Genomic DNA, 132544 nt, shown 5'->3' on the forward strand with positions numbered 1-132544 from the left:
CCAGATAAGACACCTTGGGAGCATTGCCTGATGAGGCAAGAATCTTCTACGTCTGCTGCCCTCACAATTGGAGATCTCATCCAGGATGAAGACGATCCTATTTGGAAGTTGTTCCTCTTATTGAAGGAAGTTTGTGAACCAGTGTGTGCCCCAAGCATCGCTCTAAAACAATTGCCATATCTGAAGTCAATTATTCAGACCTTCTCACTTATGGTGAAGAAACAGATGGGTTATGCCTTCTTGATCTCAAAAATGCATTGGATAAATCATTACTGTGATCTAGTGCTAATATTCGGATCATTGATTAGATTATTCACCCTTCGATTTGAGAGTAAGCATATGTTTTTTAAGGAGGTTGGGAAAGCTTGCAAGTCTAACAAGAACATTACAAAAGACTCTATAGAAGTCTCCGCTTGGTTTTAGCTTGGTAACCTTCCTCTTCAAAGCTTTACCTCGTAACTTATAATCCTTTGCCCCCTCGCACTGGGCTATCATGTCAAAGATATGCACAAGTTCACAAGAAAAAATGGGGCCGTCTCGAAAGCGAGCGGACGCCAACTCGGACGCAGCCAGCGAATGCCGCCGGTGAGCCGGCGGGCCTTCGACGTTGTCTGTCAGTCAGTCAGTCAGTCACCTGGGTCACCTCACCACAGCACCACCGCGATGAAGGAAGGAAAGAGAGCCAACGCGGCAGAGATAAACCAAGACCTCATCGTCCCGCTGGTTGTGTACGCAGTGAAGACTCTATTGCAGGACGACGGGAGCAGGACGTTCATCGATATCTTTAGCATTGAATTAGTTACCATTTTTAATGAGATAGGCCGGCTGGAGGGGTACCAAGAGCCCAGGAATAGAGGCAAGGCACTCAAGAGAAAAATCACCAAACTCGCGCCGAGTGGCCTTTTTTATCGCGCCTTACAGGTAAGCTTTTGGCCCGTCTGTTGAATTTGGTGTTGATCCGCGCTCTCTTCGTGGCCGTAGAAGACCGGTGGAGCGGCCAAAATTCTAGACGCGTTTCGAGCTCCAGAGTCGCTAAATGGGACTCGAACCGAACGTGTGACCCCACCGATGGATTGCTCGTTCGGACAGCAATCGTCTGGGCGGAGCGCGAGCGCAGCTCGGGAGCCGTGCCCGTGCCCGCCCTCGGCTTGCCACGGTGCTGCGCCGCGGTGCCGGCAGACCGAAGGGTCCACTGTTAAAAAATGGTTGTACAGAAACAATCAGATGAGTGAAAATTTAGTCGTTCCAAAACTTAGAATTTTATCATGAACCAAAGCGAAACAAATGTCGTTGACTCATGTCAGCGACAATTTGTCGTTGAAGAACAATATTCTTGTTATCACCCTTAATGATACAATTTGTGTGGAGACAACATCTTTTGCAATTATCTGCTCAATTAAAGCGAATTATGAAAATTCATCAATTTTGTTCGCCAATCTTTTTCGACTTACAATACTTGTTGATGACTTACAACATTTGTTGTTGGTCAACGACTTGTTTTCGAAAGTGGACTGTTGATGTGTTATTACAAGTTTGTCGTTGTAAAATTATCCTTTAGTTCCTGTACGACTATGGTTTAACAAGCTATTCGTTCCACAACAAATCTTGTCGTTAAAAAAATTAGCGACAAATGTGTCGCTAAGTTACTACAAAATTTTTATCAGTGCGTTTTCGTTTTCGCGTTTCCGTTTTCGATTTTCCGCCCCAATGAAAGAGGCAGAAAGATTTTTCCTCAACGTTCTCAAAAACACTTTAGTGGCATTTTCCTCAGAGACCGTTCAACATTTTGGATTGAATTTTGTTTTGGGAATTCACCAAAATAAATCTAATAAGTAAGCAAAGTTTCAAATTTCTGGGATTATTTTAAAGCCTACTTGAAAGTTTCACCAGGGTCCCTTCAATGTCTGTGTGTTCTTAGTGTTTTCGAGACGTTCATTGATATGCCCAGATATTCCCGGTATTCTGAATGTTCCTTGGGATTTCTAATATTCCTGGTGTTCAGAAGGGTTCCCATGTTCCCTTCATGTTCTCTTCATGTTACTTTGAAACATGTTCCTCGTACAAAAAAATTCAGAGTTGACCCCCCTCGGCTTTTTCCTTGTTTAAAAATTTGATTTCTCTACTGTTTCTTGTGTTTTTCTCCAGGCTAATGGGATCATTGACAACTGGCTGGAGATGGCGGTGGATAAGGGGGCCCAAGGGCGCGACGACGCCCCCGACGCGCGGGCCGATCCCTAAGCAGGGAGAGCAAATGAGTCGTTTTGCGCCCGCTCCCGTCCCTTCCCCGCACTGCCCCTCTCGGCCCGCTCGGCACGGCTTCGTCCAACATCTACATGACAGATAAAAGTCGAAACTTACCTAGCTGAAAGAACAATTCGTGCTGGTGTATGGGAGACACAGCGCCCAACATCCCAATTGGTCAAAGAGAAAACTGTTGCGGCATTTCATGAATTCAAGTGCGGCAAGATGGATCTAATCGACTACCTACATTATGTAGGCAATTTAAATCGTACTTTAAGGAAGAAAGATGTTAGAGAAGGCGAGGACGAGTGATGATTTTTGCTGAATGCGATATTTTATGACCAAACTGATATGTGATGTGATATTTTTGATTTTCCCCATTGATTCTTGAAATTGATTGATGAAATAAAATTGCCCATTTTGTTGATTTTGACTTCTATTTCGTGACTTCATACATCACACTCCCAGTCGGCAACCCCCTTGCCCCTGGCTGAAACTTGCCCTTTTGCGCCGGATCACATCGTTTCAAGACGGCCCCCCAAGCGGCACGGCGCAAACGGTCTGTTTCCGGATTAGGGGCAGGTAGACGCGGCGCAAAACGCATACGCCCACGCCTCTGCCGCCACCCCTGCCGCCGCCGTCGGCCGAAATGGTAAGTACAGCGCTGTTGTAGCGTCTCAGTGGCGAAGGGTCTCGAGGAAGGTGGTTGGAAGGATGGTTTATTGGGGTTAGAGGGGGCGAGTCGGGGGTCAAGGAAGGCAACTGGCAGTTGAAAGCGCTTTGTGGGGGGGGGGGGGCGACCTTTGCAGACCATGATGCTGCCCGTCGTCCTGGTGGCGTCCTGGCTGCCAGGGGGCAATCAGCGCCGACTGGGTTTCTATTACCCTTGGTACCCGCCACTGTCTGTCTGGCTGCCTGCCTGGCTGTCTGCCTGGGGCGAAGAATGCGGAAAACTTTGGGCCTTTAAAACTTGGCGCGGAGGGAGGGAAGGTCCCGCCCGAGGGGGAAATCACTCTCAAAAATTGTGACCCGACAACTCCCTATTACGTTCTATTACGCTTACGTGTTTCCGAGACGTTCATTGATATTCCCAAGGTATTCTGAATGTTCCTCGGAATTTCTAATGTTTCCTTCATGTACACTACAAGATCAAATGTGTGCTTAGTACACAGCTGTGGGAGCGTACTTGCAAGCACACATCTATAGGTGTATGCTTGGCAAGTACACATCTATAAGTGTATGCTTGGACAAGCACACATCTATAGATGTATGCTAGGACAAGCACCCAGCTGTAGGAGTATGCCCTTAAATGGGTGGGATTAAAGTGTGCTTGGCCAAGCATACACCTATAGATGTGTACTTGCCAAGCATACACCTGTAGCTGTGTACTTGTCCAAGCATACACATACAGATGTGTGCTTGTCCCAGCATACAGCTATAGATGTGTGCTTCCAAGTACGCTCCCATAGCTGTGTACTAAGCACACATTTGATCTTGTAGTGTAACTTTGAAACATGTTCCCCCTACAAAAAATTTCAGAGTTGACCACCCCTCGGCTTTTTCCTTGTTTACAAATTTGATTTCTCTACTGTTTCTTGTGTTTTTCTCTAGGCAAATGGCATTATTGACGACTGGCGGCGCGTCGCGACGGCGTGTCCGGGCCGATGGAGCCGCAGAGCGGTCTGACACGCCGCTGCCGGCCTACATATCCCCATTGATTCTCCCGGGAGGATGGTGTCAAACCGATCTCCTGAATCGCTCGGCAGGCCTGGAGGGAGACAGGTATCTTGCCTCCTTGTCATTTGTCCTAACTCTGTCCTATCGTATGTGTTTCAGGCCTTACATATCATATGTTTGCCCGGTTTGCTGGGATGGATTCACCTTTAGAGGAAATATTACAAAACACGTGAGGAAATTCCACCCTGGTGAGTAGAAAGACGTTGGCTCTACATTCCGACGAGACATGTTACTGCGTAAGTTTCGAACTCATTTCTTCTCAAGACAGTTCTCCGAACTCGTACAAGGCTTATGAGCATCAAACCAACGCTTCACTTCCTGTTCTAGAGATTTTTATTTTGCTTTAAACATTTTGCAGTTATTGCAACTTTTTTGGTACTTGTTATATTTTGCCCAGCCAAAATTATACTTCTTGTTTGATTTGAACAATCCTGGGCGTCATTCCAACACTAGGCCGTGTTTCTTACCACTGGTTATTTCAACTTTTAAACGGGGCATAAAAATTGCATGCTCCCGTAATGTTATCTCGTAAACCTATGAAGGGTTCGATTATTGTGATCAACTAGCTCAAGTAGATAGCTGGGATTGTCATCATTTCCCTCTGGATAGCATATGTTGAATTATGAATTCATGAATTCGAGCAGTGAAACTTTGAACTCATACCGACTCTTGTTTCAGAAGCAGTGATTCCCCCGCACACTAAACTTCTTGCGGATACATTCTATCTGTACTACGGACATTTTTGTGCAATTGCAATTACGGATAGATTTTGCTTGTAATACGAATGAAATCATCCGTATTACAAAGAGTTTTACGTCCGTAACATACAGACGAAAATATCCGTATGGTACGGACGTAAAACTCTTTGTAATACGGATGATTTCATCCGTATTACAAGCAAAATCTATCCGTAATTGCAATTGCACAAAAATGTCCGTAATACAGATAGGGTGTATCCGTAAGAAGTTTAGTGTGCGTATAACATCCAACGGCTACACACTAAACTTCTTACGGATACGTCCTATCTGTATTACGGACATTTTTGTGCAATTGCAATTACGGATAGATTTTGCTTGTAATACGGATGAAAACATCCGTATTGCAAAGAGTTTTACGTCCGTACCATACGGATATTTTCGTGTGTATGTTACGGACGTAAAACTCTTTGTAATATGGGTGATTTCATCCGTATTACAAGCAAAATCTATCCGTAATTGCAATTGCACAAAAATGTCCGTAATACAGATAGGATGTATCCGTAAGAAGTTTACTGTGTAGCATCAGAGGCAGAACAATTGAGGCGGAAAAGTAAGTGTAGCTTCTTTTTAACACAAAACCATACATTTGATGTCAATATTCTGTTGTAAGGTAGTACATCAGCTAGGGTTTGCCGCCAAATATGTTTGGAATTAAAATTTGTCGTGATATGCTCTGCGCTTCGCATCAAGTTAAAGATAAAGCTCCAAACTCTATTTTGAATGCAATTTTGATTTCAGCCTACCTGGTTTTGACCATTTCAACTATAAAAACGGTCAACTCGCGTTTTGACCCAAAAGAGGGCATTTTTTGGACATTGTTTGTTATATAGTTCTCACATATGGACAGAGGAACCCCCGTTTTGGTGGGAGGATTTTTGGCTGAGCGATAGCGAAGCCTGTTACTCCAGTGCGGTTGAAAAGTTTTGTATGTCTGTGTGTGTGTGTATTTACACTACTCCTCCTGAACGGCTCGGCCGATCTGGCTGAGATTTTGCAGGCTTATTAGGTATGTTCTTTGCTCGGCACACGCGAAACTTCACTATCCTAGCTCAACTGGTTCAGGTTTTGTAGCCGATCAACACTTAAAAAACGGCGAAAAATCGAGTTTTTTGCAGGCTGATCACTTCTCTCGTGAAGGTAGGGGGGTCTGGGGGGCGGAGCTCCCCAGCCTCGACGAGTTAATAAGTTACCAGGGTCAAGATCGTGTTATCTGTAGATAAAGCAACTCTATCTAGAATGAAGGGGGGTCTCGGGGCATGCAACAAGTAACCGCCGACGGACAAGCCAATGCCTGCCGAAGGCAGGCTAGCGCCGCACACACTAAACTTCTTACGGATACATCCTATCTGTATTACGGACATTTTTGTGCAATTGCAATTACGGATAGGTTTTGCTTGTAATACGGATGAAATCATCCGTATTACAAAGAGTTTTACGTCCGTACCATACGGATATTTTCGTCTGTATGTTACGGACGTAAAACTCTTTGTAATACGAATGATTTCATCCGTATTACAAGCAAAATCTATCCGTAATTGCAATTGCACAAAAATGTCCGTAATACAGATAGGATGTATCCGTAAGAAGTTTAGTGTGCAGGCCAAGGTAGGTTCGCCAGGCGCGAATTGGAGGAACAGGCAGCGAGACATCGCGAAGCCTGTTACGACAAGACGCGGTCCGGCGTAAACCTACCTTGTAATTCTGTGCATCACAGCTGTGCATTCATTGTGTTTTATCTAACTGAAGGTTTTCTTGCCTAATTACTCCTTATATGCTAAAAGTAAACATTGTTGGCTGAGCGATAGCGAAGCCTGTTACTCCAGTGGGGTTGAAAAACTTTTTCTGACTGTTTGTCCGTCTGTTTGTCTGTCTGTATGTGTACACTACTCCTCCTGAACGGCTCGGCCGATCCGGCTGAAATTTTGCAGGCGCATTAGGTATGTTCTTAGCTCGGTACACGCAAAATTTCACTTTCCCAGCTCAACTGGTTCAGTTTTTATAGCCGAAAAACACCTAAAAATGGCGAAAAATCGAGTTTTCTGCAGGCAGATCTCTCCTGTCTCGATGAAAGGGGGGTCTGGGGGGCGGAGCCCCCCAACCTGACAAGTTAAAAAGTTACAAGGGTCAAGGTCGTGTAATTTGTAGATGAAGCAACTCTATAATGAGTGAAGAGGGGGTCTGGTCGGCGGAGCCCCGCAGCATGCAACAAATCAGAAGTAACTGATGATGGGCAAGCATTGCCGCAGGCTAGCGCCGCAGGCCAAGGTAGGTACGCCAGGCGCGGATTGAAGGAACAGGCCGCGAGACATCGCGAAGCCTGTTACGACAAGACGCGGTCTGGCGTAAACCTACCTTGTATGTTTTTCGGACCCATTCCACAAAAGGCAAATGTTAAAAACTACCAACTTTGAGTGCATTTTTTCTCAGAAACGAGTTCAGGAAGGAGCAATTTTTGTTTGGTAACACTGACTTTAGCGCATGATTTTCCATCGATATGGATCAAAAGGGGAACTTTTTAATTCTTTTTTGTAACTGATGTACTACTTTAACATGGCCACTATATTTACTTTTGATGTATTTCTCAGAGATCGGAGAGGAGAATGTTATAGATGGGTGTCCTCTCATGCGTGAGAATGTGTTGAAGGTTTGGATGAGGAAAATTTCAAGGCAAGATTCAGAGTAAAAGTGACTGTTCTGTAATTGGCTGAGCGATAGCGAACACTGTGGCAAAAGGCTACGGAAAATTCTGGTAACAGCTTGTAGCTTGTGGTAATCCTCCGTAGCCCCCTTATCAATATTCTCTGTAGGGAGCCATTCCACCTGACCGCAGTGGTTGGCACTCCTGCAATCGATGAATCGATGCAGTGGTTGGCACCCCTGCAATCGAGGAATCGATGGAGTGGTTGTCAACGCATTTGTTTGATTGTTGAGTGACAGTGAACTATCAAACCAAAATGAGTCAAGAAGGTTTCAAAGAAAGTATGTTGGTGGTCGTAAATGCAGTGGAGCGGGATACCGGTATCCCGTTTGAGGATTTTGTGCGGCACGTCACCGTGTAAGGGAGCCCCTTAGCCTCGAGAAGTTAAAAAGGTACAAGGGTCAATATCGTGATATCTGTAGATGAAACAACTCTTTCTAGAATGAAGGGGCAGCATGCAACAAGTAAGAAGTAACCGACGATGGACAAGCCAATGCCTGCCGAAGGGAGGCTAGCGCCGTAGGCCAAGGTAGATACGCCAGGCGCGGATTGAGGGAACAGGCCGCGAGGCATGGCGAAGCCTATTACGACAAGACGTGGTCTGGCCTAAACCTACCTTGTACATATTTGAAGTCTGCCTGAAATTTGTGTATGGTGGTGATTTGTTACACATTCCAGGTCCTTAAATGGAATTGTACACATACGTAGTAAATGATTATTCAGCTGAAAGGACAAGATGAATTATGCCTGCTTTAGACAGGACATGAGATACATTCTACTTAAAACCTTCACCTCAAAATGCTTAACTTAGGGTCAGGGCGGGAAAGAACTGGACAGGGGAAGAACTAGACACCCCATATTTTACTTCAGATACCGTAGGCACAGGAATAACAACTATCAAAAGTTGTTCCGTGGCATCAGCGGTTCATTACACGACAGTTTGGCAAGCCGTTTTGAATGCCGAAATTTGGCAAGCTTTTGTCAGCAATTATCATGAGCTTGCCAAATTTCGGCAAGCTGGGGAGTATTTACGGGCCAAGCTTGACAAATTTTGGCAAGCTAGGGAGCATTTTCTAGCCAAGCTTACCAATTTTTGGCATTCAAAACGGCTTGCCAAATTTGTGGCAAGTAAACTTACCACCGGCCTTGCAGTGAGGCCAGTACATACGGCATTTGAAGTAAAATGTGGGGTGTCCAGTTCTTCCCCTGTCCAGTTTTTCCCCACCCTGACCCTATTGCATTGCATACTCATCTCAATTTCTGTGACAGCTTGCCAAAGGCAAGCAGAGAGCGCCGCAGGCCAAGGTAGGTGTAAACGCCAGGCGTGGATTGTCGTAACTGGCGCAGCATAGCGACTCCTATTACTAGGCACGGTCTGGCGTACATCTACCTTAATTATTCGTAAGTAAACTTCCTATGCCAACAGTAGTGCATTCGGGGAGATTTCTACCTTGTGTGGGCGCGAAGGTGAGTCCAAAGGTGAGATTCCTGAACAAACTTCTAGTTGCCAACTGCACACTGGGAAGGCTTTGGAATCAGGGCAGAGAAATTCAACAACATCGGCCGCTTTTACGAGATGGCCACATCAAGCTCTTGGAAAAAGCGGGTCGACCGACTAAAAAACAGTCATTGCGGCTTCGGATAAGTCTCATCAAGACTTGGGTGAAGACAAAATGGGTGAAAATGTTTTTTGTCATTTTCTCCCAAACTATTGGTCCGATTGCAAAAATATTTTACAGGGAGTCTCTCCTAGTGAGGGCCTCTTGATAAAAAAATTGGTAGGCCAAAACTCCACATTGACCCGGAAAGTTGATTTGGTTTGAGAAAGAATGCATCATCGGCGATGTTGCAATTTGGCGACGCAAGGCCGACTACCTGCTGCGCGCTGCGATACGCCGTAGCCCTGGACCCTCGCCTACAAGCGAGCGGACAGAAAAGTAATCTGCAATCACTTTGCCGTTGTTTCGAAAATAGTGTCAGCCGTATCGGCCCGAGTGCTAGGCAGCACGTGCCACTAGGCAGAGCAGGCAGCCCGTCCCTCCCGCTGCAGACGGTGGCGCAGCATAGCGGATTTTAGTTTCGTCCCCAGCGAAGGCCTTCGCTCTGAGCTACAATAGCCTCACTTACTATACTCCTCTCAGATTAACAGTCCAGGAACTAAAGCCCCAAACCCGTCTCGGGCGTAGTGGCAGAGGTGCGGTGCCACCCTGTACAGCCCGCGGAATAACTTTTGAATTGTGTTTTTAGCAGGCCCAGAACGAGCCGGTGCGGGACCCGGAGGAGGATGTCCCGGCACAGCCAGAGGTAGAGGTACTGGACTCACGTTTTGACCCTATGAGCTAACCCCTCGACTCAGACAGAAGCACTTAGCATGCTGTTGAATATGCTGTAGGCGTTAGCATCTCGCAGGCATCACTCTCATTACAGGAACGTGACATCACGTTGAAACGAATATGACAAAATGTCACGTTTCTTTGAACATTGTGTCACATTCTTTGCAATGTGAGTAAGCTAATTTATGGCTGATTTACATTCAAACAGATGTGACACAACGTTCAAAGGAACGTGACATTTTGTCACATTCGTTTCAACGTGATGTCACGTTCCTGGAATGAGAGTGATTTGTTCTAATATATTTTTTTTCTCCTTTCTACAGATCGCCTGGGTTAATAACCCCCTTTACGAAAACCCGCAGTTTTGACATTCCGTCCCTGTCTGTTTGTACCTCTTCTAAATAAAGTAGAATTATTGACGTGTCCATTTTCCAGTTAAAGCTTATGGTATATCTTGAGAGCAAGCCCATTTCCACACCGTTCCAAACCAAATACGATTCAATTTTAAAAAAACCTCCACAAGCTGAAAAAAAAAGTTCGCTGATTCATATTGAATTATTTGACCAAAATTAAGTCTACAGTATCGTTTTTAGAGTATACTCTGCAAACATAAGTGTGTACATAGTACACTCTTATTAGAACATGCTTCCAAGTACACACTTATTTACAGCATACTTGCTAGGCACACACTAAACTAGAGTGTACATTGCATGTACACGCTAAATAAGAGTGTTCCTGGCAAGTACACTTAAACTGGCCCATGCTTTTAGATAGGACTTATCGAGTGTATTTTAGCGTGTACATGGAAGGTACACACTTATTTCGCGTGTACTTGCCAGGCACACTCTTTTTTAGCGTGTGCCTAGCAAGTATGCTGTAAATAAGAGTGTACTTGGAAGTATGCTCTAATAAGAGTGTACTATGTACACACTTCAGTTTGCAGAGTACCTTAAGCGCAACTAGTCCGCAAGTGTTCAGGGGTTGGTGAATAAGTCATCGAGTGTTAAATGTTCAATGTCACCCCTGCCCTAAGCGCTTCCAGCGCCTTTACTCTCAATCGCAATGCTTATATATAATCTATAATCTTCTATAATATGAGGAAAACATCACAAGAGAACCGCAACCTTTAAAAGCAAGCCAAACAATTCAACCTCAGCAACAATGGAGGGGCAGTTTCAATGCGCGACTACTCGTTTTTTCAGCCTCGCGATTTTCGAAAGGGCGCAGACGCCGAGAAAATTGTTGCCAACCCCCGACAATTAATTTATTGCGTCTTTTTTGCTACGAACTTTTTACTGACAGACTTCAAAGATGTTCCAATGTCGGGACACCGTGCAATGCGTTAGCATTGGCATTTTCGAATTTCACAGCGTTTTGATTTCTTTTTATCGGCGACTTTAAATTTTGACAGTTGGTACGATGACATCGTGTCGTTGCCATGGTGACTTTTTTTTCATGTTTTAACTATTTTGTCAGAACAGACATGATTTTTTGTCACTTTGATGAGGCAGGATGCTTAGTTTTGGGGAGTAGCACATTTTGTCTTTGAAACGTTTCTGGAAAATGTGAAGGGATAAGGGTGCTTCATTGTTGCAAATTTATGTTTTTGTCGTTTACGTTAAATTCTTATGATAAATTTTCGAAATTTTCAGCAATTTTCATTTTTTTATGATAAGGAGTAATTTGGCGGGAACCATTTTTAGATTTGCGTCGGCGGAAGAAAGAATCTGAGCCGTCCCGGGCAATAGGGGTCCTCCTTCGTCGGAACCCCTAAAAAACGGCGAAAAATCGAGTTTTTTGCAGGCTGATCACTTCTCTCGTGAAGGTAGGGGGTCTGAGGGGCGGAGCTCCCCAGCCTCGACGAGTTAATAAGTTACCAGGGTCAAGATCGTGTTATCTGTAGATAAAGCAACTCTATCTAGAATGAAGGGGGGTCTCGGGCATGCAACAAGTAACCGCCGACGGACAACACTCCAAATCCAGTGGCAAGTTTCCTCGCCACTGGAGTGGCGTCTTTTCCAAAGCGCCACCATTTGGCGTTCCCATCCCTGGTTTCCGGATTCCATGCCAAATTTTGGCGTTCTACAGAGAGCACCAAAATTTGGCGTTCCATTCCCCAGAGCACCACAGACCAGAACGCCAAAAAATGGCGCTGCAAAAGAAATGCAATAATTTGGCTTGGAAAGCAATAACCGTTCACAGAAAAATAAATGTGCATACAATAGTTTTCAGTGCCTAGGATCCCCAGTTCAAATCACAGCAATCATACTATGAAAAGTAGAACTGGACCAGTAAAATACAAGACCTGCATCTGTATTTTCAGGTTACGTGTCAATGCCGCTGACCAACTATTGAATCACTTTGGTTTGGCCAGCGATTCCTGAGACAATTGGAAAATGGTACTCACATCAACACAAAAAGCTGGATATCACTGAGTCACTCTCTCTTGATAAGGGGTTGACACAGCAAGGGGTCTCAGTCCATTCTCAAATCAGGAAGACTTGAGCTAGCCTCAGAGCCCTAGCCTGGCCCTGCCGCATCAAGCCGCTCCCTCTTCAAAGTCATCCTCAGAACAACACTTAAATAGTTTTGAAATGGCCCGAGAGCATTTAGGCCTATCGAAAGTACTGCGACACGATAAAACGTGACAGACACACACTATCGTTGACCGTGGCGAGACGAAATGCACACAAAAGTAAGAATTTGAATGTTTCGTTTGTCTAAGAGGAGTAGCCATGTTTACTGTTTTTGTTGTTATGCTTTTGTTGATTGCTTATGCGCCGTAACCTGTTGAGTGCGAATAAAACGTGGAGGGCGAATAACATAGTGCGTGCGAATAACATGTTGATAGACTTATATGGGGAACTAGTGACAAGAGACTTAAAGAGTCCCTTCGATCCAAACCCACTCAAACTCTGCAAGAAGCGGTTAACATGTGCAAATCAGCAGAGGCACTTCGAAAGGAGGAGGCTGATGCCAATCCTGAAGTTGATGCGGTTAAAGTAGTAGCAGGTCGAAAGAGAAGCCATCAGCAAATGGAGGCACCAACTGGAGAGTCAGCCAGGGGTGCGGGTAGAGGCCACAGGGGTGCCCCTAGAGGCCACTGTAGGCCATACCAGAGAGGAGGCTTCGGCAGAGGTTTCTTCGGACACCGAGGTGACTTTCACCGAGGTGGTCCTCCCAGAGGCGGTCCTCAGAGAGGTGGATTTCCTTACCACAGAGGTGGCTATCATCCATTTGACTACAATAATTTCTATCCCAGAGGTGGCTATCACCAAGGGAACTTCAGGGGTGCCTATATGGGATATCCCCAAGGGCCCTTTAATTGTACAAAATGCCTAACCAGACATGGCCCTAGAAAGTGCCCTGCATATGGTAAAGAATGTCATAACTGTGGCAAACCAAATCATTATGAAAAAGCTTGTGAATTAGGTCAGGGAAGTGGTGCTAAAAAACCCAGAGTAGAGACTGTACACAAAGTGGTTGAAGTCATCAAAGTAGTGAAATCTCCTTATATTGTGGATAACTTTGACATCAGTCCTCAAGATGAGGCAAATCTTCTGAAGGAGACGAATCCATCAGTTGACATGGTCACCATGGTTGAAGACACCGACGTCAGAGGGCTCCGGGAGTACACGGAAACTCTGAAACTGCAAGGTAAACATTTTGTTAATTTCAAGCTTGATTGTGGTTCAGAAGCGAATGTTATACCCTTAGATGTTTACCGTCATCTCAATGCTCAGAATGAGTTCCCTCTCACTAGTAGTCCTTTAGAATTAGAAGCGTTTAATCAAACTACATCTACAGTTGAAGGTGTCTTTGTGGCCCTTACTGAGACGAAGCATGGTGCAGCCATGGAAGTAGAGTACACAGTGACTAAAATATGCAAAAGACCTATTCTAGGTATACAACCATGTTATGCCTTAAATTTGGTCAGACGTGTGTCACATTCTGTGGACGCAGCCCAGGTTGGTCTTGGGCCTGCCTCCAAGGAAGAATTTGTCAAAGCAAACAGTGATGTGTTTGAGGGGCTAGGGCAGTTCAAGCAGACCATACGTCTGGAAGTTGACAATAGTATTCCTGCAGGGATGTGCCCGCCCAGGAGATACAGTGTACCCATTGCTGATAGACTGAAGGTCAAATTGAATTCATTGGTAGAGCAAGGAGTAGTTGAAAAAGTCAAAGGCCCAATGCCCAGATTTATAAGTAATCTGGTATTTGGTAATCTGGTAGTTCTCTAATAGATGGGTATGTGATCTCCTCAAAACTAATAGGAGAGGCAAGAAAATCAAAGCTAGTGACATTGGCTTTGAAGGTGGTGACCAGCTGATATACATCAACCCCAGTCTCTCGAAGGCAAGGAGCTACCTGGCCATGAAAGCCCGCCTTGAATTTAAGAGAAAAGGGTGCTCTGTCCTTGTCGATGATGGGGGCAACATCTGGATCAGAAGATATTATGAAGACCAAGCCGAAGCACGCAGTCATAGGAACGACAAGTACAAGATCAATTCCGAGGAAGATTTCATACCTGTGCTGAGGAAACTCAAACTTCTTTAGACTCAGATGGAAGTAATGAACTATGAACCCAAGTCTCTGATGGGACTGGGTGTGCTTTCTACCTGTGATTTAAACCTTTTCTATCTTAATGTAAGGAGTATTAGGGCGGTGCATAAATTTGATAAAATTAAAGAATCTATTGATAGCCTAGTCAATGTACATATTATTTGCTTAGTGGAAACCTGGCTTCAGGATAATGACTCTAATTTTTTTGAGATCAATGGCTTTAAAGCTTTTCATAATATGAGGAAGAATGGCAGAGGAGGAGGCATCTCAATCTATCTAAGAGAGGATACGAGGCTGCTGAGCTGTGAGATGATGGGTGAGTCCATACAATTTAGTTTGATTAAGATCTGTGTTGCTATGAAATCTGTGAACCTACTGGTTGCTTATAATCCCTCCATATTATGTGCTCCTGAGTGTTTAGATATGCTAGACCCCATTCTGAATAAGATTGGCAATGAAACATGTCTTATGCTGGGCGACTTCAATATTGATGTCAGTAAAAATAGTGTCCAAAGTGATGCCTATTTAAATTTTCTTGCTGGCAAGAATTTCTCGGTCCTAAATAACCAGATAACACGACTAGTGAGTGGCACTGTCATAGACCATGTGATTTCTAACGCCCATAAAGGCTCCATGGCCATACATACTATCGAAAATGATCTCAGTGATCATAATGCCATTGTCGTGTCAGTAAGGTATGCGCCAGCAATAGATAAGGCTACCAATGAGCCTACCTTTTTTCAGAAAACTGATTACAATAAAGTTAGGCTGAAGCTTGAGCTTAGTCTACCAGACTACTTAAAATTCAATGATGCCGAGGAACTCTCTGAGCATCTGCATAAATCCATACAAAAGGCACTAAAGGAATCTAAGACAGAGTTCTGTGTAAATAATTCTTTTAAAAAGCTTAATCCATGGGCTACTAGAGAACTTGCAGATATATCCCTGACCAAGCAAACACTATTTAAGAAACTAAAAAAACATCCTGGTAATCAAATTTTCAGGCTGGAATATAAGAATATATGTACTAAAATGAATGAACTAAGGAAAAAATTGAAATCTGAATATGTTGGTGACAGGCTTAGTAACTGCATTAATAAAAAGAAGTCAATCTGGTCAGTGCTAAAAGAAGTTTCAGGGGCTGCTCAGAATAATAAGACCACTCAAATCTTCAAACTTGTCAAAGATGGGCAGGAGTATGTGAGCCAAACTGAAATTGCTCAAGCTCTTAACGAATTCTATATTTCAATTGGCCCAACACTGTCCGCTGTTCTGGACATGGAGACCAGCCTTATTACCCCTCAGATACATGACTCAAAATTTATGCTCTCAGAGGTCAATGAGGATGAAATAAGCTCAATCATAAGCAGCCTCAGTAACAAGTCTTCTAGCCCGAATGGGATAAGCAACAAGTGCATGAAAGAAATCTCTGCTGCTGTGACCCCGGCTCTGACAAGGCTTATCAATTTATCCTATGAACAAGGGGTATGCACCTCTCATCTCAAAGTAACAGAAGTCAAGCCAATCTATAAATCAGGAGACACGACTGATCCGGGTAACTATAGACCTATATCAATTCTATCAGGGATATCCCGAGTGGAAGAGAAAGCTACCAAAGTAAGACTTGAGCAGTATCTGAAGGACATTGATTTTTTCTACAAGTTCCAGTATGGTTTTAAAAATGACAAGGAAGCCCATGGTGCAGTCTTTGATCTTGTAACTAACATACAACTAGAGCTGGATAATGGTAATTATACATGTGCTGTTTTTGTTGACCTGAAGAAGGCCTTTGATACTGTTAACCACTGCATATTGATACAAAAGCTGCATGACATAGGTATCAAAGGCAAGGCACTGGAATGGTTCCAATCATACTTGACTAATAGGACCCAGTTTGTACGTCTTGGTGACGAGGTCAGCTCATGCAAATGCATATTGTGTGGGGTACCCCAGGGCTCCATTCTGGGACCCCTCTTGTTTATAATCTATATCAACGATATTGGACTTCTGAATCTGAGGGGTGAATTACAATTGTACGCTGATGATGCGGTACTATACCTGTCATCGAAGGAACTTAGCCTACTAGAATCCTATATCAATGAAGATCTTGCCCTTCTGAATAATTGGTTCCTTGCCAACAAACTATCTCTCAATCTGAAGAAAACTAATTATGTTTTATTTTCTAAACCTTCCATGCTGAATGCTACCTTAAATATCAAGATTGGCAATGTTCCTATTGATAAAGTAAATGAAGTCAAATATCTGGGAGTGCACCTGGACAGACTCCTAAACTTTGAAACCCATGTGAACAAGCTACTGCCGTCACTAAGGACTGCTAATAGATTGATATATAGACTTAGAGGAACCGTGCCTTATAACCAGTTGAAAATTCTATACTATGCCTACTTTCATTCTCATATGTCCTACATGTGCTCCATTTGGGGCCTGGCCAATCAACTGATCATTAACAAAGTAAGAGTACTCCAGAACAATGCCATGAGAAATCTCCTAAATTTTCCTTTTTCGGTTAAGCAGCTTTATTGCAGAACTGGTATCTTGCCTCTAAACACTTTGATTGACGTCCAACTGGTCACTATTGTGTACAAACATTTGCATAATGTCAAAAGTATCAATTCCAGTGTCATACCCAATTTTAACGTGCACAACCACATGACAAGGCACATTTCAAATCTCCAGCTCCCAAAGGTCAGATCGACATACTATGGGCTAAAAACTCCTTACTATAAAGCCATTAAGGTCTACAATAGCATTCCCGTACACCTAAAGGTAAATTATGGGACCTCCTTTAAAGATAAATTAAAAGCCTATCTTTTCAGCCGGTTTGCCAATTCTTAGTGCCATTCTTCCTCGGTATCAGCTGTGATCTAGTTGTCCTGTTCTAATCTGTATTTTAATTTGTTTATGCTTCAGTCTTTGTTAATTTCTTTAAATCTTTCTCTTTGTTATTAACTGTATATTTTTTGTAAATTTTTTGTTTTTCTGAGCACCTTGCCACCGTTACAAACGTGTAAAGTCCACAACAGGGTTCGCCCTAAGGACATGTACTTTACTCGAAATAAAATAAAAAAAAAAAAGAGAGAAGAAAAACGGAGACCTGAGGCTATGCCTGGATCCGCAAATGTTGAACAAAGCTCTGATTAAACAGAAATATCCCATCCCAACAATAGATGAGATCTCGTGTAAAGTCAGGGACAAGAGTGTCTTCACAGTGCTCGATCTTAAGGATGGATTTTGGCATGCCTCATTGGATGCTGAGTCCAGTCTTCTGTGTTCTTTTGCTACACCATTCGGTATCTATAAATTCAATAAATTACCTTTTGGAATCAGTAGTGCACCGGAGCTGTTCCAGTACTTAACGGATCAGGTTTTCGGGGAGACAGGGGGCATCGTGTACTTTGATGACATCCTCATTCCCGGAAAAGATCTAGTTGAACATGATCTGATTATGGGCAGGGTGCTGGAAAAGGCCCGGTCTGAAAATGTAAAGTTTAATCCAAATAAGATTCAGTATAGAAAATCAGAAGTCATGTTCTTGGGCCTATTATGGGCCAAGAACCAGATTAGAATAGATCCTGAACGGACGAGAGCAATCCAGGCGCTGAAGGCACCTAAAACTAGACATATGCTGCAGAAAGTGGTAGGCACATTCAACCATCTGAGGAAATTCATTCCTCAAATGGGCTCCATTTCTGCCCCATTATGTGAACTACTGTCATCTGCAGTGACCTTTCATTGGTTGCCTGTACATGAAGAAGCGTTCCAAAAGTTAAAAGACTGTGTGAGTAATGCTCCCGTGTTGGTGCCATTTGACCACACAAAGCCTCTCACAGTTCAAGCTGACGCCAGTCAAGACGGCCTGGGAGCAGTGTTGCTTCAGGATGGTAAATTAGTAGCTTGTGCATCTCGTAAGCTAACAGAGTATGAGTGCAATTATGCTCAAATTGAGAAGGAAATGGTGGGTCTATACTTTGGGGCTGACAGATTTAAACCTTTTATTTATGGTATGCCCAATGTCAAATTTCAAACAGACCACCAGCCTTTAGTTTCAATTTTCAAGAAACCCATCCATAAAATCACTAATAACAGGCTAAAGAAACTACGTCTGAAAATGATGATGTTCAACCCTGAGGTAGAGTACCTACCAGGAAAATACATGTTCCTTGCCGATCTGCTGTCTCGAAACTATATCCAGGATCCTGTTGAGGATGACCCGGAGATGGTGGAAGTAGTTCACGAAGTGACTGCCAATCTATCCATTGCTCCTGGGGTGATGGCTCAATTGAAAGTAGAGACGGAGAAGGATGTAGGGCTAAAATCAGTAAAGAACTACTATCAACGAGGGTGGCCCAAATCAAAGAATAGTTTAGTTCCTGAAGCGCTGCCATATTGGAGGCTTCAGAATGACATCTTTGTAGAAGACAGTCTGGTCATTTATGAGGACAAGGTGGTAGTGCCTCCGTCGCTCAGGATCAAAGTGCTAAATTCACTCCATGCTGCGCATCAAGGGGTTGAGAAAACTAAGGCTCGGGCTAGACAGGTTGTCTACTGGCCAGGCATATCAAATGACATTAAGACCTTGCTTGCAGAATGCAGAGTATGTGAGAGGTATAGTGCTGCTAATTTCAATGAACCATTGATTCCCCATAAGGTTCCAGAGTTGCGCTTTCAGAAAGTGAGTGCAGATATCCTTGAATTCCAGGGTCAACCTTTCCTTGTTGTGGTAGACAATTACTCAAAGTGGCTAGAGGTCAGGTTGCTGAGCAGTAAGTCTAGCAGCTCTGTGATTGCTGAGTTAAGAACCATTTTCTCAACACACGGAATACCTGAGGTCATCTTTGGGGACAACAATCCTATTAATTCTTATGAGTGTAGGTCGTATGCTGAGGGCATAGGCAGCTCTATCATAACTAGCTCACCGGAATACCCGCGCAGTAATGGCTTGGCGGAAAAAGGTGTGCACATAGCAAAACAGCTTTTGAAGAAATCTAGAGATAGTGGCACGCATTACCTGGATGCACTCAGAGAGTATAACAACACTCCGCTGACAGGGATGTCGTGGTCACCAGCTCAAATTCTGATGAGTCGCATGTGTCGCACAAGTGTGCCCACTAGACCACAGCAATTGGAGCCGAGAGTAGTGCAGCTCGGGGCAGTGCAGACTAACAGGCAGGCCAGAGTCAAAGAACAGCATGACAGGCGAGCCAGGAGAAAGCCTGTGGAATTCGCTGTCGGAGAAGCCATTGTGTTCTGGAGAAACAGAAAGTGGTACAAAGGGACTGTTGTGGAGAAGCTAAAGGCTCCAAGGTCTTATCTAATAAAGCAGTTGAGTGGGAGAGTATTGAGGCGTAATACCTGGCACTTGAGGAAATCTCGGACTAGGTCTGATAGGTTAGACGAACCTTCTGTTGTTGCATATGATTTTGAAACTCAAGACAGATCTCATGTGTTGCAGAGAGCTCAAACTCCGCCCAGGCAACAAGAACTGATGGAGAGGCAACATCAGCTGGATTGGAGTCCGCCCCATGGCAGGGAGCCTGAGCTGGATGTTAACCAAGGCCCTCATCATCAACCTCAACGGCGACGTCCGAGGGGTCCAAGACAGCGGCGAGGAGGTAGAGGACACCTTGCTGCCCCAGTTGCTCCAGTTGTTCACTGGACTAGGCGCGGTAGGCCTATTAGGCTGCCGGCTCGTTACCTTGAATAAGTCATGAGAAGTGACAAGTTATTTAGTGTGTTGTATCACTCAGTAAATGTTTTTGTTCGGTGCTCAGTGGGAATACTGTCACCTAGTGTGGTTCAATAAATGGTAAAGGTTGTTATCTACGTACATTGCACAGTTTGTTATTTTACATACCTCACACATCCTGTCAAAATATAACCTAACCAAACAATTGAAGGAGCTGAGGCTGAGGGGGGAGATGTTCTAGGTTGGCATTACTGCAACCTGCGAATAGGCTCGTTCCTCGCAGCTCACCCCCACCACCGTTACCCTACACTGTTATAAATATGAGTGCTCGCCAATAAACGTCCTCACTCTGTCACTGCTGTGTCCTACTCATTCACCCTGTCCACAACTACAACAACTTTGAAGAGGGAGCGGCTTGATGCGGCAGGGCCAGGCTAGGGCTCTGAGGCTAGCTCAAGTCTTCCTGATTTGAGAATGGACTGAGACCCCTTGCTGTAGACCAGCTCTTATTTTGCGAAAGTGAGAATTCCGCTGGGTTCCCCGACTCAAAATGACCGAAATGGTGAGAAAACTCTTAATTTGAAAGCCCAAGGTCGTCAGACTTACCAAAGCCGTGCCCCAAGACCCTATATAAAGGCAAAAAGCCAATTTTTTTTTTTTTTTGATTTTCACCAAACTAAGTTTGACTCTAAGGTAAACAGGCCATAATACGACCCTTTGGGCGAAAATTTCGTCCATTTTGCGATATCTCGACTCCTTCATGCCCAAACGGCCTCCCCAACCGCCCGCGCGGCGTCTTTTTTATGCTCGCGGTTTGGGAGGCCGTTTGGGCATGAAGGAGTCGAGATATCGCAAAACAGACGAAATTTTCGCCCGAAGGGCCGTATTATGGCCTGTTTACCTTAGAGTCAAACTTAGTTTGGTGAAAATCCGAAAAAAAAAATTGGCTTTTTGCCTTTATATAGGGTCTTGGGGCACGGCTTTGGTAAGTCTGACGACCTTGGGCTTTCAAATTAAGAGTTTTCTCACCATTTCGGTCATTTTGAGTCGGGGAGCCCAGCGGAATTCTCACTTTCGCAAAATGAGAGCTGGTCTACCCTTGCTGTGTCAACCCCTTATCAAGAGAGAGTGACTCAGTGATATCCAGCTTTTTGTGTTGATGTGAGTACCATTTTCCAATTGTCTCAGGAATCGCTGGCCAAACCAAAGTGATTCAATAGTTGGTCAGCGGCATTGACACGTAACCTGAAAATACAGATGCAGGTCTTGTATTTTACGGGCCCAGTTCTACTTTTCATAGTATAATTGCTGTGATTTGAACTGGGGATCCGAAGCACTGAAAACTATTGTATGCACATTTATTTTTCTGTGAACGGGTATTGCTTTCCAAGGCAAATTATTGCATTTCTTTTGCAGCGCCAGTTTTTGGCGTTCTGGTCTGTAATGCTCTGGAGAATGGAACGCCAAATTTTGGCGCTCTCTGTGGAACGCCAAAATTTGGCATGGAATCCGGAAACCAGGAATGAGAACGCCAAATTTTGGCGCTTTGAACGCCACTCCAGTGGCGAGGAAACTTGCCACTGGACGTGGAGTGCAACTATGCCGTTATCGAGTTATTACAGAGGAAGAGAGCACTGATAATGTGGTGCTCAACATGCAACAAGATAGCGAAAGAAGATTCTTGCGAGGAACACGACAACACTGATTTTCTAAGTGTAATAATGCACTTAATTAAAGAGCAATAACATTTTTATTGCACTAGTAGCGTCATGAAAGTTTAGTGCAATAATTAATGTATTGCATTAGCGAATTTATTGCTTTAGTAGCGTTGTTATCATTTTATCACACCAAAACTGTGATAATCTGGGCCCAGACCGGCCAAAACCTACGAGACTTATTGCATTTTTAATGTGATACACATTTTATTGCTGCCACAGATGCGATAATTTGAAGGAAGCACACTAGCCTTTTTATCGCAGCAAATTGTATGAAACTAATCACATTAGACATACCAGTGAATGCTATCAACTAATAGTTTCTTCACCCTGAATGGTTTCAGTCCAGTGAAGACAAAGTGGAGGAGGGGGAGATCAACAGCCCCGCTGCCCCCGCCGGCCGAGTGGCTACCCCCGCTGCCGCAGGGCACGCCCCCGGCACAGCCGCCTCTGCCTTCAGGGACACCGCCGCCCCAGCCCCCACTGCCCTTCAGGGCCGGCACGCCGAGGGAAGAGCCCGTGGTTTGGTATACTTTTCCGTCGCTGTCATTTCACGTTCCCTTAACTGCACTTCTGTTCATTAAAACTGCAAGTAACGGTTCGTGTGACGATAGGGTTGGACTTGTAACTAACCGTGTTGTTCCATGTGTTTCAGGATGAACCATAGAAGGAGAATACAGCCCCTGGGCTTCACACTCGCCTTCACGAACTTCGTCACCAGTTAAACCGCATTAATACCCTTTTCGAAATCTGGATAGATGTCCAAAGAAGATACGACTTCCTGAGAAGATTCTCTCCAAGTATACCTGATATCAAAACACTCCGAAACACTGCGGAACTCCCTCTTCGAACACCTTGTAATACAGAGACATCTCCATAGCAGCGACTGAAATAATATGCTTTTTCACTTTATTAAGGGGCTCATACATGTTAGAAGCACTTTGTAAATTTTGTTTAATGTAGACGCATCAAGATTTTACACTGGGTTAACACCCTTTCAGATAATTGAGTAACCTTCATTTTGGCTTGAAGTTAAGTGACTTCGGACGTTTTTTTGAAAATTAAGTCGAAACGTTTATAATTTTGGTTCTTGTAAGATTTTGTTCGCTTACTTGCTCAGATCTGTGGGGTGAAAATCAGGGAGACTCAACCCTAGCAGTGTCAAAGAAATGACTCGAATGGTCTTTTTTTGTCTGCGATTGTTTTTAAAAATAGAATAAGAACAATTTTTTGGACAATTTTTTAACAAATTTCCGAACAAAGTATTGTTTTTATTGGCTGAGCGATAGCGAAGCCCTTGCCGTGTTTGGGCGTGCTGAAAAGTGACTGGTCGTGCGTCTGTCTGTCTGTCTGTTTGTACTCACCAACGATTCTCAGCAACTACAGTGGCTATAGTTTCAAGATTTCGTATTTAACGTCGCCTTAGCACCCCCCAACACGAGTTTGTTTCAAATCGTTGTTTAGTATCGTTTAAAATATTCAAAACATATTTTTGAATCAGGTCATTAGCGTGGTTAGGTTGGCAGCGCCGCGCCGCTTACCAATTTCTCATACCTGCGGGTCCGCGGCTCTCAAATACGGGACATAAGCAAATAAGCAAATAAAACGAAATAAAGAGCAGAACGGTTTGGAAATGAGATCGGCCTTAATTTTTCAACATTCTAAAATGTTTAAAACCCTTTTGGAACACCAACACAGCGAAATATGGAGAATGGATTTGAGAATGATTTACGTGTTTCGTTCCCCTCTCCCCCCTCCACTGTCATAGGGGAATCATCTTCAGGTCAGTGCACTTTGACAAAGCATTGTAAAAGGAATGTTTTCATTTTGACCTTTTGTAATGTGTGCATCTTCTTATTTCATTTTCTCTAATGTCATCCTCTTTTTTAAATTTTCATAGTAAAGGAAATCAGGGAAATGCATAAATAACTTGTGTTGAAATTAGTGGGCATACTTATTTTAAACTCGAGAAATACATTCTATTGCAATGCTGCAAGCTGACAAGAATGCAAAAGTACTAACATGTGTTTATTAATAGAATCAATATATGGTTGTGTAAGTTTAATTCTAATAGAGTTTAAATTGATATTGGGTTCAAAGAGACGACTCACGTTTCACCAAAGTTAATATAACTGATACTTCTTAGTATTGGTTACATGAGTAAGATAAATTATGTCGGTTCATTAAGCCTTGGGTAGCCTTGGCATTGGTCTCTATGTGACGAAACACTGGATTTGACAATAATTGGTCCCCGCTAACTGGTTCAGATCAGCCTACCCTAAACTGACTCTCTCAATATTAACTGTGATAACATATTCCAATCAATATTGTTTTATTCACTGGTTCACAATGAAAGAATGACAAAATGTTTCATAAATATTACTTATAAAATTGTGAGTTCATAAGTTAAGAAAAAATAGTTATCGAATAGTGACCCAAGCATACGAGTAGCCAATAAAGCGATTGAATGCTGGCAATTGAATTTTACTCGACTGAGGGATTCGCTTTGGTGTGCCATCAGGGAATTGGTGACGACAGAGGGGGCTTCGTGAAGACAAATAGAAACAATATACAGAAATTGAGTCTAAAGTATTGTGTGTAGTTTTCAGTGTACCGGTCACAAAAACTACATTTATTTCAACGCCAATCCTACATTTTCATCTAGAGCTACGCAATTTGGGGCCAAACTTTCCAAGATGAGATTTATGTGTTTCCCTGTATTTTTCAGTGTGCTGACCTCAATATTGACCTCTAAATTGTCTCCTGACCCAAAATTTAACCAATTTTTGGTTAAATTTTTTAAAATTAATTGTACAGTGATTCTTGCAGTTTTTTGAGTGCTGATAACGAAAATCACTCCCATTTTAACACCAGACCTATATTTTCATCCCGTATTAGGTCATTTTGGACCAAAAATTTCAAGTCAAGTTTTATATTGTTTCCTGCAGTTTTTGGTGTGCTGAATTTAAAAAATGACTTCCAAAATTTTCCCAGACTAACATTGAACCGAATTTTGACCAATTTTGGACCAAAATTTTTAAATCGAGTTTGACATTGATCCCAGCAGTTTTTTGTGTGCTGATAACGAAAATCACTTTCATTTCGACTCCAGACTTATATTTTCATCCTAAATTAGGTCATTTTGGACCAAAATTTTCATGTCGAGTTTTATATTGTTTCCTGCAGTTTTTGGTGTGCTGAACTCAAAAATGACCTTCAAACTTTTCCCAGACTCACATTTAACCGAATTTTGACCAATTTTGGACCAAAATTTTTAAATGGAGTTTGACACTGATCCCAGCAGTTTTTGGTGTTCTGATATCGAAAATCACTTCCATTTGAACCCCTGGTCTAAAGTTAACTGAATATGAGCCCTTAAGATGGACATTTCGTCTACTCAAGTGCACATACTATGTCAATTTGCATCGCTCAGCCACACTACGCGCCCAGACTAAACGGCGCGTACCCCTAGTTTTATTTCTTGAAAACTCCAAGGTCGAACCGCGTTGCCGGCGCAGCGAAGAAGAGCTGGCTACTCGGTTCGACGGGAGGGCGGGCCAAGCTTGTCATTGATGACGAGTGTGAATTCTCGTTACAGAAATTCAACAAATCTCAACTGGCTGTGCGATCGCGAAGCCCGTCACTCGGGTGGGGTTAAAACCTTTTCCTGTCTGCGTGTATTTGTGCACTATTCCTCCTAAACGGCTTGCCTGATCTGTGGAAGATTTTGCATAGTCATTAAGTCTGTCCTTGGGACCACACACCAATGGAACGATGTCTTTCTAGTGGACGGAATATTTTGTAAATAATTGATGTACGTTATGTTTTTATCAACCCTATATCGTTACAACGCGGTGGACGGAATGGGTGGACGGAGTGTGACTAACGGACAAATGCTAACCTAAGCTGACTTAGCGTAACATGCGGACGGAAATGGAGGACGGAACGTGAATAACAAGGTGGACGGAATGGGTCGACGGAGCGTGACTAACGGACAAATTCATGATGTGCCACAACATGGTGGACGGAATGTAATATCTAGTAAAATCCTTAGAATGCAAAGGACGGAATGTGTGGACGGAGCGTGACTAACGGACAAATCCAAATTAACGAAACCTAAGATGGTGGACGGAAATGGTGGACGGAACGTAAGGCGCGACGGAATGGGTGGACGGAGCGTGACTAACGGACAAATCTAAAATAACGAAACCTAAGATGGTGGGCGGAAATGGTGGACGGAATGTTATATCTAGTGAAATCCTTAGAATGCAAAGGACGGAATGTGTGCACTCTTAAAACCTTACGAAGTATTTTGAGCATACATATAACAAACTAAAATACTTTGTTATACGAAGAAATAGTTCGTAAATTACGAAGTATTTTCTTTGTAAGCTTACGTATGCTCAAAATACTTTGTTATACAAACTACTTTTCTTTGTGAGGCCCAAAATAGTTTGTAAGGTTTTCTCAGTGTGGACGGAGCGTGACTAACGGACAAATCCAAACTAACGAAACTTAAGATGGTGGACGGAACGTAAGGCGCGACGGAATGGGTGGACAGAGCGTGACTAACGGACAAATCCAAAATAACGAAACCTAAGATGGTGGACGGAAATGGTGGACGGTACGTAAGGCGTGACTAACAGAGCGCTACGCTGAGTTCGCTCGCTGGCGCTCGCGAACTCGCTCCGCAAATCAACGACTCATTGATATCCAGCTTTTTGTGTTGATAAGAGTACCATTTTCCAAATGTCTCAAGAATCGCTGGCCAAACCAAAGTGATTCAATAGTTGGTCAGCACCATTGACATGTAACCTGAAAATACAGATGCAGGTCTTGTATTTTACTGGCCCAGTTCTACTTTTCATAGTATAATTGCTGTGATTTGAACTGGGGATCCTAAGCACTGAAAACTAATGTATGCACATTTATTTTCCTGTGAACAGGTATTGCTCCAAGCCAAAATATTGCATTTCTTTTGCAGCGCCAATTTTTGGCGTTCTGGTCTGTGGTGCTCTGGGGAATGGAACGCCAAATTTTGGCGCTCTCTGTAGAACGCCAAAATTTGGCATGGAATCCGGAAACCAGGGATGGGAACGCCAAATGTTGGCGCTTTGGAAAAGACGCCACTCCAGTGGCGAGGAAACTTGCCACTGGATTTGGAGTGAAGCCAATGCCTGCCGAAGGCAGGCTGGCGCCGCAGGCCAAGGTAGGTTCGCCAGGCGCGGATTGGAGGAACAGGCCGCGAGACTTCGCGAAGCCTGTTACGACAAGACGCGGTCTGGCGTAAACCTACCTTGTAATTCTGTGCATCACAGCTGTGCATTGTGTTTTATCTAACTGAAGGTTTTCTTGCCTAATTACTCCTTATGTGCTAAAAGTAAACATTGTTGGCTGAGCGATAGCGAAGCCTGTTACTCCAGTGGGGTTGAAAAACTTTTTCTGTCTGTCTGTCCGTCTGCGTACACTACTCCTCCTGAACGGTTCGGCCGATCCGGCTGAAATTTTGCAGGCGCATTAGGTATGTTCTTAGCTCGGTACACGCAAAATTTCACTTTCCTAGCTCAACTGGTTCAGTTTTTATAGCCGAAAAACACCTAACAAATGGCGAAAAATCGAGTTTTCTGCAGGCAGATCTCTCCTGTCTCGATGAAAGGGGGGTCTGGGGGGCGGAGCCCCCCAACCTGACAAGTTAAAAAGTTACAAGGGTCAAGGTCGTGTAATTTGTAGATGAAGCAACTCTATAATGAGTGAAGGGGGGGTCTGGGGGGCGGAGCCCCGCAGCATGCAACAAATCAGAAGTAACTGATGATGGGCAAGCATTGCCGCAGGCTAGCGCCGCAGGCCAAGGTAGGTACGCCAGGCGCGGATTAAAGGAACAGAGCGCGAGACATCGCGAAGCCTGTTACGACAAGACGCGGTCTGGCGTTAACCTACCTTGCATGTTTTTCGGACCCATTCCACCAAAGGCCCATGTTAAAAACTACCAAATTTGGAGTGCATTTTTTCTCAGAAACGAGTTCAGGAAGGAGCAATTTTTGGCCCGTCCCGTTTATTTTTTGTAAAAAAAAATGACGGAGGGACGGGCATATAGTATGATGCATGCTGTGCGTCCGTTCGTTCGTTCGTTCGTTCGTCCGTTCGTTCGTTCGTCCGAGGACTTCCCGTGGTCCGATCTTGACCAAATTTGGTATGCAGCCTCCTTGGGTGACCCTAAGAACCGCCCGGTGGCAGCAAATCCGATCCGAGCCCCCGGGGGGGCTGCTGCAGGTGCATCATGGTCTACATGGGTCGAGGAGGATCTCGGCAACGGATGCAGCTAGCAGGGCATGTAGGGGTATTTTTGGAATCGGTGCGACGAGAAAAAACCAATGGTGCCACTTTCGAACGAATCGGAGAAGTTCGGACCCGGGTTCAAATCCCAGTGGGGTATTTTCGGAACATTCTTTTTATTCGAGTTTTTGCATTGTTTCTGATGTTTTTGAGGGTGCTGATGACGAAAACGACATTTATTTTGACCCTAGACCCTGGTTTAAATTCGTCAGGGTTAAACAAAGGCGAAATTCACACATTTGTTAATGTACGGGACGGGCCAAAGTTGCCGATGTATATCGCTACTTTTCCTGTTATTGTTTGGTAACACTGACTTCAGCGCATGATTTTCCATCGATATGGATCAAAAGGGGAACTTTTTAATTCTTTTTTGTAACTGATGTACTACTTAAACATGGCCACTATATTTACTTTCGATGTATTTCTCAGAGATCAGAGAGGAGAATGTTATAGATGGGTGTCCTCTCATGCATGAGAATGTGTTGAAGGTTTGGATGAGGAAAATTTCAAGGCAAGATTCACAGTAAAAGTGACTGTTCTGTAATTGGCTGAGCGATAGCGAACACTGTGGCAAAAGGCTACGGAAAATTCTGGTAACAGCTTGTAGCTTGTGGTAATCCTCCGTAGCCCCCTTATCAATATTCTCTGTAGGCTCTTACAGCATTTTCCGTAGGACCGCACAGTATTCTCCGTAGGACCTTACAGTGATCTCCGTAGGACTATACAGTCTTCCAGGTCCTACGGAGAAGACTGTGTGGACTTACAGAGAATACTGTACGGCCCTACGGAGAATACTGTAAGAGCCTACGGAGAATCCTGGCAAAAAAATTAACAGAATTTTCCGTACCTTTTTGCCACAGTGAAGCCTGTTACTCTAGTGCGGTTGAAAAGCTTTTTCTGTCTATCTCTGTGTGTGTGTGTGTGTACACTACTCCTCCTGAACGGCTCGGCCGATCTGGCTGAGATTTTGCAGGCTTATGAGGTGTGTTCTAGGCTCGGCACACGCAAAATTTCACTATTCTAGCTCACGTGGTTCAGTTTCTATAGCCGAAAAAAATCTTAAAAAAACGGCGTAAAATCGAGTTTTCTGCAGGCAGATCACTTCTGTCTTGAAGGAAGGGGGTAGGGGGGGGGAGCCCCTTAGCCTCGGGAAGTTAAAAAGGTACAAGGGTCAATATCGTGATATCTGTAGATGAAACAACTCTGTCTAGAATGAAGGGGCAGCATGCAACAAGTAAGAAGTAACCGACGATGGACAAGCCAATGCCTGCCGAAGGGAGGCTAGCGCCGCAGGCCAAGGTAGATACGCCAGGCGCGGATTGAGGGAACAGGCCGCGAGGCATGGCGAAGCCTATTACGACAAGACGTGGTCTGGCCTAAACCTACCTTGTTCATATTTGAAGTCTGCCTGAAATTTGTGTATGGTGGTGATTTGTTACACATTCCAGGTCCTTAAATTGAATTGTACACATACGTAGGAAATGATTATTCAGCTGAAAGGACAGATGAATTATGCCTGCTTTAGACAGGACATGAGATACATTCTACTTAAAACCTTCACCTCAAAATGCTTAACTTAGGGTCAGGGCGGGAAAGAACTGGACAGGGGAAGAACTAGACACCCCATATTTTACTTCAGATACCGTAGGCACGGGAATAACAACTATCAAAAGTTGTTCCGTGGCATCAGCGGTTTATTACACGACAGTTGTCAGCACTGTAAAGCCAGTGGTAAGTTTGCTTGCCACAAATTTGGCAAGCCGTTTTGAATGCCGAAATTTGGCAAGCTTTTGTCAGCAATTACCATGAGCTTGCCAAATTTCGGCAAGCTGGGGAGTATTTACGGGCCAAGCTTGCCGCAAGCTGGGGAGCATTTTCTGGCCAAGCTTACCAAGTTTTGGCATTCAAAACGGCTTGCCAAATTTGTGGCAAGTAAACTTACCACCGGCCTTGCAGTGAGGCCAGTACATACGGCATTTGAAGTAAAATGTGGGGTGTCCAGTTCTTCCCCTGTCCAGTTTTTCCCCACCCTGACCCTATTGCATTGCATACTCATCTCAATTTCTGTGACAGCTTGCCAAAGGCAAGCAGAGAGCGTCGCAGGCCAAGGTAGGTGTAAACGCCAGGCGTGGATTGTCGTAACTGGCGCAGCATAGCGAAGCCTATTACTAGGCACAGTCTGGCGTACATCTACCTTAATTATTCGTAAGTAAACTTCCCATGCCAACAGCAGTACATTCGGGGAGATATCTACCTTGAGTGGGCGCGAAGGTGAGTCCAAAGGTAAGATTCCTGAACAAACTTCTAGTTGCCAACTGCACACTGGGAAGGCTTTGGAATCAGGGCAGAGAAATTCAATGGACTTGGTTCTGACAACATCGGCCGCTTTAACGAGGTGGCCACATCAAGCTCTTGGAAAAAGCGGGTCGACCGACTAAAACACAGTCATTGCGGCTTCGGATGGATAAGTCTCATCAAGACTTTCACAACGAGGGGTCGGAAGGGGGTTCCAGGCGCCTGACTTCAGCATATAGCCAGATCAGGATCTTGGGGAAAAGGGGGTCGGCCTACTGAAGAAGTTGGTTGCGGTATTCGACTAAAATACAATCTACTTAAAACCTTCACCACAAAGTGCTTTACTTATTGCATTGCATACTTCTCTGAATTTCTGTGACAGCAGAAAGCACCGCAGGCCAAAGAAGGTGTAAACGCCAGGCGAGGATTGTCGTAACTGGCGCAGCATGGCTAAGACTGTTACTAGGCACGGTCTGGCGTACACCTACCTCAATTATTTGCAAGTAAACTTTCTATGCAAACAGTAGTACATTCGGGGAGATTTCTACCTTGTGTGGGCGCGAAGGTGAGTCCAAAGGTAAGATTCCTGAACAAAGTTCTAGTTGTCAACTGCACACTGGGAAGGCTTCGCCCCTGAGTAGGTGCGAGGGTGAGTTTAAGAAGAAGAAGACACCCCTGACTCCACGACGAGGCCTCAGGCGTGCAGTGTCGTGATTGCCGCAGCATCTCGAAGCTTTTTACGACAAGATACAGTCTGGCGCACACCTAGTACGTTGTTAGATTGGACGGGTTGTTTGTACACAGCAAAATATTGGCTAAAAGCAGCATGAGTCAGATTAAAAATTATCAATAAATTCGTCGTCTTTAAGGGGAGGTTCTACTGAAAATCTTACTTTCTTCAAATTGAGTCCCATTATCAATATTCATTGTAAATTTAAAGTATTTCATAGTAAATAGTTAAATTTGAAGTTTGGAGAGCAATACCTACCCCAGTCGAAGAGGAATTTTCTGCTATTTCCAGTCGTAACTTGAAATTCCTCGAGTGATTGCCGCAGCACCTCGAAGCATTTTTGGCTGAGCGATAGCGAAGCCTGTTACTCCAGTGGGGTTGAAAAGTTTTTCCTGTCTGTCTGTCTGTGTGTTTGAGTGTGTCTGTGTGTCGGCACTACTCCTGCTGAACGGCTCGGCCGATCTCGGTGAGATTTTGCACACTTTTTGGGCATGTCCTTGGCTCTGCACACGCGAAATTTCACTATCCTAGCTCAACTGGTTCAGTTTTTATAGCCGAAAAGCACTCAAAAAAACGGCGAAAAATCGAGTTTTCTGCGGGCATATCACTTCTGTCTTGAAGGAAGGGGGTCTGGGGGGCCGAGCCCTCAGCCTGGACAAGTGAAAAAGTTTCGAGGGTCAAGATCGAGTAGTCTGTAGATAAAGCAACTCTATCTAGAGGGGGGGGGGGGGGTCTGAGGGGCAGAGCCCCCCCGCACGCAACAAGTTAGAAGTAACCGACGATAGACAAGCTGTTGCCTGCCGAAGGCAGGCTAGCGCCGCAGGCCAAGGTAGGTACGCCAGGCGCGGTATGGAGAAACAGGCAGCGAGACATCGCGAAGCCTGTTACGACAAGACGCGGTCTGGCGTAAAACTACCTTGTACGACAAGACACGGTCTGGCGCACACCTAGTACGTTGTTAGATTGGGCGGGTTGTTTGTACACAGCAAAATATTGGCTATAAGCAGCGTGAGTCAGATCAAAAATTATCAATAAATTCGTCGTCTTTAAACAAGAAAACTTGTCTGTAGTAAACAACAGCGTTGTCGAGGTTGGTAATTGTGTTGTTATCACACAGAAACCTTTACTAACAGCGCTTTTAAAAACCCGCAGTGTAGCGTAAGCCCCTCGAAACTCAGGTGAGGTATCCAGAAAAATGAGTTAAAATGATTTTCTTGTGATGTGTGGTACAGGTGCGTCTCGAACCTATCAAAAAATATAGTTTAACAAACGGTGATGTAGTCCAGATGGCTGATCTAATCGGGTCGTACAAAATTGTACCTACCAAGAAGGTATGGTGTATGCTTCTTGTATGATTGTCCTCTAAGTATTGTTTCCAATATAACCGACTGTAGAAACATGAAATGGACATGACATTTTGAGTGGAGCAAATTTGCGACGTCCAATGCCATTTCAGACTGAAGGATTTTCTTCGGGTCCGGAACAGTGACTTTTGGAACGGCGGCGCGCCTATCAGGCACTGAGTGGCCGTGAAGTGGAGTGGGCTGGGCTCTGCGTGATCTGCGATGTCTGTGATGTCCGCGATAAGCTGATAAAGGAGGAGGAAATTTACGTAGTATCACGGCAGACACAAACTGTGATTCCATGAACATTGCATGTGTGGTGCAACGCACATCGTACCATACGTGCCATGCATCCCGAAATGCACACTTAATATCTATAGGCATTTGTTCACAGGATTAGGAACAAATCAGATGCCCTTAACAAGCTCTGAAGAGCGCTGATTTGTTATACAGAGCATATTGATTTAATGGACACTCAGCTTCGCTATCGGCCAAGAACAACGTTGATCCTTAAATGAGGAAGTTTTGCTATCTGTGACGGTTGCCACCCGTTCTCTGAGTATATAAGGGTCAGCTGCGTTCGGAGGTACTGTATCGCTCAAGCATCTGCCCCAGCATGAAGTACACGACCGCTTGTTTCGTCGTTCTGTTTGCCGTTGTGTGTGGTGCCGGTGAGTCACCTCATGACTGGGGTCTCTTGTGCCATTTGCATTCTACCCGTGCTAATACAGGACCAGGGGCTGCCCCTGCATCTGCAGGTCTTAAAATGCAGTGCACCAAGAATAGAAAAGTTAATCAAAAGCATATTTGATGCGAGGAATATATTCGGGTTTTAGAATGAACCTTACACGTATTTGAGTCAAGAAATGAACCTCACACATTTGAGTGATGAAAGGTTTTTTTCTTGCCACATTCGTGTGATAAAATGTGTAGCTGCCCGCGTATTTGGACACTAAACGATTCTCTCGCGCATTGAGGTTATAAAAATACCTTGTCCGAAATTCTAATCTTGGTTACTTTTTTTCAATCCGAGGGGTCCTTTTAAGAATATCTGATCTTGTCGTTTCCGTTTCTGAACGCTCACCTTAAACGCAACGAATATCGCTCAGTTTGGTCGATCATTACACTGTTAAAAAAAATCTTAAAATTCAGACCTATTTTGTAAGACCTAGTGGTCTGATTTCTGAATTAAGACCAGAAGTACTCGAAAGAAGAATCCTCGGATGAATTTTAAGACATTCGCAGTCTTAAAAGCAAATTCAGACCATCCAGACAAAAAGTCTGACAGGGGTGACTGAAAATTCAGACTAAGTACAAGACCATGTAGTCTGAAATCGCCTTTTCAGACTATTCTCCTGAAAAGGAAGACCGATTGATCTTAAATTTCAAACTGGTTGTGTATTTTCAGACCATGGGTCTGAAACGGGAGACGTATTGTTCTGAAATGTCAGAGTGGTTGCCTCATTTGACCAAATTTAATCGCAATATTTGAGCGCTCGATACAGAATCTTAAATATTCACGAACAGCCCAAATTGTCCGCAGTTTAACTCCCGCAACACGCGCTTTGTTTATTTGTGGCCTCCCAGCGTCCAGCGAGCGCGCTTGGAGTCATCGGCATCCTGCAGCCGTGCTCTCAGAGCGGTCCCGTGGTGTAATGGATAACCCGCAAAGCCGACGAGCGAGGATTCGGTGGTTCGAATACCAAGATATTCGGAGTTTCCGAGTAAGAGAACGGCCGATAAGTTACGCGCAAGTTCTATCAAAAACTTCTCTCGCAATGGAGTGAAGGTTCAACGTTACAATTTTGTGTTTTTGTCTGAATTTTCTTCAGACTGGCCGTGTCTAATAATTCAGACCACCTAAATCTTTATTTTCAGACCACCCAATTCTAAACTTTGAGACCACCCTATTCTAAATTTTCAGACCGCCGAAATGGTCTGAAATTTCAGAACCCCTTACTGTTAATTAACTTCAGTCAAATTTTGTCTGAAATTTCAGAATTTTTTTTTACAGTGTAGCGACTGCAAAAGTGAAAGTGGATAGTGACGTAATCGACGCCAGCTTGAAGGGGTTAGGTCGAAGAAAGCAGCACTTGTGAAAATCAATGAGGTATTTTGCGATAGTGAAGAAGAGAAAGAAGATGCGGCGGTGGGGGTAGAACATCACCAATCCTCATTTGTTAGGCGGCCATGATGCCCCCACCTGCCTCCGCCCCGTAAGCGGACGCACTGCATAAACAAATGAGGACTTGTTATGTTCTACCCCCACCGCCACATCTTCTTTCTCTTCTTCGCTATCGCAAAATACCTCATTCTGCTTACTTTTTGGCCCGCCCTTCTATTCAAAAAATAGGGGGAGGGCCTATGCATTTGCCTTTGTGTCTGTGTGTTGTTGTTGTTGTTGTTGTTGTTGTTGTTGTTGGCGTCTGTGTACAAGGAAGGAGTTGAGCTAGAGTAACCAGATTTGGAGGGTACTTCAGGAGTACCGTCCAAACAAATAATCCGGTGGTGCAAATCCCGTCCGGGTCGCACAAGGGCTGCTGCAGGTGCATCATGGTTTACATGAGCGGGAGGGGGATTTCCGCCATTATTGGTGCTAGCAGGGCACATAGGGGTATTTTTGGAATCGGGGCGACGAGACAAGATGAATGGACCTGGTCCCGACCCCATCGGCCGCTTTTACAAGTTGGCCAGATCAGGATCTTCAAAAAAGGGGGTCGACCGACTAAAAAAATTTATTGCAGATTTCGATTGGTCTCAGCAAGACCTTTTCAACGAGGGGTCGGAAAGGGGGTCCAGGAGCCCGACTTCGTCTATTAGTCACATCAGGATCTTCAAAAAAGGGGGTCGACCGACTAAAAAAATTTATTGCAGATTTCGGTTGGTCTCAGCAAGACCTTTTCAACGAGGGGTCGGAAAGGGGGTCCAGGAGCCCGACTTCGTCTATTAGTCACATCAGGATCTTCAAAAAAGGGGGTCGACCGACTGAAAATTTTTACTTAAGTTTTCGATAGGTCTTGGCAAGACCTCTTCAACGAGGGGTCGGAAGGGGGGTCCAGGAGCCCGCCTTCATGAATTATGGGAAAAAGTGCGACGGACTCGTTTTGCGCTCCTGCTGTGCCTCTATTGCAAGGAGTTGCAGTAGCATGGCAAATATGGGTATTTTCGGAATGAGGGCGAAGAGACAAATGAAATGGGCATATTCTAAGGACAGTTGGAGTAAAAAGTGTAAGGACTATTGCATATTGTGAATAGAAGGGCGGGCCTAAGTCACGATGGTACATCGATAACCTTGCTTTACCCGCTCACGGTGTGTGTGATGCGAGCGGGCCAAAGGCCCGGACCTTCGACTGGCCAAGTTGGGTCTGATGCGAGGGCCGAAGGCCCGAGAAAAGGCCGCCGGCAGGCCAAGCTGGGCCGGCCCCCTGTCGAACCGAGTTGCCGGCGCAGCGAAGCGGAGCTGGCAACTCGGTTCGACGGAAGGACGGGCCCTAGCTTGTTTCTGTCTTGGTAACATAAGATCCCTACAACGTAGGTGTACGCCAAACAGTGGCTTGTCGTCACAAGCTTCGCGATGCTGCGCCGGTACTGTCAATCTACACATGGCGTTAACACCTTCCTTGGCCTGCATCGCTGTCCTGCCTTCGGCAGAATCCTTCCCCACACATCGCCACTCAAATAGTAGACGAAATGTCGAAACAGTACTCGGGTTTTGGCACCGCTGGGGTGTCCGTCATTAACAACCCCCTTTCAAGGACGGACTGACGGGGTTCTCGTTGGTCACACTGCGGCATCTTTCTGTTAGCACATTCCGAAATTAATTCCATTTTCGTCATCCGCACCCTCCAAAACACAGAATAATATTGAACTTGAATAAAAACGTATGTCATTGAAAGTTGACTTTTTTGTGTTTTTTTGTTCAAATGACCGAATGGATCGAGGTAGAAAACTGGATTTTGAAGTGTGGCGAGCTAGGGACTTACCTAATGAGCCTGCAATATCTCAGCCCGATCGGCGCAGCCGTTCAGGAGTGGTGCTGACAGACGGACAAACAGTCAAAACTGTCAAACCCCATCCAAGTACTATCGCTCAGCCAAAATTGTAGGAACCCTTGTATCGACCATTCTAGTCGTGGCCGATTGAAAAGAACAAGAAGAATCACAAAAGTGTACTTTTTGGCACTTTTTCTTCATATATTAAAGTCCCCTTGCTTGGTAGAAGTTAATGAAAATATTTTCCAGTTAATGCAACTTATTTGGAGCAAATATACACTGCAAGAAAAAACCCCAACGGAAGTACACGAATTTCTAGCAATTTTTTTATCGGGACAGTATTGTACTTTCTTGTACAACAATTGTTGTACCAAGTACAATGGAACCGGCATAAGGTGTGGTGTGCAGTACAGGCCTCGTTGTGGTTTTTTTTTTCGTACTTTCGTACCATTTTCATCTGTACATTTTCCGTACAAAACTACGGAATTTTTTTACAGTGTATCTCTTGTCGATTGCAGACCGGGTGCCTTGCGGTTACCGACTGCAAGATGGAGAGGAAGTCCGCTTCAAGCTGGCGGTGTGGACCTCTGCAGGCGGGATATCCGTGGCCGTGTGCGGCCAGGGCCGCACGTGCTCTTCGGTGTCTGTGCTGGGCGTGGCGCATGGCAGGATGGGGAAGCGCTGGAACGGCACGCTACTCACCAACACTGCCTCCAAAATCGACAGTATTGACACAAAAGTGAGTCGATTGCCAACCGTGCCAAAGAAATGTTCGCTAGACGCCAGTGGGTTCTTCACGTTAAAAACGGTACCTGGTTTTCTCAGGAGCCCTATGGCGAAGACATAGGCGATTTCCAGGGGGTTCCTGGGAAAACCAGGAACCGTTTCTACCGTGTTGTCCATGCACGGTAAAAACGGTACCTGGTTTTCCCAGGAACCGCCTGGAAATCGCCTATACAATCACCATTGGCTTCCTGGGAAAACCAGGTTCCGTTTTTACCGTGTGAGGGGCTTAACCGGCGGGTTACGTGAGAGGTGACTACACTGCAAGAAAAAGTGTGGATAGCACAACAAAAGTACATCAAAAACTGTACAATAAAAGTACAACAGGGATTGTAGAAAGTACAACGAGAATTGTACAAACCACAACGAGCCCTGGACTGCACCTGCACAGCACTCCTCATGCCGGCTCCATTGTACTTTGTCCAACAATTGTTGTACTTGGAAAGTACACTAAATTCCTGATAAAAAAATTGCCAGAAATTTGTGTACTTTTGTTGTGGTTTTTTTCCTGCAGTGTAGGGTTTCACTCCAAATCCGTGACACTTCTAAGTACCTTTTTTTTTGGGGGGGGGGGGGGATACACGCGTATCTCCAACACAAAACCGTACAGGAAATCTTGCCTCCGAAGAGGCGATAAACAAAAGTGGCTCCGAAAATTTGCGATACTTCGGATTGTTGCCAACGTCAGGCAAAAAACTTTGAATGAATCAAGAGAAGTAATTCATTGAATGTTGTGAAATTTTGGGTCACCCAAATTTGGGTGAGAATACTGTCTGGTCATATAGGCAGCTGATACTCTCTTCACAGATAAATTCCTACAAAGAACTGCTCGTTGTAATTCAAAGAAAACGGAGGCTTCGCAGCCTACGAAGGAAATCGTTTGTAGTCCAAAGGATTTTGTTTGTAATACAAAGAAAAAATTCTTCGCAGGCTACGAAAATGTGCTTCGTAGGCTTCTAAGGATTTTTCCTTTGAATTTCTAACAAAATCGTTGGTATTACAAACGATTTCCTTCGTAGGCTGCGAAGCCTCCGTTTTCTTTGTATTTCAACGAGCAGTTCTTTGTAGGGTTCCAAGTGTGTTTCTCGGGTGCGAAAACCTTCCGCACCCAAATTTGGGTAAGAATATGATCCTCACTCATAAATGGGAATTGATCAATTCTTTTTCACTGTCAGTGAAACCGTTAAAGCTTAAGCCCAGAGAAGTGATTTTATTTTACCCTAGTGACTTGAGAAATTTCAGCTTACTTCAGACGGAAACGAGAGTTGACATCACCGCGTGTTTTTGGCAGGTGCCTGGAATATACGGTTGGCGAACGGGCGACGAAGTCGTTTTCGTTGCACGACGCGACCACCTCCAGTTTGCAGTTTGGGTTGATGGGTTTCCAGAAGAGCAGGCCACAGTCACTCTCCAGCCCGGAGAGGACGAGCTCAAATTTGTATCCTTTATAGGCCCAGTCACCTTGTTCGGCGTTCCAGGTAAGCGACGGGAAGTCCAATTACAGTGCACACTCAACCGCGTGCTTGATAGGAAGTCACTTAGTCTATGTATTCGTTGCCAAGTACACATAACAGTCTTATTCCAGGAACGTGACATCACGTTGAAACGAACGTGACAAAATGTCACGTTCGTTACGAAACAACAAGAACAAACACCAAATTTCATTTTGACTAAGTTAACTCCAATATTGGACCTGGATTTGAGCCCTAAGCTGCATAATGCTCCAGCAAATCTTTGAATGGTGTAGTTTCAAAATGACTAGATTCCGTTCCTAAACTGCTAATATCATTCATTTTGGAAGCAAGATGTTCTGCTTCACTCCGTAGGAAATCATTCCATAACTTTATCACGGTTGTTAGGTTAGGTGATAACCCTGATAAGTTCTTATGACACGTGCTGCCTCAAGCAAATAGCTCGTTGGTAAATGTTTTTTTTTTCTTACAGTTTTTTCTTTAACAGTGTGTTTAACAGCTCTTTTCATCCCCAAGTATTTTCATTGCCCGACCCACCTAATGACACCAGGCTTTCGTTTCTTTGAGAGAAAAGTACAGAAAAAGTACGGAACTTGTCTTGTCCATTATTTGCCTGAACCACTCTACAAACTCAAGTGTGTACACAGTACACTTCAACCTGAAGTGTACATGCATGTACACTTCAACCTGGAGTGTACTTGGCATGTACACTCCAGGTTGGCGTGTACTTGGCAAGTACACGCCAGGTGGCGCATACCTTCAGGTACACTGTTGCTGGCTCCTGCAGGTATGAGCCACCTGGCATGTACTTGGCAAGTACACGCCAACCTGGAATGTACATGCCAAGTACACTCCAGGTTGAAGTGTACATGCATGTACACTCCACGTTGAAGTGTACTATGTACACACTTGAGTTTGTAGAGCATCCGTACTTGCCAACTATACTTTTTTCCCGTACCCGCTTACATGGGTTCATATGGAACGCGCACGGACGTTCCGTACTTTTCTCCGTACCTCCGTATTTCTCCACCACACTACAAACCTAACTGTCTACTAAGTACACACTTACAAATGCATGCTTGCAAGTACACACCTACAAACGCATGCTTGGCCAAGTACACACTTACAAATGCATGCTTGCAAGTACACACTTACAAACGCACGCTTGACGCCTTGGCCAAGCATACGTTTGTAAGTGTGTACTTGCAAGCATGCATTTGTAAGTGTGTACTAAGTAGACAGTTAGGTTTGTAGTGCATTTCCTTACAAAAGTACGGAAATTTTTTCACAGTGTTCTCTTTTTTTTGTTGCGCAGATCGCATAACAGAGGGTTACCCGATGCAAGTAGGCGAGCAAGTGTCTATATTTGTCAATGTCACGGAAGGTTTGTTGAGTCAAGCAAGAATTGGTGTGAGCGGTGCTGAGAAGATCACCCAAGTCATGATTTACGGGTTGAACGAAAAAAATCCTGGTTACATTGCTGGTACAGTGCGGTACAATTCCCCCGACAACATGTGGACCCACATAATCGAAGAGGTAATGCCTCTAATCTGTTTTACAGTCTTTGACAGGTGTGGCGTGGTCCTGTTGTTTCAAATCAAACATGGATGTATCTCATCGGAGTTGTGGAACCAAACAAAACAGTCTGCGATTGATCGCATGTCTAAATGGCAGTGACCGTTCTTTCTGGCGAGAAGTGATGCGCACAGAGAAAAGTGCGCTGAATTCGTATTTGTGCTCAGATTTTGAATCGGTCTTTTTGTTTTCTAACAATAAGGAACACCAAATGGCAATTTCCAGGAAAATCAAAAATTCCGAACCTTGTTTCATAGCGTTATTTCGGCCCAATTCACTGTGAAAATTTGTTGTCACCTAATTATAAAACCGTGGATGATACTTTCATCACTTTGAAATGATGGCAATCTCATAAAAAAAATTGACATTTTCATCAAAGCTCCTTTACTTATTGCATGGGCGTGACAGTAATGTCATCAATTGTTTTGATGACATTGTTTTAAGGAATATTAGCCTTAGAATTGTCATCAAATGACGACTCAAATTTTCACAGTGTTTCTACTTGCCTATGGCAAAATGACCGATCATTTACTTCGTCTGCAGCACCAAACATAGCCTACGCTACGGGAATTTTATGTGATTCCAAACAGCCTAAGGATATTACCAACTTCACTGAGAATGAAAGAGTCATGGTCATGACTAAAATTTTGGGCGAGGAATTCTTTATTACCCGAATTTGGGTGAGGAAGGTTTCCTCGCCCAAATTTGGGTGTTCAAGTATACCTCGCCCAAAATTGGGTTTTGGTCATGACTTTTTCATTCTCAGTGTTCTGAGGTCCTGATGTCTAGCGCGAACAAAAAACGAAACAAATAAAACTCTGTATGCCCAGTTTGACTACTGAGTTTCTACCCGCTGTCGCTAAGACCTCGCGTTTGATTGCAGGTCTCAGAGCCTTCTCGCTTTCTGCCGGTTACCTCGTACTGGTTCGAGATCAAAAGACAGTCGGAGTTCATGTTCGACGTGTGGGCGAGGGACCTCCCGGAATGGAAGATTCAGCTCCCCTCTACAGACTCGGAACTCAAAGTGATGATTCTCATGGACGACCCGATTTTTGGTCCCAGGACAAGGCAGTCCGCCAGCGTCGCATTGTTCTCAGGCAACTGAAAAGTGTGCACAGAAAAACTCTATGGAGTATCGCTCTGTTATACGAGGAAAATGGAAGCGTTGAAAAATCTGCGGAATGATACGAAAAATGATCCGAAATCCTTCATGTGACGAATCAGCCCCAAAATGCAGACACGTCGTAGATGTTTAAGAGTGTAGCGATTCATGCCGCGATGTCATTGTTTCACAATAAAAGTAAATTACCAGTACGTAGTGTTGTTTTCCAGACCTGTTCCAGGACAGACATAATACTATAAACAAACCTGCAGTGTGAAATGGCCTTTCTCTTTGTAAAACATTTAGGCTACGTCGCTACATCCGTACATTTTTGCTGTTTTTCTTGGACAGTTTCACGACCACAACAGTCATAAGGGTTAGGCCACTGTTATAATAATTGACGAGACTCGTTCCGTACCCATACGGAAAAGCGCACGGACCGGTCCGTAACATGGGATACGGGGCTACGAGGAACAATCTGTATCCATTCCGTACCCAGAGGGGTACGGAACAATCCCTACCCCTCTCCGTACACGTAGAATGGGGCACGGAATGAGTGTGGTCAATTATTCACCTGGAAAGTCCGTCGATAGAGAAGCAAATTTTCCGGAAACTTTCGAAGGGTCGAAAAAAACCTGGAAAAGTTTGAAAAAAAAAAAACAGAAAATTTGGAAAAATAGGAAAAATTAGTTTTTAAGCACTACGAACATGAAACTTACTACTTTTGTGCTTTGTTAAAACTTAACTTATACTAACAACCCGAGATTCACAACAGCAAGCTAAAAAAACGCACGAGAAGGAATCATAACAGGGTATAAGTAGTTTGAGTGCTCTGAGAATCGTGTTCACACAGGGTTAAAGGTATGCTTTTAGCCTACTTTCAGGCGAAATGCCCGACTTTTTGCCCACTTTTCAGGCTGAATCTTTCCAATTTTTCCGAGGCCAGGGAAAAAAACGGAAAAAAACACTGTTTTTTTTTTCAATGTTTCCGGAAACTTTCCGGGCATTTTCATCCCTATTTTCACAGCGGCTGCGAATATTTTACGTCCATTAAAATCTTCACAGTAAGTATTATGAGTCTGCGTGGTACAGCATAGAAGAGTGGCCTTTAGGCATCATCCGATGAAAATTAAACAAAACACTGGATAAGCTTACAATAATACAGGAAATTCCTTCAAAAACTGGGACATTTTAACGTACCATTTATTTCCCATGAAAAGTGACTGAGCTGATGGAGCTGGCATACACTGTGAGAATAAATGTTGCTAATTCAACGACGAAGTATCTATTGATTTTTATTTACAACATTGCATCATCAGAAGAGAAAAGGGCCATTGTTATTGTTACATAACACGGTAAAGCTGCGGTTGGGTTTCTTTTGGGGCATCAAAATGCACACACCAAATATTTTTGTACACAAGAAAAGGTACAGTTTTGGGAGAGATGATCCTATGTACCAATTGATCCAGGAAGCGGAAGAAGGGAATAACTTGACTTATCCCCAAATTGAGTTTTTATTTATTATTGTGCCTTAGAATGGTTTACATCATTACACCAAATTATTTGACTGAATTCCAAGCAGTTTAGGAGAAAATCCACATGGAACAAGCTAGGGCCCGCCCTTCCGTCGAACCGAGTTGCCAGCTCCGCTTCGCTGCGCCGGCAACTCGGTTCGACAGGGGGCTGGCCCAGCTTGGCCTGCCGGCGGCCTTTTCTCGGGCCTTCGGCCCTCGCGTCAGACCCAACTTGGCCAGTCGAAGGCCCGGGCCTTCGGCCCGCTCGCATCACACACACACACACCGTGAGCGGGTAAAGCAAAGTTATCGATGTACCATCGTGACTTAGGCCCGCCCTTCTATTCACAATATGCAATAGTCCTTACACTTTTTACTCCAACTGTCCTTAGAATATGCCCATTTCATTTGTCTCTTCGCCCTCATTCCGAAAATACCCATATTTGCCATGCTACTGCAACTCCTTGCAATAGAGGCACAGCAGGAGCGCAAAACGAGTCCGTCGCACTTTTTCCCATAACTCATGAAGGCGGGCTCCTGGACCCCCCTTCCGACCCCTCGTTGAAGAGGTCTTGCCCAGACCTATCCAAAACTTAAGTAAAAATTTTCAGTCGGTCGACCCCCTTTTTACAAGATCCTGATGTGACTAATAGACGAAGTCGGGCTCCTGGGCCCCCTTTCCGACCCCTCGTTGAAAAGGTCTTGCTGAGACCAATCGAAATCTGCAATAAAATTTTTTAAGTCGGTCGACCCCCTTTTTTGAAGATCCTGATCTGGCCAACTTGTAAAAGCGGCCGATGGGGTCGGGACCAGGTCCATTCATCTTGTCTCGTCGCCCCGATTCCAAAAATACCCCTATGTGCCCTGCTAGCACCATTCATGGCGGAAATCTCCCTCCCGCTCATGTAAACCATGATGCACCTGCAGCAGCCCTTGTGCGACCCGGATGGGATTTGCACCACCGGATTATTTGTTTGGACGGTACTCCTGAAGTACCCTCCAAATCTGGTTACTCTAGCTCAACTCCTTCCTTGTACACAGACGCCAACAACAACAACAACAACACAACAGACACAAAGGCAAATGCATAGGCCCTCCCCCTATTTTTTGAATAGAAGGGCGGGCCAAAAAGGGTATAACTCAACTTAACCCCTTTTACGGTCTAAATTTCATTGGAAAATGGAGATAACTCAACCTTAGTCTACATGAGTTCGTTTGACAAATTGGCAAAAGGATATAACTCAACTTGTGTTTTTATGAATCTAGTGTAAAAAGAATCAACTCAACTTAAACCCCCCTTGATTTTAAATTTCAATTTGGAAAAAAGAGCTAAGTCCAAAAAATACACCAGAGTAACATACACTTTATACAGACTATTGTTCCACTTGACTTGTCTCCAAATTCCACTTTGTTTAGGAAATATAAGGTGAGCTGACTCTGTTTTCCATTTCAACGGAAAGTGATAAGTCGCAGAAATCCTCTACAAAGTGACCTTACACTTTTGATTTTTTTCCCTAAATTTTACTAATGCTTTTTGAAATTATTAACATCTGCAACATTCATTTGTTTTGTTTTAGTTTTCCCTGCTAACAGTTTTTTGTTTCTCCTGAAAAATTGCCAAAATTGAGTTATCCCCTTCTTCCGCTTCCTGGATCAATTAGTGTGAATAGGTACGAAAAGTTGTACATGGAATACGAATTAAATATTCTTCAATTAATACTCATAAAAAAATCACGGGCACGCCGAAGAGAGTCGAGTCTCTTTCGTGTGCGTACCGTTTCACATTGTTACGGGTTCTAAAGCTTCGTTCTCCCATGGTTCCTTAGTTTTCTCCAACACAAGACCTACCGTAGCATGACTGAAAATTTACAACGCGACTTCGAACAGTCCCATTGATTGACAGTCACTTTTCTTCCAATTGTTTTCATATTTTCGGTGGCCTGTGATAGTCCTCAGAACTCAGGCCATCAATATCAGCATAAGTTTTCAGAATTTCAGCTTTCAGAGGTGCGCGAATTTTGATCAGGATTTCATAGGAATCAGCCTCGGCCATGAAATAAGATCATCTGTCTCTCTGACATTCTGACAAAATTTACACGAGTGCCGCAAATCAACAAACTAAAGAGCAAAGGGGTTCTCAAAACCCTCAGATTCTTATGATGAAATGGTCATCGTAACATACGTTGAAAAATGAAAACATACGTACTGCAATAAAATTCATGCGTAATACGATGGAATTCATGCGTGATACGATGAAGTTCAAGCGTAATACGATGAAATTCATGCGTAATACGATGAAGTCATGCATTCCTTTCGCTGAAAACTAATCATATTACGCATGTGCAAATTTGTGCGTACCTAACGATGAAAAACCATCGTAATACGTAAAAAACGATTATAAGATGATCAGTGTGTACGCCACTGGCTTTTGCAGTCAGTTTCCCCCAAAAGACACTAGTTAAAATTTGTTTCTCTGGCCAGCTTTGTGAAGCAGGAGTCAGGGAATGTATGAATATATGCATTGCAAGTTTTGACGTCAAAGCTTGACTAGACTAAGTACTGTAATCCACCCACGAATTTTTAGGACTTAATTTAGAAACACTTGCCATCGTTAAGATTATGGGGCAAGCGTTCTTAACTTGGCGTCTCGTGATGGGGTTAGCGCAGTAGTTACAGCGTAGGCGGCCGCCACCAGGGCCACGACAAGGAGAAGGGAACGGATCATGTTGCTGCGGTGTCAAGTCGAAGCTGGTGGAGTAGACGGCGTTTGTCTGTATTTAAAGGGAACGGGCATGACGATTTAAAGTGGGCTGTGTGAGCAGTTGGTGTGGTTCGCAGTTCAAGGAATCGGCTGCTTTTCAATGCTCTGACAGTGAGGTAAACAAAAGCGATGCCGTAAACCGCGGCAAGTTAAGACTTACGGCCTAACAGTCTTTAATCATTCTCAAGTTATTCTGGTTTGGATTGCCCGCGCTGGTGCTGACGCCTACAACGCCTCTAATTGTTCCCCTTGTGTAAATAAAAGGGCATTTTCGGTACTCGCGCTTAATGATCCAGGAAGCGGAAGAAGGGAATAATTCGACATATCTCCAAATTCAGTTTTTACCTTATTATTGTGCCTCAGGATGGTTTGCATCATTATACCAAATTGTTTGACCCGATTCCTAACAGTTAAAGAGAAAATCAACATGAAAATTGGATACAACTCAATTTGACCGGTCCAGCCAATCAAGTTCAAGTTTTACGGTCTAAATTTTATCGGAAAGTGAAGGTAACTGAACCGAAGTCCACATAACTCCTTTGCACAAAATGGCAAAAGGAGATAACTCAACTTGTGTATTTATGAATCTTATGTAAAAAGAATCAACTCAACTTAACTCCTCATCACTAGTTGGAAAAAAGAGCCAAAATTTCGGCTTTTACGTGGATTGTTTCGTTGTTTTGATGGGTAGACGTTGTTAATGTAATTAATGAAACTTTAACAGTATGAGTACTAAGTGGTTGAGGTAATATTTACAGTACTGTTTTGATGCAGCATTATCAAAATGACAAGTTTGCCCCTAAAGGTATCCCCCCCCCCCCCGGCCATAACTCCGAAGCACAAGACGTGTTTTGAGGTCCAGAGTTTATAAACAGGACTCGAACCGAACTGGTAACCTCAGCAATAATGGGTTACTCGGTAAGAGAGCAGTCTGGGTGGTTATCCGTTCCGTTCGTGACCTGTTCAACGATTCTGCTGGAGCTCAAAAAGGGTCTACATTTTTGTCCCCCTATGCTGGTCTTCTGGCCCACTGTGCAGTGACGAGGTAAAACACGTGGCGCAAGTGGCTCGATTACCGAGAAAACCCTTTTATTGCCACAAAGAAAACAAGAAGAGCAGTGTGCCAGGCGTTTAGCACCATCGCGCGCATCGCAAACCGACGTAACATGAGATGCCTAACGACTTTGATGCCGTGTCTCAAGTTACCGCGGTCTGCGGCATCGCTTTTGTTTGCCTCCATGTGTGCTCAGGGCGTTCAAATGCCACCACAAGCACGATTCCTTGAAATGGAAACCACGCCAACTGGTAACACATCCCATTCGTAATCGTCGCGCCCGTTTCCTTTAAATACAAATGAATGCCGTCCACTCAATCAGCTTCGACTTGACACCGCAGCAACATGATCCGTTCCCTTCTCCTTGTCGTGGGCCTGGTGGCGGCCGCCTTCGCAGTGAGTACTTTGCTGCAGTTGCCACAAAATCACGATTGAGCTACGTTCTGAATGCTTGCCTCAGAATCTTAACGATAACATGTGAAAATCTAGCCCTCAGAGATTGTCGGTCGATTTATGTAGTTGGTCTAGTTTAGCAGCTTCACAAAGCTGCCTTACAAAACGAATGTTTACCAGTCTCGAGCGAGAAAATGTTTGTGACGTTCTCACATGGTGACTTTCGGTGGGTCATCAATGCAGCTCACGCAACAGCAAGTCACTGCAAAATGTTCATTATTTTGAGCGCCAAAACACTCTTGAAAGATTTTTTCTTCAGTAACATTTTTACTCCTTTTTTGTCTCTATTTGTTAAGATATAATTACGTTGTACCGTTTATTGGACTGGTGTCCCTCCATTTTGAGCAGGACGACTACGCCTTCAACCAGATAGACGAGATGGCCGAGCGCATCGAGGTGTGCCTCAAGCCCGTCAAGAACCGGAGCAGCTTCGACCGCCCCGGCGCCCTGTGCCTGATGGACGCCCGCTGGAGCCTGATGGACGGCGTCGCCCAGGACATGGTGCCCGCTAACGTTTCTTCGTGCCTGAAGGAGAAGAATGTTCCCAACAACACTGTGGCCACCGTCGAGGCGTGCCTCGTGGACTCCATGGCCGTGCCTCTCAAGCCCGCACTCGAAGAGGTGCGTTCGTTGCAACAGCTCTCCACTGGTGACGTCAGGGTTTCAGTGTCACGCCGAACGGTTATTGAGTCAGAACACTGAGAATCCAAACGCTATGAGTATAGCGTCAATTGGTGCAATGCAAAAGCATTGCACATGAAGTGCAATGCCTCCCACTTTCCTATGCATTGGCATAGGGCAGTTTTGGTAAGCATTGCACCTAAGGTGCAATATGGCTGTGGCATTGCACGTGTAGTGCGATATCTCAGCGCATTGCACCATACGTGCTACATTCATAGCGTTTGGAATCTGAGTGAATTTTTAAAATATTGACTATTTGTCGGACGAGACCACTGTGAGTTGATTTGAACGGTATTTGCAGGCCGACTACTCCGCCGAGCAGCGCGACGAGATCAGCAGCCGCATCGAGGTGTGCCTGTCCTCCATCCCCGAGACCCAGTACGCGACTCCCGCCTCGGACTGCCGCAACAACGCCCTGCTCCAGGCGGACGACGGCTACCCCAAGGAGACCCTCGTCGACTTCATCGTGCCCTGCCTCGAGGGCAAGAAGATCTCCGCCGCGGTCGTGGCCCAGGCCCAGACGTGCATCGCCGCGTCCCTTGCACAGCCCCTGTGATTTCCAAAGGGTTTCTCTTATCTGTGACGTGATGCAATTAATTGATGTTATGCAGAGTAAAATTGGTTCCATTCATTTTTGGCCCGCAAAGGATGAGTTTCGATGTGATATCAAGAACCTATATAGCCCCAATCCGACTGACTGTTTCACTGACTCACTGACTCACTCACTCACTCATATAAATGTTTGGGGTCAAGGAGTGGTCGTAGAGACTTGCGGTGTTTTCCATTCAATTCCAAATTTTATGGAAAAATGGAAAAACATCCCAAAAGTTGAAAATTCCTCACAGTTTTCGAGCAAACCCACTCAATCTTAAAAAAGGGGACCGACCGACTGAAAATTTTTATTCGCCCTATCGATAGGTCTAGTCGAGACATTTCCGAAACTGTGCCGTAATCGGGTCCCCGTCACCGGCAACATCCTCAAAATCATCAATGAAGAACCTATATCATCAAGAACCTATATATCAATCAAGAACCTATCTCCTTGGGCAGTAATAGTAGCTTAAATATATATATGGTCTAAAGCAGTTAAATAGACCCCCCAAAAGAAGCAGTACATTTACTTAGAAAATTTGTCTCTGGTCACCACGGACTTACCTAAAATACTTCGGTATGCGCCCCACTTATGCGGGGGACTGGGGGCGGAGCCCCCAGCGAGCGTCGCGAGTAAGATTCATAAAGACACAAGTTGAGTTATCTCCTTTCGCCATTTTGTGCAAAGAAGTTATGTGGACTTCGGTTGAGTTACCTCCATTTTCTGAAAAAATTTAGACCATAAAAGGGGCCAAGTTGAGTTATATCCATTTTTCATGTGGATTTTCTCCTAAACTTTTAGGAATTGGGTCAAACAATTTGGTGTAATGATGCAAACCATCCAGAGGCACAATAATAAGGTAAAAAGTCAATTTGGAGACAAGTCGAGTTATTTTCTTCTTCCGCTTCCTGGATCAAATGTTTTTCGAGCAAAGTCAATGGGTATGGCGTACAGAGCCAACATCTGTTTTGCGATTGGGTATAGTTTTGGTCAAACAGTTCTAAATAAACCGCTTTACGGCGAGCGTGGAAAAGTCCTTTAACCAAAATCCGCCGAGTTTCGGTGCACTCCACAAAAATTGTCCTGTCAACGCCGTTAATTTATTACCAATGTTTGCTGTTATGCAATTCACGGCGTTTGCTGTGAACTAGTTCACGGCGTTCATTGTGATCTCGGTTACAGTGATCACTGTGATCTGGCCACAGTAAACGCCGTGAATTGGAGCCTGATTTGCAGTACTTCGATGCTCAGCGGCGTCAAACTCACAGTGTTTACTGTAGACCAGATCACAGTGAACACCGTGAACAAGATCACAGTGAATCGCGTGAGCAGATCACAGTAAACGCTGTGAGTTGACCTACAGTGAAAACTGGTAATAAATTAACGGCATTGACAGGACATTTTTGGTAGAGTGTGGCGACCCGAGTGGCGCTCCCGAGTGGCGCTGGAGTGGCGACTTCGCGGAATCAGTGGCGACCGACCAGTGCGCGCTCGCCGCTCGGCCGGCGGATTAGGGATCAAGGACTTTTCCGCGCTCCTGGGCGCCCGGCCGGCCGTTCTGCTCTCGCCGTACAGCGATTTATTTAGAACTGTTTAACCAAAACTATACTTATTTTTTGTAAGAGTATAGATTTAAGTTTGTCCACTAACCTAAGGGCAACACTCCACACAACTACGTATTCGTATTAGCAACAATAATACTTAGTATTTTTTAAGTAAGTACGACTAATTTCCTTTGTTAAATTATGTAAAAAAAACCAAAATGTCAGTACAATATTGAATATTTCTTAAGTAGTTCATTAAAGAAATACGTTTTGTGGTTGCAAAAATTGCTTGCATAGGTACTGAAAAAATAAGCAAAAGGTCAGTAACGTGCTGAGAGTGTTGTGTTTGGACGACTGGTCCAAAATCATCGAGGTTGTATGACAGCCTGACGTTGATTCTGTAAAGACCAAAACATCGTATGTCTCAATGTGTAACATTCTGAATTTGAAACCGTTAATGCGAGCGAACGGAGAGCCACATCACGAAACTGAGATCAGATTTGAAGTCCTCAGGAAATTTGCCTACTATTCAACTTGAAAAGCGTACATAGTGAGCTCTACCCGGAGCATGCCTGCAAGTACGCTCTAGCTAGCGCATGCCTGCCAAGCATGCTCTCACGAGTGCATACATGCCGAACAAGAATCAATTGTAAAAGGGATCAAGTCAGCGTAATTCCCCTTAGTTTAAACAACTTAGATGGAAAAAGGAGCTAGGTCCAAAAAAGTAAACGAACTCCCTGTGGTAACATACCGTCTGCACGACATTTCTCAGCAGGAAATTGGGTGTGTTTGACATAACAGGAACCAGCCACAAAATTATGTAAATAATAATAATTATTTTATTGAGCTCCACCGCCTGACGTCCTGTTGCCGTGGCTGTGCTGACCTGTCCCTGAACCGATCGTGCACATCGGTGTTTGTACGGTGTGGATAGATGATTCTCGTATGTAATATGTAATGTGGTAACCAAGATAACACCTTGAAAGGATAAAAGATGGGATTTTCTTTGCTCCATACGTATCATTAAAAGTGAAATTATGTCGTTGTTTTGAACATAATTTTTGGTTTGGTGAGACAGAAAGCTTGTCTGCTGAATCTCTTTCTTGTTTGATTCGTGAGTTAGGTTTTCTAAACCGAGAACTCGTTTTTTATGTCACTTAGCTTTTCAATTCCTACAGCCTGACGTTCAGTTTGCATTGCTTGTTTTATGTTATTGTTTTGATGTCGATAGTACACACACATCTTTCGTTTCACTCACAATCGTAGACCTGTCTCTTTTATTGTCTTAGAAACCATTAAAACATACTAAAAGTACTGAACGCTGTGATTTTTTTAAAGTTTTCCTCAAAGTTGATATAAAGGGTCTTCATATTGTCCTTTTCACGCGCTAAAAACCTTACAAAGTATTTTGAGCATTCATGGTGCAAACCAATTTGCTTTCTTATACGAATATAAAGTTCTTAAATCATTAGGTATTGTCTTTGTGAGCTTCTGTATGCTCAAAATACTTTGATGCAACAAGCTGCTTTTCTATTTAAGGCCTCAAATAGTTTGTAAGGCTTTCCCAGTGCAGATTTTATTGTGTGGCTGGTTCCCGTTATGTACCACAGAAATACGGACTCTATGCAGACCTCAGCTCCTCTTGAATTTTCCCCAAATTCCACCTTGTTTGGGAGAACTAAGTTAACATGGTTCCGTCATCAATGTCAACGTTAAGATTTACATCACAGAAACCGTCTACAGAAGGATGCTTGCGCTTTTGATAATTTTCAGTTATTTCCTAGGCTTCCTCGACAGAAATGCAACTGCATCATTCATCTGATTGCATTAAGTTTACCCTTGCAAACAGTTTTTCGTTTCTCCTGAAAAATGATGAAAATTGAGTTATCCCCTTCTTCCGGTTTATGGATCAAGTATTTTGAGCATTCATAGTACCAAAAACTAAGTTACTTTGTTGCACGAAGAAAAAGTTAGTAAATTACGAAGTAGTTTCTTTAAAGGCTTATGTATGCTCCAAAATACTTTGTTTTAACAAGCTGCTTTTCTTAGCAAGGCCTCAAATGGTTTGTAAGGTTTTCTCAGTGCAGACTTGATTGTGTGGCTGGTTTTAAGGGGGGACCCTGGTGAAACTTTCAAGTAGGCTTCAAAATAATCCCAGAAAGTTGAAACTTTGCTTAATTATTAGGTTCATTATGATGAGTTCCCAAAACAAAATTCAATCCAAAATGTTGAACGGTCTCTGAGAAAAGTGGCTTTTTAGTGTTTATTAGAGCGTTGGGGAAAAATCTTCCTGCGTCTTTCAGTGGGACGGAAAGTCTTGAAATTTTTTTTGGGTTATCCTAAAGATGTATTGAAGAGATTTTAGTGACGGAATTTTCAAATTCAACTTCTGTCCTGAGATATGGGTTTTCAAATTTTAACATTAAAAAAAAGTGATTTTTTTCCCTTTTTTCAAACTTTTAGGTGTGTTTTAAAAAAAGTAGGGCTGATATCAAGATTCCGTCACTAAAATTTGTCGACAAGTCATCAATGAATAGAGTCCATGCAATACGACTCATGTAGGTGTCAACCAGGAACGCAGGAAGTCTTTCTACGACAAAATTTTTTGTCGACTGAGGAAAGCTGTGAAGTTGAGCGTAGAAGCCAACGACAACTGATCTCAATGTTATTTCCATCCAAATGATAAAGAAACTATCCACTTAGCTTAAAGGTGTTCAACCTGTTGAATCTGAAAGCTTCTATGCACGTATTTATCTATAAACTTTAAAAATACCATTTTTGGCAATTTTGGCGATTTTTTCACCAGGGTCCCCCCTTAAAGCAGTTGAGGTTTACGATGAATTTTTTGTCGTCTCCCTTTAAAAAAAGTATCAGGTTAAAACCAAACGTTTAAGGTTTATACCTAATACAGTTGGCTTTACTTTAAATGGTATAGTTGTTCGCTGTTTAAAAATTTATGCAAGTTTCCTCTTTTTTAAAGTTAGCCTCCCTAAAGAGACAAAGTAACCCAAAGTCTGCGACAAGTTTATGTAAACTGACTTGTCGCAAAGGTCCAAAATATTTTGCGCTTACATTTTTTATACTGACATTAAACATTAAAATTGGTCATAAAATGCAAGTTTGTCATGAAGAGGACTACAACTTTACATAGGATTACTCTAAAATTGCTTGTAGTTTAAAAGATGTAAAAAAATTCTTAGTTTTGAATTTTTTTAATTTAAATCTAAATCAAAGTAATTCTGTTAAGTCCTTCATATATCCTTTTAAAAATAAACATAATATTACATGCTAGTAGTATTAAATAACACTTTCGTTGAGTGCAGTTGGAGCAAAACATATTGACTACCGCAAAAATGGACACTTAGTGCATCATCCGCTAGGTGGCGCTAGTGTCGCATCATTTACGTCTTCGAGTTAAAAGTGTTCTTGCAGCCGATCAGAGGAATATTTTTGGATCAAACTCTGTGCAGGGCAAATATTTGAGATGCTATGACTCTACCACAAAAGGATTGACCTCGATAGGTGGAATATTAGGGAAATAACATTGAGTACAACTTTCCTCTCGCGTACGGCTACGGGTCGTCGTTTGGTTAGGCTCCGATCGCTGTGTCCCCAAGTGCATCAGTCCTCGATGTGTAGTACTGTATATTTTATACGAGTGATCATCTCCGAAAGGACGTGACTCCACTCACTAACACCTAAGGTTGAAAACACCTAAGGTGACAACTTGATTACAGGGCTGAGGCTCGAATTTGAATTTTCACTTTTTTTTCGGAAACTGAACCCTCACTACTTTCTTTCTAGTTATTTCAAATGGCTTTTAAGTTGTTCGAAACTAAGGTTGAACTGCAGTTTGACTGCAGTTTAACTAGCACGAGAATGAAGGAGAAACTATAGTTGTTCCAAATAACTGGTAGTTTTTGCATAGTTAAACTGCAGTTTTACTGCAGTTGACTACAGTTTAACTACAATTTTGTTTCTCTTAGAAGTTACTTTTAACTTCTTCATTTTTTAAATTTTTTTCACTTAAAACAATACATTTTACAACAGAAAAACTCCTGTTTTGTCTTATAGTTTTAACTGCAGATCCTTCCACCCGGGTTACTTTTCAAATTTGGTTCTTACTTTTAAGAAGAAAAAGTTTATTACTTTTACTAGCAAAAAGTCTTTGTAAACTGCTTCATAAAAAAGTTTCTTAAAATTAAGATGGATTTTTTTAACAGTGCAACTGATCTCAATGTTATTTCTTTCCAAATGATGAAGGAACTACCCACATAGTTTAAAGGTGTTCAACCTGTTGAATCTGAAACCTTCTATGCACATTTTTATCTATGAACTTTGAAAATACTATTTTTGGCAATTTTGGTCATTTTTTCACCAGGGTCCCCCCTTAACGATTTGTTCGTTTTGATATGGTTCCATTGTATTTCTACGAACTGATCCTATTGGAACGATGATTTATCCGTATTGATAGTAGATGACATTTGTTGTTTGTGAACGGTTCTTTATTCGTTCTCCCTAGAACGACTTAGGGTCGTAAGTTTACGGAACTATTGTTTTCAATTTCTTCGTAACTTTACGATTAATTTTAACAGTGTATGCTGGTCTTCTGGCCTACTGTGCAGTGACGAGGTAAAACACGTGGCGCAAGTGGCTCGATTACCGAGAAAACCCTTTTATTGCCACAAAGAAAACAAGAAGAGCAGTGAGCCAGGCGTTTAGCACCATCGCGCGCATCGCAAACCGACGTAACATGAGATGCCTAACGACTTTGATGCCGTGTCTCAAGTTACCGCGGTCTGCGGCATCGCTTTTGTTTGCCTCCATGTGTGCTCAGGGCGTTCAAATGCCACCACAAGCACGATTCCTTGAAATGGAAACCACGCCAACTGGTAACACATCCCATTCGTAATCGTCGCGCCCGTTTCCTTTAAATACAAATGAATGCCCCACTCAATCAGTTTCGACTTGACCCGCAGCAACATGATCCGTTCCCTTCTCCTTGTCGGGGGCCCTGGTGGCGGCCGCCTTCGCAGTGAGTACTTTGCTGCAGTTGCCACAAAATCACGATTGAGCTACGTTCTGAATGCTTGCCTCAGAATCTTAACGATAACAGGGAAAATCTAGCCCTCAGAGATTGTCGGTCGATTTATGTAGTAGGTCTAGTTTAGCAGCTTCACAAAGCTGCCTTACAAAACGAATGTTTACCAGTCTCGAGCGAGAAAATGTTTGTGACGTTCTCACATAGTGACTTTCGGTGGGTCATCAATGCAGCTCACGCAACAGCAAGTCACTGCAAAATGTTCATTATTTTGAGCGCCAAAACACTCTTGAAAGATTTTTCTTTAGTAACATTTTTACCCCTTTTTTTTCTCTATTTTTAAGATAATTCCGTTGTACCGTTTTTTGGACTGGTGCCCCTTCTTTTTGAGCAGGACGACTACGCCTTCAACCAGATATACGAGATGGCCGAGCGCATCGAGGTGTGCCTCAAGCCCGTCAAGGACCGGAGCAGCTTCGAACTCCCCGCCGGCATGTGCCTGATGGAGACCCGCTGGAGCCTGGTGGGCGGCCTCGCCCAGGACATGGTGCCCGCTGACGTTGCTTCGTGCCTGAAGGAGAGGAATGTTCCCAACGACACTGGGGCCACCGTGGGGGAGTGCCTCGTGGACTCCATGGCCGTGCCTCTCAAGCCCGCACTCGAAGAGGTGCGTTCGTTGCAACAGCTCTCCAGGGGGACGTCGGGGTTTCAGTGTCACGCCGAACGGTTATTCAGTCAGAACACTGAGAATCCAAAATCTATGAGTATAGCGTCAATTGGTGCAATGCCCCACTTTCCTATGCATTGGCATAGGGCAGTTTTGGTAAGCATTGTACCTAAGGTGCAATATGGCTGTGGCATTGCACGTGTAGTGCGATATCTCAGCGCATTGCACCATACGTGCTACATTCATAGCGTTTGGAATCTGAGTGAATTTTTAAAATATTGACTATTTGTCGGACGAGACCACTGTGAGTTGATTTGAACGGCATTTGCAGGCCGACTACTCCGCCGAGCAGCGCGACGAGATCAGCAGCCGCATCGAGGTGTGCCTGTCCTCCATCCCCGAGCCCCCGTACGCGGATCCCGCCTCGGACTGCCGCAACCACGCCCTGGGCCATGCGGACGAGGGCTCCCCCAAGGAGACCCTCGTCGACTTCATCGTGCCCTGCCTCGAGGGCAAGAAGATCTCCGCCGCGGTCGTGGCCCAGGGCCCCGACGTGCATCGCCGCGTCCCTTGCACAGCCCCTGTGATTTCCAAAGGGTTTCTCTTATCTGTGACGTGGCAATTTAAATTTATGTTATGCAGAGTAAAATTGGTTCCATTCATTTTTGGCCCGCAAAGGATGAGTTTCGATGTGATATCAAGAAACCCATATTGCCCCCCAAACCGACTAAATGTTTCACTGACTTTCTGACTGACTCACTCACTCATATAAATGTTTGGGGTCGAGGAGTGGTCGTAGAGGCTTGCGGTTTTTCCATTCGATTCCAAATTTTATGAAAAATTGGAAAAACATCCCAAAAGTTGAAAATTCCTCACAGTTTTCGAGCAAAACCCCCTCAATCTTAAAAAAGGGACCGACCGACTGAAAATTTTTATTCGCCCTATCGATAGGTCTAGTCGAGACATTTCCGAAACTGTGCCGTAATCGGGTCCCCGTCACCGGCAACATCCTCAAAATCATCAATGAAGAACCTATATCATCAAGAACCTATATATCAATCAAGAACCTATCTCCTTGGGCAGTAATAGTAGCTTAAATATATATATGGTCTAAAGCATTAAATGACCCCCCCAAAAAAGCAGTACATTTACTTAGAAAATTTGTCTCTGGTCACCACGGACTTACCTAAAATACTTCGGTATGCGCCCCACTTATGCGGGGGTCTGGAGGCGGAGCCCCCAGCGAGCGTCGCGAGTAAGATTCATAAAGACACAAGTTGAGTTATCTCCTTTCGCCATTTTGTGCAAAGGAGTTATGTGGACTTCGGTTGAGTTACCTCCATGTTCCTAAAAAATTTAGACCATAAAAGGGGCCAAGTTGAGTTATATCCATTTTTCATGTGGATTTTCTCCTAAACTTTTAGGAATTGGGTCAAACAATTTGGTCTAATGATGCAAACCATCCATAGGCACAATAATAAGGTAAAAAGTCAATTTGGAGACAAGTCGAGTTATTTTCTTCTTCCGCTTCCTGGATCAAATGTTTTTCGAGCAAAGTCAAGGGGATGGCGTACAGAGCCAACATCTGTTTTGCGATTGGGTATAGTTTTGGTCAAACAGTTCTAAATAAACCGCTTTACGGCGAGCGTGGAAAAGTCCTTTAACCAAATCCGCCGAGTTTCGGTGCACTCCACAAAAATTGTCCTGTCAACGCCGTTAATTTATTACCAATGTTTGCTGTTATGCAATTCACGGCGTTTGCTGTGAACTAGTTCACGGCGTTCATTGTGATCTCGGTTACAGTGATCACTTTATCTGGCCACAGTAAACGCCGTGAATTGGAGCCTGATTTGCAGTACTTCGATTCAGCGGCGTCAAACTCACAGTGTTTACTGTAGCCAGATCACAGTGAACCCGTGAACAAGATCACAGTGAATCGCGTGAGCAGATCACAGTAAAGCTGTGAGTTGACCTACAGTGAAAACTGGTAAAAATTAACGGCATTGACAAGGACATTTTTGGTAGAGTGTGGCGACCCCAGTGGCGCTCCCGAGTGGCGTGGAGTGGGACTTCGCGGAATCAGTGGCGACCGACCAGTGCGCGCTCGCCGCTCGGCCGGCGGATTAGGGATCAAGGACTTTTCCGCGCTCCTGGGCCCCCGGGCCGGCCGTTCTGCTCTCGCCGTCAGCGATTTATTTAGAACTTTTTTAACCCAAAAACTATACTTATTTTTTGTAAGAGTATATTTTTAAAGTTTGTCCACTAACCAAAGGGGCAACACTCCACAAAACCCTTATTCGTATTAGCAACAATAATACTTAGTATTTTTAAGTAAGTACGACTAATTTCCTTTGTTAAATTATGTAAAAAAAAAAAATGTCGTACAATATTGAATATTTTTTAAGTAGTTCATTAAAAAAATACGTTTTGGGGTTGCAAAAATTGCTTGCATAGGTACTGAAAAAAAAAGCAAAAGGTCAGTAACGTGCTGAGAGTGTTTTTTTTGGACGACTGGTCCAAAATCATCGGGGTTGTTGACAGCCTGACGTTGATTCTGTAAAGACCAAAACAATAATCGTTTCTTAAAGTTGTTTTCATTTAAGAAGAATTTAATGAGGAGTGGGAAAAAAATTGAACGTCTGTACACGTTATGAGATACTCGTAGTAGGGTAGTAGTCGATTTCACTGCCGAAGTTGCTTGGAAGCGTGGTTGAAACCCGGTCTCAAACCCCGGAATTTCCCAGATTACTGCACCGCGACGCTCCCAAACTGTGCCACGAGTGAGCTCTGGGAGGGGGGCCCCTAGGATGTGGATGACTCCATGCCTCTCGGCGGAGACTCCGCTAGGCAGGGGAAGCGCTCATCCAAGGGCCTCCAAACACGTTTGACATGACCAAGAACATAAAAATTGTTCTTTAATACACTGGTAGAAAAGCGTCCAATGATCAAAATTTTCAACTGGCAAGATGAGAATCAAATATAAAAAGTCATAGTAATTTAAATTTTAAGAAACAAATTATTACATTTGATAAACAAACTCAAATTTTGTGAACTCGTTTTTCAATTTTTAAAAAAGTTTCTGAAAGTTACCAATATTTTCATTACTTGTCAGAAATGTTTTTGGGCAATGTATAAAATTTTTTTAAACTTCACAAAACCCTTTTTGAGTTTTTATATCCTTTCAAAAAGTTATTAAAATTAAGATGTCATTATGCATTAAATTTAAGAATTTTTTTAACAGTGTGTCGTTGGCTTTTAAGCTCAACTTCACAGCTTTGCTCAGTCGACAAAAAATTTTGTTGTAGAAAGACTTCCTGCGTTCCTGGTTGACACCTACATGAGTCGTCTTGCATGGACTCTATTCATTGATGACTTATCGACAATTTTAGTGACGGAATCTTGATATCAGCCCTATTTTTTTCAACACACACCTAAAAGTTTCAAAAAAAGGAAAAAAATTAAATTTTTTTCAATGTTAAATTTGAAATTGATATCTCAGGACAAAAGGGAAAATTGAAAATTCCGTCACTAAAATCTCTTCTAAACATCTTAAGGATAACCCAAAAAATTTTCAAGACTTTCCGTTCCAATAAAAGACGCAGGAAGATTTTTCCCAACGCTCAAAAAAACCACTAAAAACCCCTTTTCTCAGAGACCGTTCAACTTTTTTGATTGAATTTTGTTTTATGAACTCACCATAATGAACCTAATAATCAAGAAAAGTTTCAACTTTCTGGGATTATTTTATAGCCTACTTGAAAGTTTCACCAGGGTCCCCCCTTAAGAAACGATATGCCTTTAAAAAACAAAATTAATGTCGTTCTTCAACGACATTATCACATGGGAGGGACTCGTTCTTTACAAAGCTAGATTGATGTGCCAGTCGCTGATCGTTACATGAATTGTCCTCTGACGATTTGTAATTTTGCATTTCAACGAACGCTTCCGGTTGGTTCTCCTCTCAGGCAGGGAACATCCATGCATCGCGATATTTCGAATTTACACTAGATTCCGTGAGTCCGTGCCAAAAACCTGTTTTTTCCATGACCAAAACCCTCAGAAGGACACATTTTTTAAAAAAAATGAAACTTTTATTTCGTCTCTCATCTCCAACATAAGACATGCAACACCTCCCAAGAAATTTTCATTAGGAAAAACCGCTAGCAGTTCTGAGACATATATCACGATTAGCGTGAAACGATATTTCTTTATGACCAAATTTTTCTAAAAATTATCCATTGTCATTTGGGAAAATACCCTCCTAGTTTTTTTTTGGGCCCAAAGATCTCTGGTCGTTGTTGTTTGCGTTCCAGTGGCGTTCTATATCAAAAGATGCAAACACTTGAAAAGGGGTTATTTTTCACATAATGCACTAAAAACGTCTCTCTTTCATGCTCATTTTCTCAGTATTTCTCATTGCAAGCAAAAAAAAAATTCATTTACGATCTAGCGACTGGCACTCCCTTTCATTTGATACCACTCTCATTTTCCCACATGCTGTCAGATCTGAGATGAAAGATGTCCCCCAAAAAATCATTTTTGAACACAATACTCGTTCTCTTCACATAGATTTTGTATGTTAGTGAGTGGTGTGTAAAGAACGGTAAAAAAATCGTCTCAGATATTGTTCCTAAAACCGAGAATAATTATTGAAATTTGGGGGTCTTGATTGTAGGGGCTGCTTTGATAGCAACTGAAAGTCACTCTTTCAGTCAAGAAATCAGTCAACCATGCAGTTCATGAAATCATGGAGAAACCCTCACATGAAATCACTTACAGTTTGAAAGCCTCGAGGGGTGATGTGACGGGGGAATGCGGCTAGGGGGAAAAAATTCATCCAAAACCATTCTGATGTTGTGCTGCTTTTCGCCAGGGCGTCCATCTTTTAGTCAGGTAAAAACCTTGTTCACTGTTCACTTCACTGGAAGTTCTGCCACAGAACTTCCGTCCCCAAAATGTGTCATGGCATAATAAACAGCGGTGGGACATCACGTAAGTCACTTAAGTCCAAGTCCAAGTACAAACAACAGTCCTTTAGAACGCGAAGAGAAACGAAGGCCTATCTTCTGAAACTTGTGTCCAAAAATTCAAAAACCCAAATACAAAGTTCGAAAACAAACAACAGTCGAAAGCCGAAAATCACTGATTGAGTGTGAATAATGATTCGGTTTAGTAACCAAAAGGAGCCGGGCAGCGGGGTGAACTGAGCGGCCAAACTGGCACTGGGTTTTTTTCTTGTTCTTGCTATTTTTGACGTCAGTACCGAAAATCCTGTAGGGCCAACAGGCAACAATAAAATCGTAGCGTTCTCTCGCTTTTCCCACAGTAATAAATCGAAGACGTTACAAAAGGTATTTCTCACTCCCATTCAACAGCACATGAAAAATCCCACAAAAAACGAGTACATTTCTGTCAGCTTTGTGAATCTTTTTGATGTAGTGTACAGGAAGATTCGTCGCGGGAGTGTGGTGTGCTTGCAGACGCCGGCAAACCTTTATGTGTAAACAACGTTTGTGGCGAAATATATTGGTAAATAACAGTGTTATAACTCAAATCGACCATTTTTAAAGTGAATTGTGGCTCAAGATGGATATAAATGGTCGTTGGTTCACTACGCCTGAAGAATCAGATATGCTGAGAGGGGAAAATGGAAGTGTTTAGCAGCCCCTAACCTCCACGTTGATGTTTACTCTTCAAGAATTTATATTTTGCTATTAATTGCTAATGGTACGACAACAATAATTGATATTGAGGATTGACATCAGCACCGTGTGGGCCTGTAAATGAAAGCTAACCTCTACCATTTGCGCCGTGCACAATTACTTGTCAGTGAAGAGAACTTGACTCTGGGTAAGGATTATTTTGATAACATAAATATCATTCCAGTGAATATATATATTTATATTTAAATATATAACAGTCAACATAAATAAACATTCCATTAAATGTCAACGCCAATAAAAAAAATTGATATTATTTTCATTCAAAATAAACTATGTCAGGTCCAAAAATAAAACTTAACAGACTCATTGGTGAGAAACCCTCTGAAGTTTTTGACTTTTCTTGTCTGAAGTTCTTCTGTGCTTGTCCTTAATTCTGACGTTCTCGTCTTTAAGCTTGTCCTGCAGAACTTGTTTGACAATATCATTGATAAATTTTGGCTTGTACTCTTCATCATGAAGTAAACAGAAGTTCAGTGACTGGACCTCAGGCAGAGTAGTAACAAATAACTCAATCCGTTTCACGATATGTTTCAGATGATACGAAGGTTTTGCCAGCTTCACTGCGTGTGCAATTGCTTTCACAGCTTCAGCAACTTCTATGGTTGGCAACAGTTTGGATGAATCAGAGATGCTTGATGTCATCGTGTGGTCAAGATGAAGCGGATATTGGGCCTCTGTGTGCAGCCGTCCCTTACAATCCAAGCAGTTGCCAAGGTTGGTCATAATTTTATCAACATATGGTGTTGCAAGTTTGGCACTGGCCATCATGTCCAGTCTGTTTCCATTAACGTCTATGTCATCAGGATCCTCCAGCTCTTCATTGAGATCCAGCCACAGGACCTCCTCCACCACTTGGCTTTGTTGAAGTGCCCTGGCTTCTAGAGACTCCAGCAACTCTTCCATTGAAACAAGGTTAACAGCCTCATCATCACGGCAGTTTTTTCCTTTTGATAAAGCTGTGATGTTTTTGACGAAGGACCTCATAAAGGCTGATGGAATTTCTGCTGCCGAAGGATTTCCGTTGTGCCCAAGATTACCACGAATGCCACAGAAAAGATTTTCCTCACAATCTTGATTGATGTGGCCGACTGGTAAGTACAAATATCCTTCTGATTGAAGATCTTCCCACAGAATTTTGTAACCATTCATGGTTCTTGTCCAATTCTTCATGACCTGTACTTTTGTTGACCCCAGGAATTGCCAATGCTCCATCTCAAACAAAAGCTGGTTCCAAAGTTGGATGTGGGCACTGGATGCAGACAAGGCACATTTAAAATCATCGGGTGCAGGATTTTCTTCATAGATAGTGCCATTAAATGAGTCAAAAAAATTATTTATGAGCTCACAAAATTTTCCAGTCTCCATGGCTTCTGGTGGCAGAATACCTAGTGAGGTGTATGTCATAACACCTGATCCTGTAGTTTTGCTGAACAGCTGTGCAGCCAAATTTACATTCATTTTGTCGAAGCGACCTGGATCAACGTGACGCATGGTAAGTTTCTTGGCCAAACGTACCTCTCTTTCCATATCGTGCAAGATGAAGGCCTTGATAAATTTTATATCAATCAAAGATCCATCAGGACGGAGAAGTAAATAGAGCTGAAGTGCATTACGCAGGCTCTTAAGCATATGGGGAGCATCAACCAATGTTACAATTTTTTTTCCTTTGAGGAAAAAAAACGGTTTCTGAATGAAAGCACCCAGCACCTCCATGGCTGTAATGTTCTTCTGCAACCCATCTGTTATCAGGGCTCGCACATCTGCACCTGCATAAAAAACCGCCTCCATAGACTCCTTGAAAATGCTTGCAAATTCAACACCTGTCATCTTCTTGTCAGTAAAGAAGTAGGCCACTGGAAGTTTCCAAGAACCATATGTGCTCCTGAGCATTGGGACAAGAACCTCTTCTGCTTCTGTTGGTCTTCTCCGTCCATCCCCAATATCAACGAAACCAGCTATTATGTCAAGGCTTTCCAAGAGAGTAAGAAAAGCTCTTATAGACATCTCATCAAAAATCGAGGGGATATGCGCTCTCTGAACCTGTGTACCGACTATTACGCTATTACGCTCTATTACTCCACAAATTAATCGGAATTTAGCTAAAAACGGCCTAAAACACACCAAAATTGATAAAATTTTGACAATGTCGGCTATTACGCGACTATTACGCGTATTATTACGCGTGCTATTACAGATAGAGTGAACCGACTATCACGCGAGTGCATACCCCCTCGTCAAAAATAATACTGCAAATTCTTTCCTGTGGAGACATTTTTTCAAATTTACTTTTCAAAAGATCTAAAAGCAGTGGATTTAATCCAGGCTGTAAATCCAATTTTCTTGTCAGTGCCGTTAATGTTTTCCTTGTTGGCTTGGTGAAAGGCAAGCCTCTGAAGCATTTTGGCCCCCTTTGCCTCATGGTTTCATACTCAGCCAATTCTCCCTTTGTCCATCTGCGGGCTTGGGGCTTACGATTGAAGTTTCTGACCTCAGCCCTTACCAGTTGGTGGAGGCGGGGGTTCATTTGACCTCTTAACAGGAGTCTCCAGGTCGGCCGCCGGCCGTGCCTCCGCGCGGGGAGCCGATGCAGACCGAAATGAAAATCGCGATTTCTCAAAAACGGCTTGGCCAAAAAATTTCAAACTTGGCACAGAGACTGGCAATAGACCAGGCCCGCCTCCGGTCCGGTCAAATCCGGTCCGACATTGCCTGTTTGCCTACTGGCGTGATCGGCTCGAAAAACGGAGACCGCCGTATCTCGGCTCCTGGGCACGATATCGAAAATCGGGCTTTTCAGCGTTGTAGTCCAACTCGTTCCCTGCCGCCTCTCCAAATTTGAAGTCAAAATCCTGAACGGTGTGGCCGTAATTTGGGAAACGCCGAGACGAAAAACGCGACTTTTCGGCGACTGGCGTGGCGGAGGCAGGCTGGAGGCAAGCAAACAGGCCTGATCAAGGGACCGGCCCCCGAAGTGCCCCCGCCGCACCCCCCCCCGCCCCGCCCCCCCTGCACTGCACTGCCAGACTGCCATTGTAATGCCCCCGGCCGTCTGGGGCTCGCGCCTGCCTGGCTGCCGGGGTGCATCCACGTACCTGCTCTAGCAGTGTCTCCGTCGCACTAGCAGTGACGACGGCACAGACGAAGAAAGTAGCTGTCGACGTCTGGGATGGCTATGCGGACGCCCCGGGGCTCCGGCGAGGAGGCGCGGTGCGGTCCCAGCCGATTCCGAGCCAGCCGCGGCAAGGGGGAAAAGTTCATCAGAAATTGGCTGAAAATGGCACGTTTTTCAACATTTGTACCTATATGCGTTTCGAAGCGCGCTGATCTGTTCTATACCCATGAAAATTGTTCGATGATTTATTGTCAAAATTGTCCTAACAATTTCTCGTTTACACGCAACTTCCTAGTTTTTTGAGCTGATTCCGCCACTATCCGTAAAATATCAACTTTCCGAAAATTTCAAAATTTTACTTCCGCTCCTAGTCTCTTTTGTTTGGCCTGAATGGGGCTGGGTTGGGCTGGGCAGGCGGGGCCACATGCCTGGCTCCGACCCTCGAGCAGGTATATTGCCATCGCCACACAAAAGAGACTAGGAGCGGAAGTAAAAATTTTGAAATTTTCGGAAAGTTGATATTTTACGGATAGTGGCGTAATCAGCTCAAAAAACTAGGAAATTGCGTGTAAACCAGGGATCCTTAACTTACCTCATAAGGGCATCATAACGTTATCATAAGAGTTAAAGTTAATACCCTTCACTTCTAACATATTTTCAAAAGGGTAGGTTATTTTTTTTTGTCTCGAATTTGTGTGGATATACTTTTGCAAGTACTTTCATAAGTCCGTACCCTTAACCTTTAGCGAACATTGTCTTATGTTACGTTATGAAAGCAGTGTTAGTTAAATGTTAAGTTAAGTTAAGGATCCCTGGTGTAAACGAGAAATTGCTAGGACAATTTTGACAATAAATCATTGAACAATTTTCATGGGTATAGAACTGATCAGCGCGCTTCGAAACGCATATTGGTACAAATGTTGAAAACCGTGACATTTTCAGCCAATTTCTGATAAACCCTTTTTGCCTTGCCGCCGGCTGGCCGAATCGGCTGGGACCGCACCGCCCTTTTCGCCGGAACAGGGTGGGTTTGCAAAAACCACCAAACGCACAGGGGTTTGGTTTTCGTCTTTTTCCCCTGTTTTACCTGCCTTTTGCAAAGGGGAAAATTTTCTAGAAGCGGTTAAAGGCTGGGGTTTTTACCCCCAAACCAAAAGGGGGGGCCAGCCCCCACGGCCGGGGCTTACAAGGGAGTCTCAGTGAAATTTAAAGGGCGGGCCGGGGGGGGAGGGGGGCGGGGGAAAAAGGGGCCGGTTTTATGAAAACCGTTTGCCCCCTCCACCTTTTTTGACCCCCCCCGAAAATGGTTTTTTTCGCGTTTTCCCTTTCCCACAAAAAAATTAGGGAAAAATTTTGCTTTCCCAAATTTTTTGGAAAAGGGGCAAAAATTGGAAAAAACAAAAAAGCTGGGGGAAAACCTTTTTTTCCCCCGTACCCAGGAGCCGAGATACGGCGGTCTCCGTTTTTCGAGCCGATCACGCCAGTAGGCAAACAGGCAATGTCGGACCGGATTTGACCGGACCGGAGGCGGGCCTGGTCTATTGCCAGTCTCTGTACCAAGTTTGAAATTTTTTGGGCCAGCCGTTTTCGAGAAATCGCGATTTTCATTTCGGTCTGCATCGGCTCCGCGCGCGGAGGCACGGCCGGCGGCCGACCTGGAGACTCCTGTTAAACACTCCGAAGCATTCTCCACAGGATCCAAGCTCTTGAGGGCTTTTAATTCGGCACATTTCTTGTTGTACTTTGACCTGTAGTTCCTGCCCTCTAATTTATATTTGGAAATACAGGCCAGCAGGTGCACAACCAGGGGCGTTCGTTGGCTCTTTGGCACCCTGATTGTAGCAGATGACATAGGAGTTTTGGCTTTCTGTTTACTCTTCATTGTTGATATTTGTGCCAAATATGTGGAAGGGCCCTCTCCTGGAAATTTAAATAATCAATCAATAAAACAAAATAATTCAATTTTTTTCATTGTTTCAGTGATGGATCTTACCTGCAGAGGTCAAATTTGAAGCATCAGGTGGAGTTGAAGCTGCAGCTACAACTTTTTCTGTGGCTGAGTAACCATGATCAACAAGACTTCTTGCAAATTCTGAGGTAAGATCAAGTCCTGCAAGTTCATGAGATAAAAATTTTAAAAAATGCAAAATATTTTACACGTTTAAAAACATTTATTTGTGTCTCTTACCTGTAGCAGTCGACGTTGCAGCAGCATGTGGATGTGGGTTCCTTGAAGCAGGATCTTCGATGTTTTCTAAGGCTGCGTAATCATGATCTGCGAGACAGAAACAGAAAGTAAGTTTGACTTCATCGGTTCTCAATAAATTGTTAGTCATATTTAAAAATTGTAACAGTCATTTGCTAAATTTTTGTTCTAGAATTTTTCAAGGCGTACCTAGTAGAGGTTCAACTGGTTTCTCCACAGCTTCAGGGGGCCCTGGAGCAGCAGTGACAGGCGTGGCTTCACTGGGATCAGGACAGACGACTGCTGGCTCATCAACATCCTCATCCAGGACTGCGCCATGCAGAGGAACAATAGCTTCATCTAAAAAGAAAATTTTAATTATTATTATAATGTGGCTGTTTTAACAGAGGACTCTGTGTAAACTGAAGAATAAGTCACCTGGGAAAATATTTCTCCTTGGAACTGCTGATTCTCTCAGATGCCCTTTCCGCCCTGGTTTGTTGTAATCAATGTCCTCGAAGTGATCAGAGCAAACATGCTGTTGTGATAGAGCCTCAGGTTCCAATGATAACAGGCGCGCATTACACAGGTTTTGCAGCCATGGATCGTACCTGTGAGGAAGTTTCGGCTTTTACGTGGATTGTTTCGTTGTTTTGATGGGTAGACGTTGTTAATGTAATTAATGAAACTTTAACAGTATGAGTACTAAGTGGTTGAGGTAATATTTACAGTACTGTTTTGATGCAGCATTATCAAAATGACAAGTTTGCCCCTAAAGGTATCCCCCCCCCCCCCGGCCATAACTCCGAAGCACAAGACGTGTTTTGAGGTCCAGAGTTTATAAACAGGACTCGAACCGAACTGGTAACCTCAGCAATAATGGGTTACTCGGTAAGAGAGCAGTCTGGGTGGTTATCCGTTCCGTTCGTGACCTGTTCAACGATTCTGCTGGAGCTCAAAAAGGGGCTACATTTTTGTCCCCTATGCTGGTCTTCTGGCCCACTGTGCAGTGACGAGGTAAAACACGTGGCGCAAGTGGCTCGATTACCGAGAAAACCCTTTTATTGCCACAAAGAAAACAAGAAGAGCAGTGTGCCAGGCGTTTAGCACCATCGCGCGCATCGCAAACCGACGTAACATGAGATGCCTAACGACTTTGATGCCGTGTCTCAAGTTACCGCGGTCTGCGGCATCGCTTTTGTTTGCCTCCATGTGTGCTCAGGGCGTTCAAATGCCACCACAAGCACGATTCCTTGAAATGGAAACCACGCCAACTGGTAACACATCCCATTCGTAATCGTCGCGCCCGTTTCCTTTAAATACAAATGAATGCCGTCCACTCAATCAGCTTCGACTTGACACCGCAGCAACATGATCCGTTCCCTTCTCCTTGTCGTGGGCCTGGTGGCGGCCGCCTTCGCAGTGAGTACTTTGCTGCAGTTGCCACAAAATCACGATTGAGCTACGTTCTGAATGCTTGCCTCAGAATCTTAACGATAACATGTGAAAATCTAGCCCTCAGAGATTGTCGGTCGATTTATGTAGTTGGTCTAGTTTAGCAGCTTCACAAAGCTGCCTTACAAAACGAATGTTTAAGGTAAAAAATCAATTATGGGTCACATTTTTGAAAATTCGAAAGTAAGGCCTTTAATTCTGACCTGGTGACAAAAGTGCATGTGCGGCCTTCAACTATGGTCCTTGGACTAAGTTTTGAAGCATAGTAGCCCCGTCTATCATCCTTATTTACTAAGCTGTGACTGTTTTAAAAATAGTCTGTTTTGGCCCACAATTGATTTTTGGAACCAGTTGTGGGTCAGCATTGTAGGAAGCTCAAATTTGGATATGATTTGCTTAAATACGAGAGAAATTCACTTCTGAATTTATTTTTCGGAATCGTGAAAACTGCAGGATCTGTAGCACAATGAATCAATTGTGGGTCACATCAATTGTGGGCCATTTCGTCTTTTTGCTTGTAAATTGACCACTTTTGCAAGATATTTTCTTATTTTCATTAATTAAAGGTCCCTGGTTCTCAATAAACCAAGCAGACACGTTTTTCACTCAAAGAGGAAAAATACATAAACAGGCTAATTTCACTCTGAGACAGATGTGAGTTAAACGTCCTGGATTAGAGATGAAACTTTTGTAGTGCATATTGTAGGGCCGCCGGTGTGGTAGACAATCCAACACCACACCCTGTCATGAGGTATTGCTACAATTTATTTTCTATTTCAGTCAGAATATTTAGTTTGTAGGGATTAATTTGACTCGTTTTAACAGGGCCGGACTGGCGACTGGCCACGGGTGCCTAGCCAGCAGTTGGAGAGCGGTCCCCTTCCGGGCGCTATGTAAGCCCCGCAATGCCCCCCCCCCCAACAAAAAAGCCTTATAGCATGGCAGACTGGAAGAGCTAGCGTTGTCATCCGGGGCTGTAGCCTAAGCTTAACATAACCTTCGTATCGTAGTACTAAATGTGACAGCAGAAAAATGGAATTTACTGTGATCCATCAGTCATCCAGAAGCGCAGAAAACAAAAAATAGCAGGAAAACTACCTAAAATTCGTCTAAAATAATGGGTCTGACATGGTAGCGAACGCTACTTTGCCAGCACCCGCGCACCATGGCATCGAATGATTTCGGCCGTACTATGGTAAATTTATGTTCCCTGACCTATTATGAATCTAAATCAGCAAGGGCGTCCAATTTTATCTCGTAATAGCTTCACGGTGGCAATTTGAAAAACACACGATTTTTCGCCTCGTTGGATGGGCGCCATTTTCACGACTTTTTGAAGGGCCTTCCTTCGAAGCCTGATAGGAGCCGTTACAGTCGTCGCTCGGACATACACGCTATTTGGGAAGACAAAGAAAGGTTAGAGGAAGGTCTACCGCGAAATTCAAATCGATTCAATCTCTGTCGGGTCTGCGGTGACCCGTCGAAAAAAATGACCCACAATTGATTCGTGACCCACAATTGATCTTTTACCTTACCAGTCTCGAGCGAGAAAATGTTTGTGACGTTCTCACATGGTGACTTTCGGTGGGTCATCAATGCAGCTCACGCAACAGCAAGTCACTGCAAAATGTTCATTATTTTGAGCGCCAAAACACTCTTGAAAGATTTTTCTTTAGTAACATTTTTACTCCTTTTTTGTCTCTATTTGTTAAGATATAATTCCGTTGTACCGTTTATTGGACTGGTGTCCCTCCATTTTGAGCAGGACGACTACGCCTTCAACCAGATATACGAGATGGCCGAGCGCATCGAGGTGTGCCTCAAGCCCGTCAAGGACCGGAGCAGCTTCGAACTCCCCGCCGGCATGTGCCTGATGGAGACCCGCTGGAGCCTGGTGGGCGGCCTCGCCCAGGACATGGTGCCCGCTGACGTTGCTTCGTGCCTGAAGGAGAGGAATTTTCCCCAAACGACACTGTGGCCACCGTGGAGGAGTGCCTCGTGGACTCCATGGCCGTGCCTCTCAAGCCCGCACTCGAAGAGGTGCGTTCGTTGCAACAGCTCTCCACTGGTGACGTCAGGGTTTCAGTGTCACGCCGAACGGTTATTCAGTCAGAACACTGAGAATCCAAACGCTATGAGTATAGCGTCAATTGGTGCAATGCCCCACTTTCCTATGCATTGGCATAGGGCAGTTTTGGTAAGCATTGCACCTAAGGTGCAATATGGCTGTGGCATTGCACGTGTAGTGCGATATCTCAGCGCATTGCACCATACGTGCTACATTCATAGCGTTTGGAATCTGAGTGAATTTTTAAAATATTGACTATTTGTCGGACGAGACCACTGTGAGTTGATCTGAACGGCATTTGCAGGCCGACTACTCCGCCGAGCAGCGCGACGAGATCAGCAGCCGCATCGAGGTGTGCCTGTCCTCCATCCCCGAGACCCCGTACGCGGATCCCGCCTCGGACTGCCGCAACCACCCCCTGGGCCATGCGGACGAGGGCTACCCCAAGGAGACCCTCGTCGACTTCATCGTGCCCTGCCTCGAGGGCAAGAAGATCTCCGCCGCGGTCGTGGCCCAGGCCCAGACGTGCATCGCCGCGTCCCTTGCACAGCCCCTGTGTTTTCCCAAAGGGGTTTTCTCTTATCTGGACGTGATGAAATTTAAATTTGATGTTATGCAGAGTAAAATTGGTTCCATTCATTTTTGGCCCGCAAAGGATGAGTTTCGATGTGATATCAAGAACCTATATAGCCCCAATCCGACTGACTGTTTCACTGACTCACTGACTGACTCACTCACTCATATAAATGTTTGGGGTCAAGGAGTGGTCGTAGAGACTTGCGGTGTTTTCCATTCGTTTCCCAAAATTTTTGTGGAAAAATGGAAAAACATCCCATAAGTTGAAAATTCCTCACAGTTTTCGAGCAAACCAACTCAATCTTAAAAAAAGGGACCGACCGACTGAAAATTTTTATTCGCCCTATCGATAGGTCTAGTCGAGACATTTCCGAAACTGTGCCGTAATCGGGTCCCCGTCACCGGCAACATCCTCAAAATCATCAATGAAGAACCTATATCATCAAGAACCTATATATCAATCAAAAACCTATCTCCTTGGGCAGTAATAGTAGCTTAAAATATATATGGTCTAAAGCAGTTAAATAGCCCCCCCAAAAGAAGCAGTACATTTACTTAGAAAATTTGTCTCTGGTCACCACGGACTTACCTAAAATACTTCGGTATGCGCCCTACTTATGCGGGGGTCTGGGGGCGGAGCCCCCAGCGAGCGTCGCGAGTAAGATTCATAAAGACACAAGTTGAGTTATCTCCTTTCGCCATTTTGTGCAAAGGAGTTATGTGGACTTCGGTTGAGTTACCTCCATTTTCCGAAAAAATTTAGACCATAAAAGGGGCCAAGTTGAGTTATATCCATTTTTCATGTGGATTTTCTCCTAAACTTTTAGGAATTGGGTCAAACAATTTGGTGTAATGATGCAAACCATCCAGAGGCACAATAATAAGGTAAAAAGTCAATTTGGAGACAAGTCGAGTTATTTTCTTCTTCCGCTTCCTGGATCAAATGTTTTTCGAGCAAAGTCAATGGGTATGGCGTACAGACCCAAACATCTGTTTTGCGTTTGGGTATAGTTTTGGTCAAACAGTTCTAAATAAACCGCTTTACGGCGAGCGTGGAAAAGTCCTTTAACCAAAACCGCCGAGTTTCGGTGCACTCCACAAAAATTGTCCTGTCAACGCCGTTAATTTATTACCAATGTTTGCTGTTATGCCAGCGGTTCTCAACCTTGGGATCGCGACCCCAAATGGGGTCGCGAAAAAATTTTGTGGGGTCGCGGTGAGGTGGCTGGGGTCGCGGCGGTTTCCCGCTTGGCCCTCTGGCCGAGCATAGAAACCCTCCCGGGCACTGCCGGGAACCTACGCAGATTCGCGGAAACTATAAAATCCACTGCTTGTTTGTCGCTGCACGGATATTTGAGGCCTGCAAGCGCCATGAACAAGCGGGAAAATCCTTCTTGGAAGTGTACGGAGGGGAGGGGGATTAACTCTTTGGAGGTAAAGGACGCATCGACGACATTACTCTGTAGTGATCCACGATCCACAATTCGCTTTGTGGGCGTTGGTCGTTTTGTCGTTGGCTGCCTTAGGCGACGGGGCGGGGTCGAAAGCCGAGATCACCACAGTCCGCGGATCGGATAAAGAATGATGATATTTCTTTTACAGACGTTTAATTATAATATTTCGAAATTAATTTTGTGATTTTTTGATTTTTTTAGGGGGGGGAGGAGTGGGGTCGCGTGGGGTCGCGAAAGTTTTCCTGGGGGTCGCGAAAATTTTGGCTACAAATTTGGGGTCGCGAGCCGAAAAAGGTTGAGAACCGCTGTGTTATGCAATTCACGGCGTTTGCTGTGAACTAGTTCACGGCGTTCATTGTGATCTCGGTTACAGTGTTCACTGTGATCTGCACACTAAACTTCTTACGGATACATCCTATCTGTATTACGGACATTTTTGTGCAATTGCAATTACGGATAGATTTTGCTTGTAATACGGATGATTTCATCGCAAGAAGTTTAGTGTGTGGCCACAGTAAACGCCGTGAATTGGAGCCTGATTTGCAGTACTTCGATGCTCAGCGGCGTCAAACTCACAGTGTTTACTGTAGACCAGACCACAGTGAACACCGTGAACAAGATCACAGTGAATCGCGTGAGCAGATCACAGTAAACGCTGTGAGTTGACCTACAGTGAAAACTGGTAATAAATTAACGGCATTGACAGGACATTTTTGGTAGAGTGTGGCGACCCGAGTGGCGCTCCCGAGTGGCGCTGGAGTGGCGACTTCGCGGAATCAGTGGCGACCGACCAGTGCGCGCTCGCCGCTCGGCCGGCGGATTAGGGATCAAGGACTTTTCCGCGCTCCTGGGCGCCCGGCCGGCCGTTCTGCTCTCGCCGTACAGCGATTTATTTAGAACTGTTTAACCAAAACTATACTTATTTTTTGTAAGAGTATAGATTTAAGTCTGTCCACTAACCTAAGGGCAACACTCCACACAACTACGTATTCGTATTAGCAACAATAATACTTAGTATTTTTTAAGTAAGTACGACTAATTTCCTTTGTTAAATTATGTAAAAAAAACAACAAAAATGTCAGTACAATATTGAATATTTCTTAAGTAGTTCATTAAAGAAATACGTATTATGGTTGCAAAAATTGCTTGCATAGGTACTGAAAAAATAAGCAAAAAGTCAGTAACGTGCTGAGAGTGTTGTGTTTGGACGACTGGTCCAAAATCATCGAGGTTGTATGACAGCCTGACGTTGATTCCGTAAAGACCAAAACATCGTACGTCTCATCGTATAACATTCTGAATTTGAAACCGTTAAGGTTACTGTAAGGTGAAAAAACTACCTTCCAAAGTATAGGTGGCAGTGCTTTGGTTTTTGGTGATTTAGTTGCTTACTATGAAAAACTTTTACAGCCACAGACTGGACTCCCAACTCCCATTAGTTCCAAAGTTATGAGGGTTTTAATGTTATTTTAGTCGTTTACTAAAAATTCACCTTGCGATGAACCAAAAAGTTTACAGAGGTGTGATTTTTTATTTTGAAGTTCAATGGACATGCAAACAAACTAGCAAAGCCGGATTTGACAATATATGCATAGGATAGCTGGAATTTGTTTTTGGAAAATGTGATTTTCTTTTTTTACTAAATTTAGTAAAATTTTGGTAATTTTTTTAGTTTTTTGAGAAAAACTCCTGTTTGATGTTGGAATTTGGAAATCCGGCTTTGCTACAAGATAGACAAAGCAATAAAGAGCTTGTAAAACAAAAATCAAGTCTCGACAACTTTTGGTTCATCGCAAGGAGAATTTAGGAGAAACGACTAAATTTGTTACGTAAACTTCAATAACTCAGAAACTAATGGGAGTTGTGTTCCTCAACTTTGGGTTTAAGTTCATTTTATAGTAAGCAACTAAAAACCAAAATACAAACGATGATGCCACAACTATTGTGGAAAATGATATTTCACATTTTTTCACTTTACAGTAACCTTAATGCGAGCGAACGGAGAGCCACATCACAAAACCATGAGACAAGGGGTAATGGACTCGCAACGGAGCTGGCCGGAATCTCTGCCTTCCGAATTGTAGTTCACTATTTCTCCGACTAAATGTGCGATTTTTGAGATGGCTCGGGCATTTTTGGAAAGAAGACACTTTGAAGTATGCCCAAAATTCAAAAAAGTTTCAATTTTCCCACCAGGGCCCAAACAGGAACAGGTTTACCGTTGCGCTTCTCAAATGCGCAGGGCGACGGCCATGGTGCCAGGGGCGACGCAGGGGGGACGCATCTTCAACTTGCGATAGAAGCTTCCGGATGCCGCAAAAGTGACCGGACATAGTTTGTCTTCGACATATATCAAGGTGCACAACTTGTCCCATCACTTTTGCGGCATCCGGAAGCTTCTATCGCAAGTTGGAGATGCGTCCCCCCTGCGTCGCCGCTGGCACCATGGCCGTCGCCCTGCGCATTTGAGAAGCGCAACGGTGAAACTGTTCTTGTTCAAGCCCTGGTGGAAAAATCGAAACTCTTTTGAATTTTGGGCATACTTTAAGGTATCTTCTTTCTGAAAATGCCCGAGCCATCTAAAAAATCGCACATTTAGTCGGAGAAATAGTGGACTACAATTCGCAAGGCAGAGATTCCGGCCAGCTTCGTTGCGAGTCCATTACCCCTTGTCTCATGACAAAACTGAGATCAGATTTGAAGTCCTCAGGAAATTTGCCTACTATTCAACTCGAAAAGCGTACATAGTGAGCTCTACCCGGAGCATGCCTGCAAGTACGCTCTAGCTAGCGCATGCCTGCCAAGCATGCTCTCACTAGTGCATACATGCCGAACAAGAATCAATTGTAAAAGGGATCAAGTCAGCGTAATTCCCCTTAGTTTAAACAACTTAGATGGAAAAAGGAGCTAGGTCCAAAAAAAATATACGAACTCCCTGTGGTAACATACCGTCTGCACGGCATTTGTCAGCAGGAAATTGGGTGTGTTTGACATAACAGGAACCAGCCACACAATCAAGTCTGCACTGAGAAAACCTTACCCAAGGAAAACGGAATCGTCACGAAAAGGTCACCGTGAGCTGCAGGTGATGAAATTTCGTCACGATTTAAGCACATATGAGGTCACATGTGACCCGAAATCAGCTCACGATGAGCTTTTCGTGACAATTCTGTTCTCCTTGGGTACAAACCATTTGAGGACTTGCTAAGAAAAGCAGCTTGTTAAAACAAAGTATTTTGGAGCATACATAAGCTTACAAAGAAACTACTTCGTAATTTACTAACTTTTTCTTCGTGCAACAAAGTAACTTAGTTTTTGGTCCAATGAATGCTCAAAATGCTCAAAATACTTGATCCATAAAGCGGAAGAAGGGGATAACTCAATTTTCATCATTTTTCAGGAGAAACGAAAAACTGTTTGCAAGGGTAAACTTAATGCAATCAGATGAATGATGCAGTTGCATTTCTGTCGAGGAAGCCTAGGAAATAACTGAAAATTTTCAAAAGCGCAAGCATCCTTCTGTAGACGGTTTCTGTGATGTAAATCTTAACGTTGACATTGATGACGGAACCATGTTAACTTAGTTCTCCCAAACAAAGTGGAATTTGGGGACAATTCAAGAGGAGCTGAGGTCTGCATAGAGTCCGTATTTCTGTGGTACATATCGGGAACCAGCCGCACAATTAAATCTGCACTGGGAAAACCTTACAAACTATTTGAGGCCTTAAATAGAAAAGCAGCTTGTTGCATCAAAGTATTTTGAGCATACAGAAGCTCACAAAGACAATACCTAATGATTTAAGAACTTTATATTCGTATAAGAAAGCAAATTGGTTTGTACCATGAATGCTCAAAATACTTTGTAAGGTTTTTAGCGTGTGAAAAGGACAATATGAAGACCCTTTATATCAACTTTGAGGAAAACTTTAAAAAAATCACAGCGTTCAGTACTTTTCATATGTTTTAATGGATTCTGAGACAATAAAAGAGACAGGTCTACGATTGTGAGTGAAACGAAAGATGTGTGTGTACTATCGACATCGAAACAATAACATAAAAGAAGCAATGCAAACTGAACGTCAGGCTGTAGGAATTGAAAAGCTAACTGACATAAAAAACGAGTTCTCGGTTTAGAAAAACTAACTCACGAATCAAACAAGAAAGAGATTCAGCAGTCAAGCTTTCTGTCTCGCGAAACCAAAAATTATGTTCAAAACAACGACATAATTTCACTTTTAATGATACGTATGGAGCAAAGAAAATCCCATCTTTTATCCTTTCAAGGTGTTAACTTGGTTACCACAATACATACGAGAATCATCTATCCACACCGTACAAACACCGATGTGCACGATCGGTTCAGGGACAGGTCAGCACAGCCTGGACGTCAGGCGGTGGAGTTCAATGAAATGATAATAACAATGCCATGATAAAAAGGAAAATTGAGATGAACCACTGTTACTCGTCTCTCCAGGTGAAGTCTCCCATAGGCGGAAACTGTGGGCACTTTTTTTTTTTTTTAACATTTTTATTGGGTCTTTAGACAGCCTTTAACAACAAGAAATAAAAATATATAACAGATAACAACGTTGCCCAATATAACAAAAGTATGCTGGTATTTAAAATGGGTTGTTCAAAGGTGATTTTAATTCGTTTAGACGTTTGCTACCAGGGAAGTTAACAATCATTGACACATTGACACTTTAAAACCGAAAGAAGTTACCTTACATCACATATATCACATTATATTATTTACTTTATTTATTTTATTCAGGGTTTGGCATTCTTTATCACAGAAAGTTTATCACAGGGCAATACTCCGCGCGGAGCGGGGCGCGCCGGCTTGTTACCACACTGGCTCAGCGGTGGCTACGGCGGCGGCGGTGCCCCTGGCGCTGGCTGGTACACTGTCGGGGCGGTGACTTCTCACCGTGACGGGCGTTGGCGGCGCCGGACCAGGGCGTGCAGCTGGCGCTCGTCATGGACGCCGTTCTCGACGACGTACTCGGCGACCGTCCCTAGGAGTTGGACGAGGGCCTTGGTGGCGGACCCGGGTGGCACCGCGATGTCCGGGATGACGAGGGTCTCGGGCGTGATGTTGGCGGCGTTGACCCCGGTGACCTCGGCCAGCTGCGCCGCCGTCCACGTCCAGATTGCCCTCGAGGCCGGCTGGCAGGCGAGCAGGCGATGGAGTACCGTGTCCTCGGCCCCGCAGGCCCTGCAGGCGACGTCCTCGGCCTGGTTGGCGGCCTTTAGCCTGGCGTTGGTGGGCAGGACGTCGTGGACCGCGCGAAACCAGGCGGCCCTGGCGCGCAGCGGCAGAGTCTTGGAGGAGACCCTCGCCCACACAGTGCTCCAGTCGGCTGTCGGCGTCCTCCGCTGTACCCTGGGCTCGGCGGTGCTGTTGAGAAGCATGGCTTGGTACAGTGCACGGTTGAGGGCCTGACCTTGCACGTCGTCTGACATATCGACCTCGCGGCACGTCGTCCGGAGTACCGCGAAGAATCTCGCCGCGGGCGGGACGACATCGGCGTCCCCGAAGAGCTCCTGCAGCACGGCGAGCCAGCCTCCCGACAGTGTGGGCTCCTCGGCCCTGGACGCCGTCAGCCACCTCGCTGCGAACATGGCTCGGGACTTGGCGGCGGGGTCGTGGAGCCCCAGGCCCCCTCGCCCGGGCGGCAGCACCATCACGTCGAGCGGGACTCGCAGCGGCTCCCCGGCCCAGAGGAACTTGGAGAGGGCCTTCCTGGCGTCCTTGGCGACTCCGGCGGGGATGGGCAGGACCTGTGCACAGTGCCAGAGGAGCGACAAGGCGTACGTGTTAGCGTAGAACACGCGCTGGACGATGTTGAGGGCGCGCAGACGCGCGTCCACCAGGGCGGCGCGCAGGGCGTTGAGGCGTGCTGGCCAGTTGGCCTTGGACATCCCGGCGATGGTCTTGGTGAACGTCACCCCCAGCACCTTGACCTCCTCGACGTACGGGAAGGGCATCGGTGTGCTGGTCCGCCACGCGCCGAGTGGCAGGGCCTTCGTCTTCTCCCGGTTGACGCAGAGCCCCGACTCCTCGCCGTAGGCCTCCAGGACGTCGACCAGCACCTTGACCTCGCGGGGGTGCTCCAGGATGACGGTGGCGTCGTCGACGTACGAGGTGGCGGCCAGGCGAATCTGGACGTTGCCGCCGTTGACGTTGGGCAGCCCGAGCCCTACCAGCTTCCTGGAAAGGGCCCGCATCAGCGGCGACACGCAGATGTTGAAGAGCAGCATGGACGTGGTGTGACCCTGGTAGATGCCGCGACCCAGCTGGATGGGCGCGCCGAGCTCCCCGTTGAGGCGGAGCCTAGTGGTGGCCCCGAAGTACATGCTCTGGATGAGCTGGACCACGCCCTCAGAGAAGCCGTACTTGCGCAGCACGGCCCATATGTAGTCGTGCAGCAGGTTGTTGAACGCGCCGGCGAAGTCCACCGACACAAGGCACGCCGCCGTGCTGCTGCCGCGCTGCTTGTTGGCTAGGTTGACGAGAGAGATGGCGTCGCGTAGGTCTAGGAGCGCGCCGTGCATGTTGCGCGAGCAGCCGCCGCGCACCTGCATGGGATCCAGGATCTTGTGCTGCAGGGCGTCCATGCGCCTCGCGACGACGCGGCCGAAGACCTTGCCGTCCACGTTGAGCAGCGTGATTGGCCGAAGATCGCCAATCTTGGTCACGGTGGGCACCTTGGGGATGAGCGTGACAACGCCGCGGACGTGGCTGGCGCCGACCCTTCGACGCTCCATCATGGCGTTCACCACAGCCAGGAAGTCGTCCTTGAGGATGTCCCAGGTCGCGAGGTAGAACTCCGCGGTGAGGCCGTCGTCCCCCGGGCTGCGTCCGCGCGGCGACAGCTTGAGGCACTCCAGGAGCTCTTCCTCGGTGACGGGGCGCAGCAGGGCCTCGTTGTCGTCCTCCGTGACCGTGTCCTCGACGACCTCGTCGAGAAGGCGCGACGCATGGGGCGCGGGGCCGGTCGGCGGGGCGCCAAGCAGGGCCTGGAAGTGGCGGTGGGCGTGCTGCTGCAAGTGTTCCTGGCCACGAAGCACGTTGCCGTCGGCGTCCTGCAGGGACTCGACCCTGGTCGCCGCCTTCCGCCGGATCGCCGCGGCTACGTGGTGCACCCCTGGCACCTCCCCGACGACGTCCATGGCCTTAGAGCGGACGGCGAGCCCGGGAAGGCGGCGTGCGAGCAGGTCCATGATCCTGGATTTTATGGTGGCGATGCGGGGCTGGACGGAGGGGTCGGCGCCCCGCTGTGCGACCAGCTCATCGAGGCAGCCTTGGAGGAAGTCCAGCGAGTTGTCATCCGCCTGGAACTCCCGCGCCCACACTGCAAGCCGAGACCGAATCCTGACCTTGCCCTGCTCCCACCACTCGACGACGTCCTCGAAGTCCTTGGCCTTCGTCCTCCAGCTCTCCCACAGCTCCCTGAATCGCGGCAGGAACGCCGGGCTCAGCAGCAGCGACGGGTCCACCTTCCAGAGCGTCTCGCGGCGGCGGGGCGTGCTAGCGCCCGCAGCGTAGGCACCCCCTCCGACGGCCGTGCGCGCTGTGCTGCCTCCGGCGTTGTCCAGATGCAGCAGCACGGCGGTGTGGTCGGAGACGGGCGCGGCGTGCAGTTCGACTGAAAGCAAAGGCAGGGCGGCGCTGACGTACCACTTGTCGAGGCGGGACGAGCACACGGCCGAGTGGAACGTGAATCCTGGCTCGCTGGGGCGCAGGGTTGTCCATGCGTCGCGGAGCCTCAGTGACGTCACCACGTTTCGAAGCACGGGGCACGGCGTCGCCACGCCCGTCGTGTCGGCCTTGCTGAGGACGGCGTTGAAGTCGCCCCCCAGGACGATCCGCTCTCCGGCGTCCGCCATGACCAGGGGCAAATCCTCGATGAGGAAGCGCGGCCGCTCCCTCCTGCCTTTGGACCCTGCCGGAGCATAAACGTTGGTGAGCAGGACGTCGCCAACCCATGCCGACGTTGCCCGGCCGCTGGGCAGCTTCCTGATGTTCTTGAGCTCAACGCCGCGCCGCCAGAGGATCGCCGTCCCGCGGCCCGCGTCGCCGATGTTCACCGCCTCGTTGTAGCCGGAGAAGCTGAAGGACGGGCACGATACCTCCTGGAAGAAGACAACGTCGGGGCAGTACATGCGAGTCAGGTTCTCCAGTGCCGCGAGTTTGTGCCCGGCTGACACCGCACAAATATTCATGGAGAGTAGCTTCATTTTGATGGTGTCTTGGTCTTGGCCGCGGGGGTCGTTGCTTTCTTCATCATGCTCTTGGCCGCTGCGTCAGTGGCCTTCTGATTCTCTACCGTGCTCTTGGGCCTCTTGACGGCGTCCATCTTGGCGTCCACCACGACTGGCGTTTGTCTGCTTCGCAGTGTCCTACCTGTGGTCCTCTCTTCGCCTCCGCCGCTCCCTCCCGCGCCCATGTCACAGTCCTTGCATAGGACCTCCACTATCCGGACTGGCTTCATTGCGTCCCTCGCCAAGAGTTTGTCCCAGACTGCCTGTTTCTGCCGTTGGCACGACTCTGCCGCGTGGGGAAGGTTCTCGTCAGGGTAGCCTGGAGCTGGACTACGCATCAGCACAACGCGCCGCAGCGCCACCAGCCCGCACTGGCGCAGCCCCTCGGCCAGGTCCTTGAAGTGCAACAGACCGTCTCCCTCGGACGCGCACAGGATCCGCAGCTCCTGCAGTGTGGCGGCGTGGGCCTTGGCCAGGGACAGGGCGGTGGAGGCCGGCCGGAGGCTGACACCGAGCCACTGCAGGCCGCAGTGACCCGCGGGCAGAGGCGGGAAGGCCACGTCGAGAGCACCGTGGGGGTACCATTTCACGACGAATTTACGCAAACTGGGCATCCGCTGCACCGACTGCAGGTGTTCCGCTTCAGCGTTCACCACCTGCAGTTCCTCGAGTTGCAGCGGCAGGCCTGGGGCGTTCTTGATACTCTCCGACACGTGGACGTACAAGTAGCGCAGTGCGGGCATGTCCCGGATCACCTCGAGGTGCTCACGGACGGCACTGTCGACCCACAGCCACTCGACGTGCGGGGCGACGCGCTGCAGCAGCACCTTGCACCAGTTGGGCCGCTGCTGGCACCAAACACCGTCCAGCTTCCTCACCTGAAACACACGAGCGCACTCCGCGTTACTACACTGAGATTTCAAACGCTAGGAGTATAGCACGTATGGTGCAATATACTAAGATATCGCACATACGTGCAATGCCTCAGGCATATTGCACGTGCAATGCGTCCCGAAGATGCCGTATGCTCATGCATGGGGATGGGGAGGCATTGCACTTCATGTGCAATGCTTTTGCATTCACTCATTGACGCTATACTCATAGCGTTTGGGCCCCATTGTCCCCCCCCCCCCTCCGTCGCCCGGATAGGGCAGTTGTAGAAATTCCTTACATTATGCCCTGTTCTCAGTGTGCCTACCACACGCTGCTGACAGGCTAAATGATATTCAACAAAATTTGTACGATACGTCACAAGTTTATTGAGCACAACTTATCGCACAAAATTGTGCGTGATTTTCCACAAAACTAATGAAAAAGGGGCAGTTTTTCACACGAAAACCGTACGAAAAGTTCAGACAAAAATCTGATACGTCTCGTACAAAAGTGCACCCAAAAAAGTCTACGAAGTGTTTGCTTCATAACTACAAAGAAAATGAAGGCATTGCAGCAAAATCCGTCGTAGCATTTCTTCCTAATATGAAGCATTTTGTCGGAGAAATGAAGGCATTGGAGATTTGCTACGCACTATGAAGGATTTTGCTTCATACATCACTGAGAATAAAAGAGTCATGATCATGACTAACATTTTGGGTGTTTGGGTGAGGCTCACCCAAATTTGGGTCATAAAGGCAGCTGATCCAAATATGGGTGATACAGTGTACCTCACCCTAAATTGGGTATTGATCAAGACTTTTTCATTCTCAGTGATCATGCAACGAGGGGTTAATTACTAGTGTACCCATGTGTACAAATTTGCCCGTACTCAGTGTACTCACAAGTTTAAAAAAGATGAAATTCTCTAGTTTTTCGACTGATTTAACGTTGACTGCCGTTAAAAACGCTAAATAAAGCCTTAAAACGTTTAAAATTGTGAAATTTATGAGTAAAGCAAGGTGTACTCACCCGTACTCATGTGTACACCAGAACGCCGAGTGATTCACCCCTCGTCATACAATGCCTTTAGTTTCTTCGCTTTACGAAGCGGCTGCTCGCAGAGTCTTTACTGTGTGTACGTTGCGTATAGAGCAGACCTCACACCATGTCTCTGAGAAGCTGCAAGAATAAGGAATGCGGCAGTGTAAAAACCCAAGCTACGGAACCCTCACCTTGTCAAGGCCTGGCTTCTCCAGGGTTTCGTCCAGCTCCTTACTGTGCTTCTTCTGCTTGCTGAGTTCTCCCACATCCATACATTCTTCGGGACGGAAGACCTGGAAGCAGTACGCCAATCACATTTACGGAAGAAGACACCGAAAACGCCTGAAAAATGTTCATGCGATTGCTTTGAAATATTTGTTGCAAGCGTCTCGTTCGAGGGGTGACCCACTGTAAAATTTTGTGTACAATGATTGTGTGAATGTGCAAGAATGTGCAGGATTTCTGGCGTTTTTGCCACACATGTTGCCTACTTACTGGCGTTTTTGCCTCCTAAATGTGGAATGTGGTCAAATTTTGTACAACGAATGTGGGAAGCTGTTCCCCCCTCGGTCTCGTTCATTTTCGACATTTTCGGGCCAAGAGCTTTGCAGGCCCGGAGGTCACGAGCGCGGAGGCTGACAGTCGAACCACCCTTCGGGTATGAATTAAGGCATTTGAAAGACACTTTAACATATAAATTGAGAATTAAAAAATCGCCCACCAAAATTTCAGGCAAAATCTTGAAATTCCCATCTTGAGTGTGCTCCTTTGAATTCCTCATCCCATATGCTCTCAGACTGTAGGCAAGGTTCCAGCTGCACGAGCCTACCTTGGTGAGGGTCCTGTCCTGGTGCAACTGCAGCACCAGTGGGCCAAGAAGACTGCGTCTGGAGCCTGGAGCCGCTACCACCAGTCCGGCGTTCCACGTAGAACAGGTTGAGTCCACCTGCAGCTGACACTTGGCCTGGAGGAGAGTGGTGGCGTCCTGCAGCAGCTGTTCCAGGCCCTCCTCCAGTGTAGGCTCCTCCAGGTCCCGACCCTCGTCCGCCGCCGCCCACAGCTCGATCTTGGCCTCCTCGACGTGCCGCAGCCTGCCGCGCCACTGCTCCAGCTGGGCCTCCAGCACGCCCTTGGCGTCCAGCAGGGCCTTCACCACCTCGCGCGCCGACTTCGCCACCTTGTCCAGACGCTGCAACTTCGGGGCCACTTCCTCCAAACGCAGTTGGCGGAGGGAGCACACGGAGTGGCCCGAGTCCTCGCAGTCCTCCGCGGCATCCTCGCCGCAGTCCCGGCACCACAACCTGCGCGACGCACAATCCACAAGGACATGAAAAACTCTGACAGCGGTTCCTGGCTGAGTGGAAACTACACTCAAAAAGCCTTGAGAACAATATCCTTTACAAAGAAGAATTTTCTCTGTAAATAAGCTGCAAAGGAAACAATGTCTAAACTGCTATGCGCAATACAAAGTTCTTTGCAAGTTCTACAAAGAAAACTTCTTGTGGAAGGCGAACCTTACAAACTTATGCTATAGATAAAATTAATTTCAGAGATGTATAAATTCCTTTGCCTCCACAAATAAGTTAAATCGTACGTAGCAACTTCTTTTGAGATTAAAATTATCCATGTACTTGAAAACAAAATGAATGGGATGCCATTTTTCCAAAAATACATTGCCGACTATCTGAATTTAAGTCCTTCCATAGCGTATCAAACTTTTATAAAATTAGGGGGCAGAAAAATCTGTTTTTCACAAGTTGATAAATTTTGTTTTTTAAAGTCTACCCAGAACTGAATACGCAGTCTCACTAAGAGAATCCTTCGCAAACTTGCAGAGAACAGTTTTAATAAAGATGGCCCTGTTTCCTAGGCAGTGTTCAGAGACATTTCCTAGCATTGCAATCACATTCTTTTAAGGCTTTTGAAAGCGTAAGCCTGTAGCATTGTCTGCGCGGCTCTCACTCCACTCACTTGGGACTTGAAGTGCTGCCACTCATGTTGGCAGTTTCGGGACCCGAGAGCTCCTCCTTGACCGTCAGGACCTCCCACTCCATCGACAGTCTGCAAATATCAAACACATCTTTTGTATAAACGCATACACTTGAAGTACCTCATTTTGGTTTCTAAGTTATAGAATTTTACGTTAACTTTAAGTCGCTTTACCCAAATTCTCCTCACGATTAAGGAAAGGGACCTAGTCTTCAGATTAAGGCATTCAAATCTATTTTTACATAGGGAAAAAAAAGCATTGCCCTGAAATATACCTCCCTTAGGTTTCCTGAAGGGAATCAAAATGAGGTAACAAAGCGTTCGCACAAAATGTGTAGGTAGAATGTTGTACATGCAACTTGCACGATTATATGCATACGTAGAATTGATATATGAAGCACCAGGAGAAGGGGATTACTCAATTTCCATCATTTTTCAGGATAAACAAAATACTGTTTGCAGGATTAACTTAACCCAATCAGATGAATGATGTAATTGAATTTTTGTAAAGAAAGCCTAAGAAATAATTGTGAAAATTTTCAAAAGTGTAGAATCTCTCTATGGACGGTTTCTGTGATTTGAATCTTTACGTTGGAATGGACAACGGAACCATGTTTACTTAGTTCTCCCAAACAATGCGGAATTTGGAGGCAATTCAAGTGGAGCTGAGTTCTGCATAGAGTTCATATTTCTGTGGCACATTTTTGCAGATACATCTTTTTTCCAACTAGTAATGAGGAGTCAAGTTGAGTTGATTCTTTTAACACTAGATTCATAAAGACACAAGTTGAGTTGCATCCTTTTGCCATTTAGTGCAATGGAGTTATGTGAACTTCGGTTGAGTTACCTCCATTTTCCAATAAAATATAGACCGTAAAAGAGATAAAGTTGAGTTACATCCATTTTCATGTAGATTTTCTCCCAAACTGTTAGAAATTGGGTCAAACAATTTGGTGTGATGATGCAAACCATCATGAGGGACAATAATAAGACAAAAACTCAATTTGGAGATAAGTCGAATTATTCCCTTCTTCCGCTTCCTGGATAAATTTGCTTAATACCACGCGTGAAAACGCATAGATTTGTGTTAATTTACGCACAGTTTTACACACGATGATACACAGGTTTGAAATTGTGCATCAACGTACAAAATTGTACATGAACATTTAGTGTGTTCGCAACCGTACCCGTCAGTAGGAGATCCTTCTCGCCGCTGAGAAGGACTGCTTTCCTGTCTGGACCTCTTGCTGGCGTCACTGGCAGGGCTCCTCTGCGCTCCCTTCTTGGGAGGCATTCTGCTGCAAGATGCGAAGTCTCAAAAAGGGTTCTACACTCCGGCGCTGTCACGGGCCGGAAGCAAGACGTGCCAACGGAAGTAACAATCAACCCCCTGGTCTGCACTGAAAAATAATGAGAGAGCTTTAAAAATAAATGCTGATTAGAAATGGCCTACGAGGTTTGATGCACCGAACGGCGTAATTTTGAACCCAATAGACTTGTCATATTTCAGCCATGATATAGTGAATTCGAATCCGACGCAAGCGTAGGACAAAGCAGAATTTCTGCAGCACGTAGATATAGATCATGCATAGGGTTTTCAATTCACGATGCAAAGAAAATTCTTCGTATTAAGTGAACTTTCTTCCTAACACTGAGAATAAGGTACGGTTTTCGCCATTAATCGGTTAACGGGATTAGCCGTTCCCTGAAAGTACGGAGTTTACCGTAGTTTCAACACTGCATGGTAAAGATGTACACGGTAAGAACGGAACCTGGTTTTCCCAGGAGGCCAATGGTGAAGGTATAGGTGATTTCCAGGGAGTTCCTGGGAAAACCAGGTTCCGTTTTTATCGTGTAGCCATGGATTCAATGTCAAGGGGTTTAAGTGAGTTTTTTTAAATTGTCGAGATTGACTGATGTGAAGAAATGGGTTAGGTACTGCACTGTAGAAAGTGCGGTGAACACCGTACTTCTAAGTACGGCAAATCCCGTTAGTAAAAACCGTACATTTTCCTCGCAGTGAACTTGTGACATTTAAGGCATATCGCTGCGCAACTTTTTAGTATGCGTGTGTGTGTGAGTACGCGCGCGCATGCATGTGTGAGTCGGGCACTGTGGCTGTGGCCAAAAGCAACAGAAAATTCTGTCAATAGCTTGTGGTAATTCTCCGTTGAGTCCGTACAGCGAACAGTGCAGGACGATGGGCTTACCTCACCGCCTACACCTTCAGCCGCGCTCCGCACTTCCGGTGTAGGAGTCCGGAAGCGACCGTGGCAGTGTAAAGGTGGAGGGGTGCGGTAATGAGTACTCCGAAGCATGCTTTTGGAGTGTTACGCAGTTACGCTGGCCCGGTCCCGCCCCTCCCACGGGTTCACGAACTTACTTTGCAGAAAGGTTGGCGATATCGCTGTTCGGTACCCACGTGTTTTGTTTACGAAATCAAGCTTTCTCCTCGCATAGAAACAACGTACCTCTGTAGCTATGGTTGAGTTGGCAGCAATTTTGCGTAATCCTTACGGTTGATGTACACTGTTGCGAACACCACGTCAAAAAAACAGTGAAAACCTGTTGATCCCGCGCAGTGCCTGCTCTGAGTCAGTGAACCCGTGTGAGGGGCGGGGCCGGGCCAGCGTGACTGCATAACACTGCAAAGGCGTGCTTCAGGGAGCTCGTTACCCCACCCCTCCACCCTGTCACCACGGAGCAGCCACCATTCTGCTCCGTGCTGTCACCGCCGCGGTCGCTTCCGGACTCCTACACCGGATGTACGGAGCGCGGCTGAAGGTGTAGGCGGTGAGGTAAGCCTAGTCCTGCACTGTTCGCTGCACGGACTTTGTCCTACGCTTGCGTCGGACTCGGATTCACTGTAACGAGCTGTAACATGGCTGAAATATGAAGGCCGTTTGCTGCATCAAACCTCGTAGGCCATTTTTAATCTGCATTTATTTTTAATGCTCTCTCATTATTTTTCAGTGCAGACCAGGGGTTGATTGTTACTTCCGTTGGCACGTCTTGCTTCCGGCCCGTGACAGCGCCTGAGTTTAGATTCCTATTTGAGACTTCGCATCTTGCAGCAGAATGCCTCCCAAGAAGAGAGCACAGTCGAGCCCTGCCGGAGACGCCAGCAAGAGGTCTAAGCAGGGAAGCAGTCCGTCTCAGCGGCGAGAAGGATCTCCTACTGACAGGTACGGTTGCGAACACACTAAATGTCACGGGACTTTTTTTGTCCCATGAATGATGCAATTGTAGGCACATCCGGTGGTGATCCAAATTGAGTTTTTATCTTATTATTGCCCCTCATGATGGTTTGCACCATCAGACCAAATTGTTTGACCCAATTCCTAACGGTTTAGGAGAAAATCCTCATAAAAATCGATAGAACCTAACTTGACCCCCTTTACGGTCTAAATTTTATTGGAAATTGAAGGTAACTCAACGGAAGTCCACATAACTCCATTCCATAGCACTCAATGGCAAAAGGAGACAACTCAACTTGTGTCTCTATGAATCTAGTGTAAAAAGAATCAACTCAACTTGATTACCCATCACTAGTTTGAAAAAACAGGTAACTCCAAAAATGTACAACAGAAATACAGACACTATGCAGACCTCAGCTCCACTTGATTTGTCCTCAGATTCCGCCTTGTTTGGGAAAACTACATAAACATGGTTCCAACGTAAAGATTTAAATCACAGAAACCGTCTACAGGGGGATGCTACACTTTTGAAAATTTTCAGTTATTTCTTAGGCTTTCTTGACAAAAATGCAGTTACATCATTCATCTGATTGGATTAAGTTTACCCTGCTAACAGTGTTTTGTTTCTCCTGAAAAATGATGAAAATCGAGTTATCCCTTTCTTCTGCTTCATGGATCAGTTCTACTTTTGCATTTAATTGTGGAAGTTGCACATTCAAAATTCCACCTAATCATTTAGCGAGAACGCTTTGTTCCCTCATGTGGGTGTGGGTCCCTTTCATGAAAACTAAGGGAGGTATATTTAAGGGGAACGCTATCTTTTCCCCATTTAAAAATAGATTTGAATGCCTGAATCTGAAAACTAGGTACCTTTTCCATTGTCGTGAGGAGAATTTGGGTGAAGCGACTAAAAGTTAACGTAAACATCCATAACTCAGAAACTAGAATGAGGTGTGGCCCCACTTCAAGTGTATGCGTTTATACAAAAGATGTGTTTGATATTTGCAGCCTGTCGATGGAGTCGGAGGTCGTGACAGTCAAGGAGGAGCTCTCGGGTCCCGAAACTGCCAACACGAATGGCAGCACTTCAAGTCTCAAGTGAGTGGAGTGAGTGCCGTGCAGACAATGCCACAGGCTTACTCTTTCAAAAGCCTTTAAAGAATGTGATTGCAATGCAAAGAAAATTCTCTGTATCCTGCCTAGGAAACAGGGCCATTGTAGTCAAAACATGTTTTCTACAAGTTTGCGAAGAAAAACAGATTTCTCCACCCCCTATTTTTATAATAGATTGATAATATGCAATAGAAGGACTTAAATTCAGATAGTCAGCAATGTATTTTTGGATAAATGGCATCCCATTCATTTAGTTGTCAAGTGTACGGATAACATTTTAATCACAAAATTAGTTTTTATGTACAATGAAACTCATTTGTGGATGCAAAGGAATTAATGCGTCACTGCATTTAATTTTATCTGTAGCATAAGTTTGTAACATGCGCTTACATTTGTTCGCCTTTTACAAAAAGTTTCCTTTGTAGAACTTGCAAAGAAGTTTCTATTACAAAGAATATTTCATCACAGTTTAGACAACTTGTTTCCTCCTTTGCAGCTTTGCAGAGAAAGTTCTTCTTTGCGAAGGATATTGTCATAATGTTCTCATGGTTTTTTGAGTGTAGTTTCCACTCAGCTAGGAACCGCAGTCACAGTTATTTTACGGCCATGTGATGTGGATTGTGTGTTGCGCAGGTTGTGGTGCCGAGACTGCAGCGAGGATGCCTTGGAGGACTGCGTGGACTCGGCCCACTCCGTGTGCTCCCTCCGCCAGCTTCGCACAGAACAGGCCGCCCCCAAACTGCAGCGTCTGGACAAGGTGGCGACGTCGGCGCGCGAGGTGGTGAAGGCCCTGCTGGACGCCAAGGGCGTGCTGGAGGCCCAGCTGGAGCAGTGGCGCGGCAGGCTGCGGCACGTCGAGGAGGCCAAGAAGGAGCTGTGGGAGGCGGCCATGGATTGCCGGGACCTGGAGGAGCCCACACTGGAAGAGGGCCTGGAACAGCTGCTGCAGGACGCCACCACCCTCCTCCAGGCCAAGTGCCAGCTGCAGCTGCAGGTGGACTTGCCCTGCTCCACCTGGAAGGGCCAACTGCAGGTGGCGGCTCCAGGCTCCAGACGCAGTTTGCTTTGCCCACTGGTGCTGCAGATGCATCAGGACTGGAACCTCACCAAGGTAGGTTCGCGCACCTTGAACCTTGCCTACAGGTTGAGAGCCTATGGAATGAGACATTCAAAGGAGCACACATGCCAGATGGAAATTTCAAGATTTTGCCTGAAATTTTGGTTGGCGATGAAATCCTTAGGATATTTCTAAGTGTTGTTAATTGTTTGATATTGTATAAGAATATGTGTGTCTTAAGTCTCAATTTATATGTCAACACTGAAAACGTAATGGTCGGACACATAGCCAAGTTATGGCGTGACAAAAAGTCATGCCAAAAATTGGCGTGACACGAAATTCACGCCGATGAACGGCGTGACATGTGAGTCACGCCGTCATTTGGCGTGAATGACAACGCGTTTTCTGAGACAAGTCACGCCAAAAAGCGGCATGACAAGAAATTCACACCAAACATTGGCGTGAATATTTGAGTCACGCCGATTTTTGGCGTGACTTTTGTGTCATGCCGTTTATTGGCGTGACACTTCATTCACGCCCCTGCAGCGGTACGAAGTCACGCCGATAGATTTTCAGTGAAAGTGTCTTTCAAATGCCTGAATTCATACCCGAAGGGTGATTCGACTGTCAGCCGCCTTGCTCGTGACCTCCGAGCCTACAATGCTCTTTGTCCGAAAATGTCGAAAATGATAACGAGACGCTTGCAACAATTATTTCAAAGCAATCGCATGAACATTTTTCAGGCGTTTTCGGTGTCTTCTTCCGTAAATGTGATTGGCGTACTGCTTCCAGGTCTTCCGTCCCGAAGAATGTATGGATGTGGGAGAACTCAGCAAGCAGAAGAAGCACAGTAAGGAGCTGGACGAAACCCTGGAGAAGCCAGGCCTTGACAAGGTGAGGGTTCCGTATCTTGGGTTTTTACACTGCCGCGTTCCTTATTCTTGCAGCTTCTCAGAGACATGGTGTGAGGTCTGCTCTATACGCAACGTACACACAGTAAAAGCTCTGCGAACAGCCGCTTCGTAAAGCGAAGAAACTAAAGGCATTGCATAATTTTTGAGAGGGAAAAAGTCTTGATCAATACCCAATTTCGGGAGAGGTATATTTTATCACCCAAATTCGGGTGAGGACTGTTGCATCAGCTGCTTATATGACTCCATAGTATTATGACCCAAATTTGGGTGGGGCTTCTTCACCCAAATTCGGGTGATGAAGAATTACTCAAAATTTAAGTCATGATCGTGACTTTTTCATTCTCAGTGATCTACGAAGAAATTGCTTCGTATTATGAAGCAAAATCCTTCATAGTGCGAAGCAATTCTACAATGCCTTCATTTATTCTACGACAAAATCTGCGAAGAAATGCTTCAGTTTATGAAGAAATGCTTCGTATTACGACGGATTTTGCTGCAAATGCCTTCATTTTCTTTGCAGTTACGAAGCAAATGCTTCGTAGACTTTTAAGGGTGCAATTTTGTACGAGACGTATCAGGTTTTTGTCCGAACTTTTCGTACGGATTACGTGTGAAAAATTGCTCATTTTTCATTAAGGTCGCTCACAGTTTTGTGCAATAAGTTCATCGCGATCCTACTCAAAAAATTGTACAAAGTTTGTACGAGAGGGTCATTCCCCGCCGAATCGACGATTCGGGCCAAACCACTTTTAATCGATGCATTGGGACCCCAAAGGAACCCCTCTAAGAGGATTTTTTTTTAAATCATTTTTCCCAGAGTTATGGCCAATACCATTTTGGGAAATTTAGTGAAATTTAGTGAAAACAGTACTTTTCATCTTATCCTGTGAAAGTGCGATGTGAGACCCCTTAGGCTTTTATTTCCATTTCAACTAGCTTAGAGGGGTCCTAAAAACCTTCTCCTCTGACTGAAGGTGAAAAATTAAAAAATTTCTATTTTTTACTAAGGAAAATTTATGAAAAAAAGTGAAAAATGAGCATAACTTTTTTACGTGGTTTGAGAATTTTGACGATACTTTATCCTAAGATTCACTTTAGGTGACCGCTTAAAACTACAGAATATTTCATCTGGCAATACGTATCTTCACTGAATCGGGTTGATAAAACTTAATTTTGAGCTAAAATTTTACTCGAAACTTTTGACGACAAAGCGCATTGACTCCAAAATCAATTTTCAAAGGCCAAAAAGTTACTATTGATACATCTTGAAGTCAGGGCAGATTAAATACCTCAAGAATCCATCCCATTGATGCTCAAAATGTTGATCGCTCCTTATTTTAGGTATTTTGCTCTCCATTTAAGCCTAAACCCATAAAGTACATGGTGGTCGGTGGTACTGGTGGTAATGGTGGTCCATTGATTCAAACAGTTGATTCTACAGTGTCTGCATTGTTTGTAAGTGGTGTGTACTGGTAAAACTAAGGCATAGTATTATTCCTGTCCTCAAGCGTAAAATCTTACAGTGTACTCCTGTGCTTGACCTCAAGCGTAATAAGAGCTATGTTTGAAGCCAAGCGTAATCAAGCCACATCAGAAATTCTGACCCCCTGCTTCAAGTGTAAAGTCAGTACACTCAATTTCAAGCATAGTGAAAACCCATGCTGCATTTTACAAGCACAGGAGAATGCACACATTCATTATGCAAAATCAGCTCAATTTAATTTAAGATAATATCTTAGCTATTATCTTACCTATCTTAAATCTTATAAAAATTTGAGCTGATTTTGCATAATGAATGTGCGCATTCTCCTGTGCTTGTAGCAGCATGGGTTTTTACTATGCTTGAAATTGAGTGTCCTGGCTTTACGCTTGAAGCAGGGGGTCAGAATTTCTGATGTGGCTTGATTACGCTTGGCTTCAAACATAGCTCTTATTACGCTTGAGGTCAAGCACAGGAGTACACTGTAAGATTTTACGCTTGAGGACAGGAATAATACTATGCCTTAGTTTTACCAGTACACACCACTTACAAACAATGCAGACACTGTAGAATCAACTGTTTGAATCAATGGACCACCATTACCACCAGTACCACCGACCACCATGTACTTTATGGGTTTAGGCTTAAATGGAGAGCAAAATACCTAAAATAAGGAGCGATCAACATTTTGAGCATCAATGGGATGGATTCTTGAGGTATTTAATCTGCCCTGACTTCAAGATGTATCATTAGTAACTTTTTGGCCTTTGAAAATTGATTTTGGAGTCAATGCGCTTTGTCGTCAAAAGTTTCGAGTAAAATTTTAGCTCAAAATTAAGTTTTATCAACCCGATTCAGTGAAGATACGTATTGCCAGATGAAATATTCTGTAGTTTTAAGCGGTCACCTAAAGTGAATCTTAGGATAAAGTATCGTCAAAATTCTCAAACCACGTAAAAAAGTTATGCTCATTTTTCACTTTTTTTCATAAATTTTCCTTAGTAAAAAATAGAAATTTTTTGATTTTTCACCTTCAGTCAGAGGAGAAGGTTTTTAGGACCTCTCTAAGCTAGTTGAAATGGAAATAAAAGCCTAAGGGGTCTCACATCGCACTTTCACAGGATAAGATGAAAAGTACTGTTTTCACTAAATTTCACTAAATTTCCCAAACTGGTATTGGCCATAACTCTGGGAAAAATGATTTAAAAAAAAAAATCCTCTTAGAGGGGTTCCTTTGGGGTCCCAATGCATCGATTAAAAGTGGTTTGGACCGAATCCATCGACCTCAAAAACAGACCATCGTCGATTCGGCGGGGAATGACCCGAGATCATATAGCGTGTCAGCAGCGTGTGATGAAAGTAGTGACGCGGAGTGCGCCTGCCTGTTGCAGGTGAGGAAGCTGGACGGACTGGATTGCGAGGAGCGGCCCAACTGGAGTGCAGAGCTGCTGCAGCGCGTCGCCCCGCGCGTCGAGTGGCTGTGGGTTGGGAACGCCGTCCGTGAGCACCTCGAGGTGATTCAGGACATGCCCGCGCTGCGCCACTTAAGCGTCCACGCGATCGAGAGCATCGAGAATGCCCCAGGCCTGCCGCTGCAACTCGAGGACCTGGAGGTGGTGAACGTCTCAGAGGGACATCTCCAGTCCGTGCAGCGGATGCCCAGGCTGCGTAAACTCGCCTTGGACTGGTACACCCCCGGTGCGCTGGACGTGGTGTTCCCCCCTCTGCCCGCGGGTCACTGTGGCCTGCAGTGGCTCTATGTCAGCCTCCGGCCGGCCTCCACCGTCCTGTCCCTGGCCAAGGCCCACGCCGCCACACTGCAGGAGCTGTGGATCCTGTGCGCGTCCGAGGGAGAAGATCCGTGGCACTTCAAGGACCTGGCCGAGGGGCTGCGCCAGTGCGGGCTGGTGGCGCTGCGGCGCGTAGTGCTGGTGCGTGGACCCGCTCCCAACAAGAACCTCCCCCACGCGGCAGAGTCGTGCCAACGGCAGAAGCAGGCAGTCTGGGACAAACTCTTGGCGAGGGACCCAGTGAAGCCAGTCCGGATAGTGGAGGTCCAATGCGAGGAGTGTGACAAGTGCCCACAGTTTCCGCCGCTGGGAGACTTTACGTGGAGAGACGAGTAACACAGTGCTTCATCTCAATTTTCTCTTTTCCTTTTTATCATGGCATTGTTAGCATCCTCTTTATTGAACCCCCACAGCTAATTGTTTCATGTTTGTCGTGCTTGTTTAGTCATTTATTTCCCACCGCCTGACGTTCTGTTGCCGGGGCTGTGCTGACTTGTCCTTGAACCGATCGTGCACTGCACATCGGTGTTAGTACGGTGTGGATCGATGATTCTCGCATGTAATGTGGTAACCAAGAACAGAACTTGAGAAGGATTACATATGGGATTTTCTTAACTTTATTATTAAAAGTGAATTAATGTCGTTGTTTTGTACGTAATTTTCGGTTTGGTGAGACAGAAAACTAGACTGCTGATTCTGTTTTGTTTGATTCGTGTGTTAGTTCTTTTAAAACACGAAATTGTTTATCATGTCTAGCAAGCTCTTCAATTCCCACAGCATGACGTTCAGTCTGCATTGCTTGTTGAAATGTTATTTTATCGATGACGATAGTAAACACACATCTTTTGTTTCTATCACAATCGTAGTTCTCTTTTATTGTCTTACAATCCATTAAGACATTTTAAAAGTACTTAGCGGTGTGATTTTTTTTTAAATCTCCCTCAAAGTTGATAGCAGAGTCTTATTATTGTCCTTTTCACACGCTTAAAATCTATCGAGGTATTTTGAGCATTCATAGTACAAACTAGTTTACTTTCGTACACGAATATAAAGTTTCGTAAATCATGAAGTATTGTCTTTGTGAGCTTCTGTATGCTCAAAATACTTTGATGTAACAAGCTGCTTTTCTACGTAAGGCCTCAATTAGTTTGTAAGGTTTTCTCAGCGCAGATTTAATCGACGCCGAGCTGTCAGTGCTGTTAACAGTCCTAACTGCTCAGAGGTTTCAGAGGAGGCTAAAACTGCAGATTGGCTCTCTTCAGTCCAAAGCAACGAATCATGATATCACTGAAATATAGCTTCCACGTTATTATGCACGAATTTTAGAAGAAATAGCTTTTCACGTCGCACAATCTGCGCTGACAGTTGGGATTCTCTTGGATCAGCACTGACAGATATATTCTACTAGGAGGCGTCGATTTGATTGTGGGGTTGGTTGTCGTTATGTCAACACACCCAATTTCCTACTGAGAAATGCCTTGCAGTCATAATGCTAAGTCATGACACAAACCGGTCCTAATATAGAGAAATGTTTTTCGTTGGTTTTTCGTAATATGAATGGTCATTAGTTATTGAGAACTCTTTACCATAGGTTACTACCTTCGCTACGCAGTCATACCAGGATTTTTGATCGTATTACGAAGAGAAAGCACAGTAGGATATTGGGAGTGCATGTCAAATGCACAAGTTCAAATGTGTGCTTCCTGCACGGAAATGTGCCTAGAAGCACACATCTACAGGAGTGTGCTTGCACCTTCGCAAATCTACAAAGATATTACGTAAATTTACAGGGAACCTTCGTTGACATAAAAGGAACCTTCGTAACCGAAAGGTCTGGAATTAACGACGGATCACTCGGCAAAAAAAAAATGCCTACGGTTCCTTTGGTTATTCTAGAAGGCCCGTCGTAGATTAACGAAAGCCCGTCGTAAATGTACTCTACACTCTAAAAAAAATATGAAATTTCATATCTAAAGGAGTCTAAAATTTCATAATCACGTTCTAAACCTCAATTTTCATAACCTTCGTATGAAATTTCAGATCGTGTAATGAAACCTAAGATTTGGGTTGTGGATTTTAAGATTAACTGGTTCTAAATTTTTAGAACAGAGTAACTTATAACTCTGGTTCTTAAAATCTAGATTTTCGCTTTGAAAGTTTATATTGCTTGCCGATTTAAGAGCAAGGTTCTGAAATTTTTAACCGTTTAGTCCTGCTCCCTAGTCCTTTATTCATGGTTAAATTAATAAATAGGTGAAGTTTTCATTTTTATGTGTTGACCTTTTTTGTGTTAACCTTTTCCGAACCGCTAAGGTAGGAGTCCTAGGGGCGGTCTACAAACTGAAAAGCGTACATTTTATGCACTAACTGGAGCAAGCACGCTTTTGCTAGCGTATGCCTACTACTTTTTAGTGCATACAGGTATAACATGCATGAGGGGTATAGAGAGCTGTCTGCTTCAGTTCGCGTGTACATGGCATGATGCACTAGTACATGCTTGGCGGGCATGCGCTTGTTGGAGCGTACTTGCAGGCATGCTCCAGTCAATGCATGTTCAAAATTTGTGTGTAGTATTTCCCAAGAGGCTGCAAATCGCGTCCCTTGCAGTGCCTGACCGGCCACCGGCCTCCGGGCCGAGCCGAGCCGCCCCGAGCCGGCCGGGCCGAGCCACCCCGAGCCGAGCCGTAGGGTGCCGAGCCGGCGCTGCTTCCACGGAAAATAACCGCTCGCCGGCCGAAGCTACCTGCGCCCGGCGGTGCTATCCTCATAGCGTTTGGAATCTCAATGATGTGTTTGCGGTTTGGGAACGGGTGCAAAGGAAAAGAAGCAGTAAACTCATTATTTTTTGTCGAAACCCTAGATTTTATTTGGTGTTTCTTCAATCAAGTTGCACTTGCAGAACAATGACCCTGGTGCTTAGCGGACCTTGGGGTAGCTGGCCTCGGTGGCGATACCGCAGTGGTTCTTCTTGTTGCGGGCCATCTTGATGTAACCCTTCTCGCCCCAGGAGGTGCCCCAGGAGTTCTTGACGATCCAGTAGTCTTTGTTGCGGCCTTCGCTGCCGTAACCGACGGCGAGGACACCGTGGTCGAGGTCGGTGCTGGAGCACTCGGGCTCGTAGTAGATGCCGCTGCTGTACATCTGGAAGGACCAGTTGCTGGCGTCGATGGCGACGGACACGGGGCCGACCTTCTTGACGGCGTCCTGGAGGGTGGCCTCAGAGAACTCCTGGATGTCGATGTAGCTGAACACAGTGCCGGCGCTGTTGTCCTTGGAGTAGCTGCAGGAACCGGCAACACCGGTGTAGGGGTAGGAGTCCTCGGAGTCGATACCGCCGTTGTTCTGGATGTATTCGAAGGCGCGGTCCATCATACCACCGTTGCAGCCGTTGTTCTCGGTGGAGCAGTCGACCAGGTTCTGCTCGGAGAGGGAGACGAGCTTGTTGGTCTTCTTGAAGAGAGCACCCTCGAGGGAGCCGGTCTGGAGAGCAAAGGAGGGAGGGATGGCGTTAGCGAGACTTGTTCGTCCGGGGCGAACCGCCGTTCAAAGCGTTCAAATTCCGTTACTTACGGTGGAGAAAGCCCAGCAGGAGCCGCACTGGCCCTGGTCCTTGACCTCGGTGACGTATCCCTTCTTCCTCCAGTCGACGCTCTTGTTCCAGGGCCAGGGGAAGGGCTGGGGGTCGGGGTCGGACACGTTGTGGAGGGCGCGGACGGGCTTGTTCACGGGGGAACGGTAGCCGTTGAGCCTCTCAACAACCTCGTGGGTGAGGAGGTCAGCGTGCTTGTTGATGGCGACGGTGAAGGTGACCTCACCGGCGTCGAAGCGACCGTTGTGCTTGGCGACCTTGATGGCGTTCTCCTTGAAGATCTTCATGCGGTGGGTCTCCTCGACCTCGTTGGCGTAGGTCTTGCCGTGCTCGGCCTTGAACTTCTGCCAGTGGTTGGCGAGCTCATCCTCGGAGGGGATGGACCAGCAAGTGGCCACTGCCACGAAGGCAGCGAGGACGATGAGGAACTTCATGATGCTGAAACGGAGAAGGCAACACTGCGTTAGGCGGGCGGCCGGCCGCACCAATGTACGAATGTACGCGGCAAGGTGCCAGCCGTGCAGACCAGACAGTGCAGGTACTACTCACCTATCCAGGGGAGCTGCATGCTGCTCTGGCAGTGCTTCTGGGCTCCTTTATACACTGTCGTAATCTTTCATATGTGTCGCTGAAGTGCTCCTTGACAAGTGAGTTTTGAGAAATCTTTCATGCGTCATCCTGATTGAACAGTCGCGTGTTGGCCCCTAATCTGAAGGGCCATTTTAAGGGTGTGACTATTCAAAAAAAAATTCACACATTATTATCTCCATAGATGGCCTCACACCTCGTCACACCTCCTTATGACCATTAACCTCACATTTATGGTATAGAGCGATATCTTCCCTCGTATGCTGACAAAACTTTGTCACTTTAATACCAAATGGCTATACATGTTTCATTTTCAATACGATTTACTTAACATACCTTTTAAGTAAATATTATGAAATTGCATTCATTTATAACACCCATACTCCATCTGTAGGTGAATTTTTATTTTTGTTTTTGTAAAGAACGGGTAAAAAAAAACTCAATAGAGCTAAAAATTTAGCATTAGTGCCAATTCATAAAGCTGTGTGAGCCCAGCAATTTTTTTAGCTGAGACAATTGGCTGGGGAACACTAGCATACCGCTCGCTGAGTGCGAAATCACGGGGCGGAGGTCCAGACTGGGTCCAGATTTCTCGAAGAATGGTATAAAGCGATATCTTTCCTCATATGCTGACCACGCATCCACGCATAATCTACATGATCCAAGCATAATCCACGTGATCCACGCATAATACACATGATCTACACGTAATCCACGTGATCTTCGCATAATCCACACGTGTCCATTCATCATCAGAGCGCTATGGCCTCAGCAGACCTTTAACGTTCCAGTAAGCAACGAGCACAACACATGCAACTACACTCTAAATGTAGGGTGCCCAGAAACTGGGCGCCTTTGTCGCCCGCTCCACTTTTTAGGGTGCCAAATGTCGCCCAGTTTCTGGGCACCTTTGTCGCCTAGTCTTGGGGTGGACAGACCATTAAGGAACCTGCCTTCATCCATGGCTCAGCAGCGACTAAGGTGCCATAGGTGCCCAGAATCTGGGCACCTTAGTCGCCCAGGAACTAGACACCTGCTTTTTTGGCGATTTTCGGCCATTTTTTCACCCACACCTCACCTTAAGGGGAGGTTCTGGTGAAAATGCTATCTTCTCCTTGGTCCCACTGTGAAAACTAGTTAAAAATTTGATGTCTTACCAAGTCATTATTAAAGTTATCCATTGGGGAGGCACATTCTATGCCCTGAACCCAGTCGCAGAGCCTTTTTCTCCAATTTGGGCTATAACTTTAAAAATCTTGCGCATACTATTTTGTTGGAAAAGGTTGGCCTTGACATTTTTCACTTCTTCGATTCATTTTGAAAAGATGCCGGCATGCACAACTCAAAATGTAAATTACATTTTTATTCACAAGCTCTCTAACCAAGCATTAAACCATAATTGATCAAAAATGTACAAAGTAGACAAATTTAAGGAATTTTTCAGCTTAAAGAGCTTACAATTAATAATATAGTGGTAATTTTGAACTATGCATGCCGGAATATTTTGAAAATGAATCGAAGAAGTGAAAAATGTCAAGGTCAACCTTTTATGACAATATAGTGAGAAGCTCCAGACAAAAAAAAACCACTTGGTCGGCGACATCCTAGGAGCGGGCGCTTGTGGTGTTTTATCGGTTCCTTGTATGTATACGAACTGCCGAAAAGACACTTGGACGAAATCCGACACCCCCTGTGGCTTTGGTACGGGTCTAAACACCCCAAAAACAGCTGTTTTCAAGGGTTTGGGACTAGATGGGTTCTCGCAAACCGAGATCCAAAAAAGTACCCAAATGGGTCTCAGATACTCAAAAAAATGCGCTCTTTCGAATGCCGCACGGAAAAAAAATATTTCGCTATTTTAGCGAACATCTGTTTGCTGAAGGAAAATTCGCTGGAATAACGAGCAAATTCGCTATTTCAGGGCATTTAGGACTCTGATGTAGCGAACTCTTGTTCGCTGTTCTACCGATAAGTTTTTCCTTACTAACGCAACGAACATGTTTGCTAGATATGCTAAAAGTGTTCGCCAACATTGGATTCATGCGTGTTTTGTACCTTGTGGGGCTTTCTAAGCCAAGAGGGAGGACTCTAGCCTATTCCCACAGTATGTCTTGGTGGTCTGGGGGTACAGCACGAATCTCAGAACCTGTAAGTTGAAGGTTCGATTCCAGCTCGGAGTGGGCGAGAGAAGATAATTGTATCCTGGTTGAGGGTAGAAGACCGCTCTAAATCGTCTTCCTACCATCTTTTTGTGACAAGACTACGAAATCATGGTCATTATATCAGCGAAAATTGTTACCTATCCCAGCAAACAAAATGTAGGTGAAAAATTTTCGCTGTAATAGCAAACAAATTCTTTGCGCCATTAGCAGGTGACAAAAATTCGCTGAAATAGCAAAAAATTCGCTAGATTAGCGAAATCTTTTTTTTCCGTGCGTGTCGAACGAGGCTCTACGACGTCGGGTTTGGATGCTACGGGCTCTCAAATTTGCTCAATTTCACTATTTTTACTGAAGATTTGAGCATATCAGGGCCGTTTGAAGTAGACCATCGGCGATTTCGCTCCTCTTTGTCTTAAATGGTGCCTACCCATAGGTAAACACCCCCACAAAATTTCAGCCATGTCAGGCAATTATTAGAGAAACTGTGAACAATTTGTTTTGGGTCATTTTACCACTGGGCTTAGGTGGTTTTAGGTCCAGAAAAAAATAATTTTTTTAGCTATCTACTTTTGATCAGCACCTCTGGATTTCGTCCAAGTGTCTTTTCGGCAGTTCGTATACATACAAGGAACCGATAAAACACCACAAGCGCCCGCTCCTAGGATGTCACCGACCAAGTGGTTTTTTTTTGTCTGGAGCTTCTCAGAAGCAGTCTTCCGAGTCAGCGTGCAGGTGCGACGACGCGACGTAGAGCTCAGCACGTTTCGGTGCGTGTCGTAACCAGAGCGGAAACGCCTACTTAAGCTTGGCGGAGCCGGCAAGGCGGCAGGTCCGTCATGGCTCCCGTGGTTAGACCAGCTCTTATTTTGCGAAAGTGAGAATTCCGCTGGGTTCCCCGACTCAAAATGACCGAAATGGTTAGAAAACTCTTAATTTGAAAGCCCAAGGTCGTCAGACTTACCAAAGCCGTGCCAAGACCCTATATAAAGGCAAAAAGCCATTTTTTTTCGGACTTTTACCAAACTAAGTTTGACTCTAGGGTAAACAGGCCATAATACGACCCGTTGGGCGAAAATTTCATCCGTTTTGCGATATCTTGACTCCTTCATGCCCAAACGGCCTCCCCAACCGCGAGCATAAACAAGACGCCGCGCGGGCGGTTGGGGAGGCCGCTTGGGCATGAAGGAGTCGAGATATCGCAAAACGGACGAAATTTTTGCCCGAAGGGTCGTATTATGGCCTGTTTACCCTAGAGTCAAACTTAGTTTGGTGAAAATCCGAAAAAAAAAATTTGGCGTTTTGCCTTTATATAGGGTCTTGGGGCACGGCTTTGGTAAGTCTGACGACCTTGGGCTTTCAAATGAAGAGTTTTCTCACCATTTCGGTCATTTTGAGTCGGGGAACCCAGCGGAATTCTCACTTTCGCAAAATAAGAGCTGGTCTATCCCGTGGTGGTCCTGCTGACCCTGCTCGTGGCCGCGGCCTGCGGGCTGCCGCGCGCCGCCAACGACGACGACAAGTACAAGCTGCCCGAGGGGTTCCTCCTCGGGGCGGGCACCAGCGCCTACCAGACGGAGGGCGCCTGGGACGAAGACGGTGCGTTTCCAGCAACTCTACAAACTCAAGTGTCGACATTGTACACTCCACCTGGAGTCGACCTAGCATGTACACTCCACCTAACCTGGCATGTACACTCCACCTTGCGTCCACCTAGCATGTAAACTGTTGCTGAAGTCCCCTTGCACGTAAAGCAGAGCAACAGTGTGCTTGCCGGTAAACGCCACCACGCGTGTACTTGGAAAGCATGCTCCAGCGTGGAGTGTACATGCCAGGTTGACTCCAGGTGGAGTGTACATACCAGGTTGACTCCAGGTGGAGTGTACATGCTAGGTTGACTCCAGGTGTAGTGTACTATGTCGACACTTGAGTTTGTAGAGAAGTTGGCTCGAGGGGTGAATCACAGGTGTACTTAAGTGCAAACATTACACACTCTTAAAACCTTACGAAGTATTTTGAGCATACATATAACAAACTAAAATACTTTGTTATACGAAGAAATAGTTCGTAAATTACGAAGTATTTTCTTTGTAAGCTTACGTATGCTCAAAATACTTTGTTATACAAACTACTTTTCTTTGTAAGGCCCAAAATAGTTTGTAAGGTTTTCTCAGTGCACTCAGCATACTCAAAAATTTTGGAAGAGCGAAAATAATCAAATTTATACAGGGTTCGGTACTGTTTTTCGTTTGATACGCAAAAAGGCGTAAAAACGTTAAGAAAATGACCAACTTTTGAGTATTTTAAGGTGTATTCACCTGTATACTCATGGATACACCAAAACGCCAAGTGATTCCCCTCGAGTTTGTGCACACACTCTTAAAACCTTACGAAGTATTCTGAGCATACGTATAACAAACTAAAATACTTTGTTATACGAAGAAATAGTTCGTAAATTACAAAGTATTTTCTTTGTAAGCTTACGTATGCTCAAAATACTTTGTTATACAAACTACTTTTCTTTGTAAGGCCCAAAATAGTTTGTAAGGTTTTCTCAGTGCAGCTATAGAAATAATACAACGGAAGTACACAAATTCCTGGAAATTTTTTTATCAGGAATTTATTGTACTTTCGAAGTAAAACAATTGTTGTACAAAATACATTGGTACCGGCATGACGAGTGCTGTGCAGTGCAGTACAGGCCTCGTTAAGATTTGTACTGTTCTCGTTGCACTTGATGCAATCATGAGACTAGGGGTAATGGACTCGCAACGGAGCTGGCCGGAATCTCTGCTTTGCTAATTGTAGTTCACTATTTCTCTGACTAAATATGCGATTTTTGAGATGGCTCGGGCATTTTTGGAAAGAAGACATCTTAAAGTATGCCCTAAATTCAAAAAAGTTTCAATTTTCCCACCAGGGCTCGAACAGGAACAGCTTAACCGTTGCGCTACTCAAATGCGCAGGGCGACGGCCATGGTGCCAGGGGCGACGCAGGGGGGGCGCCTCTTCAACTTGCGCTAGAAGCTTCCGGATGCCGCAAAAGTGATGGGACAAGTGGTGCACCTTGATATATGTAGAAGACAAACTATGTCCCATCACTTTTGCGGCATCGGGAAGCTTTTATCGCAAGTTGAAGAGGCGCCCCCCCTGCGTCGCCCCTGGCACCATGCCCGTCGCCCTGCGCATTTGAGTAGCGCAACGGTTAAGCTGTTCCTGTTCGAGCCCTGGTGGGAAAATTGAAACTTTTTTGAATTTAGGGCATACTTTAAGATGTCTTTTTTCCGAAAATGCCCGAGCCATCTCAAGAATCGCATATTTAGTCGGAGAAATAGTGAACTACAATTAGCAAAGCAGAGATTCCGGCCAGCTCCGTTGCGAGTCCATTACCCCTAGTCTCATGATGCAATCGCTGTTGTACTTTTATTGTACAGTTTTTGTTGGACTTTTTCTTGCAGTGTCGCACAGCCATCAACACTGTAGGTCTAAAGGGGATACTACAGTATCTCGTTCGCCAGCAAAGGGCCATACACAAATTCGTTGTCTTCAAGGGGGCTATACTTTGAGGAATCGCCAAACCTTTGGCAATGCACAATGTTGACTTCTCCAAAGTTTCTTGCTAACTTTTGGCGATACTCCAAAGAAGGCCCGTTGCTTCGTTGATAATTTTGTTGTAGCCTCTTCAAAGGCAAAATTTTCTGTATGGCCCTCTTTGTTGTCGATACATGATTGTATTGTCAAAAATGTACTCAACGTATCGCCTTTCGGTTTAGAGTGACATAAAGCCCCAGTTTATGTTATTCCTTTATTAACGAAGCAAATGAATCGCCATTTTGGACATTTTTGTAACTGCGATAAATTTAACCGTTTTGTAATTTTATTTTTTAGGAAAGGGAGTGAATGTGTTAGATCATTATTATCGCTCCCACAACACTGCCAAGAACCTAACGGGTGACGTAGCCGCCGACTCGTACCATCGTTACAAAGAGGACATCGGCATAGCAGCGGACCTTGGCGTAAGCACACTCTTAGCCATTTACTGACTATTTCCGACTATTTCTCATTAGCCGATGCATTTCTATATGCAACCATAATACTCAGTACTTCGTTCTTAAATACTTAAAACTTTCATTGTAATCTACTTAGAAAATGGCAATGTTATAGTACAGTAATTGAGAATTGTTAAGTAATACTGACAAAAAATACTAAGAATTATGGTTGCTTACAGAAATGCGTCTGCTAATGAGAAGTATAGTCAGTAAACGGCTGAGAGTGCAGAGTGCTGGCGAAACGCAAAGTACCTTTACTTTACTGGCAATACTCTACTGACTCGAGTGTGCACGTACACACACTACATTACTATGCAGTTTCTAGTGCATAAGCTACGCACGAAACTGTGCATACTTTTCAAAATGTAGGAATTTTATGCGCAAAAACGCACATTTTCGTGCGTCGTTGCGCACAGATTCGTGCATTTAGAAACGCATGCACAGTTTCTTTCATAGCTTATGCACAAGAAACTATACATTGTAATTAGCTGAGCGATAGCAAAGCCTGTTACTCCAATGGGGCTGAAAAATTTTTCCTGTCTGTCTGTCCGTCTGTGTGTCCGCACTACTCCTCCTGAACGGCTCGGCCGATCTCGGTGAGATTTGGCACACTTTTTGGGTATGTCCTTGGCTCAGCACACGCGACATTTCACCATCCTAGCTCAACTGGTTCAGTTTTTATAGCCGAAAAACACCTCAAAAACGGCGAAAAATAGAGCTTTCTGCAGATAGATCACTTCTGTCTCGGAGAAAGGGGGGTCTGGGGGGCGGAGCCCCCCAGCCTCGACAAGTTAAAAAGTGACAAGGGTCAAGATCGTGTTATCCGTAGATAAAACAACTCTATTTAGAATGTAGGGGGGTCTGGGGGGCGGAGCCCCCCTGCATTCAACGAGTTAAAAAATAACCGACAATGGACAAGCCATTGCCTGCCGCAGGCCAAGGTAGGTACGCCAGGCGTGGATTGGAGGAACAGGCAGCGAGACATCGCGAAGCCTCTCTACAAACTGAAGTGTGTACTAAGTATGCATCTACAGATGCATACCTGTTAAGTATGCACCTGTTAAGTATGCATCTGTAGGTGCATACTTGGCAAGTATGCATTAGTAGGTGTGTACTTGTCACCATATAAATGCCCAGTATCAAGTACACATCTTCAGATGCATACCAGTCAAGTATGCATCTGTAGATGTGTACTCAGCCAAGTATGCATCTGTAGGTGTGTACTTATAAGTATGCATCTGTAGATGCATACTGAGTACACACTTCAGTTTGTAGGGCTGTTACGACAAGACGCGGTCTGGCGTAAACCTACCTTGTTTAGTGTGCATGCTAGGTTGAAGCATGCCTGCAAACCCTCCACCTGGCTCCAACCTGGCATGTGTACATGTGTACACTGTACCTGGAGTCAACCTGACACTCCACGCTGGAGCATGCTCGCCAAGTACACGCCAGATGGCAACTGGGTCATTCCATGTCAACTCAACCCAGAGATGGAATCAATGTCTCCGATTTTGATGAAATTTTGCACAGAGGTCACAAAAAGTGTCTATAACACTCCCCTAAAATGGTTTTGGAAAATTTTCATTTTTGCATTTTTGGCGTTATTTTTGGTTTTTTGACCATTTTGGTGTAGTGTTTTGCGGAAACAAGCCTATCTTCCGCAATTTTTGAGCTAGAACAAAATTTTTTTTTCAAAATGCTCAGAATGAAACGAGGAATCCAAAACTGTTATCAGTTTTTGGATTTGAATTTTTTCAAATTTTTTTGTTTAATGTTCAAATTTTGAACGTTAAAATTTTTTGTGATTACCAATTTTGAAAAACTTGAAAACAGAGTATTTTGTGCCTTATAGTGTGCCTAAAAAGTGTGCAAAATTTGGTGGGGGTGTTTCGCCTCGTTTGGACAATAATTGACAGAGTGTGGAGAGATGCGCTTCAGTAACTTGCACAAACTTCGTAAATACGCTGTCCCAGGACGGTTTGGCTGTCCCCCGCACTCAACTTGACCTCCCCAACTGGAAGTACCCCCCCCCCCTCCCCCCCCTTCTCCCCTGGGTTCGTCGCGGGCGACAATCGCCAGCCGCCCTCACGCATCGGCATTTCTCACGAGTTTTCTTTCATTTGGCACTATTCACTGTCTCTTCACATTTCCAGCCGGACCCCGACGACAGCAGACAGGCTGTTCGGCGTCCGGCTGGCTGGCTGCGTGGCGGGGTTGCCGCTGCCGCTCCAGCCGGGACAGCCGGGCGCCGGTCGGTTCGGCGGAGCGGCGCGCGGGGCATGGAGGGGATAGCGGCGAGGGAGAGTGCGGGGCGGGAGGCGGGCAGTCGCCAGTGCGTCAGTGCGTCCTGCGGGCCTGCAGTGACAAGATTGGGCTGCGTGCCAAGTGCGTGCGTGCGTGCGTGTGGTTCGCGAATCGCCAAGATGCTGCGGTGCTCCGTCGGCACTCGCCGCAACTTGCAGTGCTCTGGGCGTCCGTTCATGTATCGGAAGACTCTGGACCCTCGACACGCTGAACTACTGGACAAAAGAGCCGAGTGCGAAGTGAACGTAGTTTGTGGATCGCATTACCGACAATTCATCACTTGCTACGCGGTTAGCCAGAAATTCTGCTGTGACCCGTTTGAAGCCCACCGCCTGAAGAATGTCTCCAGCTCGTTGAAACCTGTCTCAGCCCAGCTTCATGACAAGTGCGTTTCATTGTTACCAGCAGTTGTAGAGGGAAAAAAACTGTGCATATCGTGCCTGAAGGAGGTGCACAGCCGCCTTGCTGTGAAGTCACCGCAGCGGGACGAGGCGGCTGCACTGGCCACCTCACGCACACCATCTCAGCGCCAGCAACGAATCCCAACACCAGCCGCTGAAGCAGCATCTCCTGCGGCTCCGGGCTTCGTGGTTAGCAAGGGAATTCCCTGCGGTCCAGCGTCGGCGCCTCCCTCCATCACGTCGGACATCAGTGATGCCAGTTCCGGTGAGGTGGTGCCTTCGCCGTGTCAAGTGGCGCTTCAGCGGTGGAACACGGGAACGGGGCTCTTCGGAGGCTCTCCAGCTGATCGAAAAAAGCTGCAAACCTCAAACAAGTACAAAGAAAAAAAATTCGGCTTCGCTGTGAATTTGCTGAAAGACACTTTGAACAAGGCTGCTGGAAAAACTACTGAAATAACCACTAAATTTGAGAAGGCAGGGCAAGAAATGGTTAATCAGTTAAAGGATAAATTCGAAAACTCTGAAACTTATGCTGAGAAAATAAGGATATTGTCGGTTCTTCCTGCTAGTTGGACAAACGCCCAAATTAAAACAGAGTTTCAAGCTACCTTGCACATGATTAAAGTAACAAAAAAACTAGTTGCTGAACAAGGAATCTTGTGCACTCCAAATCCCAAGAAAGGAAAGGCACTATCTCCTGAAACTGAAGACATTGTCAAAAACTTTTATGAGCTCCCAGAGATTAGTCGTGAAATGGCTGGAAAAAAAGAATGCATAAGCGTGACAGCAAACGATGGAACTAGGTCTCTTGTGCAAAAGCGACTGATTCTTGGTGACCTGAAGGAAATCTATGACCTTTTCAAAACAAAGCATCCTGAAGTTAAAATAGGCTTCTCTAGATTTGCGTCACTGAGGCCACGCCACTGCGTGTTAGCAGGAGCCCCTGGTACACATGCAGTTTGTGTGTGCATGGTACATCAGAACTTTAAGCTCATGTTTATGGGTGCTTGTCTTGGTAGCCTAAAGTTAGGCGAAGAAAAGAGATTTGAACATTACCGCAATTTCATTACCGAAACAATGTGTGAAGTGCCTCTTGAAGACTGTCACATCGGCGCGTGCCAAAAATGCCCTGGAATATCCAAAGTAGGAGAAGATTTAAAAAATCTGCTGGCTGAGAACTTTATTTCTGAAATCACATACAAAAAGTGGATAAAAAATGAAAAGACAGGAAGGTTTTCACTTGAGACCATGCATCAAACAACAGATGAATTTGTGGAACAACTATTGGACTCGATCCCAGAGTTGAGACACCACGACTACGTTGTCAAGCAGCAGGCACAACACTATGAGAAAGTGAAAAATGGACTGAAAGAGAACGAAGTTCTGGTAGTGGCTGACTTCTCCGAGAACATGTCTTTTGTAATCCAAGATGCTATCCAGGGCGCCTATTGGAATAATGAGCAAGCCACCATTCATCCATTTGCCTGCTACTGGAGAAACCCTGAAACAAAAACAGTGGAACCTTTGAATCTAGTTGTCATTTCAGATCACTTAAAACATGTTACGACTACAGTAAGCAAATTTCAAGAAGTTCTTATCAGTTTCTTAAAAACAAAAATGCCCAATTTGAACAAAATTTATTACTTTTCTGACGGTTGTACCGGTCAGTACAAAAATCGGTACAACATGCAAAATGTTCTGAGGCATTATGATGACTACGGAGTCCATGCAGAATGGCACTTTTTTGCGACTTCTCACGGTAAGGGCCCTAGTGACGGGCTTGGTGGGACTTTGAAGAGAAATGCCACAAGAGCAAGTCTGCAGCGGCCCTACAACAACCAAATACAAACCCCTGAAGACCTGTACAATTGGGCAAAAGATAGATTTGAGAAAATAACATGTGCCTATGTATCTAGCAAAGAAGTAGTTATGCATTCAAAAAAAGTTGCAAAAAGATTTCTATCTGCACCTAGTCTGGAAGGAATACGGTCCCATCATTGCTTCATTCCAAGGTCACAGGAGCAAATAGAAATGAAACTCCTCTCTTCGTCTGCAAGTGGACGCATCATCCAGCTCCGTGCAACCAGGTGGCCAGCTGAAATGGAAGAAGAGGGACTGGGAGAAGACGACATTGATGCTATGACAGGAATTGCTTCTCGCACAAGGTAAAAGATATGACACATTTGAGAATATTAGAAATGAATAATAATGCATCAAATTAATTATTTTATTCTTTCTTTTCAGGCTGCAAAGTAGTGCGGTGAAGAAAACAAGAAAAAGAAAATATCAACAGGCTGGGTCTCCAGAAATCGCCGTCAACCTAAGGCTGCAAGGTGCTGAAAAGAGAAGGCGCAAGTCACAACAGCCCGAGTCACCAAAAATCGCCTCCCGAACCAGGTAAAGGTCATTTCGCTGATGAATTGTTTAAAGATATATTAACACTTCAGATAACAACTACATATCTCTTGTTCCAGGTCAAGGCAAACCTAAAAGAAGCAACAAGAGAGTAAAGAGATGTAATATTTAATTAATTAAACATTTGGAAATCATCTTCAAGTTTTCTTTTCTCGAAAACATTATCAAAAAACCCTTTTTTTCCATCACACGAAAAGTTGAGGAGGGGTGGGGCTTAAGTTGAGTGCAGGGGACAGCCAAACCGTCCTGGGACAGCGTATTTACGAAGTTTGTGCAAGTTACTGAAGCGCATCTCTCCACACTCTGTCAATTATTGTCCAAACGAGGCGAAACACCCCCACCAAATTTTGCACACTTTTTAGGCACACTATAAGGCACAAAATACTCTGTTTTCAAGTTTTTCAAAATTGGTAATCACAAAAAATTTTAACGTTCAAAATTTGAACATTAAACAAAAAAATTTGAAAAAATTCAAATCCAAAAACTGATAACAGTTTTGGATTCCTCGTTTCATTCTGAGCATTTTGAAAAAAAAATTTTTGTTCTAGCTCAAAAATTGCGGAAGATAGGCTTGTTTCCGCAAAACACTACACCAAAATGGTCAAAAAACCAAAAATAACGCCAAAAATGCAAAAATGAAAATTTTCCAAAACCATTTTAGGGGAGTGTTATAGACACTTTTTGTGACCTCTGTGCAAAATTTCATCAAAATCGGAGACATTGATTCCATCTCTGGGTTGAGTTGACATGGAATGACCCAACTGCAAGTGCACTGTTGAGCAAGTTGCCTACGTTTTGCATAGAAGAGCAACAGTGTACTTGGCAAGCATGATCCAGCGTGTAGTGAACATGTCAAATTGACTTCAGATAGTGTGCATGCCAGGTTGACTCCGGACGGAGTGTACTTGGAGGCATCATTGCATGCTCATCATTGAAAAGTCAATCGTTTGAACCGAACAATACCGTCAGCTAATCGGTAATATTTTATTTTTGTTTTTTTGGCAGTATAATGTGTTCCGATTTTCAATATCCTGGACAAGGTTATTACCTAATGGGAGAACGTCAAATGTCAACGCAAAGGGTGTTCAGCACTACCATGACCTTCTAGCCGAGCTCAAAGCCAAGAAAATTGAGCCCCTAGTAAGTTTCGGATACACAAACAGGACTGTGCTGCGCTGCCTACTGCCACACACGAAATTACGATGCCCTCTTTGTGCTTAAGCTTTGCACAAAATTGAGCACGCGTTTCGATATGTACCAAATTTACGCGCAACAATGCTCACTTTCGTGCTTAGTTGTACTCTCAAATTCGTGCATTTCAAAACAAATGCTCAATTTTGTGCGAAGCTTGTGCCCCAAAAAAGTACATAGAGTGCATGCGCAACTTTTGTTCCGTTGTCTAGATAACAATGTGTCACTTCGACTACCCTCAAGTCTTCGAGGACGAGTTCGGAGGATGGCTGGGCGATGAGATGCCAGACGTGTTCGCAGAGTACGCCGACTTTGTCTTCAATGAGTTCGGCAGCGAGGTGAGCCAGCGAACCGTCTTGGTTCCGTGTGGGCCAAATCCAGTACACTTGGAGAAAAAAAAAGTGCGGACCCACAAAATCCAAATCAATATGACAAGTTTATAGTGTGGCAAAACCCCCGCCCTGGATCTACGCGGTTTTGTAGGCCATTGAGGCTTTCCTTTGAAAAGGAAACACCCACCACAACAAGACAGGAGAGGGATCGGGTGGATGATGAAATAAAAAATCTGGTGCCTTCCAATGCAATGGATTGTCAGGTCAAACATAACATGCGGCTGACAATGATGGATGTGAAAGCATGCAATGCTATTACTGACACTGACTCGACTCAGAGGTGTTACGTATGCAAGGCAACACAGTCTCAATTTAATAATATAGAAGACATGAAAAATAGAGAAATAGATGAAAGTACATTGCAGTAAGGACTGTCCTCCTTGCATGCTTGGCTGCGCACCCTAGATTTTATTTTGAAGCTGTCTTACCAGTCTAATAACGACTCAAAAGAAAAAAATAAATAAGAAAAACAAGAACAGAAAAAAAAGATGTGCAACACAATTTCAAAGAAAGGACTGGGCTGTTGATTGACGTCGTCAAGAAGGGGATGGGGACCACAAACAAAGGCAATACAGCAAGAAAGTTTTTTGAAAATATTCAAATTACTTCTGAAACCTTGCGTGACCCCATGCTCCCTAGTAGGGCAGCGGGCACTACGACTATGCAGAAATCCTACCGCATCTGAGGTTGCGGAGACGCCGCGCGAGGTCGGAGTGCCTTGCTGATTCGAACCGCTACAGGTCTGTACATACCTCAAATTGCTTCCACTGTAAAAAATTCCGTACTTTTGTACGGAAATGGTACTGAAAAATATAGTACGGAGGTACGGAGAAAAGTACGGAACGTTCCGTACTTGCTCCATATGAACCCATGTAAATGGGTACGGAAAAAAGGTACGGAACGTTCCGTAGTTGGCATGTACGGACGTTCCAGGCAAATTATTGACCAGACATGTTCCGTACTTTTTCCGTACTTTTTTCTCACAGTGTCCTTTCCTTTGAAGTTATCACCATTCCTCCTTTTGAAAGTTATCACTATTCCTCCTTTTTAAAGTTATCACTCCAAGCACGCCAACTGTGCTTCTTGAGCCCTTCGTCAACCGACGTTCACCGCGCCACTATCGGTGCTCTGCACTGTGTGTTGGTTTATAGTTTGGAAGATAACCCTTTGTGGTGCACTCATCTTCTTACATCAGAGGGTCTTGCCATTTCCAATGATTTGTGGAGATGCGCGTTTCACCCCACCGCAGTCACCACTTGCAGTGTAGGGCACTACAAGTGATTAGGACGGGTAAGTGACGACAGAGAGGAGGTGTTCACAGGTTTATTAGGAGATCCGCACAGACCGAGACCAGCCTAATAGCGCTGATGATGATGATGCAACCTCTCCGAACGCTTTACGAACACATCCCAGGCTATCAGCAGCGGCACGATGCCATTCCAACCGATTTGGGTGTCCGCAGCCTCTCCGAACGCTTTCCAAACCAGGTCCAAGCGCGGTGGGGAGCCGATGCCGTTCCGGATGGTTTCGGATGATCCGTGACCACTCTGAATGCCTTCCGAACCCATCCCGAACCCTGGGCGGCGGGAACAGCTGTTCCGCATTGAATACGTCCCCACTTATTTCGTCCCCAGGCATAACGTCCTCTTTTTATATGTCCTCAGTCCTATTACCCGACTTATGTCCCCAGCTACGTCCTGACTACAGTTCTAAGTTTTCAAGGTTGGAAGGCACACTATTCCTCTTCCTATTGCACCAAACAACGGGCGATTGGTAGCGCGAGGTAACTCACATTTTTCTCCAATTGATCCATGAAGCAGAAGAAGAGGGCGTAACCTCCAAATTGAGTTTATACCTTATTATTGTGCCTCAGGATAGTTTGCATCTCTACACCAAATCATTTGACTCAATCCCCAGCAGTTTAGGAAAAAATCCACATGAAAAATTGATATAACTCAACTTGACCCCTTTTACGGTAAAAGTGGAGTCAACTCAACTTAACTCCAAATTACTCGCTTTTGTTGCCCCGATTATATTCCGCGCGGGAAGAGAAACGAGTGGATACTCCATACCTTCAAAACCTTGTAATTGGGGACAAATCGACAAAGGACAAAAAAAGCTGAGGACGTATTAGGTGGGGACGAATTGTCGTAGGGACGTGAGGACAAGGGACGAAAGGCCATGGATCCCTGGGCGGCGGCCCGATGGCATCCCGAACACATTCCATACCCACATTCGGCATCCGATGCCTTTCCGAACGGCTTCGGATCGCCTGTCGGAACGTAATCGGCAAATGCACCAACCCGAACGGATGCCGAAATCCGGAAAGCAGCCGGAATGGTGTCGGGCGATGGCCTACCGAAAACTTCGGAACGGCCCGCCTGGGTTTATTTGTCAAACATGAAGGAACAAAGTCTGTTGAAGATGGTGACCGAACGTACCGTAAAAGGGGGTAATATGAGACAAATTTCGAGGTTTTTTGTAAATTTCCCCCTTTTAATTTCAACTTGAGGTGCTGAGGTGTTCATCACTTGTTCATTGACCCTTTGGCTACACTCCCTCCAAATTTCAGATTTTTAGGTGCAGGAGGGACCTTTCAATAACCCTCGGAAGGCCGTCCCATATTTCCCTGCAATGTTGGGTAATATGAGACAAAAGAGAAAAATGGTAAAGAAGTATGGAGAGTGAACCCATTTAGGCGGGTTTGGAGCTTTTTAGGTTCTTTTCATTCATTTTTAAGGTGATTAGGGACTATAAGGAAGAAGAGATAAAATCTGGAGGGAAGAAAAATGGGTGTCACTCAAGAGAGCTGAAAAATGTCTAAGAAGTCATGAGTTGTGCCTGTCACATGACAATACTAAACGAAGAGCATAGATGCCGGTCAGATATTAAACCAATTCGTGTTAAAATCATTATTACTTGAAATTAATAACAGTGGAGTATGTTTGGCCTCATGTTTCAAACGAAAAGAGGTGTCTCTATTTTCCATGCAAGGTAACAACATTGTATTCCATCTGGAACAGGCGGCCCGGGAGTAGACATAACAGAACCAAATTTTGTCCTGATTATGTTAACATGATTGTCTACAGATTTAAACCTCGTTCGGACGAGAACCCGAGTTCCAACCGAGGTTTCTGGGGAGGTTTTAGCAAACTTTCTGAAACCTGTCAGAATTTAGAGGATTTTCGTTTGGTTCTTAATAACCCTGGCGAGGCTCCGATTGCCTTCGTGCGTTTCCTATGAGCTGCCAAGGCCTACTAGATCACGAAAAAAAATTCACGATGGTCTTCGGAACAACCGCTCGAGAGCAACACGACAAAAACCAATAAAAGGGAGCTTTGTCTCAATTTTCCTTCATGTCTCATATTACCCCGTTCTACGGTAGGACACAACAGGAACAACCGGCCTTCCTAGAAAGAACAGTTCGCAACCGTGAAGCTACCGCCATCGTTCAGGTCATTCAAGAAAGATGCTGAGGGAAACTCCTTGGAGGACGTGGAGTGGGTGATCGGCTTCTTGAAACCGTTCAAGACTCGGACCGACCTTCATCAGGGGCAGACCTACCCCACGCTGCCGTGCGCCCTTCTCTCCATCAGGCTGCTGCAACGGCACTGCTATCCAGACGCGAGGGACTCTCCGGAGCAGAGGGTCCTCCGAGCAAAGACAGGCAGAGTCCTGGTCGAGGAAGTGGCGATCCTGGACGAGTACAAGGTGGCCACGTTCCTCTGGCCTAAGAACCGCCACCTGCTGATGCTGTCTGTCGAAGAGCGTGAAAATGTAAAGAATAACCTTTGGTGACTTCGCATATTGGTCTCTGGACGCTTGTTTAGGTTAGGTTAGTTGCGCATCAGCCCTTTCGGGCATGCTCCACGAGGAGAAGATGAGGAGGAAGAGGCGCATCGGGAAGCGTGCCTTGCAATGGAATTGCAACAATGATAAAAATTTTGTCGTAACTTAGCGACACCTTTATCGCTAACTGATGTTTGATCGAGGTTAGGGATTGATGAAGACTCAAAAAGCTTTGTCGGACTTGGTTTATTATGACTTTCAATCTACTGTACAACATACACACGTCTGCACGCCACCGAACACACAGCACAAGAGAGCAAGGCACCGACGCGCAGCCCCGGGGTACACTCGTCCGCCACCAGGGAGCGCCACCGACGGGGTATACAGATACACATTCACATTCAGATAAAGGCTAGATGAGAATTCGCTTCGTCAACACTAACTTTTTTAGCGACAAGATTTGCTGTGGAACGAATAGCTTGTTAAACCATAGTCGTACTGGAACTAAAGGATAATTTCACAACGACTAACTTGTAATAACACATGAACAGTCCACCTTCAAAAACAAGTCGTTGACCAACAACAAATGTTGTTAGTCAACGACAAGTGTTGTTAGTCGAAAAAGATTTTGTAATGTCTGCGACAAGTATTCATGGAGTACTTTTGTCGCTTAATTTATTTTGCATGGTTCTTTTATAACAGTAGTGATTTCTCTATGTCTTAGAAGATCAAAACAGATGATTATTCACAATATGCTTTAATTGAGCAGATAATTTCAAAAGATGTTTGTTTCCACACAAATTGTATCGTTAAGGATAAGAGGAATTTTGTTTTTTAACGACAAATTGTCGCTTACTAGATTCAACGACATTTGTTTCGCTTTGGTTCATGATGAAATTCTATGTTTTGGAACGACTAAATTTTCACTCATCTGATTGTTTCTGTACAACCATTTTTTAACAGTCAAGGGCTGGCTCGCAGCGCAACCCGGATCGCATGGTGTCCCTTGCATTTTTCTTGTGCGAGTGTGAGGGCTGCCTTGCACTAATGCAAGGCAGACCCGAGCAGACCGCACTCCACTCCTTACGGGACCGGCAAAGCGGTCCTTGCACCTTTGCTTGGCGCGCCCTTCACGAGCGAAGAAAAGCGCAAGGCATTGGGTGCCGATCTGCAAGGCACCGGCAAGGCACAACGAAAGCATTGACCTGCACTTCCTTCGGTTGCATGGCAAGCCTTGCAGTTAAGTATGTAGACATGCTAAAGAAGGTCGGGCCCCTAAAGAAAGAATTAGATTCTCTGAAAAAAGAGGCACATGAAAACGAAAAGGAGGGTGAGGGCGTGGAAAACCTCATAGATCCAGTGGCGCCCACAGAAATTTCATTTGAGGGGGGGGGGACTGATATCCAGCCTCTTACAACCCCCTTTTTTCTCTTCTTTTTCCTCTCCTTCTTTTCTCTTCTTCCCCTCCTTTCCTTTTTCTTCTCTTTCCCTTTCTCTTTTTCCCTTCCCTCACCACCACCGCAACCACCCACCCACCCTACATTAAGGTCATATGGAAGATAGGTCTGCGCAACCGAGATGCATGCTGGGAGACCGGGCAAGCCGGCAGGCAGGCTGGCAGGCAGGTAGGCGGTCCTCCGCTGCAGCCGGCGACGGATTCGGGAGGGATTAGCTGCCCGGTCTCCCAGCATGCATCTCGGTTGCGCAGACCTATCTTCCATATGACCTTACCCTACATCAGGGTCTGCGGCCGCAGACCCTTCACCCACATGTTGGCGCCACTGCATTGATCAGTTGGAAAGCAGCATGGCATCATTTGGCTGAGCGATAGCGAAGCCCGTTACTCAGGTGGGGTTGAAAAGTTTTTCCTGAGTGCGTGCGTGTGTGTGTGTGTGTCCGCACTACTCCTCCTGAACGGCTTTGCCGATCTCGGTGAGATTTTGAACTCTTTGGGTATGTCCTTGGCTCGGCACACGTGAAATTTCGCTATACTAGGTCAACTGGTTGGCTGAGCGATAGCGAAGCCTGTTACTTCAGTGGGGTTGAAAAGTTTTTCATTCATGTCCGTCTGTCTGTCAGTGTGTGGGTGATTCCGTGCGTAGGGGGTCTTTTCAGGTCACCGGGGCCTTGCGCCTGAACTGAGGTTGATCTGGTAGCTTGGGCAATTCAAATTTGTTTTAACTAAACTAAGACCATGCCTCATGTGGATAAGTCGATTTAACTTTGTGTTAATCTGGTTTTCGAAGCTGCTAAAGTGTCGTTTTGTAAGTTCCGTCATGGTCACCAACACTATAAGACAACTTGCCATGCTGTAGTATATGACTCAGCCACATCAAAAGAAAACTGGCTATTTCACTCATTCCTGTCCCCTGACTTATTCTTCACAAAATTACGGAGGGTGACCTTTGTATCATCACTTGTTGAACCCGAAACAGCCTTTTGAGAAATGTCCACCGTGTGACCATGTGACCTATGCTGTTTTTTACAATGACGGTCTACTGGGGTTCCTTTTCATTTTAGAACTCGCGACACACTTGGGATCGAAGAACATCAAAAACGCTTCCCAGAAGCCCGTGCCCACGGGACCTGGGGCGGTCAAACGACGCTTCCAGGCCGTCAGAAGAGTTCAAAACGGTAAGGGTGTAAAAATAGATGTAATTCGTTTCGGGCCGTAGCTCCTCCATCCTGAGGATAAAGTTCCCACAACCTCGCTGAAAAATGCTATTTTGGATGCTGAAAATGACACCGTCAACAGTTTTTACCTATCTTGTAACCCAGGCGTTCAGGAGACTAAAAACTTCGCTTTGTAAATTCCGTAATCCTGTAAATTCCGTTTATTTCTGTAAATTCCGCCGTATTTCATAGGGAGTAAAATAAAAGTCAACTTGTAGCGCTGCCACGCTCAGAGGGGTACTGTGGGGTACAATGTATGCCATCTACACCAAATTTAGCCTCTAAAGTTGAACTTTAAAAAAGAACATTTGGTACATCCAAAATGACCCCCTACGCACGGAATCACCCGTGTCCGCATTACTCCTCCTAAACGGCTGGGCCGATTCTGCTGAAATTTTGCAGGGTCATTGGGCATATCTTTGGCTCGCCACACACCAAAATTCAGCTTTCTATCTCAATACATGTGGTCATTTCAGCCACAAAACACTTCAAAAATGGCAAAAAAAAAAAAACTACTGACATATGTTGTCATGTTAAGTTTTACATCATTTCATATGTTCTGGAGGGTGCTGAAAATGAAAAAAAAGATCCATTTCAGCATCCGACCCTGGTTCGAGACCTTATGGGACAAAATTTAGCCAGAATGTAAGGGGAGTCAAACCACATAATGTCATGCAGTTTGACCAGCGAACCAATCACCCAGGTACATGAAAGGGGGGGTCTGGCGGGCGGGGCCCCCCAGCCTTCTAGTAGTTTGAACCGAAATCCGGAAAGCAGCCGGAATGGTGTCGGGCGATGGCCTACCGAAAACTTCGGAACGGCCCGCCTGGGTTTATTTGTCAAACATGAAGGAACAAAGTCTGTAGAAGGTGGTGACCGAACGTAGGACACAACAGGACCAACCGACCTTCCTAGAAAGAACAGTTCGCAACCGTGAAGCTACTGCCATCGTTCAGGTTATTCAAGAAAGACGCTGAGGGAAACTCCTAGGAGGACGTTGAGTGGGTGATCGGCTTCATGAAACCGTTCAAGACTCGGACCGACCTTCATCAGGGGCAGACCTACCCCACGCTGCCGTGCGCCCTTCTCTCCATCAGGCTGCTGCAACGGCACTGCTACCCAGACGCGAGGGAATCTCCGGCACAGAGGGTACTCCGGGCAAGGACAAGCAGAGTCCTGGTCGAGAAAGTGGCGATCCTGGACGAGTACAAAGTGGCCACCACGTTCCTCTGGCCTAAGAACCGCCACCTGCTGATGCTGTCTGTCGTAGAGCGTGAAAATGTAAAGAATAACCTTTGGTGACTTGGCATATTGGTTTCTGCACTGCAAAAAATCAGTGTCTGATACGGATCATGCTACGGCGTTCCGTATATCCCCTGAAATGGTGATACGGACATCTGCCGTACTACTCCTCCCATAAGAGCCTGTGCTTTGTAAAGCGTACTACGGAAATTTAACGGGAAATGTACCGCTAATTTTACACCGGAGGTTGCCGTTTCAGTTATCCGTTTGTGAATAGTAAGGAACGGTCGCTCCGTAACGCAAAGTTCTCTGACGAAACGCATGAAACGGTCACTCCGTAGGGATACGGACTGGCCGTTACACGTTGTCCGATATAGAAATTGGAGTTACGGAGTGTCTGTTTCTCACTGTCCGTAGAGCATTTTGGACTACTTCACAAACGGAAAACCGAAACGGCAACCTCCGGTCTAAAATTAGCGGTACATTTGCCGTTAAATTTCCGTACCACGCTTTACAAAGCACAGGCTCTTATGGGAGTAGTAGTACGGCAGATGTCCGTATCACCATTTCAGGGGGTATACGGAACGCCGTAGCATGATCCGTATCAGACACTGATTTTTTGCAGTGTGGACGCTTGGCCAATTACTCGGCCAATTACGGCTCGGCCGATCTGACTGAGATTTCCCCTTCTCTCTCTCTCCCTCACCCCTCCTCACCCAGTCCATGAGTGCAAAAGAAAGAGAGGTGATTGCGGGACTGCGGGGTTTTGGTATGTTAACGTACGTTTCTCTTGTCGCAGCTTGAAGCGCTTCTGGGGGAAAAGCGCCTGGAGGATATCCCGAAGGCATTGCTGCAGGAGCTAGTCACCTTATTAAAGCCTCTAAGGACGAAACAGAGGCAATCCAGGCTAAAAATAAGGTGAGTAGCTCTCTTGGTTTGCCTAGCTTCCACATGCTGAGAAAAGCATTCTCGCCCAAGGACAATGACTCCCCTCCCACCGAAGTCCTGAGGGCGAGATTCCATGCTGAGTTGCCGAGAGTAGTAAAGATAACAATGACTCACACAATCGCCACATTCCTCGATCCTTGGTTCAGGACCTTCAGAAACATGTTGTCCCCTGAGGGACGGGACGAGGTACGTAGTACGTGGAATATTGATGCGTTACGGTGTTTCGTTCTTCGTACCAATATTAATTAAACGGAACATTTAATTCAGGTGTATCAGATGGTTCGCGGAATGATTGAGTCTGACGAGGATGGCCCTGCTGTAAACTAGTATGGAAAACATGTCCAGAACTTTCGTGGTTGGCAAGGTACGGACGGCCCAGGCAATAAAATGACCAGACACGTTCCGTACTTTTTTCTATCAGTGCACTTGTCCTCTGCTTTCCGGGCCAACACGATTGTCATCTTTAAGGCCCCATGCTTTTTCAGCAATGGGTTTCTTCTACGGTTAGCATGGGCTCATTCCGAAGACAGTATTTAAAATTGTGTATGAAATCAATACGTAATCATTGAGTCCGTATGTTGTTTTCTTCGATGGGGTAGCATGAACTTAGTACGAAATCAAATACATAGACAGTACACTCTAGCGAGCCATGTGGCGTCTGGGCTTCGTAAGAACCACATCGGTGATTGCTGAGGCGTGTGAGGTACTCGTGCGTTGTTGTAGCGCTCTTATCGGAAGGCATTGTAGTGCCGAGGCTGCGATGCGCAACGAGCTGGCCGAACCGGGAGGCCGCTGCGAAAATCAGTGTCTGATACGGAGCGTGCTACGGCGTACCGTTTACCTATACCCCCTGAAATGGTGATACGGACGTCTGCCGTACCACTCCTCCCACAAGAGCCTGCGCTTTGTAAAGCGTGCTACGGAAATTCAACGGAAAATATACCGCTAATTTTAAACCGGAGGTTGCCGTTTCGGTTTTCCGTTTGTGAAAAAGTGCAAAATGCTCTACGGACCGTGAGGACGGTCGCTCCGTAACGCAAAGTTCTCTGACGAAACGCATGAAACGGTCACTCCGTAGGGATACAGACTGGCCGTGACACGTCATCCGTTATAGAAATTTGAGTTACGGAGCGACCGTTCCTCTGTCCGTAGAGCATTTTGGACTTTTTCACAAACGGAAAACCGTAACGGCAATCTCCGGTCTAAAATACACTGCAATCCTAACTGTCTACTAAGTACACACTCACAAATGCATGCTTGCAAGTACGTACTTACAAACGCATGCTTGGCCAAGTACACACTTACAAACGCATGCTGGACGCATTGAGTTATGCGGCGTCAAGCATGCGTTTGTAAGTGTGTACTTGCAAGCATTCACTTGTAAGTGTGTACTTGGCCAAGCATGCGTTTGTAAGTGTGTACTTGCAAGCATGCATTTGTAAGTGTGTACTTAGTAGACAGTTAGGTTTGTAGTGTAAGCGGCACATTTTCCGTTAAATTTCCGTGCCACGCTTTACAAAACACAGGCTCTTCTGGGAGGAGTGGTACGGCACATGTCCGTATCACCATTTCAGGGGGTATACGGAACGTCGTAGCATGCTCCGTATCAGACACTGACAGTGATTTTTTGCTGTGCATTGTTGTTGGTCGCTGCGATGCGCGCCGAGTTGGGCCTAACCGGGAGGCATTGTTGATGGTAGCTGCTATGCGCGTCGAGAGCCTCCGAACCAGGAGGCGATTTGGTCGCTACGCTGTTCCGCGCACATTGCGAGCCACGAGTCACGCACTCATTCACGGTAACGCCCCGGCAGCCAGCCCCTTTATTGTCACACACTTGGTTTCTGGACTCTCGTGTAAAAGCTACGTGACACCATTGTGTGTCTTGTATTGTCCTAAAGGTGTGGAGCCGTTTGTGTGGAGCCGTTGCAGTGATGTCGATCAGCACTCGAGCTGTGTGAGTCTCCCAAATCAATCAAGTCAATAGGGTACTTCGGAGAACGCCTAGACCGGAAGTCAGCGACAGAACGGGAGAAACAAAAGAGCGTCGTCGGCCGTGCTGAGTCGGTGTGGGGGTCGAAATCAGCGGAGTGGGGGCGTATGCGCGCGCCGCCTTCATCCCCACTCCGCCGATTTCGACCCCCACCACCGCTCAGCACGGCCTGACGACGCTCTTTTGATTCTCCCGTTCTGTCGCTGACTTCCTGTCTGGGTTTTCTCCGAAGTACCCTATCTCTGCTCACTGTCGTCCTTCACCCGTCCTTCTCACTTGAAGTGCCGTCGAAGAGGCAACCACATTGGATGTTTGGGGACACAAGATTACTTACGATTTCGTCGGATTTCGCAAGACATTTACCGATATTCCGCCTCAAATTAGCTTGGTTTTGACCATTTTGAGGGCAAGATTTAAGATTTCACAGAGATTTCTAGAGTGGTTGCCCCCTGGAGTGCCGCATCAATGTCGCTCATCTTCATGCCATCAGCCCGCGACAGTTGTCCTTTATCCATGACGACAAAGATTTTTGACAACCGCGCGAGCTGAAGCGCATCTAAAGCGATGACTGAAAAATCATTGTGAACGTCCTTGGTATGTCGCATAAAGTCGTTCAGTAATTGTGTCTCGTTCTCTGCCAAGTCGATAAGCTGGGCGCAGGTGGCGACGTGTTAACGCAGCTGCGTCGCCGTGAGTCTCTCTGGCTTGAGAGCGCCTCAGTTGTAAGCCGCCTGCCTGATGCCGCCAGAGGGCCTGTAGTGAGACTTGGGTGTTCCGGGCACAGCGAAGAAGTAAAGATTCTTGACCGGTATTCTTGTCTGTTACGCTGCACTCCTTCCGGTGCTCGGAAAGGAGGGACATGGCCCTTTGCTGCAGTTTATTTATCAGCATGGGCACCATCCTATCCCTTTTGTGCATTATCAGCTGAGGAAAGGAAGAAAGATAATTTTTAGCTTTTGTGTCGAGAAACGAAGTACGAACGGGCGAAATCGATCAGTTAGGACAGTTAAAATACTTTGTAAGACTGGCGGAAAAAATAAAGGGGACACTTTTTCAAAATAACCACAAAATTTGGTTTTTAGAACTACAGTTCCGCAACTTTGTAAGAAGTTGCCCTTAAGTGTTCTCTGCAGGTTTACAAAGTTGCACAGACGAAGATCGTTCAAAAGGGGTTGATTTACCCATTGATTCCTAACAATCCGAAAAATGCATTCGGGGAAATCATGGCTGCAGGCACTGACCATGAAAACCCTTGAGTCCTGGCCCCGGGGTTGAGACCTTCAGGGCCCCTAAAATTGATTCCCATTGAAAAACCAATTCACGGCCTTGCCCAACCTCTGCAAAAATTTGTGGATGCCCTTGATTTTAAAGAATAAACCACCCCTTCGGGGCTGTTTTCTCTTAAAAGGGGTCATTGCCCCCGGTTTTCTTTTTGAATAATTTTTAGGGTTCAAAATCTTTTTTCGCCATCGCGGGGGGCTTCCCGGGCATATCTAAAAATTTTGGTTTGCCCCTTTGGCCGTTCATCTTTTTTGAAAAGGGGAGGAAAGCCCTTTTTTCCCTTTGCCCTTTTTCCAAGGGGGGCCCCGGGGGTCCACTAAAGGGGGGCCAAAATATCTGGTGGGTTTCCTTTGGAAGGGTTCCAGGTACCCCCTTTCAAAAAACCCCTTTTTTTCCTTTCCTTTGCCTCTTTCCAAAGGGGGGCCCAAAATTTAAAGGAGGGGAAGGGGCCCGGGGTTTGGGGAACTAAATTGTGGGGACGGGGCATGCCCCCACCCCGGTTTTTTCCCCCCTCCCAAAAAAATTTTTAAAAGCCCCAAACTTTTCCTTTCCTTTAACTTCTTGCTGGGCCCCCTGACCAAAAATTTTAAAGGGTTTGGGGAGGAAATTTGGGCCCAGGGTTTTGGGGAAGGCCCCAAATTTTTGGGGGCCGATGCAGGGGCAAGGCCACCCCCTTGCCTTTTTTCCCCGGGGGGGTAAAAACTGTCTTTTAACATTTTCCAATTTTAAAGTCCCAGGTTTTCCCCAAGGGGGTTCCCCTTTCTTGAGCCCCCGGACCGAAAACTTTCAAAAGGGAAACCTTGTTTTTGCCGGAAACCCCTGTCCGGGTTTTCCGGGTTTTTTGAGGGAAGGTAAACCCCTTTTGCCGGGTATGTTCCCAAAAATTTTGGCGGGTGGAAGGGGCCCCTGATTTAATTTCCCAATTTTTCCCTTGGGGGGGACACCTTCTTTGAAAAATAGATTATTTTTTAACCCCACCCCCTTAAACCCCCGGTTTTTCCCCAAAAAATAAAAAAGGTTTCCCCTTTTTTGGGCCCCACAGGGCAAAGAGAAGGGGACGAAAAAAACCTGGAATGTTACCAGGGAAACCACAGCCAGGTGCAACCGGTTTTTACGGAAAGCCCCACCCGGGAATTTTCCTGGCATATGGCACAAATTTTGGCCGGTCCTTTGGAAAGAAGGGGCCCCATCTTGGGGTATTTTTTGGGGGCACCCTTCCCTTCAAAAAGGGAGAGGGGCTTATTTTAAAACAGCCAAACCCATTAATTTCCCCCAGGATTCCTTTTCCACAAAACAAAAATTTAAACAAGCGGCCCTTTTCCCACTTTTGGGGGTCCCAAAGGTTCAAAAACCGCAAAAACCCCCCCCTCAATAAATTGGCCAAAACCCTTGGCCCCCGGGCCTTTTTGAAACGGGCTTTAAAATCCCAGCCAAAAAATTTTTAACCTCCCCCTATATAAATGCTCCATAAACAGGAAAAAACCTTTCCTTTGGGGGACAAAATGTGGTTTTTTCAAGGTTAAATGAAAAAATTTCTCTTTTTTTTGAAGAAATTCTAAAACCTTTTTCAGAAAAAGGGGTTAAAAATTTTCGGAAAAACGGGTTTAGGGATTTCAAAGGTGTTAAAAATAGGGGAAAAAAGTTTCCCTTGCGCTTTTTTGAGTAAAAAAAATTTGGTTTTCCCAAAAACCGCACATTCCAACCCTTTTTTCCCTTTTCAATCCAAAATTTTTTTTTTAAAACGGTTTTTTTAAACCAAACAAAAAAAAAAAAATTGTTTTAAATTGCCCAAAAAACCGGGGTTTTAGTAAATTTTTCTGCCAAAACAAAAAACCGGTTAAAACCCTTTAAAAGTTAAGGGAAAGGGGGAAAAATTTAGAGGGTAAAAAAGAAAAAAGGGTTTTTTTTTAAAACTTTTAAAAAAAGGAAAAAAATTTGGGGGTTTTAGGAACTTTGGCCCCCCGGGGAAAGATTTTAAATTTTGTAAAAAAATTGTGCCCCCGGGGTTTTTTTAAAAAAGGTTTTTGTGTAAATTTTTAAAAATTTTTGGGGTTTTTTTAGTTTAAATCTCCCCTTAAAAAAAGGAAAAAAAAAAGATTTTTTTTAGAAAAGAAGGGGAGAAAAAATTGGGGGGAAGGAGAGAGAAACTTGGAGATTTTTTTGGGGGGAAAACCAAGGAAAGAGAGGGAATAAACAAAGAAGGGATTAAATTCGGGGGTTGAGAAAGTAGAGGGGGGGCAGACAGTTGATGGAGGCAGAGACAGGCAGAGAGAGGGAATAATGAGAGAAGGAAAATATCGGTTAATCACTAATTTTGAAAAATTTTGATAAGTTAATTACCTCGGCAACTCTGCATCAAGGAAGATAACATGTCATAGTAGGAATTCCACCTTGGACACCTCCTGCTTGAAAGTGTGGTTGGGTTTAAGCTGAGTAAACAACAGTCGAACGTTTCAACAAGGCCACTATTTCTTCTGTGCTATAGGCTAAGCTCGCAGACAATTTTTCCCTTACCTTTTTGTACATGAAGTGCTGTCCTGGCGGTGTTACACACGGACGGACTCTGGGGATCGTCCCCTGCTCATCTTTCAGTGGTGACGTCCATGACGACCCCCGACACCACAGGACTGCCCCAATGTCTGGTTCTATCAAATTGAGAACAAGCATGGCCGAAAATTTCTGCCCCCGTGCTGGTTTCATGGCTGGATCATGGAAGAGTCGTCCTCATTTCCCATAAAGCTGCTTGGCCAATGCGGGGTACCCAAAATTTTAAAACCAAAGGGAATAATACTAAGGAAATACTTGGTATTCACAAACCTTAAAATAATATAGACGCTGCGTAGAAATAAAACCCCCGGTTCGAGAAACAGGGCACCAGCATGTAAAATTGGGCATCATCTCCAAGACGTTGATCTTTCTGCCCTCTAGATGACAAGAGAGGGGTGCAACACTTGGTAGTAATTTTTAATACCAGAGATTTGACCAGTTTTTTGGGCCCAAAAAGGGACTTGTCTGTTCAAATTTTTTAAAAAGTCCCTTTTTCCCGGGGGGGACTGTTAAGCTGCCCAACGTCATTAAGGTATTGTGTCACATCTGCCTGCGTGACAGTTTATTTACCTTCAGTACTAGGTCAGCACCCACAGCTTTCCTAGCCCCTTCTCTTGTCATAGCTGGAACACTTCTCATTTAACTACCATATTGACTGCTGCGGTTTTTTTCCCCCCCCGGGGGGTTTTTTAAATTCCCCCCTTTTTCCCCCCCTTTTTTTTTCTCTGGGTGGTCCCCATTTGGGCTTCTGCAGTTCTCATACTGGTCATTTTAAACCCCCCCCCCGGGGGGGGGGCCCCCCAAAAAAAAATTTTTTTTGGGGGAAAAAAAAAAAAAAAAAGGGGGGTTTTTTTTTTTAAAAAGGGGGCCCCCCCCCTTTTTTTTTTTAAAACCCCCCCCCCTCCCTTTTTTTCCCCCCCCCCCGGGGAAAAAAAAACCCCCGGGCCCCCCCCCTTTTTTTTTTTCCCCCCAAAAAAGTATTCGCAATAATTTTCTAGCCTGTTTTGGACAGCTGAATTGATCCTGATTCCATGAAAAAAAAAATTTAAAAAGGGGGGGGGGGGGGGAAAGGGGGGGCCCCCCCCCCCCTTTTTTTTTGGGGGTTTTTTTTTTTTTTAAAAAAAAAAAAGGGGGGGGGGGGGGTTTGGGGAAAAGGGAAAAAAAAATTTTTGGGGGTTTTTTTTTTTTTTAAAAAAAAAAAGGGAAAAAATTTTTTGGAAAAATTTTTTTTTTTGTTTTTCCCCCTTTTTTAAATTTTTTGGGCCCCCTTTTTTTTTCCCGGGGGGGAAGGGCCCCCCCCCCCCAAAAAAGGGGGTTTTTGGGGGGGGCCCCCCCGGGGGGGTGGGGGCTTTTGGGGGGCCCCCCAAAAACCCCAAAAAGGGGGGGTTTTTTTAAAACCCCTTTTTTTTTAAAGGGGGGGGGTTTTTTGGGGGCCCCCCAATTTTTGGGGGGGGGAAACCGGGGTTCAAAAAGGGGGGGGGGGAAAAAAATGGGGAAAAACCCCCCCCCCACAAAAAAGGTTAAAATTTTAACCCCTTGGGGGTTTTTTTCCCCCCGGGAAAAAGGGTTTTGGGGTTTTTGGGCCCTTTTTTTTTCCCCCCGGGAAAATTTGGGGGGCCCCCCCCCAAAAAAAAAAAACCTTTTTTGGGTTTGGGGGGGGGCCCCCCCCTCCGGTTCCCCCCTTTTTAAAAAAAAAAAAATTGGCCCCTTTTTCCCAAAAAGGGGTTTTTTAAAAAAAAAGGGCCCCCCAAAAAGGGGGGGGGGGTTTTTCCCCTTTCCCCCTTTTTTCCTTGGTTTTTTAAAAAATTTTTTTTTTTTGGGGCCCCGGGGGGGAAAAAAGGGGGGGGGGGGGGGCCGGAAATTTTTTTTTGGCCAAAAATTTTTTAAAAATTTTTTAACCCTTCATTTCCCCTTTTTGGGGCCCCTTTTTTGGGGGTTTTTTTTTTAAAATTTTTGGGGGGGGTTTTGTTTGGGGGGTTTTTAAAAAAAAAAAAACCCCCCCGGGGGGGTAAAAATTTTTTTTTTCCAAAAATCCCCTTTGGGGGGAAAAAAAAATTGGGGAAAAAAATTTTTTCCCTTTTTTAATTTTTTCAAATTTAGGGAAAAACAAATTAAAAAACTTTTAAACTTTTTAAAAAAAAGTAATTTTTTTTCCCAAATTTTTTAAAAAGGGGCCCCCTTTTTTTAAGGGGGGGGAAAAAAAACCCGGGGGGGGGAAATTTTTTAAAAAAATTTTAAAAAAAAATTAAAATTTTTTTGGGGGGGGGGAAAAAGGCCCCGGGGGGGGAAAAGGGGGCTGGGGGAAAAAAAGGGGGGGGCCCCCCCCCTTTTTTTTTTAAGGGTTTTAAAAGGGGGGGGAAAAAAAACCCCAACCCCCCCCAAAAAAACCCCTTAAAAAAAATTTCGGGCCCCTTTTTTAAATTTCCCTGGAAGGGAAAAAGGGGGGAAAACCCTTTGGGGGGAAAAAACCCCCCCAAAAAAACCCCCGGGGGGGTTTTTTTTTTTTTGAAAAAGGGAAAAAAAAAGTTCCAAAAAAAAAAAAAAATTTTGGGGGTTTTAAAAAGGGGAAAAAAAAAAAAAAAGGGGGCCCTTTTTAAAAACCCCTTTTTTTTTGGGGTTTTTTAAAAAGGGGGGAGGGGCCCCCCGGGGGGAAAAAAAAAGGGGAAAATTGGGCCCCCGGGGGGGGGGGCCCCTTTTTTTGGGGGGTTTTTGGGGGGGGGCCTTTTTTTGGGGGTTTTTTTTTTGGGGGAAAAACCCCCTTTTTTTGGGTTTTTTTAAAAAAAACCCCTTTTTTTTGGGAAAAAAACCCCTTTTGGGGGAAAAAAAGGGGGGAAAAAAAAAAATTTTTTTTAATTTTTTCCCCCCCCCCCTTTTTTTCCCCCCCAAAAAAAAAAAAAGGGGTTTGGGGGGAAGAAGGCATCCTTGAAAAAAATAAAAGGCCAGTTAAAAAATTTATTAAAAAATTTGGGGAAAAAATTTAACAGAAATTTTTTTAAAGTTTTACTTTGAAGTACAGCTCCTGCAGAATCAGCCGACAGTCCAATGTAAGGTACCACCTTATAGCTGTACATCTTGAAAAATAGTGCCGTTCGATCTCTTAAGCTTCAACACTATTTTTTATACACTGCTTATCCAAGTGTGACCAAGTCCACGCTAGATAGCGTGGACCACGGTGGTCCACGCTAGGAACGTAGACCACGAATGGTCCACGCTAGGAAACGTGGACCACGAAGGTCCACTAGGAAACGTGGACCACGAATGGTCACGCTAGGAAACGTGGACACGAATGGTCCACGCTAGGAAGCGTGGACCAAGCCGTCCACGTAGAAACGTGGACCGAGCTGTGGTCCACGCTTCACAGCGTTGAACTTCTCATAGGCCAATCACATTTCCAAGTGTGGACCATCCGAGGTCCACGCTTCCTAGCGGACCATTCGTAGTCCACGTTTCCTAGCGTGGACCACGGTGGTCCACGTACCTAGCGTGGACTTAGTCTACACTTGGATTAGCAGTGTAAGTGTAAAAATGACATGGGGAAGTAAAGTACAGTCGGCTGAGGAAGAAAGAACACCCTCTAAGAAACTAAAAGCGGATGAAATTGAATTGGTCACGGAAATAGATTTGATTAGACGAGACAAGCAAAAAATGTTAACACAAGTTAAAGAAATAGACTCGAAATAACAAGTTATTGGGCATTTACGTGAAAAGGGGAAACCGAACACTGGTACAAAAAAGTGTACCCACTTATCTCTGAGAAAAGGCTTCTTGGACCTTCTGTATGAGTCTGTAGAATCAGAACCAATTGACCGATTTTGACGAACTTGAACTACTGGCAAGTGAAAGCTCTCCACTTTAGGGTAAACCTGTATTGAGCCAAGATTGGTGGTCTCCTGGTTCGAACTGCATCTTTTCACCCCGTGGTGTACTTTTCTTACCCTTCTCGAGGAGTTCCGAAATCCCATACATTTTGGCGTGTTGTGCGTAATGTGGGGAACTGTAATCAACGAACAGTGATCCAGTTTATTAGAAGGCATTGGATTACATGTTCACGAGAGCATAATATTGAATCCTCATTTGGAACCACTGTACAGTGCAAAGTACGGCGTTTTGTACTTTTCTTCCCCAACCTACCCCTAGTCTCCCCCCCCCATTCCTCCCCCCACAAATGGCCCCCTCGCCCGTTATGAAGTACGTCCGCGGTCCCGGTTGTGTTTGAATTGTCACATTTAGTAACGCATTAGAACGTTTCCGCCAAGGACTCAAAATCGTTCGGTAACTTTAAACGAAAATGTCCATAGCTATTTGGTAAGTCTTAGATTGTCCAGTGATAGTATAATTTTTGACAGGGAATATGCTGTAGAAGCGCAGGAACTCCTGGTCACAGCTCATTTTATGGTAAGTAAAATGTTGTGTGTCGCCTTGCAAAATAAGTGATATCCTCGGGTCGACAGCCAACGGACAGTCACTGAATGAAGAATAAGAACGGCACACTGTTGAAAAAATTTCCATCTACAATATATTTGGGAGGAAACATTTCGTAAAGTTACAAGGTTTTCTTCGTTAAAATAAGAAACAATTCCTTGAAGCAGATACGAATTGCGTCGTAAACCTATGAAATGATGTGGCAAATTGACGGTTATCTGTCATTCAACACTGATAATTGATGGTCGGACACAACCAAATTAAGCGCGACAAAAAGTCACGCCAAAATTGGCGTCACAGGAATTCACGCTGTCATGTGGCGTGACTGCTCCATGTGGATGGTGCGTGCAATGCGTCTTATGAAAAGTCACGCCAAATACCGGCAGGATCGGAAATTCACGCCAAGTGTGGGTGATTCTGATTCACGCCGACTTTTGCTATGACTTTTCTGTCATGAACCGTTTTTCGCCGTGCACTTAAGTCACGCCCCTGCAGCGGCACGAAGTCACGCCGATAGTTTTCAGCGAAGGCAAAAACCGACACGAATTAGCCAGACCAACGTCTTGGCCAGACACGACATGGCAAAAAGGTACGGAAAATTAATTTTCCGTACCTTTCAGCAGAGTGTAACTGCAATAAAATTTCTCAGTCGGTCAACCCTTTTTTTCAAGATCCTATCCTGCCATTGGCAGAATGTAGAAGCGGCTGGTACGTCAGGACCAGGTGTGAATTATCTGTTACCCGATTAAAAATACCTTGTACGCAGTGCTTAGCTCCACCTTGGCCGAAACCTGCTGAAACCCTCCTTCCGCTCACGTGAACAATGATGCACCTGCAGCAGTCTTCTTGATTTGGAATAGAAGGCGGGCCAGAAGGTATGATTATGTTCGGTAGACTTTTGGAGACACTCATGGGTCACACTCTTTGAAGGTACCCAAGCATAAATCTATAAACGGGTCGGCCAAAACAAAACGTTCTGCGCCGTAAAATACGTACCCTAATCGGCAAAACCGTTATGGTCTGTACGTGATAGTTTCAAGTGGAGATTTAAAAAAATTATCATTTTCCACATTTTACATACCGAATACGCCCAATTTCCAGACTGGCCTACGACGATTGCAAGTCCGACAGCTGGATATAATTTGATTTCTTAGGTTCAAGTCAAAGGTGCAATATCCGGTTCCACCAGCCTCCGTCTTTGCGGCGGTGCCCTGCTGTCCACCACGCATGTTGTCACGGCAGCTGCTTGCGTTCTGTAAGTAACTCAGTTTGAATGGAAGAAAGAAAAGAACAGCACCATGCACAGATAATTCCTACAAAGAACAGCTCTTTGTAATACGAAGAAAACGGCGGCTTCGCAGCCTGCGAAGGAAATTGTTTGTAATACGAACGATTTCCTTTGTAATTCAAAGGAAAAATCCTTCGCAGGCTCCGAAGAACGGGACGCGAGCCAACTTCACGCTTCCTCCTCAATGTGGTCCGGCACGACGGAAATGTTGTTTCTTTATGTATTTCCCTGTTCTCAAACCCTGCCTCATATCAAAGAGAGGAGACGCTACTCAATTTTCTGATTTGGACTTAATGAGTTTGTCATACGAGCCAAGCCAAGCCCTGACTCCAGGCAAAAACACGTCTGGTTTTGCCACTAGTCGTCTATCCAAGTTCTCTCTCCATTTTTCAACCACAACAGAATTGTCAGTTACACCTGTTTAAAAAAAAAGATATTTTAACAAGTAAAACTGTTACTTAAAATATAAAAAAATAATCACATTATTACATACACAAAGGAAAAAATTACTTAAACATTTTTACATACCTGAGTGTGATGCAGCTTGCTCAGTTTCTGAGGTAGTAATGATATTATCAACATGCTGGGGGTTTTCTTCAGTTTCCGAAGTTGCAATTTCATTCAGAGCTGAAAAAATCAAACCACTGATAAATCTCGAGAGTGATAACAAAAAAAAAGTAAGTTAAGAATGGTGCAGAGCATACAAGACATTTGAGAAGTCGCATCAAGAGGTTTAACCGGGCGATTCGCGTTCAGCGGGGTCAAATTAGTCTAAAACCGCCGGTTACCAATTTGTAGCGCGAAACGCCGCTCGCTTCGATTTTGAGAGCCTTTCAGAAATGCTTCCCTGTCTTGTTCGTCAGCATCTCGTAGTCCAACAGCATCCTTGCATTGTGGACCATCCTTCAACGATCTGTACCACTCTGCACTGCAGGGATGTTGATGCTGCCCACCATGATTTTGTGATATATCAGCTTTTCTTCTTTCAAATGTGTCGTGGAACTGTGCACTTAACCGGTTGAAGGCGTTGCCCATTTTTCCCAATTCTAAATTCCCAAAATTTTATTCCCAAAGACCGTTTTGCTACTGCAGTATTTCCCCATTCCCCATTTTGCCAATCCATATTTCCCACTGGGAATTTTTCCCGCCAGTGGAATTGACATACAGTTGGCAGTTCTGACTACTGTGCCACTGTGCTGATTGTTGTTTGCTGGGGCGCGGTGGGCCATGGCGGCAATGGACGACCGGGCCGAATTATTAAAAAAATTTCTTGGGGAAGGGGGGAAAAGGGTACTCC

General features: G+C 45.1%; 11 protein-coding genes and 1 long non-coding RNA gene across 15 annotated transcripts; 9 read left to right on the forward strand and 3 right to left on the reverse strand.

Annotated features, from left to right (window-relative positions):
• The first annotated feature begins 648 nt into the window (after positions 1 to 648).
• On the forward strand, positions 649 to 2238 carry LOC117647821. The gene is made up of 2 exons (XM_034389790.1): positions 649 to 921; positions 2146 to 2238. The coding sequence occupies exons 1-2, from the start codon at positions 664 to 666 to the stop codon at positions 2236 to 2238; spliced, it is 351 nt and encodes a 116-aa protein (XP_034245681.1). The 5' UTR covers positions 649 to 663.
• A 15460-nt stretch (positions 2239 to 17698) lies between these two features.
• LOC117648259 lies at positions 17699 to 20283 on the reverse strand. Its single transcript, XR_004587883.1, has 4 exons — positions 19704 to 20283; positions 19360 to 19598; positions 18494 to 18660; positions 17699 to 17824 (listed from the first exon to the last, which is right to left on the reverse strand). It is a non-coding gene; the product is annotated as an uncharacterized LOC117648259 (long non-coding RNA).
• Positions 20284 to 32979: 12696 nt separating this feature from the next.
• On the forward strand, positions 32980 to 41589 carry LOC117648233. The gene is made up of 5 exons (XM_034390614.1): positions 32980 to 33124; positions 36964 to 37184; positions 38520 to 38706; positions 40016 to 40236; positions 41159 to 41589. Exons 1-5 carry the CDS (start codon positions 33070 to 33072, stop codon positions 41378 to 41380), a joined length of 906 nt encoding a protein of 301 aa, XP_034246505.1. The 5' UTR covers positions 32980 to 33069; the 3' UTR covers positions 41381 to 41589.
• Positions 41590 to 46949: 5360 nt separating this feature from the next.
• On the forward strand, positions 46950 to 48489 carry LOC117648348. Its single transcript, XM_034390841.1, has 3 exons — positions 46950 to 47102; positions 47508 to 47780; positions 48142 to 48489. The coding sequence occupies exons 1-3, from the start codon at positions 47052 to 47054 to the stop codon at positions 48394 to 48396; spliced, it is 579 nt and encodes a 192-aa protein (XP_034246732.1). The 5' UTR covers positions 46950 to 47051; the 3' UTR covers positions 48397 to 48489.
• A 6506-nt stretch (positions 48490 to 54995) lies between these two features.
• Positions 54996 to 57153, forward strand: LOC117647822. The gene is made up of 4 exons (XM_034389791.1): positions 54996 to 55011; positions 55412 to 55684; positions 56016 to 56237; positions 57109 to 57153. Exons 2-4 carry the CDS (start codon positions 55442 to 55444, stop codon positions 57151 to 57153), a joined length of 510 nt encoding a protein of 169 aa, XP_034245682.1. The 5' UTR covers positions 54996 to 55011; positions 55412 to 55441.
• Positions 57154 to 60942: 3789 nt separating this feature from the next.
• On the forward strand, positions 60943 to 62740 carry LOC117648064. Its single transcript, XM_034390230.1, has 4 exons — positions 60943 to 61534; positions 61942 to 62121; positions 62211 to 62498; positions 62602 to 62740. Exons 1-3 carry the CDS (start codon positions 61468 to 61470, stop codon positions 62270 to 62272), a joined length of 309 nt encoding a protein of 102 aa, XP_034246121.1. The 5' UTR covers positions 60943 to 61467; the 3' UTR covers positions 62273 to 62498; positions 62602 to 62740.
• Positions 62741 to 69954: 7214 nt separating this feature from the next.
• Positions 69955 to 71656, forward strand: LOC117647823. Its single transcript, XM_034389792.1, has 4 exons — positions 69955 to 70021; positions 70108 to 70199; positions 70532 to 70847; positions 71631 to 71656. The coding sequence occupies exons 1-4, from the start codon at positions 69955 to 69957 to the stop codon at positions 71654 to 71656; spliced, it is 501 nt and encodes a 166-aa protein (XP_034245683.1).
• Positions 71657 to 71754: 98 nt separating this feature from the next.
• LOC117648254 lies at positions 71755 to 94840 on the forward strand. The gene is made up of 6 exons (XM_034390662.1): positions 71755 to 71770; positions 87503 to 87613; positions 88634 to 88723; positions 89372 to 89849; positions 90588 to 90689; positions 93581 to 94840. Exons 2-6 carry the CDS (start codon positions 87507 to 87509, stop codon positions 94313 to 94315), a joined length of 1512 nt encoding a protein of 503 aa, XP_034246553.1. The 5' UTR covers positions 71755 to 71770; positions 87503 to 87506; the 3' UTR covers positions 94316 to 94840.
• On the reverse strand, positions 76260 to 87282 carry LOC117648253. Of its 4 annotated transcripts, none has more exons than XM_034390658.1 (7): positions 86900 to 87282; positions 85616 to 85828; positions 84411 to 84500; positions 83269 to 83740; positions 82631 to 82732; positions 80711 to 81403; positions 76260 to 76766 (listed from the first exon to the last, which is right to left on the reverse strand). In XM_034390658.1, the coding sequence occupies exons 2-7, from the start codon at positions 85720 to 85722 to the stop codon at positions 76716 to 76718; spliced, it is 1515 nt and encodes a 504-aa protein (XP_034246549.1). In that variant the 5' UTR covers positions 85723 to 85828; positions 86900 to 87282; the 3' UTR covers positions 76260 to 76715. The 4 variants fall into 4 exon arrangements, with proteins under 4 accessions (XP_034246549.1, XP_034246550.1, XP_034246551.1 ...); XM_034390659.1 differs by lacking the exon at positions 86900 to 87282 and adding an exon at positions 86639 to 86738; XM_034390660.1 differs by lacking the exon at positions 86900 to 87282 and adding an exon at positions 86436 to 86547.
• A 1977-nt stretch (positions 94841 to 96817) lies between the features above and the next one.
• LOC117648308 (cathepsin L1-like) lies at positions 96818 to 98180 on the reverse strand. The gene is made up of 3 exons (XM_034390768.1): positions 98118 to 98180; positions 97550 to 98006; positions 96818 to 97459 (listed from the first exon to the last, which is right to left on the reverse strand). Exons 2-3 carry the CDS (start codon positions 98000 to 98002, stop codon positions 96896 to 96898), a joined length of 1017 nt encoding a protein of 338 aa, XP_034246659.1. The 5' UTR covers positions 98003 to 98006; positions 98118 to 98180; the 3' UTR covers positions 96818 to 96895.
• Positions 98181 to 102988: 4808 nt separating this feature from the next.
• LOC117647824 (beta-glucosidase 24-like) lies at positions 102989 to 111435 on the forward strand. Its single transcript, XM_034389793.1, has 5 exons — positions 102989 to 103010; positions 104204 to 104331; positions 110490 to 110624; positions 110888 to 111013; positions 111184 to 111435. Exons 1-5 carry the CDS (start codon positions 102989 to 102991, stop codon positions 111433 to 111435), a joined length of 663 nt encoding a protein of 220 aa, XP_034245684.1.
• LOC117648108 lies at positions 106706 to 109586 on the forward strand. The gene is made up of 3 exons (XM_034390329.1): positions 106706 to 109234; positions 109314 to 109466; positions 109544 to 109586. Exons 1-3 carry the CDS (start codon positions 106788 to 106790, stop codon positions 109557 to 109559), a joined length of 2616 nt encoding a protein of 871 aa, XP_034246220.1. The 5' UTR covers positions 106706 to 106787; the 3' UTR covers positions 109560 to 109586.
• Positions 111436 to 132544: the final 21109 nt, after the last annotated feature.

This window comes from Thrips palmi, unplaced genomic scaffold, assembly GCF_012932325.1.
Source record: "Thrips palmi isolate BJ-2018 unplaced genomic scaffold, TpBJ-2018v1 HiC_scaffold_3, whole genome shotgun sequence".
Lineage (NCBI taxonomy): Eukaryota > Metazoa > Arthropoda > Insecta > Thysanoptera > Thripidae > Thrips > Thrips palmi.

What these genes read in the sequence shown, in the direction of transcription:
- LOC117647821 (XM_034389790.1), top strand. Translation starts at nt 664, where the DNA reads ATGAAGGAAGGAAAGAGAGCCAACGCGGCAGAGATAAACCAAGACCTC. An exon ending in TTTTTTATCGCGCCTTACAG is followed by an intron (nt 922 to 2,145) that starts GTAAGCTTTTGG and finishes GTTTTTCTCCAG; the next exon opens with GCTAATGGGATCATTGACAA.
- LOC117648253 (XM_034390658.1), bottom strand. Translation starts at nt 85,722, where the DNA reads ATGCCTCCCAAGAAGGGAGCGCAGAGGAGCCCTGCCAGTGACGCCAGC. An exon ending in GAAGGATCTCCTACTGACGG is followed by an intron (nt 84,501 to 85,615) that starts GTACGGTTGCGA and finishes TGATATTTGCAG; the next exon opens with ACTGTCGATGGAGTGGGAGG. An exon ending in GGCAGCACTTCAAGTCCCAA is followed by an intron (nt 83,741 to 84,410) that starts GTGAGTGGAGTG and finishes TGCGTCGCGCAG; the next exon opens with GTTGTGGTGCCGGGACTGCG.
- LOC117647822 (XM_034389791.1), top strand. Translation starts at nt 55,442, where the DNA reads ATGGCCGAGCGCATCGAGGTGTGCCTCAAGCCCGTCAAGGACCGGAGC. An exon ending in TCAAGCCCGCACTCGAAGAG is followed by an intron (nt 55,685 to 56,015) that starts GTGCGTTCGTTG and finishes CGGCATTTGCAG; the next exon opens with GCCGACTACTCCGCCGAGCA. An exon ending in TCGTGGCCCAGGGCCCCGAC is followed by an intron (nt 56,238 to 57,108) that starts GTGCATCGCCGC and finishes CTAAACTTTTAG; the next exon opens with GAATTGGGTCAAACAATTTG.
- LOC117648233 (XM_034390614.1), top strand. Translation starts at nt 33,070, where the DNA reads ATGAAGTACACGACCGCTTGTTTCGTCGTTCTGTTTGCCGTTGTGTGT. An exon ending in TGCCGTTGTGTGTGGTGCCG is followed by an intron (nt 33,125 to 36,963) that starts GTGAGTCACCTC and finishes TGTCGATTGCAG; the next exon opens with ACCGGGTGCCTTGCGGTTAC. An exon ending in GGACCCACATAATCGAAGAG is followed by an intron (nt 40,237 to 41,158) that starts GTAATGCCTCTA and finishes GTTTGATTGCAG; the next exon opens with GTCTCAGAGCCTTCTCGCTT.
- LOC117647823 (XM_034389792.1), top strand. Translation starts at nt 69,955, where the DNA reads ATGGCCGAGCGCATCGAGGTGTGCCTCAAGCCCGTCAAGGACCGGAGC. An exon ending in CAGCTTCGAACTCCCCGCCG is followed by an intron (nt 70,022 to 70,107) that starts GCATGTGCCTGA and finishes TCGTGCCTGAAG; the next exon opens with GAGAGGAATTTTCCCCAAAC. An exon ending in TAAATTTGATGTTATGCAGA is followed by an intron (nt 70,848 to 71,630) that starts GTAAAATTGGTT and finishes CTAAACTTTTAG; the next exon opens with GAATTGGGTCAAACAATTTG.
- LOC117648308 (XM_034390768.1), bottom strand. Translation starts at nt 98,002, where the DNA reads ATGAAGTTCCTCATCGTCCTCGCTGCCTTCGTGGCAGTGGCCACTTGC. An exon ending in CCTGCTGGGCTTTCTCCACC is followed by an intron (nt 97,460 to 97,549) that starts GTAAGTAACGGA and finishes TTTGCTCTCCAG; the next exon opens with ACCGGCTCCCTCGAGGGTGC.
- LOC117647824 (XM_034389793.1), top strand. Translation starts at nt 102,989, where the DNA reads ATGACGAGTGCTGTGCAGTGCA. An exon ending in GACGAGTGCTGTGCAGTGCA is followed by an intron (nt 103,011 to 104,203) that starts GTACAGGCCTCG and finishes TTTATTTTTTAG; the next exon opens with GAAAGGGAGTGAATGTGTTA. An exon ending in CCAAGAAAATTGAGCCCCTA is followed by an intron (nt 110,625 to 110,887) that starts GTAAGTTTCGGA and finishes TCCGTTGTCTAG; the next exon opens with ATAACAATGTGTCACTTCGA.
- LOC117648348 (XM_034390841.1), top strand. Translation starts at nt 47,052, where the DNA reads ATGATCCGTTCCCTTCTCCTTGTCGTGGGCCTGGTGGCGGCCGCCTTC. An exon ending in TGGTGGCGGCCGCCTTCGCA is followed by an intron (nt 47,103 to 47,507) that starts GTGAGTACTTTG and finishes CATTTTGAGCAG; the next exon opens with GACGACTACGCCTTCAACCA. An exon ending in TCAAGCCCGCACTCGAAGAG is followed by an intron (nt 47,781 to 48,141) that starts GTGCGTTCGTTG and finishes CGGTATTTGCAG; the next exon opens with GCCGACTACTCCGCCGAGCA.
- LOC117648108 (XM_034390329.1), top strand. Translation starts at nt 106,788, where the DNA reads ATGCTGCGGTGCTCCGTCGGCACTCGCCGCAACTTGCAGTGCTCTGGG. An exon ending in GGAATTGCTTCTCGCACAAG is followed by an intron (nt 109,235 to 109,313) that starts GTAAAAGATATG and finishes CTTTCTTTTCAG; the next exon opens with GCTGCAAAGTAGTGCGGTGA.
- LOC117648064 (XM_034390230.1), top strand. Translation starts at nt 61,468, where the DNA reads ATGAAAGCTAACCTCTACCATTTGCGCCGTGCACAATTACTTGTCAGT. An exon ending in TGAAGAGAACTTGACTCTGG is followed by an intron (nt 61,535 to 61,941) that starts GTAAGGATTATT and finishes GATATGTTTCAG; the next exon opens with ATGATACGAAGGTTTTGCCA. An exon ending in CAATCCAAGCAGTTGCCAAG is followed by an intron (nt 62,122 to 62,210) that starts GTTGGTCATAAT and finishes CTATGTCATCAG; the next exon opens with GATCCTCCAGCTCTTCATTG.
- LOC117648254 (XM_034390662.1), top strand. Translation starts at nt 87,507, where the DNA reads ATGCCTCCCAAGAAGAGAGCACAGTCGAGCCCTGCCGGAGACGCCAGC. An exon ending in GAAGGATCTCCTACTGACAG is followed by an intron (nt 87,614 to 88,633) that starts GTACGGTTGCGA and finishes TGATATTTGCAG; the next exon opens with CCTGTCGATGGAGTCGGAGG. An exon ending in GGCAGCACTTCAAGTCTCAA is followed by an intron (nt 88,724 to 89,371) that starts GTGAGTGGAGTG and finishes TGTGTTGCGCAG; the next exon opens with GTTGTGGTGCCGAGACTGCA.